Source organism: Helianthus annuus, chromosome 8 (genome assembly GCF_002127325.2).
Source record: "Helianthus annuus cultivar XRQ/B chromosome 8, HanXRQr2.0-SUNRISE, whole genome shotgun sequence".
Lineage (NCBI taxonomy): Eukaryota > Viridiplantae > Streptophyta > Magnoliopsida > Asterales > Asteraceae > Helianthus > Helianthus annuus.
Genome location: NC_035440.2, coordinates 26,219,621 through 26,363,799, shown reverse-complemented (window position 1 = coordinate 26,363,799; position 144,179 = coordinate 26,219,621). Strand labels below are relative to the sequence as shown.

At 38.6% G+C, this 144,179-nt stretch overlaps 4 protein-coding genes, 1 long non-coding RNA gene and 2 other non-coding genes across 8 annotated transcripts; 4 read left to right on the top strand and 3 right to left on the bottom strand.

Moving 5' to 3' along the window:
• The first annotated feature begins 38,843 nt into the window (after window positions 1–38,843).
• LOC110869770 (uncharacterized mitochondrial protein AtMg00860-like) lies at window positions 38,844–39,242 on the top strand. Its single transcript, XM_022118992.1, has one exon. The coding sequence runs from the start codon at window positions 38,844–38,846 to the stop codon at window positions 39,240–39,242; it is 399 nt and encodes a 132-aa protein (XP_021974684.1).
• A 4,263-nt stretch (window positions 39,243–43,505) lies between these two features.
• LOC110869769 lies at window positions 43,506–45,397 on the top strand. Its single transcript, XM_022118991.1, has 3 exons — window positions 43,506–43,906; window positions 44,869–44,908; window positions 45,332–45,397. The coding sequence occupies exons 1-3, from the start codon at window positions 43,506–43,508 to the stop codon at window positions 45,395–45,397; spliced, it is 507 nt and encodes a 168-aa protein (XP_021974683.1).
• Window positions 45,398–60,287: 14,890 nt separating this feature from the next.
• LOC110872463 (protein ENHANCED DISEASE RESISTANCE 2-like) lies at window positions 60,288–66,895 on the bottom strand. Its single transcript, XM_035976537.1, has 18 exons — window positions 66,544–66,895; window positions 64,814–64,888; window positions 64,655–64,708; window positions 64,492–64,586; window positions 64,265–64,398; window positions 64,041–64,182; window positions 63,252–63,347; window positions 63,115–63,179; window positions 62,962–63,033; window positions 62,739–62,885; window positions 62,366–62,655; window positions 62,094–62,279; window positions 61,910–62,011; window positions 61,405–61,455; window positions 61,175–61,318; window positions 60,974–61,069; window positions 60,635–60,736; window positions 60,288–60,486 (listed from the first exon to the last, which is right to left on the bottom strand). The coding sequence occupies exons 1-18, from the start codon at window positions 66,709–66,711 to the stop codon at window positions 60,382–60,384; spliced, it is 2,124 nt and encodes a 707-aa protein (XP_035832430.1). The 5' UTR covers window positions 66,712–66,895; the 3' UTR covers window positions 60,288–60,381.
• Window positions 66,896–67,911: 1,016 nt separating this feature from the next.
• On the bottom strand, window positions 67,912–67,984 carry TRNAK-UUU. The gene has a single exon. It is a non-coding gene; the product is annotated as a tRNA-Lys (tRNA).
• Window positions 67,985–68,084: 100 nt separating this feature from the next.
• On the top strand, window positions 68,085–68,157 carry TRNAK-UUU. Its single transcript has one exon. It is a non-coding gene; the product is annotated as a tRNA-Lys (tRNA).
• Window positions 68,158–69,486: 1,329 nt separating this feature from the next.
• LOC110872464 (26S proteasome non-ATPase regulatory subunit 4 homolog) lies at window positions 69,487–73,980 on the bottom strand. The gene is made up of 11 exons (XM_022121265.2): window positions 73,790–73,980; window positions 73,606–73,719; window positions 72,742–72,847; window positions 72,526–72,640; window positions 72,228–72,437; window positions 71,315–71,621; window positions 70,410–70,533; window positions 70,174–70,277; window positions 69,986–70,054; window positions 69,842–69,906; window positions 69,487–69,735 (listed from the first exon to the last, which is right to left on the bottom strand). Exons 1-10 carry the CDS (start codon window positions 73,799–73,801, stop codon window positions 69,874–69,876), a joined length of 1,194 nt encoding a protein of 397 aa, XP_021976957.1. The 5' UTR covers window positions 73,802–73,980; the 3' UTR covers window positions 69,487–69,735; window positions 69,842–69,873.
• Window positions 73,981–81,028: 7,048 nt separating this feature from the next.
• On the top strand, window positions 81,029–84,438 carry LOC110872462. Of its 2 annotated transcripts, none has more exons than XR_002554449.2 (7): window positions 81,029–81,424; window positions 81,929–82,207; window positions 82,298–82,334; window positions 82,441–82,574; window positions 82,734–82,831; window positions 82,940–83,013; window positions 83,952–84,438. It is a non-coding gene; the product is annotated as an uncharacterized LOC110872462 (long non-coding RNA). The 2 variants fall into 2 exon arrangements; XR_002554450.2 differs by having other exon boundaries at window positions 81,908–82,207.
• Window positions 84,439–144,179: the final 59,741 nt, after the last annotated feature.

The window sequence follows — 144,179 nt, the reverse complement described above, 5'->3', positions numbered from 1 at the left end:
GGTGATAGGGGGTAGCAATCCTATGGTTAACACCAAACCGTTTTAAGAGTTTTCCAAACCGAAAATTTTTAAAATGAGATCCTCCATCACTTATGATGACACGAGGAATCCCAAACCTTGAGAAAATATTGGTTTGGACAAAGTTACATACTACGGAATGGTCGTTTGTCTTGGTGGCTATTGCTTCGACCCATTTCGACACATAGTCAACGGCCACCAAGATATACAAATTGCCATAGGAATTGGGGAATGGGCCCATGAAATCAATACCCCATACATCGAAAACATCGACTACAAGGATTGGTTGCATGGGCATCTCATCCCTTTTTGAAATACCCCCTAATTTTTGACACTCTATGCAATTTTTGGCAAACTCATTTGCATCCTTGAAAATAGTAGGCCAATAAAGGCCACTATTCAACACTTTGTGACCCGTTTTGTGACCACTAAAGTGACCACCACATGCAAACGAGTGTAGATGCTGCAACACGCTCGGAATCTCTTCGTCATCGATGCATCTTCTGTTGGTGCATGTTTTGTGACAACAGCTTAGATTTGGTCTTTGGATATCTTGTAATTAGTAAAACGATAAACAGTTAGCGGGTTTAGCTTTGTAATAGTTTGTAATAGTGAAGTAAGAGTGATTGGGCCAAAGCAAACCCATATATGGGGGAGGGTTTGCGAAATGGGCCTTGCCCATGACCTAGCCCATATGCAAAGCTTTGTCCTATATAAACAAAGCTTAGCATTAGGGTTTAGGTTAATCATCTAATCACCTTAATCACTTGGAGAGAATTCGTGAAAGACAAAGGCTTGGACGAATTAGGATCTTGATTGATTGTAATCGTTACGAAGATAATCAATAAAGATTGGGTTTGAAGTGATTCGTGTTCTACTCGTTTTCTGTGAAATCTAATCTAGGGGATTCCGCACTCTAGGTTAGATCGACGATTCTGTTACGATCTGCACGCGTTAGGGGACTTACAATAGGTATCAGAGCCACTTTATTTGAGCCACTTCTTTATTGGTGGTGTCACTTGGAAGCTTCCCCATGCCTCCCTTTATTTGAGCCACTTCTTCCGCTAGTTGACCCACTTGTTTCGCCAATGCCTCGTGTGCTTTGTCTCGAGTCTCGTTTGCCTTCTTTATCTCTTTGACATCACTGTGAGTCTCCTTTTGCATGTTTAGCAAAGCATCCATCCTGGCACTCAAATCATCACCACCGGTTTGATTGTTCGACCCACTTCCGTTACCGCCTTGGTTATTGTAATTCTTTTGGTACCCACCTTGGTACCCTTGGTTGTAATTTCGTTGGTAACCTCCTTGGTTACCACCTTGACGGTTTTGATATGATGACCCACTTCCTCCTTGATTACCCGATTGGAAATTCGGGTTCATTTGATTTGAAGCGTTGCCATACCGGAAATTGGGGTGATTTCTCAAACCCGGATGGTAAGTGTTGGAGTTCATGTCATATTGTTTTCTATCTCCATACACTTGATTGACTTCTTCGGTGTAACCACTCGACCCCATTGAGCATTGCTCAGTCGCATGCCCAATATCTCCACATTCTTCACAAACCGCAAACTGAACCGCATTTACCTCTTTCTTCTTTTTCAGTTGGGCCATTTCTCGTTCTAAGGTGGAAATCCGGTCTTTGGAATCGAGATCAGGGAGTGACCGGGAAACTGGATGTCTTTTTGCTCTATCGACCGATTCTTTTTCCTTGGATCGTTTGCTCATTCTTTCCAAAAATTCCCAATCATCATCTTCATGATTGCTCAAGAGTGTACCATTGCTTGTTGTCTCGAGACGATTCCAAGTTGCATCATCCAAACCCCGTACAAAGCATTTCACCAACTTCCATTTTTCTATTTGGTGATGCGGGCATCTCCTCATTAGATCTTTGAATCGGGTGAATGCTTCATGTAAAGGCTCACTCGAAGGTTGACGAAACGACCGAATTTCATCTCTAGCATCGTCGGTCTTTGCCATAGAATAGTATTCATCCAAAAATGCTTGTTGCATTTGTTCCCAAGTTCGAATACTGTTGGCCGGAAGTGTGAGGAACCACTGTTTTGCCTTGTCTTTCAACGAAAATTGAAATAACCGAAGCTTAACTTCCTCTAGTGCGAAATTGTGCCCCCCAATAGTATCACAAATGGAGAGAACTCCGTTAAATGTGTGTACGGCTCATTATTGGACCTCCCATTGAAGTGAGGAAGTATGTTGATGTAATGCGGTTTACAATCAAACATCCTCCTTTCGCATACTATCGGAGAATTATTCTCGGTCACTATCGGTCGGAAACGGTCATTTACTCCCCGTGGAGGTTGTTGACGACGTGGTGGACCATTAACTTCTTGATCGACCGGTCTTCGATTATCCCGTCTTTCACCTCTTCGATCCTCCCTTCGATTATCCCTTGGGTTACCACCTCCCATGAAACGAGGAATCCGGTTAGGGTTTGCATTATTGTTGTTGTTATAAAACCCATCATTCCGGTTCCGTTGGTTGTTGTTTCGTGGTTGACGGTTATTCCCTTACCCATCATTTCTTCCACCTCCGTAACCGTATTCATCGTCTCCAACATAATTGGCATTTTGGTAGCCAAATTCCTCATCATCATACCTTCTAGCATTGTAAATGTTTCCCTTGTTCACGTAGCCCCAATCTTCATCATCGTTAACCCGATCATCGTAGTACCCCCCATCGTCCGAATTTTTCGTATGAATGCTTACATGTTCCGGCGATTGATAACCGGGAACACTATGCGGTTCATCATCGGGGATTGCATTCCTTAAATCGTCGATGTTGAAAAACGGGTCTTCATTTGCGGGATTGCCGCGATGACGGTTACCTCTACGATCGGAATTGACATTCCGATCATCAAGGTTGATAGGTAACGATGCTTGTCGGTGAAGGGTTTGTTGTTGAGGTGTTCGTTGGGTGTTGTTGGTATTTTGGTTTCGGAAAGGTGGAGTGGGTGGTCTAGCGTTGGTGTTACCACCCGGTTGTTCTTGAGGTATAGGTTGGGTGTTTTGGGCGGGATTAAAATTGCTCCGGTATTGGAATTGGTTCTGGTTTTGATTGGAGTTTTGATTTGCCATTGAATCAGTTTCAATGGTTGGTGTGAGTTATGGTGTTTGGTGGGTTTGATTAGAAGCAAGAGTTGCTTCTAACCGGCTTGCTAGGTTCCTTCTTGCGAGTCTTTCGATTTCCGGTTCGTAGACTAAAGGTGAAGTCCTCCCGGAATTTCGTGTACGCATGCACTACCTGTAACCTGCACATGTAACACACCGCGTAACAAGGAAAAAGACAAATACAAAAAGAAAGCTAAACAGCTTAAACAGTTAATCACACAAATTCAACAAAATCCAAACACAAAGCGCACGCACTCCCCGGCAGCGGCGCCAAAATTTGATCGAAGTGTCGCGCTCCGGTCAAAGATAATATTTATAAGCCCAAATTACCCTTAACAATGTGTTAGTGGAAGTAAGGGGTCGATCCACGAAGAGTATGTGGTTTGTGTATGGATTTGACTGAATTATAAAGACTTGTCACAATTATGAAGCTTGCCAGGTATTTTTGTAGTTTTGTTTAATAGAAAGATGTGAATTTGGATTACTGAAATTGAATTACTTGATTAACAACTACTACTTAATGATTGCAAGAATTTTGGATACTAGAACAATAATAATAAAAAGGAATCACACCTGGTTTCGGTAATTGCTAACCTAGGATTTCTACAAGTTTTAGTTCCAACTCAAATGCATTTGATTAACGGATTTAGTGTACCATGACTTAGGTGCTACTAACTATCAACGCCCCGAAGAACGGACAAAAAGACACTTTGTAATCAACACAAGTAAATCCTAACAATGATAATGCACAATTACATATCACCATTTCGTGAAGTCATAACTTTTAACATCGCTCGACAATTCACGAATTCGCAACAAATGTAACACTATTATCAAGAGTTTCAAAAATCAAATACAAATTGTCACTAAGTTAAAACAAGAACAATTCGAAACCCTAAAAGTAACAACTACCTACACCGGGGTGAAACCGAGATGATTAGCCGCTCATGGTTGATGCAACTTGATCACCGGATGGTTGGAATGCGGATGAAGTCATCTTGAAGCTTGATTGGATGATTGGTGAATGATGAAGGTTTGTGATGGATGGTGATGGTGGAATGGTGAATGATTGGATGAACTAGGGTTAGGAATCAAGATTGTGTTGAATGATGATGATGATTCTTGATTCGGGTAGGAGATGTTGATAGATGGAATAGTAGGTGAATAGTTGGTGAGATTAGGCTCCAAGATGATGTTCAAACTTGAGAATAGTGTGCAACCCCCGAAATAATGTCCCACCAACCATTTTTGATTGTTCCAAACCCCCAAACGAACAAAACAGCGTCGCCAACATTTAGAAGCCGTCGCCGACGGCCTGAAGCCCCGTCGGCGACGGTGCCTGCTTCTTCGTTTTCAGCCGACGGGCTATGTTGCTGTCTACGGACGATTCTGGGCGACGGACATATGTGCAAACCGTCGGCGACGGCCCCTATGGGCGTCGGCGACGGTGCCCAGATGTTGGGTTTTCTGTTTCGTCCATTTCTTGAGTCCGGTTGACCCGTTTCGCATCCCAGTGCTCCGGTTTTCGATCCGGTGACCCGTAAAGCTCCCGAAAAGCTCCTTAAACTTCATTAAACCTGCAAAACACAAATTTAATTAAAAGTAGGCTATTCGAGATTAAAAGCCAAGTAAAAACATCAACTTAAACATTAACGAATGCCGGTTTTCAACCACGCATCATTAGATCGTGGCACGATATTCAAGAAACGATCCTAACGGTCTTGCTTTTCCTATAAATACCCCCCCCCCCATTTGTGTTAAAACCCACAAAACTGATCAAAGAGCTCTAAGTTGATGCCATTGCTTCATACCTGAGCTCCTGGATCAAGTTTAGCTTTCAGGGACCCTTCGTAAGTGTTCTTTCGTTCTTTTAATCGCTTTCTAGTGCTAAAGTCAAACTTTGTTTGACTTTCTGCGTTGACCAGCTTATGGTCAACACGAAGTTCGTTGGAACTTCATAACGTGAGCGTGATCACGATGGTTATAGTCCGTAGTGACTATACCTACTGATTACCACGTTATCTAGGCTCAGTAACGAGTCGTAGTTTCGGCCAAAATGCGCATTCTTGCGTATTTTGTAACCAAACTACTTGTGGGTATCAAAACCGTTTGTTTTGATACCAAACCTATTTTCTAAACTTAGTTAAGCATGTTCTTACATGCTTAGCTCGTCACTCTTAGTATAGTGCTTATATAGGGTCGTAAGGTAAGCGATCTAAACAATCGCTTACACTTTCGAACCTGACCCATTTGGTCGATCATTAGGATCCGACCAAACACATTAGGTGACCATAGCTGTAACCTTCCGAGGTTATACCTTATGGTCACGATGTTAGGCGTTCCAAACGCGTTTTACGCGAACGACGCGTTAAGGTAGCATAAGCTACCTAAACGGGTCGTAATGGGTCGTAAGCACTTAGGTTAGGTTTCATTTTAGAATGTAGGCTTTGTTAAACCATATTACACGAGTCTCTATACTCGTTTGGTTTACGAACCCTCATTCTATCCAATCTTCCGATTTTGGTCCGGTATATTAATATAGCTACCTATTAGGTGTCGTTTGATATTCCGTGATCTCTAGCATTATTTCGTTGTTATACAAGAACTTCAAAGCAATCTCAGGTGAGTACATAGTCCCCTCTTTTACTGTTTTCCATACTGTTTTGGGGAGAAACACATGTGCCTACTTGTTACTAGGGCTGGCAATTTTAGACACGTACACGAATACACGACACGAACCTACACGACCTTAACAGGTATCGTGTATGACCTTAACAGGTATCGTGTACTAAACAGGTAGACACGAAACAACCTGTTAATTTTCGTGTCTAAACAGGTCAGATACCTGTTTACCTGTTATGTACATGTTAAGACATGATAAGGTTTTAATTTTAATTAAATAAAACATATATGATAATAATATAATATATGGTAAATTGGTAATGGTATACGCCAGTGGAACTTTTCAGAATTCAAAACAAATGAAAACCCTAATGACCTAATCAGATCTCTCTCAACTCTCTCTAGTCTCTACAGCCGACATCGACAGTTCACCGCACAGCCACTCCGCCGGCCATCCACCGTACAGCCACTCCGCCGGCCATCCACCGCACAGCCACTCCGCCGGCCTTCCACCGCACAGCCACTCCGCCGGCCATCCACCGCACCGACAGCTTCACCGCACCGGCATCCACCGCACAGCCACTCCGGCGTTCAAAGTAAGCAGAACTTACTTTCCGTTAAAACTGCAAGTAAAATAGTTAGATTAGCTCATTGTTCAGTTAGATTCGCTCATTTTCAGTTAGATTAGTTAGATTCGCTCATTGTTCAGTTATATTCGCTGTTTTCACACAATTTTGAAAACGATTAGTTAATTAATGGGATTTTAAGCAACATAAAAGTCTCTGTATGACAAATGACAAACTATAGTCTATATATGGCTTTACATAAGAACATATCTGTCTAATATTATTGTACACATGAAAACCTATGAAAACAGCTTGATTTTTTTTTGTAGATAACTTTGGTTAATAACAGTTTGATTAATGGGATTTTAAGCAACATAAAAGTCTCTGTCTAATTTTTTTGTAGATAACTTTGGTTAATAACAGTTTGATTTTTTTTTTGTACACATGAAAACCTCTTGTTACATAAGAACAGATCTGTCTAATTTCTTGTATGCTTTCTAATAGATTGTATGCTTTCTAACAGATTAAGAAATTCAATATGAGTGATTCTCAAAAGAAGGTGGGAAAGAAGAAGGATAAGAAGTCCTATGTATGTTTATCTAACTTTTATGGCTTTTGGTTCAAGTTTGGTATTATTTTTTGTGTAACTTTATTTGTTTTCTCTATTGTAGCCGGAGTCAGATTCTGTCAAAATTGATCTAGAAAATGATAGCTCAATGAATATGGATGTGGAAGATGATGAAGTTCACTCTGTGGAGGTAGATGATACAAACGATAGTGATGATAACAAATCAGGAGTAAAGAGACAATGAAAGGAAAGATCTATTGTGTGGCAATACTTCACTAAACTTAAAAAGAAAGCAGTCGGTGGAAAAGTTCCAAGCAAGTGCAACAAATGTAATCATATTATCATATATGATAGCAAGCAAGGTACGGGGAATATTTCGAAACACATAAAATCTTGCTATGGTTCTAGTTTCAAAGATGTTGGTCAAATGATTTTAAACAGTGACATGAAATTAAAGTCATCTACGTTTTCTCAAAGTATGTTCCGCGAGATGCTTGTAGCTGCTATCGTTATGCATGAGTTACCTTTGTCATTTGTAGATTATAAGGGATTTAGAGATTTATTTAAGTATTTGCAACCCGATGTCAATATCATCTCTAGAAATACTGTGAAATCTGATTTACTGAAAATGTATAAAAGAGAAAAGGAAAAGGTCAAAGAAATGCTTATGGAATCACCTGGGAGGTTATGCCTAACTTCAGATTTGTGGACGTCTATTGCTACTGATGGGTATTTAGCAATTACAGTTCACTTTATGGATAAACAATGGGTTTTGCAAAAAAGAGTGTTATTATTTTCTTTCATGCCACCACCTCATACCGGTGTTGCTTTGTGTGAAAAAGTGTTTTCTATTCTAGTAGAGTGGGGCATAGAAAATAAAATATTTTCTATGACATTAGATAATGCTTCTTCTAATGACACTTTTATTGGGCTTTTAAGAGAACAACTAAATAAAAAATTACCACTTGTTTCTAGGGGTAATTTTTTTCACTTGAGATGTTGTGCACATATTTTGAACTTGATTGTGCAAGATGGGTTAAAGCAAATTGATGAGTGTATTTACAAAGTGAGAGAGAGAAAATTGATAATGCTTCTTCTAATGACACATGTGCCTACTTGTTACTTTCGTGCTTTCCTGTTTTCACATCATATACTTGCTATGCTCATTAGTACACTATTAGTACATGATTTACATTACATTGTTTCGCTATGTATGTTTACTTAGCATACTTAGTACGTTGATTTACGTTACATTTCTGCTATGTGTGTTGACTGATAGCATGCTAGCACATTGATTTACATGACTTTTATGCTATGTATGCCCATTGTGTGCGTACTTAGTACATCATTTTATACTACATTTTATGCTATGTATGCCCATTGTGTGCGTACTTAGTACATTTATTCATCACATGCCTACATTTTGGTATGACATTTGGTTTGTTTAAGTTATACAATGTACATTCATAAACACCGATCATGCCGCTCGTTAGTAGGTAATGGTACCATAGGACTTGACAACTCCCATTCCTGAAATCTCGGGTTTGTTTGGATTGGAAGGAATGACCGAATACGATAAACATAACACATATAGACCTTTAATTTGTTTAAAGGTCTATCACTACAGTCACAAAGGCTTGAATGTATGCATTTTCACAATACCACATAAATGTTCGTATCAGTATAGCATGCAATTGTTCCACAAAACATAACTTTGACTTAGACTATGTTTAATTCAATAACCTGTTTTTGTGCATTTTTACCTATGGCCTAGTTGATATAGTTCACATATCATACATGATATTTTGGATACACCTTATATGTTTTACATTAAACATAAACAATCTGACATTGATATACACATTTGGTGATTTACATTAGACATGAACATTTTGATATGGTTTATACAATAACACTTGACAATTGATTTATACATGAACAATTTACATGGTGGTTGGTTTGGGTAAATGGTTTGAGTAACGTGGCGTATGTAATATGATACAAACATGGTGGATACGCCGTTGGTACTTCCTATATATAAACGTTTGTATAATATTACCTATCGTAGCATTATTTGAATCATTTCAATTTGAGACATATAACAATTTATACAAATAACATACTTTTCACGAGACATTGTTTTACAAACAACTTATCTTATTCAACTCATTTTACTTGGTTATTCATTTAACCTTACATTTATCTATACATATCATCTGATTTTATCGTTTTTCAAATGATTTAGAAGACAAAACAATTTACAAGGTTCATGACTGACTGTTATTAAACGTTTTCTTTAAACTCAAGTCATAAATCCCATTTTCACAAAACCTATGTATCTCACAGGCATTTTTATGCTGACGTACCTACTTTCACATGTGTTTTCAGGAGCTATTGCTTAGGATGACGATTGTGACACTAGGGCGGACCTGTGCCTTAGAGACATAAAACGAAGATAGACTTAGTTTGAATATGTTCTGAACACTCTATTTCCTGTTTTGAAACAATGTAACACTCGTGTTCAATAAATAAAATATAATTTTGTATGCCATAGTTGTGAACAATTAATTCTGTCTCAACACTCCCCGACGTTTCCGCCGCGGTTGCATGTTATACGCGGTCGGGGTATGACAGAAGAGTTGGTATCAGATCCAATGGTTATAGGGAATTAGTTTATTAGTAATGCTTTGACCTAGACTATAACTTTCTAGGACCCTAACACAAGTTATCTTGTGTTTAGATTTTAAAACATGCACTTCACCTATCCTTAGGTGATAACCACAACGAGAATTTCGATTCCGAATCCGCTTTGAAAATTAATCATCTGTTCTAGGATGATTGATTACTAGGTTTTGAACCCTCTGTTATATGGTTTTGAACCCCTTTGAATTTTCAAAAAAATATCGTCAAGGTTTTCGGGTTTTAATAGTGTGAACACGTGCGAACTGGAAGAGTGAATGCCTGTACCCTGAGTTTTCTGTCTAAGGATAGAGTGTTCGTACAAATCCACATAGTCGGACCAGTCACTCTTACCTGGGAACTCTTGGGGTGAGTGTTCACTTATAGGCGAACATGTCTTTGCGATACATTATTTTTGACCCGTTTACTTTGATTAGAAATTGTGTGTCGCTTGTTTGCTTTGCGATGCGTAACCACCATCTTTGCTTTTGCTGATTTTGTTTCATCTCATTCTCTTCATCCTATCATCTCACTCGTTTCCTTTCATGTTTTCCTCTTCTAAAATGCCTCCTCGACGCGACACTCAGGTAGCAAATGCCGAACTGGCAGAAATTATTGCACAGCAAATGGCTGCTGCACTCCCAGACCTCTTTGCTCAATGGAACCAAGCCAACAACAACAACAATGCTCCATGCAATTTCAAGAACTTTAACTCGGCTAAACCACTCAAGTTTAGTGGTTCCGAAGGAGCAACTGGGCTTCTTCAATGGTTCGATAGCATTGAGAATACTTTCCGTCACGTGCAGTGTCCAGACAATGGCAAGGTCGAGTTTTCTTCGAGTGTGTTTCAGAAGAGGGCTCTTACGTGGTGGAACGGGGTTATGAGGGATCGCGGTGCAGAAGTTGTTCTAGCTCAGACATGGGCTGAACTTAGGGCACTGATGATGAGGGAGTTCTGTCCTCGTCATGAACAGCGGGCTTTGGAGAAAGAGTTTGATGACTTGAAACAATACAGTGGCGAGCACCGGGCATATACTGATAGGTTTGAGGAGTTGAGTCTGCTTTGCCCGACAATGGTTGCCCAACTCGACAAGGCCATCGAAAGGTACACCGACGGCCTACCTGACTCGGTACAAGACATCATTACTGGTAGTAACCCTACCACACTCCGTCAGGCAATCGAGTTATCAGCGACACTGACTGAGTCGCAGATTCGAAAGGGAAAGCTGCACAAGAAGGGTGACAAGGGAAAGAAGCAGGCGTCTGACAACGAGGATAACAAGAAAGGTCAAAACAAGAAGGGAAAGGATTCTGGTTCTACTAGGGCATAAGGCTTCCCAAAACTTTGCTGTCACTGCCCAGGTTAACCAGGCAGCTCCCAACCAACCCGCACAACCTCCAGCCAAGAAGCCTTATCTTGGCAATGCACCTTTGTGCAACAGGTGTAACAGCCATCACCCACCACAGGTTCAGTGTCGTCAATGCACCAACTGTGGAAGAAATGGTCATCTTGCTGCCACCTGCCGCATTCCTGCTAACCAGAACCAAGCTCAGCCTCTTGCTCAGCAACAAGGTCAAGCTGCACGACCTCATTTTCCTCCTGGTTCGTGCTACAATTGTGGGGATCTGACCCACTACAGAAATCGGTGCCCAAGGCTAGCCAACCAGAATCAGAATGCCAATCAGAATCAGGCTCAGGCTCGAGGTCGAGTCTTCAACATGAACGCACAAGAGGCACAAGCAGATGATAATGTGGTGAACGGTACGTTCTTTATTAATAATCAGCCAGCATCTGTTCTTTTTGATTCGGGTGCCGATAAGAGTTTTGTGTCGTTATCTTTTGAACCATTGCTTTGAGTGTCTAGAACAAAACTAGGTAAACCATTGACAGTAGAAGTGGCGAGCGGTGAACCCATTGTTCTTGATTCTGTTCTCCGCAACTTCCAGTTGAACCTTAACAACCATCTTTTTCCTATTGACCTCACGCCTATGCAACTTGGAAGCTTCGACGTTATTGTGGGTATGGATTGGTTAGCCAAGTATCGCGCAGATATAGTTTGTTTTGAGAAGATCATAGGCATGCCACTTTCGTCAGGTGAGATCCTACAGGTTCATGGTGAGAAACCTGCTGGTGGTCTCAAACTCATGTCTTGTTTTAAAGCTCGGAAGTATCTGCGGAAGAACTATGTGGCCTTTTTGGCACATGTTGTAGCAGATAAGGGCAAAGGTAAGTCTATTCAAGATATTCCTGTCGTTCGGGATTATTCAGAGGTTTTCCCTGAAGAGTTACCTGGTCTACCTCCAGCACGCCAAGTCGAGTTTCGTATTGATCTCGTACCTGGTGCAAATCCCATTGCCAGAGCTCCATATCGTCTTGCACCGTCTGAGATGCAAGAATTGTCTAAGCAGCTTCAGGAACTCTCTGACAAAGGTTTTATCCGTCCTAGCTTTTCACCTTGGGGTGCTCCCGTTCTTTTTGTCAAGAAGAAGGATGGATCTTTTAGGATGTGTATCGATTATCGTGAGCTTAACAAGCTTACCATCAAGAATCGATATCCCCTACCTCGCATCGATGATCTCTTTGATCAATTGCAAGGCGCTTCTTATTTTTCAAGGATTGATCTGCGATCTGGATATCATCAACTCCGTGTGCATGAAGAAGATATTCCCAAGACAGCGTTCCGCACTCGCTATGGGCATTATGAGTTCACAGTCATGCCATTCGGTTTGACTAATGCTCCTGCTGTTTTCATGGACTTGATGAATAGGGTCTGCAAACCTTATTTGGATAAGTTCATCATCGTTTTCATTGATGACATTTTGATATATTCTAAGACGCGAGCTGATCATGAGCAACATCTTCGTCTTACTTTGGAACTCCTAAAGAAAGAGCAACTTTTCGCCAAATTCTCCAAGTGTGAATTCTGGCTTAAAGAAGTTCAATTCTTAGGACATATTGTCAATGAACAAGGTATTCATGTAGATCCCTCCAAGATCAGTGCGATTAAGGATTGGGATACGCCTACTACCCCTACTGAAGTTCGTTCTTTTCTTGGTCTAGCGGGTTATTATCGCCGTTTCATTGAAAATTTCTCGAAGATTGCAGTTCCTCTAACTGCTCTAACTCAGAAGAACAAGCCATTTGATTGGGGATTCAAGTAAGAGGAAGCGTTCCTGACTTTGAAACAAAAACTTTGCGACGCGCCTGTCCTAACTTTGCCCGAGGGCAATGATGATTTCGTCGTTTATTGTGATGCATCTAAATTAGGTCTTGGTTGCGTCTTGATGCAAAGAAACAAAGTCATAGCATACGCATCAAGGCAGTTGAAGATACATGAGAAGAACTACACCACTCATGATCTTGAGTTGGGTGCAGTTGTCTTCGCTCTTACGATTTGGAGACACTATTTATACGGTACAAAATGTGTGGTTTTCACTGACCACAAAAGTCTTCAGCATATCTTCAGTCAGAAAGAACTCAACATGAGGCAGCGACGTTGGGTTGAACTTCTAAATGACCATGACTGCGAAATTCGCTACCATCCTGGTAAGGCGAATGTCGTGGCCGATGCTTTGAGTCGCAAGGAACGTACTAAGCTTCATTGTGTTCATGTCCAATCTGTTATTCAAGCTCAATCCGATATCCAAGCCCGTATTTCTCAGGCTCAACAATCTTGTGTTTCACAAGGTTTGATGGATAAGGAATTTCCTTATCACATAACACCTGCTCTTGAACTAAAGGACAATGGATCGTATTACTTCATGGACCGTTTATGGGTCCCAAGCCAAGATAATCTTCGTACCTTGCTTATGAATGAAGCCCATAAGTCTCGTTATTCTATTCATCCTGGCTCAGATAAGATGTATAAGGATCTTCGTATTCAGTATTGGTGGCCTGGTATGAAAAAAGACATTGCCTTATATGTATCAAAATGCCTTACTTGTCTTAAGGTTAAGGCTGAACATCAGCGTCCTTCCGGTTTATTGGAGCAACCAGAGATCCCAGTTTGGAAATGGGAAAACATTACCATGGATCTCATTACCAAACTCCCGCGCACAAAGAAAGGTCATGATGCCATCTGGGTAGTCGTTGATCGTCTTACCAAGTCAGCGCATTTCTTGCCAATCCGTGAGGATTTTTCGGCTAACAAACTTGCTCAAATCTACGTGGATGAAATTGTAGCTTGACATGGTGTTCCTTTGAACATCATTTCTGACAGAGATGCTCGTTTCACTTCTCATTTTTGGAGAACCATGCAATCTGCTATGGGGTCCCAACTTAATCTGAGCACAGCTTATCATCCACAAACGGATGGTCAGTCTGAAAGAACAATCCAGACACTGGAGGATATGCTTAGAGCTTGTGTGATCGATTTTGGTGGTAGTTGGGATTCACATCTTCCATTGATTGAATTCTCCTAGAACAACAGTTATCACTCCAGCATCAACATGGCTCCTTTCGAGGCTCTCTATGGTCGAAAATGTCGTTCACCAGTCTGCTGGAATGAGATCGGCGAGGCTCAACTTACTGGACATGCCCTCATTTTAGAGACAACAGATAAGGTAAAGAAAGTTCGTGATAACCTTCAGACAGCTAGAAGCCGTCAAAAGAGTTACGCGGACCTAAAACGCAAGCCCTTGGATTTTCAAGTTGGTGATCGTGTATTACTTAAGGTCTCACCTTGGAAAGGTGTGATCAGATTTGGAAAGAAAGGAAAACTTGCACCTAGATACGTTGGACCATTCAAGATCGTCGAAAGAATCGGTAAGGTAGCCTACAGACTTGGGTTACCTCCTGAACTTGGAAATGTTCATCCAACCTTTCATGTGTCCAATCTCAAGAGGTGTTTAGCTGATGAGAACCTCCACATACCTCTTGACGAAATTCGTGTTGATAAAACACTGAAATTTGTTGAGAAACCGGTGGAAATCATGGAACGCGAAGTCAAGTGGCTTAAACGCAAGCGCATTCCTTTGGTCAAGGTTCGCTGGGAATCTAAGCGTGGACCCGAGTTTACTTGGGAACGCGAAGATCAAATGAAGGCAAAATATCCGCATCTTTTTCCACGAGTTTCCTCTAAATAAATTTCGGAACGAAATTTCCACAAGTAGGGGAGACTGTAACATTTGTGCTCGAAATCATTATGAACAGTTCAATTATCAATAAAACAATGTTATTTGATCCCAATGTTTGTTTGGTTGTGTTTTACATTTTTCATGTTTTGACTTTTGTTCGATTTTAAACTCTACATCGCTTTCTGGAGAACTATACGCAAACTGGTGCGTAAACGTACTCAGTGACAAATACTCCGGAACATCAACATATACTCAACATACCTTAAATAACCTTTACATAACTTAGAAATAAGTTTTGAAGGCCTTGGTATGGCAAAAACAAGTTAATTCGCTTACAGGGACTAAATTTGACAAAACTGCGAAAGTATGCCAATTTGAACTAAAACAGACATTCCGGAACATGTCCATAAGTTAAACATACCATAAATATCCTTTACATAGCTTAGAAACAGGCTTTGAGGGGTTTGGTATGCTAAAATAAACTTTTGGATCATTCAGGGACTAAAAGTGTCAAAAAGTGCATAAGTTTGCACTTTCGCGCATAACTTACGTTCTGAATACATCCGGACATCCAAAAATTTATGTGAGCATCCTAATATTATGCCTTAGTGTTTGGCATGAGAAAAATCCATTCGTCGCGCAATTTGGATCGTTTTTCGCGCTTATGCGCATTCCGTCGTAATTTACCGAACATCGCGATCGTACGGCCAAACGAACCAACATCCGACATATTTTTGAGCATGTTTCATGTCCTCAATGTTTAGGCATCATTTTAGGGCCTTAAAGATGGCTTAACGGGCCTTGAACGTGTCGGAAATGGCCTTAAACCATAACAGGGACCTAAACTGTCACTTTTGAAACTTGTTTTCTGATCAGGACCTTTAGGCGGGGCGCGTAAGCCTGGAGGCAACCCTCACGTGGGCCGCGTCAGCCCTGCAGATGCAGAAACTCGTTTTTTTGCTGATTTTGGCCTTTCAATCAAACCAAAGGGCAATGCCCTTTCACAATCTCTGGAGTTAGGGTCATTATATGATACCACAACATCTTGACAAGTGTACGGATTAGATCGTGGCACGATATTCAAGAAACGATCCTAACGGTCTTGCTTTTCCTATAAATACCCCCCCCATTTGTGTTAAAACCCACAAAACTGATCAAAGAGCTCTAAGTTGATGCCATTGCTTCATACCTGAGCTCCTGGATCAAGTTTAGCTTTCGGGGACCCTTCGTAAGTGTTCTTTCGTTCTTTTAATCGCTTTCTAGTGCTAAAGTCAAACTTTGTTTGACTTTTAGCGTTGACCAGCTTATGGTCAACACGAAGTTCGTTGTAACTTCATAACGTGAGCGTGATCACGATGGTTATAGTCCGTAGTGACTATACCTACTGATTACCACGTTATCTAGGCTCAGTAACGAGTCGTAGTTTCGGCCAAAATGCGCATTCTTGCGTATTTTGTAACCAAACTACTCGTGGGTATCAAAACCGTTTGTTTTGATACCAAACCTGTTTTCTAAACTTAGTTAAGCATGTTCTAACATGCTTAGCTCGTCACTCTTAGTATAGTGTTTATATAGGGTCGTAAGGTAAGCGATCTAAACAATCGCTTACACTTTCGAACCCGACCCATTTGGTCGATCATTAGGATCCGACCAAACACATTAGGTGACCATAGCTGTAACCTTCCGAGGTTATACCTTATGGTCACGATGTTAGGCGTTCCAAACGCGTTTTACGCGAACGACGCGTTAAGGTAGCATAAGCTACCTAAACGGGTCGTAATGGGTCGTAAGCACTTAGGTTAGGTTTCATTTTAGAATGTAGGCTTTGTTAAACCATATTACACGAGTCTCTATACTCGTTTGGTTTACGAACCCTCATTCTATCCAATCTTCCGATTTTGGTCCGGTATATTAATATAGCTACCTATTAGGTGCCGTTTGATATTCCATGATCTCTAGCATTATTTCGTTGTTATACAAGAACTTCAAAGCAATCTCAGGTGAGTACATAGTCCCCTCTTTTACTGTTTTCCATACTGTTTTGGGGAGAAACACATGTGCCTACTTGTTACTTTCGTGCTTTCCTGTTTTCACATCATATACTTGCTATGCTCATTAGTACACTATTAGTACATGATTTACATTACATTGTTTTGCTGTGTATGTTTACTTAGCATACTTAGTACATTGATTTACGTTACATTTCTGCTATGTGTGTTGACTGATAGCATGCTAGCACATTGATTTACATGACTTTTATGCTATGTATGCCCATTGTGTGCGTACTTAGTACATCATTATATACTACATTTTATGCTATGTATGCCCATTGTGTGCGTACTTAGTACATTTATTCATCACATGCCTACATTTTGGTATGACATTTGGTTTGTTTAAGTTATACAATGTACATTCATTAACACCGATCATGCCGCTCGTTAGTAGGTAATGGTACAATAGGACTTGACAACTCCCATTCCTGAAATCTCGGGTTTGTTTGGATTGGAAGGAATGACCGAATACGATAAACATAACACATATAGACCTTTAATTTGTTTAAAGGTCTATCACTACAGTCACAAAGGCTTGAATGTATGCATTTTCACAATACCACATAAATGTTCGTATCAGTATAGCATGCAATTGTTCCACAAAACATACCTTTGACTTAAACTATGTTTAATTCAATAACCTGTTTTTGTGCATTTTTACCTATGGCCTAGTTGATATAGTTCACATATCATACATGATATTTTGGATACACATTATATGTTTTACATTAAACATAAACAATCTCACATTGATATACACATTTGGTGATTTACATTAGACATGAACATTTTGATATGGTTTATACAATAACACTTGACAATTGATTTATACATGAACAATTTACATGGTGGTTGGTTTGGGTAAATGGTTTGAGTAACGTGGCGTATGTAATATGATACAAACATGGTGGATACGCCGCTGGTACTTCCTATATATAAATGTTTGTATAATATTACCTATCGTAGCATTATTTGAATCATTTCAATTTGAGACATATAACAATTTATACAAATAACATACTTTTCACGAGACATTGTTTTACAAACAACTTATCTTATTCAACTCATTTTACTTGGTTATTCGTTTAACCTTACATTTATCTATACATATCATCTGATTTTATCGTTTTTCAAATGATTTACAAGACAAAACAATTTACAAGGTTCATGACTAACTGTTATTAAACGTTTTCTTTAAACTCAAGTCATGAATCCCATTTTCACAAAACCTATGTATCTCACAGGCATTTTTATGCTGACGTACCTACTTTCAAATGTGTTTTCAGGAGCTATCGCTTAGGATGACGATTGTGACACTAGGGCGGACCTGTGCCTTAGAGACATAAAACGAAGATAGACTTAGTTTGAATATGTTCTGAACACTCTATTTCCTGTTTTGAAACAATGTAACACTCGTGTTCAATAAATAAAATATAATTTTGTATGCCATAGTTGTGAAACAATTAATTCTGTCTCAACACTCCCCGACGTTTCCGCCGCGGTTGCATGTTATACGCGGTCGGGGTGTGAAATTAAGTGCTTATGACTTAGTGTATGAACCTAGAAATGCCATAAAGTCTCAGACTTTAGCTGACTTTGTGGCTGATTTCAGTAGTGACATCCAAAAGGAAGTAGATTTAGAAGTACTACAGCTAGGAGAAAACTTAGAATCCTGGATATTATATACTGATGGTGCATCTAATGTATGAGGTGTAGGTCTAGGTATACTAGTAAAATCGCCACAGGGGGATATATTACCCCAGGCTATTAGATGCGAATTTCCTGCCACTAATAATGAAGCAGAATATGAGGCTTTGATTGCAGGATTAGAATTGGCTAAGAACATGAATATTAAAAGTTTGCAAGTATATGTTGACTCCTTGTTAATTACTAATCATTTTAATGGATCCTATGCAGTTAAAGGTGAGAAATTAATCGAATACCTCGATATTCTGAAAAAATTAGCAGGATATTTCAATGTTTTTACGCTTGAACAGGTACCAAGAGAGGATAATGCTGAAGCGGATGCCTTGGCAAACTTAGGATCGTCAGTCAGGATACCGGAAGGAACCCAAATACAGGTACTTCATATCCTGTATCCTGCTATGGATCCCTTCAAAGCTCAGGATAAAGAGGTAACAAGCATTCAGGATTCTGGTCATGATCCTGAAAATGATACAGGATCCTGGATGACTCCAATCATAAGATATCTCAAGGAAGGACGCATTCCTGAAGACGAAAATCCTAAGGCATTTAGGATGAAGGTATCATGATTCACCATTATAAATAATATTTTGTATAAGAAATCTCTTGCAGGTCCATACCTAAGATGCTTGAAGGATCCTGAGGCTATGGAAGTGCTTCAGGATATACATGAAGGGGATTGTGGTAACCATACTGGGGGCAGGTCATTGTTTTCAAAAGTATTGAGGACATGATACTATTGGCCGACAATGAAGAAAGATGCTGCGGAATATGCTCGAAGATGTGACGCATGTCAGAGGCATAGCAACATTCTGCACCAACCAGCTGAACCATTGTATCCTATAGTTTCCCCTTGGCCATTCATGAAATGGGGAATGGACATAGTAGGGAAATTACCAAAAGCTCCAGGAGGAAAAGTCTTTATGTTGGCAATGACTGATTATTTCTCTAAGTGGGTGGAAGCTGAAGCATTTGTGCAAGTCAGGGACCAGGAAGTAGTATCCTTTATAAAGAGAAATATCCTGACCAGATTTGGAGTACCAGCTGAAATCATTTGCGATAATGGATCCCAGTTTATAAGCAAGAGGACTACTTATTTTTGCAAAAGTTGGGGAATCAAAATGATCACATCCACACCAGTACATCCTCAAGCGAATGGACAAGCAGAATCCTCAAACAAGATAATTGTCAACAACCTGAAAAAGAGACTAGGAGCCAAAAAAAGGAAGATGGGCAGAAGAATTACCCTTTGTTTTATGGGCTGATAGGACAATGGTGAAAAATGCAACTGGCCAAACCCCGTTTTCCTTGGTGTTTGGAGCAGAAGCGGTGATCCCGACGGAAATGGTAATACCTACAGCAAGATCCAGCCTCCGGGATCCTGAGCGGAATCCTGAAATCCTATGCCAGGAATTGGATACTACTGATGAAACAAGGGATGCAACAAAGTTAAGGATGGCAGCATATCAACAGAGGATATCCAAAGCATACAACAAAAATATAAGAACTAGGAGGTTTCAAGTCGGAGATTGGGTGTTGAGAAAAGCTATTCAGAATACTACCAATCCTGCCGATGGAAAGTTAGCTCCAAAATGGGAAGGACCCTATGAGATTGAATCAGAATCAGGGAAAGGAGCATACCGACTTAAGAATATGGAGGGGGATATACTACCAAGATCATGGAATGCTATACATCTCAAAGCCTATTTCAAGTGAGTTTAGAACTTAATTTCTAACTCAAAATGGTACGAATTCTGTCTATTTTAAATATAATTTATTTTATTTGAACTCAATACTAACTTAAGCATCGGAGGGGTGTTAGCCAGGCTAACACCCACCTTAGTTTAAGGTTGTTTTGCAGAATATGATTCGGGATATGGCTCCAGGATACGCACGCAGGATACTTCGAAAGATTAGAGGATTGGCCCCCTCTCTCACGTTTAAGGGATCCTGATCCCTTCATAGGTTTAAAGGTATTCACCTTTCTCGCGAATTGGGTTTAAACACCCCGCCTGGAGCGCAAGTTATCCGGGGATAGTTCAAGGTGGCGGGACCAGTTCATGTAAAAGTGGCTGACAATTTCGTTACTGTTGGCTATGCCCTGGATCCTTAAGGTATATGAGGATTGATCACCCTCTCTCGCGAAAGGGTATTTTCATACTCTCTAAGGTTTAAAGGTTTTCACCTTTCTAAGTCTTGGAGTTTATACACTCCCGCCTGTAGCGCATGAAAATTTGGGATTTTCCCCAGGATACTAAGGAGTTATCCCCAGTATATCTTTGGGTTTTACCCCTGTAATACAAGAATTGTCTATATAGTTGGTACTAATGTTCTAAATTATTCTAAGTGTTTAAAGACTTCATGCACATGGGACATTCCTTCTAAAGCAAATATGTGAAGCTCAAAAGATCAAGGTTGGGCTAAGTGTCTCGGACTGGGGACATCTTAGTGGGAAAAGTTGCAAAAGGGAAGGAGTTTGATACTAAGTGTTTTGGTCAAAAATCACACAAGGATAATGTAACCAAACTTTACGTAAACGGGGAATGATGCTTGGTTAACTATGAAAGTAAAGGATCACTTCTGTGATAAAGATGCAAAGACACAATGATTTATACGAGGAAAAAGCCCTTGATCAATGAATGATCTCCGGCATAAAAAACCTCGGGTGATGGCAATTACCGATCACCAATCTTCAATATAACAAAAATATGATTACAACTTTGGATGATAATGAGCTGAGTACAAGGATCGCTATTGCTTTTGGCGTCTAAGTGTGTGAGAGTTGCCTTGTATGTTCGTGTGTCCCCTTCCGAATGAAGAAGAGTGGTACTTATACATGTGTAGGTGACCTATTTTAGGTAAAATGACTAAATATCAGCTCATTACCCCTTTAGAAATAAAGATAATCTAGCCTAAATTGCTGCCCATAAATCAAGCCTAGTTTCCATATCCTGTGCAACGTCTTTCTTCGATTTAGCTCTTGCCATATTTGTGAAGACGCGTCCCTGGATCATGGTCTTTAGAGCATATCCTGCTAGATGTTCCTGCAAAACAATATTGTAGTAAGCGAAGGTGACCGTTAGTATAAGGATCACCGTAATGTCCCGTGATCCTGATCCTGAAGTTCCGCTGAGGATCACTGTCTGCCAAAGAAACAAGGATCACTGGTTAGGATCATATGTAAGGATCACCTATGATAAAAATCTAGCCCTAACAATTGCCCCCAAAATATAAGGAGTTAATTGTAAATAGACGAGTTATATTTTGTTATGATCTTATCTCTAACGGGCGATTCCGATTAACTAGCCGTTACACATGAACTAGCCGTTGTGATCATTACGTCACAGATGTGACAATCCTGCAGATCATGATTATAAATAGGAGATAGGGTGTGGATCAGTTTGTATTTAAATTCGAGATACACTCCCTTTATATTCTGCACCGAAGGTTGTTCAGGTATCTTCTTCCTCTCTCTTTCCCTTCTTCCTTTCCTTTACTCTGTTTTTTCTACTCCGTCTCTGTTTCTATTCCGTCACAAAACATGTTGCTCCGGAAGTCTCCATACAAGGATTCCAAGAAGGATAGTCCCTTAAAAAGTCAGGGGATTATCAAGGACTCTCCTACGGAGAGGTGCTGCTTTACTGATGTCCATATAGACATGATTCGCCATTGCTTTCCGGCGAATGTTGTTTTTAAATCCTTTGATCCTACTGCTTTGAGCGATTTTGTCTCAGATGTCTGGGTGGCTTTTCCTGCTACTCCGTTTACTATAGGTTACTCATATCCTTTTCCAGACTTTACCCAGTCTTTCTTTTCCTTAACCGGCATCTCTTACATCCAAGCTATGCCGATGATCTGGAGGGTTCTTTATACCTTCGAGAGGATCATCGAGCAAGAAGGGATTGATCTGGGGATGGCGGAGTTAGCTGAGTTTTACGATCTCACCACCTTCGGTTCTCACCGATATTTGTTGAAACGGAAAGCTGGGGAGGATCACCCAATCTTCAAAGTTACTAAGAATGATACCAACTGGAAACGTCGGTTTTTCTTTGTTAAGAGGGATTCCATCCCGGATGGGAAGGATCTGCCCAAGGAATGGGCCACTCATGGTAGGGTAGAGGATCCTCGAAGGATCACTATCAGTCCTGTCTCATATGATGAGGATCACTGATGTCTTTTTTCCTTTGTCTTTTATGCAGCTATTTCCATTGCTCGTCTGAAATTAACCCCTGCTGCAAAAGAGAGAGTGTTAGCTTTCAAAAAGCTTGATCCTGAAGTTAGAAGCTTCCAAATCACTATCCAAGATTCTCAAGAGATATCCTCTGCATCTGCCACAATGTCAAGTAAGTATCTTTATAGAAAATAAGTTTTATGTAAAAGTATTTAATTTAACAAGGAGACTTATCTTGTTTTTGAATTGTGTAGGTGCTGGAAAATCTGCCAGGTCTGTTAAATCCGCTTCCAAGTTTGGGATAAGTGATCTTGCTAATGTCACGTCTTCAAAGAAGAAGAAGGCTCCTGCTGCCAGTCCTTCAGCATCAGCTCCTAAAGCATCTATCCGGGGCAAGGGAAAAAAGAGGAAAACCTCTGAAGATCTCCAAGGATTTCCCCTCCTCCGTCAGCAATTCCTCGACTACGTGAATGAGGTAAGGATCACTGCCCCTGTTGGTTATCCGTCTATCATATCCTGTTTGTGTATCCTGCTTTTCTGGAGGATCATCTGATCCTATGCTTATCTTTTTCTTCTCCTGTTGCAGAAACTTGCTGAGATTGAAACTTATCTTGGCAATGTTGAGGACCAGGAGAGCCAGATTGCCGATCTTCAGCAAATGGGTGTGTTAAAGGATCTCAAGATAGCGGATCTTGAGAAGGAACTCCAGGCCACCAAGGATGAAGCTGCTCAGAGGCTGACTGATATGGATAACGAGAAGCAGGAGATCACCCAAGATGCTAAGGTCTCCGCGGCAATTGCTATGTATAAGATACAACTTCAGATGGCCGAGGAGGCTCAGGATCCTACCTTTGACAAAAGCTCATGGGATGTTGAAGGTTGGAAGGCAAGGCTGGCGGACTTGGATGATGAGGAGGATGCTGAGGATATCCCAAGGCTGGAGGGAGGTGATGCTGATAAGGATCAGGATGGAGAAGCTGGTGGAGATGGAGCAGCGAAGGAGTAGGCTGCATGATTGGGCGATGATGGATATTGTTGACTAGGCCGGAGCCCAATTTTTTAGGTTTGTTTGTGGTTGTGGTATTTGGAACAATTTATGGTCTGTAACTTAAACAATAGTTTCTTGGGGTTAAGGATCCTGGATCCTTTTAGACAATAGGTAGGATTACAAAAGGTGGAGGGATCCTCTGTTTGGGGGATGAAGCCTTTGTGATCCTGCCGCTTTTACTTTCCTGCAAAAATGCTAAGACCGCATAGACAATGGACACCCTTTGCCAACCCATGTGGACGGGCCACGTTTTGCTGGTAGAAATGTGGGTTGGCAATTTTGACAATCTTTTGAAAGGGTTAATGATCCTTTTGTTTAATAATATAACTTAACTTTTTTGGCTTATCTTGCGTTGTCATCCTTCAATAATCCTCTTATTTCTCAATTGATATGTTTGTTAAAATAACAAGAGTTGACAAAGTGTTTAATGAACTTAGGATATGATCCTGGATCAAATATCCTCATATTGAAAATTCTCAAAGCGTTTTAGTTCAAGGATCATAGGTTTGGTTGTCAAAGTATAAGGGTTGGTTAGGATAAAGAGTATAATCAAAAATAGTCAAGGATCATACCTGAGGATCCACGTTAGGATCCTATCCTTTAATCGGAACAACCATAGGTAAGACTTTAATGGATAATAAGGATTAAGGATCCTTAATTGTTTAACTTCGAAAACCTGAGAAGATGGAACATAACATGGGACTAAGCCAATATAAAAGATAAGTTAGTAACTGGGGACAAGCCCAAAGGATAACTGAGAATGATCCCAGAGGATCACTGGGGACAAGCCCAAAGGATAATTGGGGACGATCCCGGAGGATCACTGGGGACAAGCCCATAGGATAACTGGGGACAAGCCCAAAGGATAACTGGGGACAAGCCCAAAGGATCGTATGTAAACTGGAGTATGGCCCTTTCTGGCAACTATCCAAACTTAGTGACATGAAAATGTCAAAACCTTAGCTAACGTGAAAACGTTAGAAACCTTAGGAACGGATGTATGGTGCGTCCACCATTATAGGTAGGATCCTAAATATAGCCAGTACGATGAGGTTGTCAGCCCCGAAAGTGGGTACTGGTCCCAAAGACGTGAACTATACCAGGATCATCGTGCGCTGCTGGCGGAAACTGGGGATAATCCCAAGGATAACTGGGGTTGGACCCAAGGATCTGTGGTGCTCTTGGAGATCTTTGACGATTTGCTGAAGATACCTGAACTATCATAACTCAAATGGTTTGTGAGTAGAGGATGAAGGATACATGATCCTTATCCTTAGGCAAAAAGTGAGAAAATGCAATAGTTTTAGGATAAGCATATTACCAGAGTAAGGATCACCGATATCTCCAGGATCCTTCAAGGATACTTCAATGTAAGGATCACAGGCAGGAAGGATCGTGTTCACATGAAATATTTCTTTAAGTGAACAGCATTCCAGGCTCTTGGTAACTAGTTTCCTTCCATGGTTAGCAACCTGTATGCCCCCTTTCCTGCTTCAGCTTCAATCAAGTAGGGACCTTCCCATTTTGGTGCTAGCTTCCCGTCAGCAGGATTGATAGTATTTTGAAATGCTTTTCTCAACACCATATCTCCGACTTGGAACTTCCTTATCCTGACATTCTTGTTGTAGGCACCAGCCATCCTTTGTTGGTAGCTTGCCATCCTTATCCTAGCTAGATCCCTGTTTTCCTCAATAGTATCTAGATCCTGAGCTAGGATTGTAGCATTTTCTTCAGGATCACGAGCACTTGTTCTAGCAGTTGGGATTACCATCTCTGTTGGGATCACTGCTTCTGCCCCAAATACTAAAGAGAAGGGTGTTTGGCCAGTGGCATTCTTGGGGGTTGTCCTATCAGCCCATAGCACATAAGGTAACTCCTCTGCCCATTTTCCTTTCTTGGATCCTAGCTTCTTCTTCAGATTGTTGATGATGATCTTGTTGGATGATTCTGCTTGACCATTGGCTTGTGGGTGAACTGGTGTTGATGTGATCATTTTGATTCCCCAACTGTCACAAAAGTTAGTGGTTCTGCTTCCAATGAATTGGGAGCCATTATCACATACAATTTCAGAGGGAATGCCAAATCTAGTTATAATGTTTCTTTTAATGAAGGATATGACTTCCTTTTCTCTGACTTGAGCGAAGGCTTCAGCTTCTATCCACTTGGAAAAATAGTCAGTCATGGCAAGCATAAATACTTTTCCACCAGGTGCTTTAGGGAGCTTGCCAACTATATCCATTCCCCATCTCATGAATGGCCAAGAGGATGGTATGGGGTGTAGTAATTCAGCTGGTTGGTGAAGGATATTGCTATGTCTTTGGCAAGGATCACATCTTTTAGCATACTCTATAGCATCCCTTTTCATTGTTGGCCAGTAGTATCCTGTTCTAAGGATCCTTGAGAATAATGCCCTGCCCCCAGTGTGGTTTCCACAATCTCCTTCATGGAAGTCTCTCAACACTTCTTCAATTTCAGGATCCTCAATACATCTCAAATATGGTCCTGCAAGGGATCGTTTATATAGCATATTATTTAAGATTGTAAATTGAGATACCTTGATCCTGAAAGCTCTAGGATTTTCTCCCATTGGGATCTCTCCGTTTTGCAAGTATTTCATGATTGGTGGGATCCATGATCCTGAATAAGATCGAGCTTCTTCACTAGGGGTTACTGCAGTATCCTCTTCTATTTCCATGGCTACTTGATTTTCAATAGCAGGAGCCAGGATATGGATGATAGGGTTACTTATATCTTCTGGAATTTTTAAGGATGATCCTAGGTTGCCCAATGCATCAGCTTCCGTGTTATCCTCCCTTGGTACCTGTGTTAAGCTAAAAGAAACAAAAGAGAGTGCCAATTCTTTGACTATCTCTAGATATTTGGTTAGTTTTTCACCTTTAACAGCATAGGATCCATTAAAGTGATTGGTGATCAATAATGAATCTACATATACTTCGAGATATCTTACCCCCATATCCTTAGCAATCTGTAAGCCAGCGATTAAGGCTTCATATTCAGCCTCATTGTTAGTTGCTTGGAACTCACAGGCTATGGAGTGGGGTATTATGTCCCCCTGTGGCGATTTTAGTAGGATCCCTAGCCCTGTGCCTTTGATATTTGAGGATCCGTCGGTGTGTAGTATCCAAGGATCCTTGGTCTCATCCAGCTGCTGGACCTCCAATTCTGCTTCCTTTTGTAGATCACTACTGAAATCAGCCACAAAGTCAGCTAGTGCTTGAGATTTAATGGCTGTTCTTGGTTCGTATCTTATATCGTGGGCACTAAGCTTCACTGCCCACTTAGCCATTCTCCCTGACATATCCGGTTTCCTGAGGACATTCTTAATTGGAAAATTAGTTTTAACAACAATAGTATGGGTTTCAAAATAATGCCTTAACTTAGTGGATGCCATGATTAATGCAAGGATAAGTTTTTCGAGGTGCGAGTACCTGGATTCGGCATCAAGTAGACTTTTACTTACATAGTAGATAGGATATTGTGTACCTTCGTGATCCTTAACAAGGACAGCACTTACCGCGGTTGAGGATACCGCCAGATATAAGGATAACACATCTCCTTTTTCCGGTTTTGCTAATGCTGGTGCTGAGGACATATACTCTTTTAGGGCTTGTAAAGCATTCTCATGCTTCTCAGTCCATTCGAACTTCTTATTCTTCCTTAGGATATCGTAAAATTCTCTGCATTTTTCTGAGGATTTCGATATGAACCTGTTCAAAGCTGCTATCCTGCCTGTCAGTCTTTGAACATCCTTGGCATTGGCAGGAGATTTGATATTTATCAATGCTTTGATTTGTTCCGGGCTTGCTTCAATGCCCCTCTGGGTTACCATGTATCCTAAGAACTTTCCTGCCTTAACACCAAAATGGCATTTTGAAGGATTAAGTTTCATGTTGTACTGATCAAGGATATCGAATGCTTCTTCCAAGTCCCTTAGGTGATCCTCAGCTTTCTTTGACTTGACCACCATATCATCTATGTACACCTCCATAGTTTTTCCAATTTGATCCTTGAACATCATATTTACCAGCCTTTGATATGTTGCACCTGCATTTCTTAGTCCAAAAGGCATGGCAATATAACAATATAAACCGGTTGGGGTCATAAAGGCTGTATCCTCTTGGTCAGATGGTTCCATCTGGATTTGTTGGAATCCAGATGATGCATCCATAAAGGTTAACAGTTCATGCCCCGCTGTTGCATCCACCATGGAGTCAATGTGGGGTAATGGGAAAGGATCCTTGGGACATGCCTTATTCAAATCAGTGAAATCGACACATACCCTCCACTTTCCGTTTTTCTTTTGGACAACAACCACATTGGCTAACCATTTAGGATACTTTACCTCTCTGATCATACCTGCTCGAAGTAGTCTCTCTACTTCTTCTTGGATAATGGCATTCCTTTCTGGTGCAAACTTCCTCCTTTTTTGATGGATTGGCTTGATAGACCTGTCAATGCCAAGTTTGTGAGTAATAATATCCTTAGATATACCTGTCATATCTTCATGTTTCCAAGCAAAGGTAGATTTTCTTCTTTTGAGGAAGGATATCATGTCTTCTTTCATCTTGCCAAGGATCCCTGATCCGATATAGATTTTTGATTCAGGATCACTAGGGTCCAAGAGGATTTCATCTACATCTTGCTCCCTTGCCTCCAAGACATTCCTCGGAGGATACTGTAATTGCTATTGCTCCCTTGGCTTCGAGGTTGGCTTCATGGATGAGGTATAGCAATCCTTAGCCTCTTGCTGATCACTGTCGATCTTGATTATCCCCCATGGGCTAGGGAGCTTCACACATTGATGGTAGGTAGATGGAACTGCTTTCATGTCATGTATCCAAGGCCTGCCAAGGATAACGTTGCAACAAGATAAACAGTCAATAACACAAAATTTTTGGTAATTATGTAATCCTTCCATGTAGATTGGGAGTTTGATGTCCCCCAGAGTTTTCTTCGTTTCCCCACTGAATCCTACAAGCACGGAGGATCTGGGTGTGATGTCTGATTCTGGGATTCCCATCTTTTTCAAGACATCAAGCTGGATAATGTTCACTGAGCTCTCTCCGTCAATAAGGATCCTGCGGACAAAATGGTTAGAGATAAAGAGAGTGATCACTAAACTATCATGGTGAGGATCCTGAATGTTAATGCGATCATTCTCATCAAACGTTATCATCTTCCCTTCTGAGACACTTGAGGTTCTAATAGGCCTTTCTCCATTGTCCATTTTTGATTCTTTTGCATGTCTTTTGGCCGCTGAAAAGGATGTACCACAAATGTCTGATCCTCCGGATATAAAGTTAGTCACTTGTGCGTCTGCCGGAGGTGCTGGAGCCTTTTCAGGGATCCTTTCAGGATCCTGGGTCCTTTGCTTTTTTCTCCCCAATAATTCTTTTAGATGCCCCTTGCTTAGCAGGTATCCAATTTCTTTTCTTAAGGCTAAGCAATCTTCAGTTAGATGCCCGAAATCCTCATGGTATGCACACCATTTGGACTTGTCTTTAGTCCCGGATGGTTTATCATTCTTCCTGGGCCACCTAGCCTTTTCACCTAGATTCTGCATTGCAAGGATTAGTTCATGATTATCAACGGAAAAACAATATTCTGAGATTGGAGGATATTCTTCATCATCCTCCTCTTGGTCTACAGCATGCACATTCTTGTTCTCGTTTCTATGGTAGGATTTGAACTTGTTGTTTTTGAAGGAGGATCCTTGCTTATCTTGTTTTGAGGATCCTACTTGTCTCTCCTGGATCCTCTTGTCATCCTCTAGCCGGATAAACCTGAGTGCTCGAGTTCTTACTTCATCTAAATTCCTGCAAGGTGTCATAACAAGATCATCATAGAATAATGAATCCTTAAGAAGTCCCATTTTGAAGGCTTCAACAGCCGTAGCCATATCCAAGTTGGGAATATCCAAGGATTCTTTACTAAATTTAGTTATATAATCCCTTAATGATTCATTATTATTTTGAGTTATCCTGTACAAATCACTAGTTAATTTTTCAAATTTTCTACTACAAGAGAATTGGTTATTGAATAAATTAACTAAATTAGCAAATGAAGTAATAGAGTAAGGGGGAAGACTTAGCAGCCACTTAAGAGCTGATCCAGTTAGAGTGGATCCAAATCCTTTACATAGGCATGCTTCCTTCAACTTTTCTGGGATAGGATTGATTTCCATCCTTTCCCTGTATTGTGCTATATGCTCCTCTGGATCCGTTGTGCCATCATACAGCTTCATGGTAGGGATATGGAACCTTTTGGGCACCTCTGCATCACAAATTGGTGGTGCAAAGCGAGATACCTTGTGGCTTCCATCTGCAATCTCTGGGATAGGCTTGACTACCCCTGGAACACTTGAGATCATGTCCTTTAGTTTCTGTAATTCCCTGGCCATAGCGTGATTGGTACCTGTATCCTGCATGAATCCATGGTTAGTGGTAGGATAATTATTTAAAGTGTTACCTCCCATTGGGTTCAAATTAGGGAATCCATATTGCTGGGATTCTGGAACAACGGAGGGACCAGTGGAAGCAATGGTCTGCATTGGAATGAAGTCCCCTTGATGGACATCTAGACTCCCTGTTTGCAAACTTTTTAGGGATCCTGGCATCTGTAAGGATCCTGGTATCTGGGATGATCCTGGAACAAAGGAGGATCCTTGAATCTGGGATGATCCTGGAACAAAGGAGGATCCTTGGCCCTGGAATGATCCTGGAATAAAGTAGGATCCTTGAAACTGCTGTGCCCCCGGATAGGCTCCCGGATTCATGAAGGATCCCATGTACTGAGGATAGGATCCTATTGGCTGAAAATGTGAATCTGATGTCTGCGTCATTGCTGCCGAGTTGAGACGTGATCCTCTTGACTCCCCTATGATTTGCACGTCCGGGATCCCTGATGGCTGGGAAGTGATTATTGGAGTATCGAAGCTCAAGGATTTGGGCATCAGTGGAGAGTGATCCTCTGCTGCTTTCTTTTGTCTTTTGAGATCTCCAATTTCCCTGAGGATCCTTTCGTTAGTTTCATCTTGCCGCTGCATACGATCCTTCATCTGCAAAATTAAAGCAAATACATCACTAGTACTGGGAATAGAGGAATTCATAGCAGAAGAAGATAGAGGTTTAGAGAAAGTGGGAGTTGATCTCTTCTCAGTATTTTTCTGAGATCCTGCCGGTGGAGGAGGCAAGGTGATCTGTGATGAGGTGACCGCAGACATCGCCGTGGACGTGTTCTTCAATGATGAAGCCATGTAACTCTTTGAAATGATTTCGAACAAAAGATTTTCTTTATGAATGAAGCACCAATTGCCCCACGGTGGGCGCCAAACTGTTTTGGTCAAAAATCACACAAGGATAATGTAACCAAACTTTACGTAAACGGGGAATGATGCTTGGTTAACTATGAAAGTAAAGGATCACTTCTGTGATAAAGATGCAAAGACACAATGATTTATACGAGGAAAAAGCCCTTGATCAATGAATGATCTCCGGCATAAAAAACCTCGGGTGATGGCAATTACCGATCACCAATCTTCAATATAACAAAAATATGATTACAACTTTGGATGATAATGAGCTGAGTACAAGGATCGCTATTGCTTTTGGCGTCTAAGTGTGTGAGAGTTGCCTTGTATGTTCGTGTGTCCCCTTCCGAATGAAGAAGAGTGGTACTTATACATGTGTAGGTGACCTATTTTAGGTAAAATGACTAAATATCAGCTCATTACCCCTTTAGAAATAAAGATAATCTAGCCTAAATTGCTGCCCATAAATCAAGCCTAGTTTCCATATCCTGTGCAACGTCTTTCTTCGATTTAGCTCTTGCCATATTTGTGAAGACGCGTCCCTGGATCATGGTCTTTAGAGCATATCCTGCTAGATGTTCCTGCAAAACAATATTGTAGTAAGCGAAGGTGACCGTTAGTATAAGGATCACCGTAATGTCCCGTGATCCTGATCCTGAAGTTCCGCTGAGGATCACTGTCTGCCAAAGAAACAAGGATCACTGGTTAGGATCATATGTAAGGATCACCTATGATAAAAATCTAGCCCTAACACTAAGGTTACACTCAATTCCTGGTATGATCTTTCCTTTGTGGATCTTACACAATTTGTTTGATCTTTTGAAACCATATTTAAAGTTTAAGTATCCTGATTAGGATATATTTTAGGGTATATTCTCGAGATATATCCTCGAAATATGATTCGGGATACGGTACTTGGGTTTAAGAATCAAAATTGAATTTGTTTATAAGTTCTAAGTAAATTATCTTTTTCCTTTAAAAAGTTCTATTTAGATTACTGGAGATTTTGGAAAGTGAACTTTTTTTTAGAAACTTTGTCTAAATTGTTTGGATTTTGAGAAGTCCTATTTGACGAAAGTCTTTGTAGGATACCACTAAGTATATTGATCAGGATATGTTCAAGGAAATGGTAAGACTAATCTTGCAAAATCTAAACTAAGTAAGGCATAACAGAAATTAAAAGGCAACAACAGATAAGTCAAAATATGGTTATATTATTAACAGGTCAAAGGTTGTACTTTTGGTTTCACCTCAAACCGAGGCCCATCCGCCAAAAGCACAGTTAAGTTTTTACCATATTTACGCAACGGTTGAAGGTTTCATCTCAAAATTAGACCCATCCGCCTCCAACCGTTGCATCGTACTAACCAATGACCAAGGGCTTCATCCCGAAACCCAGGACCCATCCACCTTTGGTCATCGTATTGTTCTAGTGCAGGAAATGTAAATTGTTCAACGACAGGAAAAGTAAATTGTTTAGACAGACCACAACCATGAAATTTAAAAAAAAAAGTGGGCTCCGGCCTTGGCACATACATCCATCATCGCCCACATTGCTGCGCTTAAGGGGCAGCTCCCTCTTCCATCGCGACTTCTCCAGCAGCATCCTCTTTTCCAGCATCTGCACCAGCATCACCCTCAGGATTCTTCTTGCCATCGTCTCCAACATTGGCCACTTCTTCTGCCACCTTATAAGGCTCTTCACCAGCGTGCCTTGCAGGATGAGCAACAGGATGGCCTCCAAGATCCTGTAATTTCGCTTCACAAGCCTTGACATTCCAGGAGGGGCATTCGAAGCCCAAGGCCTTGGCCTCATAAGCCATCCTTAACCTGGCTTGGAGAAGGGAAATAACAACGGATGCTTTGAGACTGTCCCGGTAGGAACTCATATCCTGCTGATATTGAAGAAGGGCGGCATCTAGCTTGGCTTGAGCATCCTCATTGGCTTTGTGAAGGGCAGCTTGGTGTTCCTGGGTCATTGCCTTGTATTTGTCTTCATAATGCTGGGACTTGGCAGCTGCAATTGTTCCTTGATCAGCTATGGTGGTTTCAGTTTTTTCGAGCTTAATCTCCAGCATCTTATTAAGCCCACAGGCGTCTTCGTACAAGTGCATGAGACGTTCCAAGCCCTGCAGTTAAAGATACAAGTATCAGTGTAAAATAAGCAGGATAATGACTAACATGCATGTTCAGGATATTGGAAGCAAATTTTTACCTGCTTGAGGAATGAAGTGGCTTCATTAAATCCGTGATTCTCAAGGTAGAATGTCTCAGAGGCGGCTGGAGAATCCATTTCTTTCCTCTCTCAGGAGCTAGAGGCCCGGGTCCTGGATGCCGGAGGGGCTTTAGGAGCGGTGGTAGTCTTTGAAGTGGTAGGCTTCGGTGTGACAGATGATCTCGGCTTGGATTCTTGTTTGACAGGTACAAGGCTGGAGTAACTGTCCAACTCGTCAAGTTGGAAGCCTTCAAGGTTGACAACTGGTACTACACAAGGGAAGATATTTTTAAAACTCATAATACTTCTGAAAAGAAATCGGTTTGGTAAGTAAAGATAGTTACTGAGAATATGCTTACTAGACATCTCTGAACTTGATTTTTGGCTTGAGTTTGTGAGAGACAGGGAGAAAGTTCTTTCAGCGGCAGGAAGTCGGTAAACCTCTTTGATCCTGAGTTGTGATTCTGCACTTGGGGGTGCTAGGTCTCTGAAATTCACTGCACAAATATAAGGATATCAGTCATAATACAGTTAAGGATGTATTTGGGGATATTCCTAAAACCCTAAATCCTACCCTTGGTTAGCCATCTATCTGGCAGATCAAAACCCCTGTCGATAGAGTCCATTTTTACGAAAAAGAACTTTCGTTGCCACTGATCTTCGTTCTTGGTGGCTTTGAGGATTAGGGGATTTTTGGAAGTAGAAAACAAAAGAAAGCGGCTATTGCCATGAGATCTCAGTCGATATGCAATAGGAAGGTCTTCAATACACAGGTGAGGGCAATGAGGAGATTTGATTTGGTCAAGCACCATCAAAACTCGCCAGACCATTGGCATAGTTTGGGCATAGCTGAGGCTGGTGAGTTCAAAGAGACGAGAAACGAAAGGTGGAAACGGATACCGGAATCCTAAAGAAAAGGGGTAGGCAAAGAAGCAGACCCACTCGTCTGATGACGCGTCTGATCGGACCTCCCGATCAAAAGGGCGAATGACTGCTCCGGCGGGAAAGGCGCCGGAACCCTTCAGAGTGGCGATATCAGCGTTGTTGAAGGAGCAGACTTCTTTTTCTGGTTCTCGTATAAGGTTTTGACTCACGAGGGTTGGGACTGGTTCATTCGAACGAGATCTTGTCCGTGATGTCATGAGGGGTATCGAGCGAGATAAAAGAAATTCAAAGAAAAACAAACGATGAGAGAAAAGAGAAGTACCTGAAAATTTCTTGAGGAGTAGTGATCATAATGTGGAATACTTAGACTAATTATAGCCTGGATATAGGGGGTAAAGAGTAAATATTGCATCGAAAATGGCACAATGTCACATCAACCGTCGTTTCGTCTTATTGCCTTGGTTTATGAGATATAATTTTTAAAATATATCCGTTGGATTGGTATACCAACAGATATATTTGGGGACAATTGTTATGGGTCATTTTCTGAGCAAACATATCCTGACTAATATCCTACTTTTGGTTGTTTGTTTGTGATCAGGATACTGCTAATATCCTGGGCGATATCCTGGTGTTAACTAAATTAACCACGTGCAGGTTAGAGGCTGTGGGTTTCTAACAGTCAGATGGACTTCTTCTCCTCAAGACTCGGGCATATCTGTTATGTGAGAGACGTTGAACCCGAAAGACCAGGTCTACAACGTTCGAGTGGGGAATATTCGCCGGATCCCGGTTATTTAGGATAGTTTGTTGCATTTATTTTACTATAAATAGATGGGGGCGGATCAGATTAAGGCACGCAATCTTACACACACACTTTCGAACACTTTTACTCTCTAGCTCACTGCAAACACTATACACAAACACTTGTATTCGAATTACCTTGTAACACCTAGTTGATCCGCACCACATGCTGCACTGTATCCTGATATTTGAAGCAATAGAAGAACTAGGCAGCTGCGATTGTCAGCTCCCGAGGTTTTGTGCCGGCGATCTAGATTGATCAAGGGCTTTCCTCGTATATCACGTGTTAACCTTTACTTTTTTGCTCATTGTTTGATCATAGATACAGCTCTCTATATCCTGAGTCGTATCCTTAAACTGTTTTTATAATTAACTTGGCTAATACATTTTCAACACACATTTCTAGCACACTACCTCACTTAACTAATTTGATCACTTAATTACTTCGGTAATTTTTGACCAAAACACAACATAATAAATTTTGAGACTTAAGCCTTCGACTCGTTACCTTTTTACCGAATTTTAACCCGTTTATGCATTTTATCAAACAAACGTATTTGTTTGATCCTTTTATCACATACACTTCTTCAAATTAATGTTATCTACCATTTTAGGTTCTAATCACAGGTTTATTACACAATTTAAACCCGTTTTCACTCGTATGCTTATTTTGACCCGTTAAGGGTATTTAAGCACTTTCGAGCCTAAAATCGCTTTCGATTGCTTCTAGCATTCCATCACCACATTTCTTATCCTATAATCTCCTACCACAACTGTATTTATGGTGGGTTTAATGTGGTGATCTATATAAACCAAATTTTATCCCTCGAATCATTATTTTACGGCAAAAGCTCAAATAGTACCATTTGACTAATATAATACCTCTTTCAGCTTCTATACTTATTCTAAGTATTTACCTAATCATAAAACTCGTTTCCAAACAACCTTTAAAGGTTGTTTGTTCGAATTAGCTAACAAGGGCGTTTTGGTCCTTTTTATTCTTTCAATTACGATAAGGTCTTTTGAGAGCATGATTGACCCATAATTCTTCTTTTGAGTTATGATCTTGTTCGAAAAGTCATTATGCTTTTCGAAACGCCACGACCCTCTTTTAAAACATTCGGTTTACCCATTCAAGTAACCCATTGTCTATCTAAGACTTCATTTAATGCTCATTGAACCTTACGTTCTAAATGAATAATTACTCTATTACACATACCTGGCTCGGGTCAATGTATTGACCTGTTTTAATGCCTTGCTATAATAATCACTAAATGCTAGCGATGCAAATATCATTTCTACATTTATTCCTGAAATCATATAACTCGACAAGAATCGTTAGTCGCTATTATCAAAAGGTGGTATCTTCACCCTTTGACCCGTTTGGTCTAAATGACCGATTATATTAGCGAGATGACATGTATTTTCATCTCGACTATTTGATTCGCTCCGATCTACATCGTGCGGTCATTTTACTTATAATTCATTTCTTAACACTTTCGGCCTATTAAGGCTTACTTCATAAGTGTCTTTTAAAACCAATAGTTATGGTCAACGAGTGGCCAATTTACCGTTTTATTTATCTTATTCGTAACTAATACGAATATTCTAAAATATAAGACTAGTGTAAGCCATACTTACCTTACTTCCAAATTATGCTTTTCCGTCATTCTCGCTTCGTTTGACCCGCTTCGATCCCAAGCTTTCACCTAGCTTGTTAATCGTCAAACTATCATTGTAAATTGTAAGATGGTTAGATTAGTCATAATTATTCACGACTATTCCATCTCACTTATTTCATAAGTCGAAACTACTATTCGACTTCATGATTAGTTAACTTAGCTTATTAAAGTTAACTACTTTCGATCACATGATTTACAACATTAGTTCAAATCAACACGATGATTAGAACTCTTCTTGTTTCATATTTCATATAACTTGCCATATTATTCAAATGCACATTTTCACTCTAATTTCAACACTTTAGTTTTCATTTAGGCATTTTAACAAACACCTAATGTGCATACATTTTTACACATTTACAACTAGTTCATAACTAGTTATTTTTACCAAGATTAACATCAAAATTCAAACCCCCATGTCTAGTGTTCATGAACTACACCTACTACTAGTATCATAACATTAATATTCATCAATTTAACACTCTAATTCAAGTGTTCATCTTCTTGTCATAAAACCCACTTAACACATAAATAGATGGTTATGAACCTCATATCTATGAACACTAATTCAACAAATTAGTGGCTAGGGTTTGCTCCTAGACATGATTTCATCCTAATTTCATCCAAACTTCAATCATGCAAGCCAAATTTTCGATTTCATATGTTCACCAAGAATTCAAGATGGAACTAAATAATGAAATTTGGCATACCTTATGATCCCTTCATCGAGGTGATCACGAATTCGTGCTTGGATTTCGATTTGGGTTGGATTTACCCCTTCAATTTGTTAATTTTATGCTTGATAGGGTTTGAGCTTAAGAGCCCTTCTTGGCTCCTGTGTTTTGTGCCACCAGAACACACACAAAGGTGTGTGTTTTGGTGTTTTTAGTTTTAATTAATAAAAAAACCCATTTTCTCATTTTAACCATTTTAGTCCCTCAACTTTACCCAGGTTTATTAAGGTTACTACATCAAGTTCCCTCATTATTTTAAAACACTAGACTAACTAGGTTGATATTCCTAGTTATTTAGTGGGTTCTGGGAGTTATAACATGTTTTATTTTAAGTCCCGTTAACTCGGGCTCTTATAAACTCAATTCCTTAATTCTTTGATTCGCTTGTATTTAATTATTAGGATTTCTTATTTAAATCCAATTATTTACCGGGTTATTTTTACTGCTAACGGTACTTTACCCGTCTTTTAGTATTAACGGAGTTTGATTACCAAACCCGTTTTCGGGGTGTTACAAGTCTACCCCTCTTAAAGAGGTTTCGTCCTCGAAACCTTTCTTACATAGTTCATCGAGTTCTAAACTCAATGCATTTGACCTGAGTAATCTTTTAAGCATTACTCATACTTTAACCCATTGTTAGTATTACCAGAAAAATTATGGTAATATCTTTTTGGTTACAGAACATCTACGTACCCCATACGACATAATGTAACTTGAAATAACGTAATTCCGTTATTTCTACTAGTTTAGTTAACTTAGTGATATCCATCGCTTTTATATATTATCGAACTCTTTGTCAATCCGTTACCTTGACCCGTTTAAATGTCTTTAGTGAAATCTTGAAGGTCTGTTTCCATCTGCTAGTTGGGAAGATGGATTAGAATTTGAATTATTTGATTTAGAAGATTAAGTCCTTGTATATTTTGGAACAAGGAATTGTGTTTATTTGCCATTTTTTTGAACATCTTGTATACGATTGCTATGTTGGAAAATTGTTTGCTTTATACTAGTAATTTAATTTTTTTTTTGAATTTTGGATATCCGTTTCACTATCCGAAATTTTCGGATATCCGAATTTTCGGATATCCGGTTTTGAACACCCCTAGGGAATACCGCCCGAACGGGAAGTAGAGTTCGGAATCGAATTGGTTCCGGGCGCGAAACCCATAGCCAAGGCGCCGTACCGACTCGCGCCATCGGAGTTACAAGAACTAATGTCGCAGATTCAAGACTTGCTCGATAAAGGATTTATAAGGCCGAGTGTGTCTCCTTGGGGCGCACCGGTATTGTTCGTGAAAAAGAAAGACGGGAGCATATGAATGTGTATCTATTACCGGGAGTTAAATAAACTCACGGTGAAGAATCGATACCCGCTTCCGAGAATAGATGATTTATTCGACCAACTACAAGGTGCGAATTGGTTCTCGAAAATTGACCTTAGGTCGGGATACCATCAGTTAAAAGTCAAAGAAGAGGATGTACCGAAGACGGCCTTCCGTACGCGGTACGGACATTACGAGTTCCTCGTGATGTCTTTCGGATTGACGAATGCGCCCGCGACCTTCATGGACCTCATGAACCGAGTTTGCAAGTCTATGTTGGATAAGTCAGTAATCGTTTTTATCGACGACATTCTAGTGTATTCGAAAAGTGAGGTGGATCACGTGCATCATTTACAGGAGGTGTTTGAGACACTCAGACGAGAAAGATTGTATGCGAAATTTTTGAAGTGTGCCTTTTGGTTACGTGAGGTACAATTCCTCGGCCATATCATAAGTGCCGATGGAATATTGGTAGATCCGTCAAAGATAGAAGCCATGACGAAATGGAGCCCTCCGAAGAATCCTTCGGAAATCAGAAGTTTCTTAGGGCTTGCGGGCTACTACAAGAGATTCATTCAGGATTTCTCCAAGATTGCTTCACCGCTAACTAAATTAACCCGGAAGGAGGAAAGATTCATATAGGGTGTTGAACAGGAAAAGGCGTTTCAAACGCTAAAAGAGAAGTTAACTCACTCTCCGGTATTAACGTTGCCGGACGTAGTCGAAGATTTGGTAGTCTACTCGGATGTGTTTTGATGCAACGAGTCAAAGTGATAGCTTATGCCTCGAGGCAACTAAAGGTGCACGAAAAGAAATACCCCGCGCACGATCTTGAATTGGCGGCGGTGGCGCTGAAAATATGGAGACCCTATATATATACAGAGTAAAGTGCACTATATTCACTGATCACAAAAGTTTGAAATACTTCTTCGACAGAAAGAGTTGAATATGAGACAGAGGCGGTGGTTAGAAACTGTGAAAGACTATGACTGCGAGATATATTATCACCTGAGAAAGCCAATGTTGTGGCGGATGCTTTGAGCAGGAAAACAGATTACGTTCCAATACGAGTTCGGTCGATTCAGCTTGTTGTAACTTCGGGTCTACTTGAACGAATCCGAGAGGCACAAGCCGAGGCAATGAAAGAGGAAAATTGGAAAAGAGAAAGAATTGTTGGCCAGTTGGAAGAGTTAACGGATAATAACAAGGGGTTAAAAACCCGGTTTCGCAGAATATAGATTCCTAATTCGTTTGGAGTCAAAAAGCTTCTACTCGACGAAGCACACAAAAGTCGTTACTCTATCCCTCCGGGAGCGACAAAGATGTATAATGACCTAAAGAAAAATTACTGGTGGCTCGGAATGAAAAGGGATGTGGCCAAGAACAGATGTAAAGTGCACTATAAACAAATATAAATCCATCGTATCTGACAGGGATACCCGATTTACTTCAAACTTCTGGCAAAATTTCCAAGAACATATGAGAACGAAACTTTTTATTAGTACTGCATACCATCCTCAGACGGATGGACAGAGTGAAAGAACGATACAGACACTAGAAGACATGCTGAGGGCATGTATTATCGAATTCGGGGGCGGTTGGGACGTGTATTTACCGTTAGCAGAATTTTCTTACAACAACAGTTATCATGCGAGTATCGGCATGGCCCCGTATGAGATGCTATATGGAAGAAAATGTTTAACCCCGGTGTGTTGGGGTGAAGTGGGTCCGCGTGAACTGGCCCATAAAGACGTAGTTCAAGCCACTAACGAGAAAATTGACGTGGTTCGAGCTCGTTTGAAAGCGGCCCAAGACAGACAAAAGTCTTATGCCAACAAAAGACGGAAACCGATTGAATTTCAGGAGGGCGACATGGTTATGCTAAAAGTTTCCCCATGGAAAGGCGTTATCCGATTCAGAAAAAAGGGAAACTAAGCCCGATGTTTATCGGGCCATTTAGAATCATTGAACAGGTTGGCAAGGTGGCATATCGCCTTGAATTACCGGAAGAATTGAGCAGAATCCATGGCACGTTTCATGTGTCACAACTCCGAAAGTGCTTAGTTGAAGAAACGGATTATATCCACTCCGATGATATCGAGGGGGACAATAGCCTTAACTATGTTGTAAGACCAATTGGGATTTTATATCGAAAGGTAAAAGATTTGCGGAATAAGAGAATGATCAAGTGAAGATCAAGTGGGAGCATAGAAAAGGTTCGGATACTACATGGGAATCTGAAGAGGAGATGCGACGTGTCTACCCAACATTATTTGGTACGTATTTCGGTTTCGAGGACGAAACCCTTTTTAAGGAGGGTGGAATTGTAACACACCGAAAATATAAATCTTTTGTTATAAATATGATGTCAGTAAATAAACAAATGAACTAACTAGGATTAAAAATAAACAAATATAAATCCATCGTGTTTGACAGAGATACCCGATTTACTTCAAACTTCTGGCGAAATTTCCAAGAACATATGAGAACGAAACTTTTTATTAGTACTGCATACCATCCTCAGACGGATGGACAGAGTGAAAGAACGATACAGACACTAGAAGACATGCTGAGGGCATGTATTATCGATTTCGGGGGCGGTTGGGACGTGTATTTATCGTTAGCAGAATTTTCTTACAACAACAGTTATCATGCCAGTATCGGCATGGCCCCGTATGAGATGCTATATGGAAGAAAATGTTTAACCCCGGTGTGTTGGGGTGAAGTGGGTCCGCGTGAACTGGCCCATAAAGACGTAGTTCAAGCCACTAACGAGAAAATTGGCGTGGTTCGAGCTCGTTTGAAAGCGGCCCAAGACAGACAAAAGTCTTATGCCAACAAAAGACGGAAACCGATTGAATTTCAGGAGGGCGACATGGTTATGCTAAAAGTTTCCCCATGGAAAGGCGTTATCCGATTCAGAAAAAAAGGGAAACTAAGCCCGAGGTTTATCGGGCCATTTAGAATCATTGAACAGGTTGGCAAGGTGGCATATCGCCTTGAATTACTGGAAGAATTGAGCAGAATGCATGGCACGTTTCATGTGTCACAACTCCGAAAGTGCTTAGTTGAAGAAACGGATTATATCCACTACGATGATATCGAGGGGGACAATAGCCTTAACTATGTTGTAAGACCAATTTAGATTTTATATCGAAAGGTAAAAGATTTGCGGAATAAGAGAATGATAAAGTGAAGATCAAGTGGGAGCATAGAAAAGGTTCGGATACTACATGGGAATCTGAAGAGGAGATGCGACGTGTCTACCCAACATTATTTGGTACGTATTTCGATTTCGAGGACGAAACCCTTTTTAAGGAGGGTGGACTTGTAACACACCGAAAATATAAATCTTTTGTTATAAATATGATGTCAGTAAATAAACAAATGAACTAACTAGGATTAAAAATAAACAAATATAAATCCATCGTGTTTGACAGAGATACCCGATTTACTTCAAACTTCTGGCGAAATTTCCAAGAACATATGAGAACGAAACTTTTTATTAGTACTGCATACCATCCTCAGACGGATGGACAGAGTGAAAGAACGATACAGACACTAGAAGACATGCTGAGGGCATGTATTATCGATTTCGGGGGCAGTTGGGACGTGTATTTACCGTTAGCAGAATTTTCTTACAACAACAGTTATCATGCCAGTATTGGCATGGCCCCGTATGAGATGCTATATGGAAGAAAATGTTTAACCCCGGTGTGTTGGGGTGAAGTGGGTCCGCGTGAACTGGCCCATAAAGACGTAGTTCAAGCCACTAACGAGAAAATTGACGTGGTTCGAGCTCGTTTGAAAGCGGCCCAAGACAGACAAAAGTCTTATGCCAACAAAAGACGGAAACCGATCGAATTTCAGGAGGGTGACATGGTTATGCTAAAAGTTTCCCCATGGAAAGGCGTTATCCGATTCAGAAAAAAGGGAAACTAAGCCCGAGGTTTATCGGGCTATTTAGAATCATTGAACAGGTTGGCAAGGTGGCATATCGCCTTGAATTACCGGAAGAATTGAGCAGAATCCATGGCACGTTTCATGTGTCACAACTCCGAAAGTGCTTAGTTGAAGAAACGGATTATATCCACTACGATGATATCGAGGGGGACAATAGCCTTAACTATGTTGTAAGACCAATTGAGATTTTATATCGAAAGGTAAAAGATTTGCGGAATAAGAGAATGATCAAGTGAAGATCAAGTGGGAGCATAGAAAAGGTTCGGATACTACATGGGAATCTGAAGAGGAGATGTGACGTGTCTACCCAACATTATTTGGTACGTATTTCGGTTTCGAGGACGAAACCCTTTTTAAGGAGGGTGGACTTGTAACACACCGAAAATATAAATCTTTTGTTATAAATATGATGTCAGTAAATAAACAAATCAACTAACTAGGATTAAAAATAAACAAATATAAATCCATCGTGTTTGACAGAGATACCCGATTTACTTCAAACTTCTGGCAAAATTTCCAAGAACATATGAGAACGAAACTTTTTATTAGTACTGCATACCATCCTCAGACGGATGGACAGAGTGAAAGAACGATACAGACACTAGAAGACATGCTGAGGGCATGTATTATCGATTTCGGGGGCAGTTGGGACGTGTATTTACCGTTAGCAGAATTTTCTTACAACAACAGTTATCATGCCAGTATCGGCATGGCCCCGTATGAGATGCTAAATGGAAGAAAATGTAGTACCCCAGTGTGTTGGGGTGAAGTGGGTCCACGTGAACTGGCCCATAAAGACGTAGTTGAAGCCACTAACGAGAAAATTAACGTGGTTCGAGCTCGTTTGAAAGCGGCCCAAGACAGACAAAAGTCTTATGCCAACAAAAGACGGAAACCGATTGAATTTCAGGAGGGCGACATGGTTATGCTAAAAGTTTCCCCATGGAAGGGCGTTATCCGATTCAGAAAAAAGGGAAACTAAGCCCGAGGTTTATCGGGCCATTTAGAATCATTGAACGGGTTGGCAAGGTGGCATATCGCCTTGAATTACCGGAAGAATTGAGCGGAATCCATGGCACGTTTCATGTGTCACAACTCCGAAAGTGCTTAGCTGAAGAAACGGCTTATATCCACTACGATGATATCGGGGTGGACAATAGCCTTAACTATGTTATAAGACCAATTGAGATTTTAGATCGAAAGGTTAAAGATTTGCGGAATAAGAGAATTGATCAAATGAAGATCAAGTGGGACCATAGAAAAGGTTCGGATACTACATGGGAATCTGAAGAGGAGATGCGACGTCTCTACCCAACATTATTTGGTACGTATTGCGGTTTCGAGTACGAAACCCTTTTTAAGGAGGGTGGACTTGTAACACCCCGAAAATATAAATCTTTTATTATAAATATGATGTCAGTAAATAAACAAATGAACTAACTAGGATTAAAAATAACCTAGTTAGATAAAAGTCTTGTAGTGACTTATAAGTGGGTTAAAACACTCAAAATATGAACTAAACGATTGTAGAGGGACCAAAGTTGTTAAAATTGAAACTTAATATATTAAAAACGGGGTGGAATTAGTAGTTAATGGAAAATGAAAAAAAAATGATTAAAACACCCTTGAATCTCATTAAATAGCATAGTTATTGTTAATAATGATGTGTATTCAGTTTTAGCCCTTAATTCAATTAATCAACGCTCAATATCTGTTCTCACTGTTTATATATAAGATAAGGTTTGTATGGGATCTTAACTCTATAAGTTAAAGCAATAAAAAATATATATAACATTTATTTAAAAAATATATAAGATAAGGTTTGTACGGGATCTTAACATAATATATCAATTATTTTAATTAAAAAATGTATAACAATACTATACTCAGATTAAAGAGAATAAAATACTCGTTTTTATGGTGTAATTTAAAAAAAAAACATTAATGTACGTAAAAGTTATGGTCGTTTAAAAAACGTGAGGGTATTTATTTTTTATAAGGAGGATAAATTTAACTATTAGTAAATTATCTATAATTTGGTTAAAAATGAGGGAATTAAAAAGAAATTAACATGAGGAGATTAAAGTGTAATTAGTGTTTGAAAGACTATATTACCCTTATTTTAGGGTTGTATATTATGCATTAAACTAAAAATATTTTCTTAACTTTTAAGTATTTTAAAATGGCCCTCTCTTTTTACATATTATAATACTAGCAGAATGCCCGCACGATACTTGGGGAGTGACATATCGCATTACAATACTCATTTTTTGTAGTTTTCTTATTCATATGATATTTATTGTAGCATCATTGTGAAAGATATACACCAAAGGCGAAGTAATGAGGTAATCCATTTCATTGTGTTGTGCATGGTTCGGTCGGTTCGGTTATTATTTTCAACTGAAGCTGAAACCAAAGTCATTAGTTAGTCTATTTTATTAATCAACCAGTTTTCGGTTATTCACTTCGGTTTGTTCGGTTAATTTGATGGTTTTTTGTTTGATTCATTTAATTTCGGTTAATAGCCAAAACCAGACTTGGGCTAAAACTTTTGATCAGAAATACATGAAATTTAGGTATAAAAAATGAAATGGATGTATGGGTACATGAAATGGAGGTATAAATACAAAAAATGAGAGCATAAATATGAATTACATGAAATTAATGTATAAAAGTTAGAAATATATGAAATATAAATGGTTCGGTTCAGTTAATTTTGCATAAACGAGGGTACAAAAAAAATCGATAACTGCTTTTGGTTAATTCAGGTTTCGGTTAATAAGTTTTTGGTTGATTTCGATTCGGTTAACGATTCAGTTATTACTCATCCTTAGACACTGTTAATCACGTAATATATCAATTTTTTTAATTAAAAAAACTATAGAAATACTATACTCAAAGTAAAGAGAATAAAATACTCGTTTATATGGTGTAATTTAAAAATGTATATTAATATACCAAAAAGTTATTACTGTTTAAAAATTGGGGGGGGGGGGGGGGCAAGTGAGTTAGTTTTTTATAAATGGATAAAGTGTAACTATCAAGTAATTATTTATAATTTTGTTAAAGATGAGAGATTAAAGTGTAATCTAGTTGAGATGATTAAATTGACGATAAGTCACTTGACATTCTTTAGGTATTAAATATCTTGGGATAATTACTAAGTACGTTGGGTTTTAATCACTTGTACACTAAGATATTATCTACTTGTATATTTTAATCCGCACAACAATACTGACCAAAACAACTATCGAAACGTTGACAAAATGAGTAAGTCGTCACAGTGCCTAAATTTCGAATGAAAAAAAATATAAAATGATCTATTACCATCATTCGGGCTATTAATTTAATGTACAAAACAAACATTACTACTCTTTTTTGTTCGTACATACGTTATGTATTCAAACATACATTTGGTCGGTTGGTCAACATATAATGTGTATTCAAAATGTTCTAATTATATATTTGGACGCATGGCATTTAAAAAAAAAAAAAAGCATTATAATATTATAAATAATTACAGATATTTGCTAAAAATACACAGCTCTTAACAATTCCACCACTGAGTGTGGTACCACCATTGCCATTTGGACCGACAATCTTGCTTGGACGAAAACCGAGTGGCAAAAATGTAATATATATTTATACCTAATACCTTAAATAGATAAAAGAGTAAATAAAATAAAATAATCAAATCCCTTGAAGAAGAAAGTATTATAATTTATGAGTTGAGTATCTTTTATGTTCTTTTTATTTATAAAATTATGGTAATATTCATTTGGATAAAAATTTTATAAAGCCAAAGCTTTTTCAGATTTATATAGAGCAAAATATTTTTAATACCAATAAATTACGTGTATGAGATTTAACACACGATATATATTTACAAGATATGAAACATATACTCAAGAAACATTGTTAAATTTTAGAGCGATTATGTGAACATATAACTGTACTTTTTTATACGTGAACATATAACTGTACTTTTTTATACGTACAAAAATAAATAACCAATTTTAAGTAAAGAATCATGCGAGTCGCATAATAATAAGGCTGACAAATCGTGTTTTAATAGGTTTAACAGGTTTCTGACGGCGCACACAACATAAGTTTCAAACATGATTACGACTCGTTTAACTACTTTCTACCTCATGTTTATAAAACAGTTTTATGTTTTATGTACAAAGATAAATAAATGATAGATCCTAACATTGTAATTTTAATTATTTTAAAAATTAAAAAAGTCAAAGGGTGTGTTTTTGAGTTAAACAGGTCTAATCGTGTCTTAACAGGTACCCAATTGCCAACCCTACATAATAAGGGTGTAAGGAGTGGTTAAACACTTGAGAGTGACAAACTAAAAAAATCAACCAATCAGAGTGTGCCACGTCAACCAGTGAAAAATATTTAAACTTTGCTGAAAAGTGTTGGCAATGGTTTAGACACTTGCTGAAGTGGTAAACTTTAAAAAACAAAAAAAAAAACGAAAAAATGTGTGATTGGTTGAGATTGGAATGGACCGCACCCCACACTACCCTATCTCTCTCTCATACCCTCCCTTCACCGCACGGCAAGCCATCACCGATTGTGTATTGAAACCGCATCGGCAAAGGGTCGGCGGCGATGTTTGCCGCGCGGCAACACCCTTTGCCGCACCCACACCGGACACCCTAAGCACTTATACTTTAAATTGGTTCTATTGCTTTTATGAAAATAGAATAAATCATTTATACACTAATCCAATTCCAAAACTTTCTTTCGGGTGTCATGTAAATCCTTGAAATTATCATTTAGTTTAGAAATGTACATCATCAAATGATTGATTTCACCATCAATTATATTAAACTATATAATTAATTATAGTAATGATATCGAATTAAATCTTTGTTTAATAAGAAGATGTATACAAGAGAGGAGTGTGTTGTCGGTGGAACCGGCAATAGTATTGACACCGGCGGAGTGACCGGAGAAAGCAGGAACCGTCGCAAATAATTATAAACCGTCGGCAAAGATAAGTTACGAATCTTAAATGCTAAGTCAACGTCGCCGTCATCGTCGGTATGGTGTCCAACTAACCACACTTTATCGTCGGTGGCCTTACTATGTCTTGTGAGTTGAATTCCCTATGTATATTAGTTTTCAAAGTACATGAAACCATAAGGTTTGGCTACAAAGTCCAATATGCTAATAGCCATAAAAACTTCAAACACAGCATTGTAAAATTATGAAAATAGGGTGGAGATATAATAGGAAGTTTATTTGGCTAGGAAGGCTAGGAAGTGATCTTGACCATCCATTTACTTAATCAAGGGCTAAGATTAAATCAGGGAAATTGAAAGTAAAAAAAGAGGCGCGTGACTTTTTTCAGGGGCAATCTAGTCAATCCAAGCCAATAGTTTCTCTCTCCTCCAATTCCCCCCATTTTTTAAACGTTAATAACTCTTTCATACGACATTATTTTTTTATAAAAATTGCACCAAAAAAACGAGTGTTTTTTTATCTTTAAAACGAGTATACTATTGCTATATTTTGAAAAAAAAAATTTAAAACCCAGTTGCGTAAAACGCAATAGAAAAAACCCCAGTATCGTAAAACGCAATGAAAAAAAAACCCTAAAAAATGACATTTTTTTAAAACGCAATGCACAAAAAACACAAAGAAATGACTTTTTTGTAAAACGCAATGGCCAGAAAACACATAAAAATGTGTTTTACCTAAAACGCAATGCACCAAAAACACAAAAAAATGACTTATTTGTAAAACGCAATGGCCAGAATACTCTTAAAATGTCTGTTTTCTAAAACGCAATGGACTGAAAACACATAAAAAAGTGTTTTACCTAAAACGCAATGCACCAAAAACACAAAGAAATGTCTTATATGTAAAACGCAATGGCCAGAAAACACTTAAAAATGACTCATTCTAAAACGCAATGGACAGAAAACACCTAAAAAATGTGTTTTACCTAAAACACAATGACTAAAAACACTTAAAAATGTGTTTTTTTCTAAAACGCAATAGCTGTCTGTCACTGTGAACTGTCTGTCACTGTGAACTGTCTTATTTCTAAAACGCAATGGACACATAAAACTGTCTGTCACTGTGAACTGTCTGAATTGTCTACGAATTACTGTCTTCGAAATGAGCCAATTTCTGGAAAATTAATTTTTCTGATGCGTTTTTAGTACAGCAATTTAATAGAAAAAGACAGGGGCTGCCGCCCCTGGGACCCCGCTACCGGGGGCTGCCGCCCCCGGACCCCCGCAAAGATCGTAAAACGCAATGACTAAATAAAAAACCCAGATCATGAAAATGAAATTAAAGAATTTCTTACATGGATCGAAGCCGATTTCTTCATCAATTGACGGAATTTGAATGATAGAAACACTTATCAACGCTCGAATCGAACGAATCGAGTGATTATCTCCAAAATCACCGGAAAAAACGAGATTTTTTTATGAAATTAAACTGGGTTTTCTTCAAAAAAAAAGCTGAAGAACACGATGATCGGGTTCTGAATCATTGATTTGTGATGAAAATCGCACTATAATGTAGTGATTATTGAGATATAAAGTGAAGAAATAGTTGAAGATGGTGGATTTTGAAAATGATGGGTTTTTGAATTTACTGGGTTTTGAAAAAGGAAGAAGAAAGAGTTGGATTGACTAAAATACCCTTTCTCTTTATTTTAAAATTTGCCACATGTCATAATCCTATGGCTTCCTATCCTTCCTAGAGAAAATTAACTTCCTATTTGATCTTTACCCTATGAAAATAAAACACAACATGCTAATTAACATAAAACACAATAATGTTTGTCATTCCATAATCAGAGTCTTACCATCTAAAACACAACACAAAACCCACATATATGATGTTTTAGTAATCTTCATTATGTTATTTGTGGGTTTTTGATTTGTTTTATGATAGAAATTATGATGTTTTATAACTTTTACACTTTTTAGAAAATTTAGACTTTATAGCCAACTCCTAGCCTATGATACAAATACTCTTTAATTTTTTATATACAAATTAGATTCAATAAAATTAAGGCAAATTGGAAATAAATAATCCCACCTAACTCACTTTGGCCGATAATAATCCCAAGTCAGTTATTGGCCGATAATAATCCGAACTGATCAATTTTTTTTTTTTTGTAAAATAGTCCGCCGTTAAAATAGCTTAACGGAGTCAATTTTTTTTTCCGAATTACAAACTGATGTTTTAGGGCTTTTGATCAGAACGAGGATACGAGTCGATTGATGTAATACTTACCTCGAAATACTGCCCCAACCCACGAAAACGGTGCTTCAATTCGGGTGTTTAAACTTCCAATTAACAAAAATCAAGCCATTTCGAGCACAATTTCGAGGTAAGTTTTACATCAATCGACTCGTGTTTTCGTTCTGATCAAAAACCCTCAAACATCAGTTTGTAATTCGGAAAAAAACTTAACTCCGTTAATCTATTTTAAAGGCGGAATATTTTACAAAAAAAATTGACCAGTTCGGATTATTATCGACCAATAACTGATTTGGGATTATTATCGGCTAAATTGAGTTAGTTGAGATTATTTATTTCCAATTCGTCAGTGTCATATGACTCACCTTTAATCCACCATCCAAAACCACTGCCCTAAGGGTGTGGTCATGACCCAAACCACTAGCTCCTTATTTATTTTAATTTATCTTTTTCTTAAGAAAAAGGAAATGATTTGTTGAAAAATGGAATGGAGGACCATGGTTGGCATTGTTTAATCCATACAAACCATGGTGGATCAAGAAGGGGTTGGTGTAGCCTTCCATTCATGTTACTAGGTGGCAAATCATGTCTCAACCATGACCCCCACACCTATAGCCTAAGATTTTGAATTAAATAATTATATAACTACGGGGTTTAAATATATTTTTTTTGAACATTAACTTTCATTAAAAAACACAAGGGGAAGACCTCAAAACAAGGACCACACCCCCAAATTACAACATATACAAAGGACTAGAACACCAATTCTCCCAAAGGAGATCATTGAGCTTAGACCTATACTTTAGCCATAAGAACGACATAGATTTAACATTCCCAATCACAACCGAGGCCTTCGGCTCGGCACCCTTAAAAGTCTTGTCGTTCCTTGCCCTCCAAATCATCCAAAAAGTCACTACGGGGTTTAAATATATGGTATTAAATAAATAATAAAAATCTATCTGTTTATAGTTAAATATTATTAATAAAAATAATAAATCCCCTATAGATAAATTAACGTGGTCTTGAATATAAGAATTTAAGTGGTGAATATTATTGATTTATTTTATTATGAAGATATTTAGCTTAAAATGTCCACACCTGATTTACTCTTTATTAATTTATTTTATTATGAAGATATTAAGCTTAAAATGTCCACACTTGATTTACTCTTATTTTTGTCGAGTCCCTGATTGCTGTAACGTGCATAGATATTTAATTAATAATTCAAGTATTTCACTATCAAAACTCGAATACGTGTATCTTAGACTTTACCCAAAATACAATCTACTATAATAATTTTGTTTTAATAAATTAACATTCTTATAAATCTCATCACATGAGCATCACGTCTTGTCCTTCCCTTCGACAAAACGTTATTTATTATTTAAAAAAAAAACATATACACAATCATTAAACTAAGAAAACATATAAACAATCATTATACTAAAAATATGTCGCATTGCTGTCTTACCCTTCAGTTGTCTTGTAATTGCAATTTAGGTTACTCGAATTTTATATGTTTTATGTTTTGATCCATAAGTTTCACTCATTAAATTTCTTATAATTAATCTTTGATAAATCAATAACAGTTTCTCAATTAAATTTCTTATAGTTTAATCTTTGTCTTTGATAAATCAATAACAGTTTCTCAATTCGGGTTCTTAAGTTAAAGTCCCCCTACTTATCAAAATTGAATAAACTTATGATCATAAGTAGTATTTGTGCTTCATGTTTGGAACCTTGGATCATGAATTGAAAATACCTTTACTATTTTAACGTGTTTAGTATCATCAGTCCATTAAAACAGAGTCTTATCAACATTAAGGAGTTAGTATGTATTCGTCTTTTTTCATAATATAGTTCTTTTCAAGAAAAGAATTAGATTGAGGGTTTTTGTAATAGAATTATATAAATCGATTAGCAGTGGGTTGTTTGTAGTGGAAGTATAAAGAAAACGATTCTCTAATAGCATATCATATTTACGACTTATGGATTATATAAAAAATTAAAAAGGTTTAACCTTTCAATTGTTGTTGAACATATAATCCATTACTTTTGCAACACCATTTACGATTTGCTGTATGACAAGATTCTTAGGTGGGTTCAATATGTTAACATAGTTTGTAATATTGTTTTAACTTTTTTTATTATAGCAAATGAATGTTTTTAGCATTAATGATAGCTTCTCATTATATTGTTTTTTTTAAAACTTGCAAGCAAAAGGGTTATACCTGAGTTCGCATCACGTATAATATTTTATAATATAAGCATGAAAAATATACGAGGCTCCAACTCAAAATTGGTTTATTATTTAGTAATGTAGATTTAGGTGTTTATTTATAAAATTAATGTATATTGTTTTTTGTCTTACATTGCTCAGTCGATTAAAAAAATGTATATATTTTTTTATATATGATGCTCAAATTCATAATTGTATTTAATCAGAAAAGTTTACATATAAATGTGGCATAAAAGAAACAACATAATATCAAAAGTAGCAGTGGATCGTTAGTTTTCAGAAACCAAAACTGAAATTAAAATATTAGGGATGAAATGTTAGTGTAAAAAGTGTGAACAATTGATATTTAAAGGGTGGAATTTAAAAGGTTTTAAATTGATATTTTCGGAAAAAGGGGTGTTAAAAATAAAAAGTGAAGGTGGATTTAGGGTGTAAGGGGCACTCCCCTAAGAGGGGAGTCCCCTCTCTTACACATAACCAATCCTCGTGTGCCATGTCAACTCCCATCTTAAACTCCCCTAACACCTTAAATTGATGGCGGCACTCTTCTCTTAAGTGATTTGGTTTTTTATTAAAAAAAAAAAAAAAAAAAACTTTTCATTGGTCCACTCCTCTCTCTCTCCTCCCTCTCTCCTCCCGCTCTCCTCCCTTTCTTCGGTGACTTCCCACCGATTTCACTCCCCCAAACCATTCACCTAAGTGATGGCGGCGGTGTTCCCCTTAGGTGAATGGGGTCACCGAATGGGGTCACCGAAGGTGCCCCTTACACCCTTAGTCATACCTTTTTTTTATTGAGAGAGAGAGAGAGAGAGAGAGAGAGAGAGAGAGAGAGAGAGAGAGAGAGAGAGAGAGAGAGAGAGAGAGAGAGAGAGGGGGGGGGGGACAACACATGATTGGTGGAATTTCGAATACATTCGGGTTGTCCCACAACCCCTTAGACCATGTGTAGTGGTAACACCTTATAATGGCCCCACCATAGGGCATTATCCGACATGTGGCGTCCTAGTCAGCAAGAGAGCATTATAGCAAAAGTGGCGTAGTGGGGCATTATGCCAATAACCCCCATTCAATCATTTCACAATCATTTCACAATTACTTTTTTTAATTTAAAACATAAAAAAACTTCATTAATTTAAAAATAAAATTACATTACTTGAAATAAAAATTAAAAAAAAATCTGAAAATAAAAAAAAACTGAAAAAAAAACTGAAAAACAGAAAAAAACAGAAAAATAAAAAAACAGAAAATAAAAAAAAACAGAAAAAATAAACTAAAAAAAATAACATGATCTAGAGTCCATATTTTTCTCTAATTTTTTGGCGACGCATTTGCGCAAGGATCAACGCATCGCCTTGTAGGTGGTCGATAGGTTTAGACAAAAACTCAATGTCCTTTTCCATTTGCCGCGCATCTTGCATCTCGTTAAATTTTTTGGTTTCGGCCACTCGTTCCTTCATGATCTCATAACGTTGGTGGCCGAGGTCGCGAATGTCTTGGAGACGACGGTTCATCTCCTCGAAATCTTCCTTCAACTCGAGATCGGAAGACGACTCGACCGTTTTTTCCCGGTTCCCTTTCTTCTACCGGTGGGTCGGACCAACTCTTCTTGAATTCCCTCGTCAACGTCCACCGCCTCATTTAAATCAACATTGCGGGCATCCGATGTCGGAGTTGACGGGTCAACGGAGGATGATGTTTTTGACCTTTTCGCCCGACGTCTACTACTAGATGTCATTGGATTAACTACCGCCCACTTTGGACTTTTTCGTAGTAGCTCCCAACACTTATAGTACGTGAAAAGGGCATTTTGTCCTCTCGTACTCCTCCAAACTCTTCGTTAAAACCCCCACGTCACCTTCACCGCTCGGCCGATTATCGTAGTTACGTTGGAAGACTTCTTGGAACGCATGACACTTGTTGTTGATGTCGGTCCATTTGCTAGAAATGGAATCTTTGTCCCGATGTTCGCCTTGACCCCACGTGCTAAAGAAGAGTGCACGAACCCTATCCCAAAAAACCGGGCCCGTTTGAAAGTTTGCTACTCAAGTAAGCCGCGTAAGTTAAAAAGCTCGGGTCCATGTCTTGAAGGTTGTACGGGGTTTGCGGTTGGGTTGTGTTCGGGTTCGTGGGTCTTGCGGGGACACCAAAAGGGGGGCGGTATGGATGCATGATTGTATAAAAATTAGAAGAAAGTGGGAGAGAAAGTGGGTTTTTTTATAAAAAAAGGTGTGAATGTGGGGTATATATTTATAGTGGGAATATTTTAAATTAGAAAAAAAATAAACAATGTTACCGTTGTCAAACGGTCAAGTGGGCCCCCTCTCTTTTTTAAGCGTTATAATCAAAACGCCGGAGGAATTTTTTTTCAAAAATCACGCCCCAAAACGCCCCGTGTAATGGGGTTTTGGGCGTTATAAGGCGTTATTTTGCAATTTAAAAAAAAAAACGCCCCACTACGGGCGGTCTTACAATGTAAATTAGTATAGGGGTAGATAACACAAGGGGGTTGGGCTATATAGAAAACCCTATATATATAAAAAACCCTAGAAAACCCAAGCTCCCGACATTTTTTTTTGAAAAAAATAACACATGTAATATACATGTTTTTAAGACTTTTGGGCCAAAAAAATCAAAAAAGCGCCGAAGGGATAATTTAAAAAAAAAAAGTTTCAGCAAATTTCAGCAAATTTATGTCTTTTTTGCCTAACACATGTTAGGCACTGAAATTTGTTTATTTTTTTAAAAAAAATCCCTTCGGCGCTTTTTTGTTTTTTTTTGGCCCAAAACACTCTAAAACATGTATATTACATGTGTAATTTTTTTTCAAAAAAAAAAATGTCGGGAGGTTGGGTAAAAATGGGTTCCCATTTGGGTTTCCAGAGTTTTCTAAGAATTTTAGGGTTTTTTGTCTAGCATTACCCTAACACAAGGTCCATATGACAAGTCTAAATATTAATTTTAGTCGTAACTATTGAATTTAATTTTAGTCATATAACTATTGAAAAATTACGTGTATGGCTTTATCTATTTATGCAATCCAGTGGGATGAATGGACGTGATAGGTTATAATTTATAGAGTTAAATGTCTGGTTGGTTTATGTGGTTTGCAATTTTTATAGAGTTAGTTGCTAGATTTCAATAATTACATAGGTAATCCCACTTGTTGTAATTTTTACACTCAGGTGATCCTTATCACTAATCTCTATTAATTTTTCTAGTTAAATCTTGTTAAATAACCAAAGTGCCCTTACTTATTAAAGAAACAGAAATAAAAAAAATATTTAATTAAAACCATATATCTTTGTGGGTCCCACCTCATCCCACTTCTTCCTTTACCCCAAACCACCACCATCACTGAACACCCACCATTGAATACCTCACCACCACCGCTGCTTGGAAAAACAAACTCACTGCCACACCAGCCGCCACCACTGCAACCCTCACCACCACCAAACTGTATCGTAAAACATGAATCTCTGGTAACCCCTATTCATTGTCGCAATCACAAACACCCCTCACTCCAGTGGTGTGTCACCGGTGGATGCTACCATCCCTTCAACTCTCTTTCTCTCTTTCTCAATCTCTCTAATATCCACACACATTGGTTTTGACGAGGATGGTTGGAGGTGGTGGTTGGTGGTTGAAGAAGAAGAAGAAGGAGAAGTAAGGGTTGTGGTGGGTGGTTGTTAACAGAAAAGGGTGGAGTGGGAAAGAAGAGGGGTGGCTTTTAACCTCAGGAAATATTTAACATAAGTTAGTGATATGGATCACTCAGTTGCAAAAATTGCAGCTACTAACATCACCTATGTATTTATTGAAGTCTCAGGGACTAACCAGACATTTAACTCTAAGTTATAAGTTATCTATCACAAAAACAACTGTAGCCGCTACAATTTTTTTTTACTTTCTGAAGTTTCAAATTTACCTTACATCATAAATAATATTCGTCCTTACCCAATAGTTTATTTTTCTTTTATAACTTTGGTTCGTTAGTTTTTTTAGTAAAACTAAACAAGCAATATTTTTTTGAAAACGACGCAACACCACGTCGCCAGCACCATTTTTTTATTCGTTAGTTTGGGTCGCTACACCACGTCCTGTCGTCATAGGTACCAATTACCACGCCACTATTTTTCTTCTATTTGCCACATTTTATTTCGTTTTTAGTTGTTTTACATATTTGTATTGCAATTTTATACTGGTCTTTGCCGTTTGGTTCGTACGAAGATTTCCCGCCGCAATGCGTGGTGGGAAATCCTAGTTAATCTTAAATTTGTGTAAAAACTCAATTCACCCCTTTATATAAAAATAAAAAAATAGATTAGAGAGGGTCAAGTTATTCTACAAAGGCTTCTAATTGTAAGAAGTGTAAGAAGGATTTATAGAGTGACAAGTGTCCAATGACCTAAAACTAAACCCACTACATCACCACCAAAAACCTAAACACCCATCCCCACCCCACCCCACCATCACCCAAAAACCTAACCCCCCCCCACCCCCACCTAAAAACCTACACCCCCACCCCCCCTCCCCTCCGGCAAAAAAAACAAAAAAAAAAAAAAACTATACCTCACCAAAAAACCCCGAAAAAACCTAAACCCCACCCCACCCCCCAAAAACCTAAAAAAAAAACTAAAAAAAACTAAACACCCACCCCCACCCAAAAACCTAAACCCCCACCCCCTCGGCAAAAAAAAAAAAAAAAAAAAAAAAAAAAAAAAAAAAAAAAAATTAAACAAAAAAAAAACTATACCTCACCAAAAAACCTAACCCCCCACCCCCAAAAAGCTAAAAAAAAAACTAAAAAAAACTAAACACCCACCCCCACCTAAAAACCTAAACCCCCACCCCCACCCCCTCGGCAAAAAAAAAAAAAAAAAAAAAAAAAAATTAGGGTGTGTGTGTGTGTGGGGGGGGGGGGGGGTTAGGTTTTTGGTGGTGGTGGATGTTTAAGGGTTTTTTTTTTTTTTTTTGTAGTAGGGTTTTTTTGTGTAGTGGTTTAGTTTTAGGTTATTAGACACTTGTCACTCTATAAATCCTTCTTACACTTCTTACAATTAGAATCCTTTGTATTTGATCCTAATCCTAGAGAATATAAATGCCAAATACAACAACACACTACCGCTATGAATTGATAGATTATAAAGTTTAACCTGACCCCTACCAGATGAGCTATTCCCTCCAACTTAGAAATCAGAATTCCCTTGGTGTCTAGAATATATATATACTAAAATTAAAACTTCAACAGAAACCTTAAGCTATATATTAACTCTTTTAATTAAGATTAAAATGACCTCACAACAACAATTTGGAAAAAAAATCATTTAAATTCTCCATCTCTTTAAGTTTTAAAAGATCTTTGAACGAGAAGTGTTAGCTCATGAATTCAATTATACTCCTTGTTGGTATTAACTTGAAAAATATATCATCTTTAGCCAAAACTTAAGTCATTGGAGAAACAATGGTTTTGTGTGGTGTTTAGTAAAATAGCTGGTGTAAGGGTGAAATGAGTGGTTAAACACTTGAAAGTGGCAACATTTAAAATCAACCAATCAGAGGGTGTCATGTCATTCCATCTAAAAAGTTTAAACTATGCTGAAAAGTGTTGGCAATGGTTAAACACTTGAATTGATAAACTTTTGTTTTTCATTTAAAAAAAAATTATGTGTTAAATGGGTCTCTTCCCGCGCGGCAAACCCACACTGCTCGGTTTCCTTACCGATCGGCAAAATGGGTCGGCGGCGGTGTTACCGCTCGGCAAACCCATTTGCCGATCAGGTTTGTCGCCCACACCGTATGCCCTAATTGAGTAGAATTTTGCCTATCGAGCCAGGGGTCCCACTGGAAGCAGCCTCTCTATTCCTATGGGGTAGAGGTAAGGTTGTCCACATCTTATCCTCTTTAGACCCTACCGTAGCTTTGCTATTGGTGATATTTACTGAGTATGATGATGATGATGTTAAATACTTAAATAGTACAAATATATTACAAAATTGATCTGGGTATTAAATAATTGTCAACAAATCGGCGACCAACGATGGTGACCGCGCTTCTAAGTCACAAAAATCTTGGCAACCGAAGACTGTGACCCAAGATGAGGACATGAAATGGTGATAGTGGAAGAGGGTGACCGTATTAGGAAGGGTTTGAGGTTGTGTAATTAATATCACCTTTTAAATTAAAATCATGGTTAAAATAGTATTTTTGACAAATTTGTCATGAGAAACAAATGTGTTCTCAACAAAAGAAAGATAGTGCTACAATTGCGCAAACGATTGAGATTGTATGCATAATTTCTAAAAAAATGTGTGATCAACAAAAGAAAAGTAGTGCTACAATTGTACAAACAATTGAATTGAGATTGTAATATTGTATGCATAATTTCTAAAAAGTTGAGATAAAAATGAAATTTCTACTTATCAAATGGACTGTCATGTAATATATATATATATATATTTTTTTTTTAATTTTAGGAGAATTGGCGTGTAATAATCTTATCTAGATTTTATTGGCCATTAATAATCTCACTTCAGAATATTCCCCCCATCAGTCTCATCTTTCACCTATTTTTCCTACAATGGTCCCCCATTAAAAAAACTTAACGAAGTTAAGCTTTTTTCCAAATTACAAACAGATTTTTTATGGCTTTTGATCAGAACGATGATACGAGTCCATTGATGTAAAACTTACTTGGAGCACCATTTCGAGGCAAGTTTTACATTAATGGACCCGCATCGTCGTTCTAATCAAAAGCCCTAAAAAATCTGTTTGTAATTTGAAAAAAAAAAGCTTAACTCTGTTAAGTTTTTTTAACGGGGGACCATTATAGGAAAAATAGATGAAAGGTGGGACTGGTGGGAGGAATATTCTGAGGTAAAATTATTAATGGCCAATAAAGTTTAGGTGAGATTATTACAGACCAATTTCCTTTTATTTTACGTAAAAGATTCAAGTAAATTAGATTTTTTTGTTGATATATAATAATATTATAGTTACTTATTTATTAGTTATTAGTTTTCTGACGCACTATTTAAATGATTGTTAATGAAATATTATAAATTGGTTGTGAAGTTGAGATTATATTATAAATTTATTAGTTTAAAGATGATATAAAGTCACCGTTATAAGCGGCGCATTTAGAGCAATAAACTACATTCATGGCCCTCATGGGAGGTAGGTTTCTTGTGATTAAAAATGAAGAAAATGACGTGGATGTTGCATTTCTATTCTACACTACAGTAACTCATTTTTTCTATATCTAGTTTGACAAATTTCCCAAAATATCTAAATAGAATTATTATTATAATAGGCCCAATATACGGATCCAAAATTTTCAAACATGGGCTCTGTTTCATGTAAAATGGGCCAAACAGGGGATATTAAGATATAGACTAATGGGCCCACACAGCTCACTTATTAGTCCGTGGTAGAGGTGCACAAAAACCTAAACCCGGACCCGAAAAAAAACCGGACCAGGATATTAAAAAACCCGGGTATTTTAAACTCAACCCGTAGGGTTGGGTCGAATATGGTATTTCAGCTAAGTACCCGAACCTGGGTTTTTTGTATACCCGGGTTTAATAATACTTGTACCCGGCGTTTAGGTATACCCATACCCAGGTTTTAAGAATACCCGCACCGGGTTTTACGAATACCCTATACTGGAGTTTAGAAATGTATGCACTTTGATTATTTTAGTTCCTATCAACATGTAATCTTGTTAGATTAAAGTTTTATATTATTAAAGTTCATGTTTATAAACCCAAAAATGAAGTTGGAAACAAAAAAACTAAAAAGTTCATGTTTATACCCATACGGGTATTTTTAATACCCGCCTGAGTTTTTTTCATACCCGAACCCGAAAATAGGGTATTTTAATACCCGGGTATTGAAAACCCGACCCGAATCCGGGTACATAGGGTATGGATTTCCTGGTTAATATCCGGACCTGAACCCGACCCGGGTATTGGCAATACCTGAAAATTCAAAATCCGGTCATACCCGTACCCGGGTATTTACCCAAACCCGGGTATTAAAAAACCCGGTTTTGTGCACCTATAGTCCGTGGATTAACCTGAGTTGGGATTAAACCTGATAGGCGAAGTCCAATGACAAAGTTTTATGCTTTCGGAGTAAAACCAATTTTTACAAGACTTGTTTATACGAAAAACGGGTTGCATAGCGGTATAGGTCAAAAGTAACAAGATTACCTAACAAAATACATTTTGGTATAGTATTTTCGTCGAGTTTACATGATATATACATTGTTTATGCCTTCGTTTGCTCAAGACAAAAAAAATTCATGTACATGTAAGTCAACTTGTTGTCGTGTTTGACCTAACTGTTATTAAGAGAATCGACGGAGATAGACTTGGCAATATCCATATGAGTCAACCGACATGTACCGAGAAGGGATTCTGGTAGCTCGTCTTGCGAGTTAGCCTGAAAAAAACACAATGATTAATTGTCATGCTTTGCAAGTTGTACTCTACGCACAAATGGTTGTGAGGGCGTTAAAGGTTTCCGTATTCGAAAGGTACAAGTACTCAATGCACAATGAGACGGTATTATACAAGAACATAAAGCTTACTTGTATTAAGAAGGCCATTTCTACAATCAAACTGTTTAAGTAACCAAGTACAAGATTAACCACACCTCGTGCCACGGTGGATGAACCCACATCAATATCAAGCTACAAAAATTTATCCAAAAAGTCAAAAGTCAAAAGTCAAACCTGGTACTTTCCAAATTCAAATTTGAGCCTGATTCCTTAACAATTTTTGAAATCAAATCTTTCATTCTATACTAAAAGCTTCTATAGATCAAACCATCTTACAAAAATTTGTAGAACAACAATATAACTTCATTTTAGTTTGATGTTAAATTTATTTGTTTGACCAATAAAGTCAAAGTCAATAGATGTAACTACCTCCAAGTAATTCTTCCCTCGACAATAATTCACTTCGAGTGCTTGACCAACCAAACACGCTTTCTTCCCAACACTTTGCTTTACCAACCATGATCCCTAACCAACGAAACCACCATCAACGCTAAAGTTAAATTCATCGGGTCAATAAGTCAACAACTAAACATATGCAATCTTTCCCTTTATGTGACATTTACAACAAACCTTAGATATGTATGGTATGAGCTTAAATCTTGAGTTTCTAAAAGTATCATCACCGTTCACAAACCGTTCTAGTAAAAGAGATTCTTCCAAAGGAGTTCTTGTCATGTAATATAGAACAAGATTATAAGCGGAAGTACCCGGGACCTAAGTTATATCACCAACCATCGATAATTTAATTTAAAACCGCGAATGGTCAAATCATTGACTTAATAAAGACCAACAAGTCAAACCTGTATGTTGATCACAAAGAAAAATTCAGGTCCACCTTTGGCTGCATATTTCTGCAAAAACACCCGTTATGCATTGTTAATTAAACCATTATATAGGTAGAGGATCCTGTACATTAATCCAGAAGTGTGAGAAGTGTATTTTATAACACTATATAACACCATATAAACATCGTATAACAATATGTAACACCATATAACACCATGTAACACTATCTAACACTATATAACAAATATAACACTATAGTTTGTCTGATAGCATGTCTATGATAGATGTATAGTGTTATATATTGTTATATATTGTCATATAGTGTTAAATAGTGTTATATGGTGTTATATGGTGTTACATAGTGTTATACGGTGTTTATATGGTGTTATATAGTGTTATATATAGTGTTATAATACACTTCTCGCACTTTTAGATTAATATACAGTATCCCTATCCACATTATATATATGTTTGTTTTCGGGTATAATGAACGTATGAAACACATAATTTTTATTATACCTGAACAATGCCACCTGGACGGCTTGCAAGATCATCTTCACGTTTATCAGACTGTAACCAGTCGGCACCAACCATTTCCATCATCGTGCCTTTCGCCTTATTCTGTAAAAATGACACTTTCGTTTATCATAATCACACGACAAATATTCGTCAGTATAAACATATATACGAAAGAAAATATAACCTTTTCGTTGTCTTTGAGATAATTCCGTCCACGAACCAGAAACAAAGAAGGATCAGAAGCTGCCCACGTGCAAGGCGTGTTAAACGTAGAATCCTTTTGTAATGTTGATCCGTAACAACGTGTCGCGTTGGAGTCCAAAAGACCATGCAGTTTTTTCACAAAGTTGGCAGCTGTTGATAGATTAGGCTGCAAACAAAAACAAAATTTAGAAAAATAAAAAAAATATATATATGCATACATAAGTTCTTTAGAAAATAATGAAGGAATCCCACATGAAGTTGTGGTTCTTCTTGAGGGTTCGTATCTCGTTTGTCTTCCAAAGGTTCCGGAACATCATAGAATTCATCAGACGCGTCGTTCAATCCGATAAGACTTGATGAACAAGAAACAGGTGCATCATTTATCATAGAATTCGCGTCTTCCTTTTTGTCATCTTGTTGTTCCATCAAGCCGCCTTCGTGTTTGGTCTGTTCTTCGCTTGCTTGAATCGATTCAACTTCTCCTGTTAAGAACTCTACAGGAAACTGGTCTCCCCCTTTTGCCCTGAACAACTCTTTCAGTGCTGAGCAACACATATGAAAGACATGTTAACAAACAAACAATTAAATAATTAGATTATCAGTTAGATTTTAATAAATTTAATACCTGAAACTCGACACAGCATGCGTATAGTCATGGATCGCGAAGATGTTTTTGGCAAATACGATCTCCATAATTTCCAGTCGATCGAAAGCATTTGTTTGACCACACATTCCTTTCCTTGATTCAAAGGACTCACCACAAATCCACCACCTGAAAAACATAATTATAAAAGTTGTTACGATAAATTAGTTTCGATGAATTCAAGATAATTTAAAGCATACATTACTTTGAAGCCAAGCTCGAACGTATCCTTGTTGCGGTGGACACTTGTTATGGATCACAGAATGGCAGAGAATTACTGTCGAAATATTTTATAAAAAAAGTAAGATTTTTATAAAAATATAAATGTGAAAAACGCGTAAGTAAGATTAACATTTACCATAAGTTCCGTCATCTTCCCTTCTCCAGTATCGTCTCAAAAGTAAATCTCGTCGGCTCATTCCCCTAAAAACAATGAGTCAGTAACTAAAGTACGTATGCGCTATGCGTTATATGTATATATATATAAACATATACCATGGTAGCCAGTCGCGGCATAGCTGAATGTGTATGATGTCTGTATGACCATCAAGGTGCTCGACCACGCTGCCATTATAGAAACAGAAGTCCCATCTGCAATTTCACTGTCTGTTAATTAGTTAAATGTCTAAAACTAGTGGGCTCCACAGCGGGGCGATAGGATTTTTAACAACTTTAAAAGGAAACGTAGACACAGTGGTAAAAATAATGTTAATGGTGGGAATCCAATCGATATTGGTTCTGTTCATTACGGTATGATATAGTATCGACACTCGATATAGCAATCGAAATAGAAAACTTAAAAAATAAATTCGCCATAAGTCCAAAAAGGATGTTGACACATGTTTTACCTCGATTGAATACCATAGTAAACGAATACCAATAATGATTCTAATAGCACCAATTCCGGTACTCATGTTTTTCGATGGGTACCGGCTCGATTTGTTTAAAAAAAAGCTATATCGCGTATTTAGTTTTTGTAAAAAAAAACTGACGAATGAAAGTTATAAGAGAAAATAAAACTATTGGGCTAAATGTGTATATTAATTATAGTGCAAGGGTGGATTTAAACTTGAAAAAGTGAAAAAAAAAAGAAGAAATAAAAGTTAAAACATGTACCTTTGAACAAATGCACCAATCAAAATTGTTTACTATTAACAAAACTTGCTAATTGTTATATAATAAAAAATAAAAAATAAATAAATAAATAAATAAATAAATAAATAAATAAATAAATACCCTTCAAATTAAACCAACACAACAAATAAAGTTTCTTGTGAATCTTACTCGGATCTGGAGAGACCAAGCGACATGACGGTTCTGAAAACAGCTTCGCAAGCTCCCTCAATTACGCCAACTGCCATTATAGCAGGAAAATCATTTGAAGTCTGTGAATTGTTATCTTTCGCTTCTTTAAATAGGCGCAGCCCTGGAAAAAAAAACCTTGTCATTAAATTAAAAAAAATAAAAATTTCTTTTACCATTTTCAGAAATTTGTTAAAATTTTATACCATTTTTACAACCGAATATTTTCCATTGTGAAGGCGCAATGACATCGGATGTCATGGCGTCGACATGCATGGTTGCAGATGAGGTCCAATCCACAGAACGTTTACGAGTTGCAGCATTCTTGGGGTCATTTAATCTGCCGAACAAATTATTTTAATTCGATAAAGGTTGAAGGTTAATATTATGAATTTATATTACATTTATTATGGACCTTGGGTGGATATATGGCTCCCATCTTCGCTTTGAGTTTGATCCTTGCTGCATTGCAACACCCTGTAACGAACGTATCCAACTTGCAGCTTCTTCTGGATTACTTGCTCCTAACTGTGAAATAAATAAGTTAAGATGTAATCGTAACAACTAGATAATTCGTTACAAAATTATCGGCGTACCTTAAGAAAATCATTGTGATTTGAAGTATTGTAAAGGGTGAAAATGAAGAACACCTGTTTATTATTACAAACAAATAACACAAAAGTAAATTTCAAATACAATTATTATCATAAAATATTAAAAATAAAAAAAAAATTGGTGGAGGAACAGGAACATACTTTTCTACTGAAGCTCTCTCTTCCATTGTCTGTGACTCGTATGCAAGAATCTATCGTCGCGCTTCTTAGTGGATTCTGAAAATAAAAATTCGAGTTTTATCAATTAAGTACAGGCTTGTAAACGAATGGAATGTTCAATGAACCGTTGGTGAACTATTCGACTTTATTTAATAAATGAACAAACATAAACAGAATTTTGTGTTTATTTAGTTAAATGAACGAACATGAACACATGTGTCGTACATTAATCTATGTTCGTGAACATTTATTAATTTAAATCCTTTTATGTTTGTTAGTTAGTTTGTTTGTTTGTTTACGTTCTTTCGTTTATGTTTGTTAGTTTACATTTGTTTAAGTTCGTTTATATCCATTTAAAATTTTATAGCCTATTACACTTCGGTCAAGTTTTATAAATTTAAGAGTTAACTGTCATTTTCGTCACTGTGGTTTGTTCGCTTTTGCCATTTCAGGCCAATTTTCAAAAATGCACCAGTTCCTCCACGACATACTGGAAACGTGTCACTAGGGCTGTAAACGAACCGAACGAACACGAACGAGGCCTTGTTCATGTTCGTTCGTTAAGGAAATAAATGTGTGCACGAACGGTTCATGAACACTTACCGAACGAGATTTTATGTTCGTGTTCGTTCATTAAGGAAATGAGCGTGTTCACGAACGGTTCACGAACACAAGCGAACACAAATAAATTTGGCGAACGCGATGAAGGATAAAGGTGGATGGCCCAGAGAGTAGCACTAGAACTTGAATCCCTTATTGTGGAACGAAGGTGGATCATATTCGTCGATGTAAATAATGAGAAAAGAAAGAGAAATAGTGCATAAACAAGGTGAAAGATAGTTTCCCAGTTTAACTGTTAGGGTAATGATATAAATAAAAGTTTAATAATATAAAAAGTATAGATAAAATATATGAAAGTATAAAAATCTTTAATTAAAACATGAACATATGAACATAAACGAACGCAAATGAACGAATGTTCACGAACACCTTACCGAACGTTCACGAACACAATTGAACGAACGAGACCTTTGTTCATGTTCGTTCATTTAACTAATCGAACAGAATTTCTTGTTCATGTTCGTTCGTTTATTAAACGAACGAACATAAACGAACTTCCCGCCGAACGGTTCATGAACTGTTCGCTGAACGTTCGGTTCGTTTACAGCCCTACGTGTCACTTCAGTCCAAAAATGAAAACCCAGTTAAGTCAGACATGTTAAATGAAGGGTATTATTGTCAATTCATAAAATAAGGTGAAAATAAAAGATATATGAATTGACAATAATACCCTTCATTTTAACTGGGTTTTCATTTTTTGACTGATGTGGCACGTTTCCAGTATGTCAGGGAGGAAACTGGTGCATTTTTTAAAATTGGCCTGAAATGGCAAAAGTGAACAAATCACAGGGACGAAAATGACAGGTAACTCTAAATTTAAATATCACCCATTACAATTTAGTTTTATATATAAATAACAAATTTATGTCCCTTCATCTATGCCAACTTATGTTCGTTTACACACGTTTATTTTCTTAACGAATGAACACAAATGAGAAAACCAGTTCATGTTTGATCGTTTGTTCAATCAAAGTCACACAAACAAATAAACATGAACATGCCCGGTTGGTTTACAAGCCGAATTCAATATCAACAAATCAACGTTGTAATCAAAAAGCTGAAAATGTGTTAGATGAAGGATGCACCTCTGCATCCGCTTCTGAAGCCGGTTTAGATTTAAAGCTCTTGAGGCAATTTTCTTCAAGAATGAAATACCTTTTGCGAGAATATTGTAATCCAAAGCGGTTGGATCGAATGAGATAAAGCCATCCCTCCATCCGTGGATCAGATTTCGGCGAATCCATTTGTCTAGTCTCCATTATGTTTTCGTTAACCGTTAGATTTTGAATCTTTAAAGGGTACCAAGAAGGTTGTATCTCTTAAAAAATATTATTAGAGTTTGCATGGGTATAAATCTAATGATGATGATCCTCTGATTCCACAAAAGGGAACCAGAGAATTAGAAAGAGAGATTGAGGATCAAACCAAGATAGGTTTTTGTTTGATTTTCTGGTGAATTGGAAAAACCTGTTTTTTGATTCTGTTTCCCACTTGATGAAATAACAAACTATTTGATGAAATACAATATTTCTATTTCTATATTTTCGGCTTAATTTATTTCTTAAAAATGTAGGGTGTTATTGTTTTAGCAACAAATATGAAAATAAAATAATTGAATAAAAGCAACATGAAAGTTGAAACATTGGGACACAAATAAAATATATGTTTTTTGTTTTCAACCCGATAAGCTAGTTATGACATGACTCGTTTATTGCTTGCCAACCTGTTTTGACTATACGTTTTAGAGAAATGAGTTGAATGAATGGTTTTTAGACTATATGATTTTAAGTGTGTTCGGTTAGGATTAATATCCTTCACACATTTAACCTTCAACCTGACATGAATGCGTGTTGTAAGTAATAGAAAGAATATTCTTGGGTGTGAATGTGAGATAGTGTGAGCTATTTAGGAGAGGTGAGGAGAGAAGACTTTTAAGGGTTGTCCTCTCTATAGGAGACGATGGTACTAAATCGATGTGTAATAGGACGTATACTGAAAATACAATGTGTAATGGCAAAAAAAATTACCATAAACAATGTGTAATGGCAATAGGATGTATACTGAAAATACAATGTGTAAGACCATGTGTAGTGGGGCGTTTTCTTTAAAAAAATTCAAAAAAAACGCCCTATAACGCCCATAGCACCATTACACTAGGCGTTATTTTTTAAAAAAATTTCAAAAAATTGGTTCTGGCGTTATGAGGAAAACGCTGTGGGCACTTTGACTATCCAATGTTTGCAGGTTCCAAGTTTGACTATTGGCAGGTTGCTTTTTCCTTTTTTTTTTTTTTAATAATTCAAAGGGGCATTATGGGGCATTATACTCACTACACCACTTTTGCTATAATGCCCCCTTGCTGACTAGGACGCCACATGGCGCAAAACGCCCCATGGTGGGGGCATTATAACCCACTACCACTACACATGGTCTAATGGCAAAAAAATTACCATAAAAATCGCCATCCGTGGGAGTCGAACCCACGACCACGTGGTTAAAAGCCACGCGCTCTACCAACTGAGCTAGAACGGCTAGTTGTTCCTATTGTTATGATACGAATTTATATTTATTTATTTCTTAATTATGGTGATAAAAAAAATATAAGCTCGTATGATAACATTAACAACAAGTAGCCGTTCTAGCTCAGTTGGTAGAGCGCGTGGCTTTTAACCACGTGGTCGTGGGTTCGAGTCCCACGGATGGCGATTTTGTTTTTATCCAACTTTGGTTAATTTTTTGCGTTCAGGTGAGGAGGTTTCATAGAAAGCATTTTGGAGAGAAAATTATCAAGTTTGAATGAAAACAAATTGATATCTTGGTGACAAGTACGCCCTTTTGATTCAAAGTTGATTGTCAAGATGTATGTATACCATGCAACATTTTTTAAGTCGACTTTAGTGTTCATTTGTCTGTAAATTTCTCTATGCGTGTTTTGTTTTGATGAAACATAGCACCTTGTTATAGCTGAGCCGATGATTGAATAAAAGATCTCTTTGTCCTTCAAAAAGAAACATGTTGAAATGCTATTAAAACTAGGATTACCCTGCAACTTTCTTTATTATTGAAAAAGTTGGAAGATTGTCATGTGTACACGCTTCATGGGATGTGCATGCTTTGCTTTTACCAACATCCAAGGAGGATGCCCCTTCAAGGATGGACCAGGGAAAATGGAGGATGAGCCTATATATATATATATATATATATATATATATATATATATATATATATATATATATACATACATATATGTTTGTGTATTGTATGTATATGTGTGTGTGAGAAGCAATGTTTTAAAAACCGGTAAATACCGGCCGGTTATACCGGTGTTACTGTTTCCAAATGTAAATCCGGTACGAAACACCCCGGTAAATAAGTGGAACGGCATAAGATTTGTACCGGCGATAAAATTTGGTATACCGGTTTGAAACGTAATACCGGTACCGGCCCAGGGTTATTTTAGTTTGGGTTGTTACTTATTTTTATTATATATGTTACTTATTTTACGTCATATTATGATTATTTGCAACTAAAAGCTTTTATTTAATATTGTATGAAACGAAAATAGTTGATGTATTCAACACTCAAATTGATTAAACATGTCGTACACTTTCGTTTAAAAGAGCTTTTTGAAAAATTGAATGATTTTTTATTATCTTTTGGATTATTTTTTTATTATAGATTTACTTTTGGATCATCTTTTAATATGTAATCATGCATTTTTGGCTGATGTTGTAATTTATGAAATTATAGAGTTAGCTAGTCGACCCGGTTGAACCGCTCGGTACAACCTGGTTCAACCGGTTGAACCATATTGTAGCCTAATCCGGTTTGATTTAAAAACCGGTTTTTAAAACATTGGTGAGAAGGGGGAGGCCCGGCCTCAACGTCTTGCGGAGGACGATCACTGATCAGGATGACCCCGCGGCTGTGGAAATGGTGTACAGGGGTGGCGCCAGGGCTCGACTGGCCTAGGACGCCCCCCACACCGAGTAGCCTTAAAAACTGAATTTAAGTTTTTAAAACTTCACATTTCATTTTGTTTCAATCCATGAGTAACTTTTATTTCATCCTCTTAAAAGAAGAAATAAGTCCCACCATTTCAGAACATACAAATAAGAACTAAGAGAAGACTTTGATTATCCAAATAGCATGACTAAGTTCATAAACAAGCACCAAAAGTTGAAACAAATCCATGGTAAAAGTATTCTCTTTAACACATTGTAATCTATCCCATTATACAGTTCATCCAATAGATCTCCACCAAATGCAGCAAAACTTGTAACCTGTATACTCCAAAATCCAAGTTTTATAATAAAACATACATCAGAAAATTATAAATCTGGACTTTTTTTACAAAATCTAACTTAGCCTTTTTTATAGAGTTTGTACCTGGGATTATACTGATTAAAGAGCATATAAGATCACTTGTCCTCTTCCTTGTCCTCGTCTTTCTTCTGCTCAGATTAATACAAAATCATATAATATACGAAAACTATGTATCGGGTCTGAAAAAAAAAAGTTATCAAAACTGACCTCAGGCTGATTTTGCATGGAAGCAAGTAGATCTTTGACCGAAGGGTCATTCGGGTCAACTCCTGGGAGCTGCAAAACCAACATTGAAACACAAATGAAACTCTACAAAAGACGTATTTTGGCTCCTTTTTTTATCTCCATTCATGGCATTTTTCTATAAGTTAAAAAAATGATGAAAATAGACATACGGAAGCAAGAACAGATGACACGAAAGACTGATCTGCCAAAAGTTTGCCCATATCTGTCTCCCCTGATTGATCTTTTGCACCTTCTTGCACAGATAATTGTAGAGCTGCAAATTACACCGATTCAGCAACAGGATCAGACAATATCCAAGTTTTGCATATAACTCAAGCATTACAAATACAAATAAACAACCCAAAAAGATCCAAATTTTCAACAGCACAAAAGAGCAATAAGTTACCAAGTGCCAAATCTTGATCATCAGCAGCCGCTTCCGACATATCAGTGTCCCTTGCGGTAGCGGTAGTAGCAGGATCATCCATTGACATCGCAAGCGCCTGCTGCAGCAGTGCATTCTCATCATCCTACAAAAAAAATAAATTTGTAGTTAATAACTAGTTAACGAACTGGGAGAGCGAAAATAAAAGATATATATAAATGCAAGTTGCTAGGGCTGTAAACGAACCAGGCGTTCAGCGAAGAGTTCGTGAACCGTTCGGCGGGAAGTTCGTTTGTTTAATAAATGAACAAACACGAACAAGAAATTTCGTTCGATAAGTTAAACGCACGAACATGAACGGAGGCTACGTTCGTTCGTTTATGTTCATGAACGTTCAGTAATGTGTTCATTTGTGTTCGTTCATTTAAAGGTTTTTTACGTTATATTTTTTATTTTATTGGTTTAAGTTTTTAAATATTTGATATCATAGTTATATACTATATGCCTCCGCCAATATCCCTCTTTGACTATTTCAATTTCCGTTTATGATAAAGATTGACAAACAACTTTTATGTTAATTATGTTTTTGATAATTATGTCAACTATATTTGGATAGTTATGTTAAGTGCTTATTTTTTTCGGTGGATTCTTCGTAATCTTTCTGATGAAAAATGCATATTTTATTTTAAAATGAATATATAACGTTCGTTTGTGTTCATTTATGTTCATAAACATTTGTTTGTATTTGTTTACGTTCGGTAAGTGTTCGTGAAAATGTTCATTTCCTTAATGAACGAACACGAACAAGAAATCTAGTTTGGTAAGCGTTCATGAACATGTTCATTCCTTAATTAACAACCACGAAACAAGGCCTTGTTCGTGTTCGTTCGGTTCGTTTACAGACCTAAATGTAACTAAGAACTAACCATTAAATCATCTTTTTTATTCTCAGATTCAGAAGCTGAGGTGGCAACATTTTCAGACATAGTTGCATCTTGTGAGGTAGACGCGCCTTCTTTCTCTTGCTTTGAAGAATCATCTGCAGCTTTTTTAGCAGCAGCTTCTTGGCGTGCTCTCTCTTCTTCCATTGAAACACGAAGAGCAAGTGCAAGTTCAGGGTCCAGATTCGGATCGACACCAAAATCAAAACCAGATACACCGCCAGCTGCCGCTGCTGCAGCCGCCGCTGCAAAACCACTTCCGCCTTCTCCATCACCAGTAAAGATTGGAGTACTAACAGAGTAACAACAAACATTAACAATATCAGCAAAAGTAGTAGCAGTTAAAATCATTAGCATTAAACGTATAAAGAAATAGGGAGTGCTAAACGGGTCGTTTTTGTGGGTTGGCGGGTTCAACCCGACCTGAACCCGAAAATTTTAGACGAACCCGAACCGAAAATCTTGTCATACATATGAACCCAAACACGACCCGAATATTCGCAGGTTGATCCGAACACGACCAGTTCAACCCGAAGTTTTTTATTTGTTGTCCGCAAACAAAATAATATATTAAAATTATAAAAGTTACTACAAAAAAATAACACAAATGTATATAATGAAACTACATCTAAATCATAAAATATTATGTTAATTTCTCATTTTATGTTATATGTATGGCATAAAATACACACCCAGTTTATTTATGATATAAAACATATTGGTAATAAAATATAATACAATGAAAATGGGTTAAACGGGTCGACCCACCAACCCAACCGGGTTGACCCGAACCCATTTAGACTAAACCTAAACCCACGAATTTCGTGTTAGGTTTGTGTCGTGTTTTTGGGTGGTGTCAGAAATTCACATCCCTATAAAGAAACAAACAGTTATAAACCTTAAAAGGACATCAGAGAGTGCATTAGATCCAGCTGGAACATGAACGATGTGGCTGCTGTCGTTATTATTTACAGCAGCAACGAGAGCCTCGAGCTTTTCGGTCTTGGCTTCATCTTCTTCACCGAAGTTCACAACGTCAAGAGCTACACTGTTCTTTTTTAACTTCTTTCCGATCATCTCCAATACTTTCTTATCGTATTTCACAGGACTGAAAGACAAGAATAGGAAAACATTAAGAGGCAACACATTAGAAGACACTAGAAGCTTCCATGGCTAAAACTGTTAACAGCACATACCCTCCTGCAAACACAATTATCCGTTGTTGCTGCTTTTTGTTCTGGCGATGTTTAAGTGCCAACTGGGCAACTTGAATGCCAGCTGCCAAGTTCATCTCACCGCCTATTTCTAGACCTGAGTAACAACAGGATAAACTTCAGCACTTCACAGTTTATACAAAGAGGGATGATAAGTTAACGGCATTTTATAGTGTGTATCCATTTAAAGAAGCTAACCATGCATGCAAGCCAGGATCTTGCCAAGATCGCTAGTAGGAGTGACCAAAACGCGAACACCTTTTCCAGCCATTGTTAACACACCCACGGTATTCTCTGGATTAGACTGCAAGAAAGAAGCAACAGCAATAGTTTAGATAATTGTTAAAACCCCAATGTCAATTTTTTTGTTATTAATAAACATAATCATCGTAAACAGCACGCACCAAAGATATCATGTAGACCCTGGGCACCCAACTTTCTAGAGCTCAAGACAGTTCTAAATTAGCCTAAAAATACAGTGCTTACTGCAACTTAATCCTGATCAATTAATGCTAACGTAAAGTACAATCTTACTGTCATTTGAATGAACAAATCCAAATACCACAAAGTTAAGTCATACGTAAAAACCCTAATAGCTGCTCTGCTATGTTATTAAAGGCACCAAAGGCGAGGCACAGCAAAACCGCCTTGAGTTCGGACAGGAGCAGCAAACCCCCTTGAGGGCAGCACAACGCAGAGGCACACTGAACCGGGAAAAAAACGGCCAATAATAATTTCAAACAGTCTGAACCAGCCGGAAAACAAACAGTCCAAACCGGTCCAAAATAGCTAAAATGGCCTGGACCTGGCATGTGCGCCTAGATGACTAACCCTGAGAAAGAAATACTAAACACACATCTGCAGTATTCACCTTAATTGGGATTTAATCTACTGTAACCAACTAAACTTACAATATTGACATCAATTAACCAAAATCCAACTCATGTTCACTCACAGTTTTCCCCAATCAATCACGTCAAACAAAAATCTTCGCAACAACAAACCAAAAACCCTAGAATTAGCCAGATAAACATACATATGTAAAACAAATGTATATCAAACCTGAGTTTTAGCGCCACAAATCAAATTAACAGCGTCAGCTTGAGCCTGGAACCTAGTGGGTGAGTAATCTCCGTTGCGCATCCATTCAGAATTATCAATACAGATCATCGTCGCCTGATTTACAATAACATATTAATTAAACCCTAATTCTTAGAGCAAAAAGGGTGAAAATTGAAAGACATACCTCGAGCACCATGGTTGATGATTGAAGTAAATCGAAACAAGGATTAGAAGAGAGTTGTAAATTGGAGGAAGAACAGAGATGAATCGCGAGTTTTCTTGCTCACGACGAAAGCTTGCTTGCTATAGATCCGTGAAGCTCAAATAAAGCCCCTCAGTTTGCCAATATAAACATAAACCGGCTATACTATTACTATAACCCCATAGTTAAATAAATATAATTTTATATTTTATATATTAAATAATAAAAAGTTATATCTTTTTGAACCCTGAATATTGTATGTGTTAAATAAATGTAATTTTATATATCAAATAATAAAAATAAATTATATCTTTAAAAACTATATGTGTTACACAGATTAAATAAATGTAATTTTATATACTAAAGAGTGAGTTTCAAGGATTGTCCTTTATCTTTATACCAATTTTCAGGCGTTGTCCTTTATATTCAAAATTAACGAGTTTTGTCCTTTATGTTTTCATATCATACACGTTTTGTCCTTTAGGCTTAACCCAGTTAGTTTTCAGTTAAATTTGGTCATGTGCTTTGCACATGAGCAAATTATTGTCAATTCAAATGTAAGTTCAACGACAGATTTACAGCTCAAAGCTTCTCCAACCTTTGAATTGACAAAAATGCCCTCATGTGCAAAGCACATGACCAAATTTAACTGAAAAAACTAACTGGGTTAGGCCTAAAGGACAAAACGTGTATGATATTAAAACCTAAAGGACAAAACTCGTTAATTTTGAACATAAAGGACATCGCCTGAAAATGGGTATAAAGATAAAGGACAATTCTTGAAATTCACTCTATACTAAATACTAAAAACGTCGTATCTTTAAAATACCCGTGTATAATCGGGTTGAATAAATCTACCAAATAATAAAAAATTACATTCTTAAAAACTCCGTAAATTACACGTGTTGAATAGATCTAAAAAAGAATTATATCTTTAAAAATCATGTGTATTACACAGATTAAATAAATGTAATTTTATATATTAAATACTAAAAAAGTCGTATCTTTAAAAAAACCAGGTATAGTCGGGTTGAAAAAACGACCAAATAATACAAAAATTATATCCTAAATAAATGTAATTTTGTATATTAAATACTAAAAACGTCGTATCTTTAAAAAACTCGTGTATAGTCGAGTTAAAAATCTACCAAATAATAAAAAAAAGATTATATCCTTAAAAAACCCGTGTTTTACACGAGTTGAGTAAATATAATTTTGTATACCAAATAATTAAAAAAAGTTATATTTTTAATAAATTAGGATAACATTTAGTATTAATTTATTATTTATATATTTAATATAAGATAAGTAGATAAGAGAGGTATTTGTTTTTAAAATATATTAGATTAACAATTTAGATTTGAGGATAATATTTTATTAAAGTGTGATAAGATTTATTTAATATTAATTTATTATTTATTTAGTTAATATAAGATAAATATAGATTTGATGATACATTCAATGAATGATACGTGTTTAAAAGTTGGTTTATTTTATTATAGTAGTTAGATTTTCACATTCACAAACACTCGTAATTAAAACTAACTAGATAACGCACGCTTTACAACGGTTAGCATTTGTTGTGCAAAAGTGTTTAGTAGTACGTTTGATAGTTACATGTGTAAGTTGTTACGGACCGTTACTACATTAGAAAGGGAAAATATTGTTTTATATAAACTTTTACTAAATTAAGATATATATAGTGTTGTGGAAATTTGCTAGTTGTTTTCGACTACTTATATATTAGTATTCACATTATAAAAAAAATCTAACGTTAGAAAGAGGAAAAAATAAGCAAGTTCATGTTGAAACTATGATAAATGGTAATGTGAGTTTTTAATTCAATATATTAGTAGAGATAAGAAATATAGTTACATGTATACGTATTATAAAAAAATAAACAATATATAAATTGTTATATACATAAAATTTTAAGGGTTATTAGATTTTAATAAACCGAAGTTTCATCCGTTGGCCACTAATAAACCAACTTCAAAAATTCTCTGTAATAATCCCAACTTGTAAGATTTTGGCCCCAATGATCCTTTGTTAACTGGGTTATAACCCAGTTAGTTTTTTGCTGATGTGGCTGATGACGTGGACACAACTTTGTTATTTGTTGACTTGGCTGCTTATGTGGCACCATCACCACCTCTACCTCCTCCTCCACTGCCACCACCATCTCCTCCAGCCACCACCATCATATACCACCATCACCTCCGACCACCTCCACCTCCACTCACAGTCTTCTTCCACCACCGGAAAAACACTATCATCTACGACCACCTCCATCATCTGCTACCAGAAACCTCTGTCACCATCACCATCTCCACTCCATCATCTTTAAACTTTACCACTAATTTCTATTGATGAATTCTTCAATCCACCCATGGATTCTTTAAAACCCGATTCACTCAACCAATGTATCGAACCGAATAATAGTGAACCCATAACACCGGATCTAAACGCTTTCCCGACACTTTTTCTTGCTTTTGCGTCGTTCTTGCGTTTGCATATGTGGCGATTTTCATACCGAGAAAACCCGAGAGGAAGGATGTAATGGCTCCTAGTAAAAAGGATACAATGCTAAATAAAGCGGTAGCGAGTGCAGGTTTGCACATTCGATGAACATCGTAGGTGCATTGTTGAGTTTTTGTGCTGAGTCCCTCAACAGAACCCAAAAATAGAAAGATCAAGATTGCGAAAACAACCATGAAAATGCCTACGTATTGTTGTCTTTGAATGAACTAGAAAACAAAACATAACTTAGCACAGATTAAGAAATTATCATGAAGCAGGACCATGGGTGGATTGAAAAATTCATCAATAAAAATCAGTGGTAAAGTTTAAAGATGATGGAGTGGAAGTGGTGATGGTGATAGAGGTTTCCGGTGGTAGATGATGGGGGTGGTCGGAGGTGATAGTGTTTTTCCGGTGGTGGAAGACTGTGGGTGGCGGTGGAGGTGGTCGGAGGTAATGGTGGTAGAAAATGGTGGTGGCTGGAGGAGATGGTGGTGGCAGTGGAGGAGGAGGAGGTGGAGGTGGTGATGGTGCCACATAACAAAGTTGTGTCCACGTCAGCAAAAAACTAACTGGGTTATAACCCAGTTAGCAAAGGATCATTAGGGGCCAAAATCTTACAAGTTAGGATTGTCACAAGGAATTTTTGAAGTTGGGATTATTAGTGGCCAACGAGTGAAACTTCGGATTATTAAAATCCAATAACCCAAATTTTAATTATAATATAGGTATAAATAATTATGTAGGTACATAAAGTAGAAGAGCCGAGCCCTAACCAAGCTTAAGTTATAAAAGTTATTAATAAGTCAAGCGTAACTTTTAAACATAAAGCTTGAAACGAGATAAGGTAAAAGAATATTTTAGAAAGAACAAGAAAAAATATGTATTTAAATATATGGATTCTCTCAAATTATCAAAGAGAGAACTACAAATATATCTTGTTCTTAGGAGTGTTTATTATTTGAACCCAATTTCTATATATAACAATTACTATATGATAATATTACAAGTGAATGAACAATAAATTATTATATATTATAATAACATATTAATACATTACTATATATTAATAATGATTAGCAAATGGTATCGAATATCGATATCGATATCAAATTTACCAAATCAGGTGTATGTTCGGTACCTGTTCGACACCTGGATTTAGCGGTTTTTACCCTTAATTACCGGTGCTGTACCAGTACCGAATGTTACCAAACCGTATCGTACCAGGTATATTTGATACCGGTTCCCACTTTTGGGCCTATATATTAAAAATAGAATTAAATCAATAGTAACATCACTAAGTGATGAGCAAATGGTATCGGGTACCGGTACCGGTATCAAATTTAGCAAACCGGTTGTATTTTCGGTACCTGTTCGGCACTGGTATTCACCGGTTTTTACCCTCAATTACCGGTGCCGTACCAGTATCGACCGTTACCAAACCGTACCGTACCAGGTATATTTGATACCGGTACCCACTTTTGGGCCTATATATTAAAAATAGAATTAAATCAATAGTAACATCACTAAGTGATGAGCAAATGGTATTGGGTACCGGTATCAAATTTAGCAAACCGGTTGTATTTTCGGTACCGGTTCGGCACCGGTATTCACCGGTTTTTACCCTCAAATACCGGTGTCGTACCAGTATCGACCGGTACCAAACCGTACCGTACCAAGTATATTCAGTACTGGTACCCACTTTTGGGGATTACGGTAACGGTTTTTTCGGTACCGGTTTATCTAATAATAGTTCAGTACCGGTTTATCTAATAATAGATAAACTGAATGAACAGTAAATTTGTTTCAAAGGTTTTTTATATATGTTATTTAGTGGTTTTTTACATGTGTTATATGGTTCTTTTATATATCTTATGTAACTTGCGTTTGGTTTTTATTGATGTAATTCACGTGTCAGTATTTTTTAATCATATCAAGATATTTTTTCTCTATGGGTTGCTGTAACGAGTGTAGGTGACGTAACAAAACAAACCGATACCGATCAAATTTCCGCCGTGTTGGTATATTTTTGGTCATATCATGATTTTTTTTCTCTATTGGTTGCTATAACAAGTGTCAGTACCGTAATTAAACGAACTGATACCCACCCACCACGAAATGCGCAGATTTAATAACACTAGTTGATGTAGTTCCTTAGGAACAGTACATTAGTTGAACAAAAATTGAATGATAACTACAGTTGTGCCATCACTTTGTATATATTAAGAGCACATAGGCCTCTCAAGTCTCGTGTGCAACCCATATCTGCAAAGCCGAGTCCATCACATAAGCCCAACAACAAAACAGTTTTCTATGAAATCCATAATCAAATGATGATAAATTATGGAGGTAAGTTAAGGAATACCAATGTTTGTTCTTAAAGTGTTTTTATATTATACAAACATAGATTATCATTATGTATATTTGAATACATGGAATGGAAGGTGCAGTTTTTTTCCTCAACACTTCAGTATAAATTTTAGGGTTATTGGATTTTAATAGAGGTAACTTTGTAGAAATGTAATCAAGTTTGCAAACTGTTCTAATTAAGTCACTGAAACTTTTTTTTGTCTCTCTAAAGTCATTGAAGTTTTATTTATTATTATAATACTGTGTAATTACCAGGTTAACAGGTCACTAGTGATGACGTGTCTGTAGATCCCAATATCAATCCGGATCACAGTGGTTGATTGTTTTAGTCCAAAACACCTATTGATTAGGTGTTTGTACTATGAAAAAGTTAAGAAGAATCAAGAATGAAGATGAAGCTAGTGATATGATGAATACAACAAGTGTTGTATTGAATCCAAACAATGAAATAAACAATAAAGCACCTTGGAAATCTGATTAAGCACAATGAGTAGAGATTGAAATGTAAACAACACTAATATTCACCAAGTGTGGCCAAAAGCTTGGCTAGGGCAACAATACAAGGCATTATATAGGATCTGACTTGCCAGTATAATTATAATTATGCTGGCATCTTAACTAAACTAGGTCAGATTTGCCATTATCATATAATTACAAAATAAGTCCCTAGACATCAAATAAGCTACAAACTATAACAAAACTAATCCAGTGCAAGTATCAACGATATCATAAGCTCCAACAACATCCCCCTAGTGACGTGACCGTCCCGATCAGTCAAAAACCCAATTAAACCTAGGTAGCTAGGGTAAGTTGGGTATCGTATCCACGAAGAGCATGTGGTCAGTATCGCACGACCTGTTCGACTTGTTAGACTATTTACAAAAATGTACAATGTGATTATGAAGTTTGCTAATTTTTTATAAGTTTGTTTGATTTAAAAAGAGTCGAAGTGAACCGACAAATTGTTATTATCCAAAACAACGGTTTATCTATACTATTATAAAAAGGAGAAGTGATGGACAACATTGTAATTTTACAACGTGTCCAACATTTTAAGCAATATGTACAACTAATGAATGCTTGTTTTGTGAGGGTAAAATTGTAAAGAATATATCTATACTATTATAAAAAGGAGAAGTGATGGACAACATTGTAATTTTACAACGTGTCCAACATCTATACTATATAATAAAAGAAACCACTTTAGGGACACTTGTCATCATATTAGACTATCTCTTATAGATAATTATTATTTTAGTTTAATCTCTTTTAATTAATTAATTAATTATAGATAAATTAAATTTAATATTTCAAACATTAAATCTTGAAATAACTTAGATTTAGTTGCTACAAATAGCTTTCGAAACTAAAAGTAATGAATGTAGCTTTCGAAACTAAAGGTAATGAATGTCGAATCTAATTTAACCATCAGCCGTTAAAAAGTTACTTTAAATCATATTAAATAATATAGATGTATGTATTTATTTAGAGGAATTAGAATGTAAATATATATCCTCTATAATCTATTTTAAGTTAGATAGTAATAAATTATGAAAATAATATGTTGAGTAAAGTATATGGATGATCCTTGTGATTTATCAAATTTTTGAATTTAATCTCTAATTTTTCAAAAATAAACGAATAATCTATTTTAATAATGAAAACCAAACTTTGTATTAATATATTAAATATTAAATATTTTTATTTTCACTATGTAAAATTACATTTACTCGACCCATGTAACACATGAGGTTTTTTAAGATATAACCTTTTATTATTTGATACATAAAATTACATTTATTCAATTCGTACAATACACGGGGTTTAGGAAGATTTTCCATGCCGAGAACCTCGATCAGAGAGTAAAACCCCCGTGTTTTTTTAAGGATATATATTTTTTATTATTTAGTACATAAAATTACATTTATTCAAACCCGTGTAATGCGTATATTTTTAAAGATGTATTTTTTTATTGTTTGGTATATAAAATTACATTTATTCAACCCGTGTAATAAATGAGGTTTTTTAAAGATGTATTATTTTATTATTTGGTAAACAATATTACATTTATTGAACTCGTGTAATAAACGAGATTTTTAAAGATATATATATTTTTATATTAATTGATATATAAAATTACATTTATTCAACCCGTGTAATACACGGGGTTCTAACCTAGTTTTAAGTAATATGTACAACTAATGAATGCTTGTTTTGTGAGGGTAAAATTGTAAAGAATACAAAATTTTAACACACTAGAGGGGTAATTAGGGGATTTCATTCTTCACATTAATGCTTGTCTTCACATGAATGCTTCGGTTTCAGAGATGAGTCTTCAATCGTCGCCCGCATTCAATTCAATCCAATCGATATCTCAACTGCTGCACTTGAAACCCTTTTCCGTAGCAACAATAGATAAAACTTCATGATTGACTCTCTTCCTCTTCCATATCTCTGGCTTCACAGTTCTAACCCTAATACCCAAATCCAGTTTCCTCTCATCTATACGACATCCTCTATCTCCAAACACCACCTCCACTTCGCCGGCCACCCACCCTCATCAAGCACCGGCCGTCGCCACCACTCACACGATCCATCTCCGTCGCCGGTCACCCACCACCGTACTCCTCCACCCTGAACCCCAATCGCCGTCGGACACCTCTTCTGCCGCATACCAGAGTCTTAATTGAAGGCTGTAGCCGATTCATCTCATCTTATGAAACAAAGGTTTCTTGTTTGATTTTGATTCTTGAATGTTATAATCTACACTTTAAGTATGGATTGTTTGAAAAGATTAGAACTTTATTGTTGATCATGTTGGTTTATTGTTAGTTAGTTGTCTGGTTTTGATTCTTTGAGTGTGGATTGTTTGAGAAACAAAGAACTTTATTGTTGATCATGTTGGTTTATTTTTAGTTAATTGTCTGGTTTTGATTACTGAATGGTTTAATCTACACTTTAAGTATGGATTGTTAAAAAGATTAGAACTTTATTGTTAATCATTCTGATTTATCATTAGGTAGTTGTCTGATTTTGATTGTTGAATGTTATAATCCGCACTTTAAGTATAGATTGTTCAAAAAACTTAGAACTTTATTGTTAATCGTATTGATTTATCATCAATTGTCTGATTTTGATTCTTGTATGTTATAATCTGCACTTTAACAACTAATATTTGGTTGATTGTTAATTTTGATATCTAATTTGAAGGTGGTTATGAACGCTGAACAGGTAATTTGTCTAACGGAGGAACCAGTCCCAGCTATTTCCCTCCAGACGTTACATTTTATATTCATGGAAGACCAATTGAAGCTCATAGAGTAATCTTGAGTGCCAGGTCACCCTACTTCCAGAAAAAGTTCGAAACCGATTGGAGGGATCGTAAAGAAATAAGATTCTTGAGAGAAAAGTTATCTTATCCTGCATTTTACAGCCTTGTTCACTTCTTTTACTCCGATAGACTCGAGAAGATCTTAGCATGGAAGCTTTTGAGAAGATGATACAGTACATGTAAGCTTCTTCTTTTTCTTTATTTATGATTTGTTTGAATAATAGACTTAAAAACATAATTTTTGTGTAACATCCTTTTGCTCTTCACAGGTACACTGACGGTTTGAAGGATATCAACCCTGAACAGGTAGGTATTCTACATACATCTTTATAGATTTACATAAACTAAAAATGTAAAAAATGTAATTTTCAACTCTTAAAAAACTGTCACTTACTGATATATTATTGACCAGGCTGAAGAAATGTTTGATGCTGCTTCAAGATACTTATTATTTCCTCTTAAACGGGCGGTTGCTGATGCTCTACTTCCTCATCTACAAATGGTCCCTCCTTCACAATTATGCCACTGGTTGATATTATCCGACATGTATGTTACCGTTACCATGTGTTTATTTTATCAATTCTTTGAAGTTTAAAATCACACGTTATATTTTACAACAAAACTTGTATTTTTTACTTAAGTTTCTAAGAGTTGTATTCAGTTGTGATTCTTTTTATGGGAAATTTGTTTCAATGGGACTTGCAGGTAACTGGTGAGTTTGGTGAGGGGAAGGCATCTCATGTTCTATATAGACATTCCAAGCTTACCCCCTTACTACATTGAGTAGCCATGGACATGTTTCAGTGAGTATAAAGAAATTGGAATGCTATAAGTGACAAATTTAGTTGAATAACAGGTTATCTAATACATCACTTGCTTTTCCTAACTTATTTTTGTTTCACTTCTTTTAGCTCATCTGCCCTATAACTGGTCTTCGAATGATATCAGCAAAAGCCATTGACTTCACAACGTTTTCCCTAAATTTGTAAGTTTTTAGTTTATTTATTTTTTAGACAACAAACTAGGGGTGTGAATTTCGGACACGACCCGAAAATACGACACGAACCCAACACGAAATTCGCGGGTTTAGGTTTAGTCTAGATAGGTTTGGGTCAGTTTCAGGTTGAACCGGCGAGCCCATTTAGGTTAACAGGTCGGGTTCAGGTCAACCCGATCAGGTTGTCGGGTTGACCCGTTTAACACATTTATATTATATTATATTTTTTTCACAACTTATTTTACGTTATAAATTAAATGGGGTGTGTATTTTATACCATAATTATAACTTCAAAAGAGAAATTAGCATAAGATTTTATAATTTAATATAATTGTGTTATATACATTTGTGTTTTTAAGTAAATTTAAATTTTAATATATTAATTTCAGAAAAAAAAATTCGGGTTGAATGGGTCGTGTTTGGGTCAACCCTCACAACTTCAGGTCGTGTTCGGGTTCATATGTATGATACGATTTTCGGGTTCGGGTCGGGTTTGGTTCGTATAAAATTTTTGGGTTCCGGTCGGGTTGAATCTGTCAACCCACGAAGACAACCCATTTAGCACCCCTACAAGAAACTAGACAAATTATTACTCTTTTTTCTTGAAAATTTTGACCTGTTGAATTGATTCAGTTTAAATGACAATTAATTTTGATAATACTACAGTAACAAAACTTCCACCACAACGTGCAGTTGCACTTCACTTTCATGTGATCATATATGCTAAAAGATGTTACAGAATGGGACTGTTTCTTCGCAAAGTTCACATCTTATTTTGATCCATTCTCTTGTCACAATTTGTGTTGTCTCCCTTAGTAACTTGATATGTGTTGGTTGGTTTTTTCATAATAATATCCTCGCTTGTTAAAAAAAGTATGTTAAATATAGTATGTTAACCAACCAATTTGGAATACTAAAATTTGTAGGCCTATGTGCGAGCTTTCTTTGATGTTCATGAGCAAGAAAGAAGCTATCCAGGATGGATTCCTTTGGAGATTACATAACAGAATATGACGGAATGTGTTGGTGGATCGCACCCTATGACTTTTGATGATGTAAGCTAGCGTTACCACACACACTGTGACCCCAAGGCTCAACACTTCTCAGTCCCTTGAGTTGTCTTTCATCATCGTAGAATGGTTGAGGAAGAGAAGAATGGGGTCTCCAAACTCGCCCTTTAAAATTTTAGATCTATCAACTGCTCGATAGAGTTGTATTTTGTTTTTGTTTTTTGTTTTTTGTTTTTTTTTTTTTGGTGAAAGGTTGTTTGTGGGATCTTGAGCTGATGTCAAGTTAGACAAAGCATTGCTACATGATAATGAGTCATAGTTATGCTATGTAGATTAGGCATGTTAGGATTGGGTCATGATCTAGATCTGATCCATACAGGATTGACGGATCCAATTGGTATAACACTTGATCCACTCATTTAATTCCTTGACCCATATAAAACAATTGTCTTTCTATTTATTTTCTTGTCATATTCCACCCCACCATACTATTAGCTTCTCACTTTCTTTTAGAAAGTGATTTGGTCTATGGCAACAATATTTATAAAGTAAAGATATGATGAAGTTGATTTCATCATAACGTTTCGTTTTTTATGTGATAATTTGAATACAATTACTTCTTTTTTTATTTAACTTGAGTGGTTTTTTTGGTATATTCTTAAGCCAGGTTCAACTCGATGTGGCATATTTTAATTATGAGACTTATTAGAAATGACAAGTTATTAGACGGGACACCATAATTGAGTCTAATATTAGACGGGACATCCGCTGCAACGCACGGGCATTCCCACTAGTTAACTAAAATTGCAAAACTTAATTGATTAGCTAAGAATAATATATGAGAAAACGAATCACACCCGGGTTTCTGATTAATAAGTATCTAGAGTTATTTAACATGAATACTTTGATTATTTTATGAACACCAATGATTTCTTGAGTTTGTAAATTGAAAACCTAATCTTAGACATCAACAATCGTCTATCATACGCAACCGGTGCAAGATAACCATCACAGTATGAGACAATAGTATGCTTTATTAATCAAGAACAATGAACAAACCCTAGCACGAATCAAAACTCATAGTAGTAATCATCTCTCAATGTAAATGATGCAAGAAACTCTTATCAATTTCGAGTTTAAAACAATACTAACAATCAATCCGCACAATTTCAATAAAAAAATTAAATGTTTATATCAAACCAAAGCATGAAAAAGCAAACCCTAGAAAACTCACAACCTTTCACTCGGGGATGATCTTGAAGAAATTAGCCACTCATGGTTGATGATTAATCTTCAAAACTTGATGGAATATGATAGTGGATCAAATGGAACCTTAAAAAATGTCTCCAAATCGCCTCTGGAAGTCCAGAATGGAGTCCCCCTAGCTAGATACTTGAAAATGGGTTTTAACTAAAGTTTTCCCCAAATTCACGCTGGGACCAGTGTCTGGGACACTGGTCTGGGCGTCTGGGACGCCGGTCTCTGAAGTCTTTGTCCGGTTTTTCGTCGTTTAGCTCTGTTTTTCACTCCCGTTCTTCCTAACTTCATTCCCAAGCTCCGTTAAGCTTCCAAAATACACATTAAACATGTCAAGGCCTGCAAAATACAAACCATCTCAAAGTAGTGTATTCTAAAACTCTATTTCACACAAATCAATAAAATTAAACACATTAAGCTTTGGAAATTTACCAACCCATCGCACCCCCACACTTGTCTTTTGCTTGCTCTCAAGAAAATATGTTTTTCACTTTCACATGGGTCGAACGAGAAACACACGTCCCATTTCCGAGACCAAGGTTAAGGTCTAAAGTCATACCCGGTTCAAACTTTTTACAATTTACAAAATATCTAACAGTAAAGTGAATAATCACATATAAAATGGTTATCCAAGATTAACCCACCCTTGAAACCAATAAATCATGCACATCCCTCACAATGTTCTCTCCACTCGGTTTAAAATTGGCTGATAGTTGATGCATTAGCGCTTTTAAATAATCACTCAAACCGATTACAACACGTACCCGCATAGGCTTGCAACTCAATCATTCTCCACCACCGAACACAAATACTAAGCACAAGTCAAAAGGGCTTTAAAGGGTTGTAAAAGGGTCAGGCTAAGGGTATGGAATAGGATATTTTTAAAGTGGTTAAGGTGATGAAAACTCGATTTTTATTACAAAACAACTAATCTAACATGATTAACTATAAACATCAAGCTAAGAGGCAACGAGTTTCGCCTTTTATTCAATAACTACTACTAATATTTTTGTATTTTTCTCAACAATTTTTCTCTTTTTTTTCACAACTTTTCTGAATTTTTCGATTTTTTTTCGCAAAATGTAAAGCACAACTATACAAACAAATAGACCTACAATCGAATTTTCATCACACGGGTTTAAAAGAAAAAGGATTAACGGTTGTGGGCTAAATGGGTTGTCAAACGAAAGGATTAGGCTCAAAGTGGGCGACTAGGGGATTTATTTGACCATGACAAAAGACCAAATGGGTTGTGCCATCCCTCGTTGACTTAGTTACTTGTGCTTTTGAGATCGCTTTCGAAACAAGACATTTTTGAAAAATTTTTGAAATTTTTCCCCATCCCCACACTTGAGGTAAACATTGTCCTCAATTTGTAGTGTTTAAACGAACGGGTCAAAATTGAAAAACTTTTACTACTCCCCCATCCCCACACTTGAGGTAAACATTGTCCTCAATGTGTAAGAACTAGAGTTTTTAAAACGCACAAGGGATGTGACACGGCTAACCTCCCCAAAATTTCACCATGGAAAATAAAATACAATTTACAATCCACTTATTTGCTAACTAAAAATCAAAAGTAAAAATAAAGCGTATACACCTGATTTTTGGAGCTCATTCCTCGTGTGCTCTTCTTCTCTTCAAGAAAGCGGTCGTCCCACGAACATAACGTACCTACAAATCTTAACCCTTGTGTAGAAGCATGTTTCTCACAACCACTAAAATTTATTAGCTACCTAGTTCTACCACTTTTATGAAAATATTACCAAGTCATGCATTAATTTACTTTGATTAGGTGGAAAAATAATTTACAACAATAACAAGCCTAACTCACTTTCATAGGAATCACGGTTGGAATAGGGGCATAGGCAACAAGCCCTTTTAAACCTCCCGATAGCTCGGGAGGACGAGTAGGTCTCGTGAGGGTTATATAGGGAACACACCCACAACGTTCATTTAACTAAGAAAATAAAATAAACGAATACTAGTACAAACTATACAACAATAATACTTGATTTACCTCTCATGGTGGTCGAAGTGCACATTTGCCTACCGAGTTTCCAACATACGCTCGGTAATTAGCATGCTGAATCCATACTCTTTTTATTATATTCGGCATACGCACTGTACAACTTCAGGGTCGTTTCGTAACAACATGGCCAATGTCTTGCAACGCCACCCTTCGAATCCTTATGCACGAACCCGCATCCCCAACTTTGTTGGTTGGAGTGATAAGTTTGGAAGAAGGATGAATATGAACGTGAGCTTCTTTCGAATCCGATTCGTCTTGCGGTGTCATGTCTTCCGCTCGGTTCAAACATTCAATTACTTGCTCCGGAAGTTCCATAACCTCTTCCACCACATCACCATCCACCACTGTACCACTAGCCAACACCTCTTGGTCTCGTCTAAGTTGAGCCAATTCTTCGGCGAGATGACCCACTTTCTTTTCCAAGTCTTCATGAGCTTTATCTCTTACTTCAAACTCTTTCTTCATTTCGGCTTTGAACTCTTGATGTGAATTAGTAAGATTACTCATAACATTCATGAGGGCATCAAATTTGGAACTTATTGAGTCTTGAGGTTCCTCGTATGCCAGTTGAGGGTATTCATTATAATAATCATCATACACCTCCCGGTAACTTGAGAAATGTGGCAATTCAGGTTCATAGTAGTACTCTTGATAATGTGGTGGTGGTGGATTATCGTATGGATAATATGAGGATGGACCATTGAAATCTTCATAATCCGTCCTCCTATATTCATACAATCCGCTGAGGTAGTCTTCCCGATCCTTGTTGGCTTGAACTTTTTCGTAGAAGACAGAGCAATCCTCTAAATAATGCTCTCCGCTTCCGCAACACTCACACGGATCATCATCTACCCAATTCATATTGAAAGATGATACCTGCAAAACATGTACCTGCACAAACAAACTCGACCACCCAAAGTAAAATCACGAATATACAAGAAAGAAAAACTAAACTAAAATCGAACAAACAATGAAATACTAAGCGCACTAGCTCCCCGGCAACGGCGCCATTTTGACGTGACCGTGTCGTCCCGATCAGTCAAAAACCCAATTAAACCTAGTTAGCTAGGGTAAGTCGGGTATCGTATCCACGAAGAGCATGTGGTTAGTATCGCACGACCTGTTCGACTTGTTAGACTATTTACAAAAATGTACAATGTGATTATGAAGTTTGCTAATTTTTTTATAAGTTTGTTTGATTTAAAAAGAGTCGGAGTGAACCGACAAATTGGTATTATCCAAAACAACGATTTATTAACTAAAATTGCAAAACTTATTTGATTAGCTAAGAATAATAAATGAGAAAACGAATCACACCCGGGTTTCTGATTAATAAGTATCTAGAGTTATTTAACATGAATGCTTTGATTATTTTATGAACACCAATGATTTCTTGAGTTTGTAAATTGAAAACCTAATCTTAGACATCAACAATCGTCTATCATACGCAACCGGTGCAAGATAACCATCACAGTATGAGACAATAGTATGCTTTATTAATCAAGAACAATGAACAAACCCTAGCATGAATCAAAACTCATAGTAGTAATCATCTCTCAATGTCAATGATGCAAGAAAATCTTAACAATTTCGAGTTCAAAACAATACTAACAATCAATCCGCATAATTTCAATAAAAAAATTACAAAATGTTTATATCAAACCAAAGCATGAAAAAGCAAACCCTAGAAAACTCACAACCTTTCACCCGGGTGATCGGTGCATTTTAGATACACTCTATATTGTATTAATCATAATAATAATGCATCCATATTGGTATATAATATGTGAATTTGAAATGTTTGTATGAAACAGGTTGAAAAAAAAAAGAATGGGTTAAAAATGATGAATTATATAAAAATAATACAAATGGATTCTTTAATACTTATAAAGATAAATGATGTTTAAAAAAATTGTGAATCAAGGTTATGAGAATTAAATGGATATCATCATATGTCTTTCACCGAATTTTGTGGCTACCAAAATCATTTATTATTTAATTGGTCTAAATTGAATTATGTGTATGTTGTTTGTGCAGGTTCTTTCAGGGAAAGTTTTTTTTTTTTTTTTTATCAAGAGCACTCAAGTTAATTTGGGTTATAATAAAATAGGCCATGGAAAAGTGGGCTGAAATTATGCAAGTAACTTTTAGGGGGTTACAAAGAAAAACGCAAGGGGGGCAGCCAGATTGTCATTATTTTGACTTGCATTAAAAATAAAAAAAAACGGACTTGGTGGACTCTCTCAATCGAAAAAGACATCATCATTAGCATCGAATGGTGGGGACGTTTTCATGAGGAATTTTTGGGGCAGCCACAATATAAAAACTTGGGCTCTCAACAACACACAAAACAGAAAAGGGGATCATCGATCAGGCACCCAACCAAACCAATCATGTCTTCATCACTATCTCAAGCTTGGGATTGCGTCCATTCAACAATGATCGGCTAGTCTCTTCGGTTTCACCCCGGTGTAGGTAGTTTTATTTTTTAGGGTTTATGCATTTCTTCTTTGATTCGACTTTGTGACAACTTGTATTGATTTTTGAAACCATTGACAATAGTTTACATTTGTTTCGTATTCGTAAATTGTCGAACGATGTTAAAAGTTATGACTTTGCGAAATGGTTATGTGTAGTTAGGCGTTGTCGTGGTTAGGATTTACTTGTGTTGATTACAAAGTGCATTCTTGTCCGTTCTTCGGGACGTTGATAGTTATTGGCACCTAAGTCACGGTACACTAAATCCGCTAATCGTATGCAATTGAGTTGAATTAAAACATGTAGGAACCCTAGGACTTACAATTACCGAAACCGGGTGTGATCCGTATTCTTAATTCCTGTTTTCAATTAAGTAGTTTAGTTTACAAGTTTAGTTAATAAATCATTGTTTTCGATAACATCAATTTGTCGGTTCATTCTGATTTATTTTAAAAACCAAACAAATAAATAAAAATAGCAATCTTCATAATCATCTTGTACATTAGTTGTAAATAGTCTAACTAATCGAACGGGTCGTGCAATACTGACCACCTGCTCTTCGTGGATTCGATACCCGACTTACCCTAGCTACCTAGGTTTAATTGGGTTTTTGACTGATCGGGACGACACGGTCACGTCAAAATGGCGCCGTTGCCGGGGAGCTAGTGCGCTTAGTATTTCATTGCTTGTTCGATTTTAGTTTAGTTTTTTTTTCTTTCTTGTATATTCGTGATTTTACTTTGGGTGGTCGAGCTTGTCTGTGCAGGTACATGTTTTGCAGGTACTATCTTTCAATATGAATTGGGTAGATGATGATCCGTGTGAGTGTTGCGGAAGCGGAGAGCACTATTTAGAGGATTGCTCTGTTTTCTATGAAAAAGTTCAAACCAACAAGGAACGGGAAGACTACCTCAGTGGATTGTTTGAATATAGGAGGGCGGATTATGAAGATTTCAATGGTCCATCCTCATATTATCCATGCGGTAATCCACCACCACCACATTATCAAGAATACTACTATGAACCCAAATCACCATATTTCTCAAGTTACCAGGATGTAACACCTCGAAAAATTTCGGCCAATAATGTCTTGACACGTGTCATAAGGTTCCGTTATGTGAAAACATACTTTAGAGGGACTAAAAGTGACAAACAGTGAAAACTATGGAACGTAAGGGTCCAAAGTGTCAACGATGGATAAATAGGCTCTATGATAACCCCACATAATGTTTATAACCTTTAACGGATGGTTCATGGATCATACGACGCGGAAATTGCACGAAAGTGAAGTATTGTAAACTATAGGGGCCAAAAGTGTCAACATGTTTAATTTATACCTCTGAGTGAACTTTTGGCAGACCCGAAGCTTTGTATAGCTAAAATATACTCACTAGAATATGTGGTAAAAATTTCATGAAGTTTCGTCAACGTATGAGAAAGTTATGGCCAAAACCGTACTTAAGGGACTAAAAGCGTCAACGTCGAATTCAGGGCTTTTCGGTTGAGCGCAAAGTTATCCGAGGGCATTACCATGTTGGTAAAAGTCCTAAGGTCCATAAAAACCAAGGTTTGGGGTTTACGGGTCGAGAAAAGTAGCCGAAACATCGCGTGCAAGTTCAGGGGTCAAAGCTGTCAACATTGGAAAGTTGTTTGGCTGAAACAAGGGTCAGGCGACCCGCCTGGGAAAGCCCAAGCGGGCCGCGTGGGACTGCCAGCGACCAGAATTCGGTTTTGGGTCTATTTGAGTCCGATTTTAAGTGTGAAACAGCTCATTTGCACCTCCTTTTGCACCAATAGCATGCCATGCATGCCTACAACTACAGGAGCCTCGAAAATTCTGATTTAAATCAGATTATTGATCAATTCTTGATCATTGTTCATTGTAACCATAAGCTCTCAACATTCAAGAATTTCAAGCAAGCTTCCTGGAGCATTTCTGAAGATCAAGGCCGACTCCTAGTGATCATTTAACATCTTTAGGACCATTGTAAGCATTCAATTCGTTCTCCAATCCATTCTTGTTGTGATTATTAGTAAAAGTCAAACTGGGTGTTCATAACCTTTGACTTTCTGATTAAACGGATTTCTTTCAGTAATTTCTCGAATTGAAACTTGTTATAGATTGGTATTTATGTGGGAAACAAACCCTCTAAAGGGTACTAACTGATTCCCACTACATGCATGCTTAATGTCGAGTCAAACCTATTTCTAAAAAGTCAACAGAAGTGATTTTTGCGAAAAATGACATGATTAATGATATAGATGACATGCAACCTGATTGATCATTGAAAATAACTTGTAACATATATATAAATGTGTTTTAATCATCATCAACTCGACACCCTATAGTATAGCCACGAATCGGAACCGAAAGTCTTGTAAAACGATTATTTCGTAGACTATCGATTCGGATTCATACATGCATGTACAAGATCTGTATTGGAAAGTATTTTTGACTACTTTTATTTTAGTTAAACTTTCTGGAATTTTCGTTGATTGAGTCTATGTTTAGCCTATTCGAATGCTTGTTTCCGGTTTATGCATAAAGTCGACTATTTTGCCCTTTTTGATTTAAAACGGGATTTTTGGAAAAGTGAAAGGATAGAAATCTTTATTTTTATTATATAAACTTGCACCGAAAGTTTCGGATCAGTTGGTGGTCCAGATTGTGAGATATGGCCATTAGCGTAAAACTATATTATAAATTTACATAAACGGTCCTTTTTGCGTAGAACCCGTTTCTGGCCACGTTTTGGTACAAAACTTTTTACCAACTGATTATATATAATATTCTGGGAATTTTGATGATTTTTAAGTAATTTTTGGCTGAACGGATCCTAGATCACCTAGTCATATCGGCTTATGTCGGTTTTGACCGTTTTAGCCATAAAAGGAGTTTTACACATCCGTTTGACCCGAAACCTTTTTCTACTGATTTTGTATGATGAATAAATTATTATAAGACTTCTGGAAATATAAAAATCTCAGATTTACTGTGAAAACCCGAAAACACCCTTAAATCGTATTTTTAGCGTTTTAAGCGCATAGTAAGCGTTGTACTTGTTTTAAACCTATAAAACTTATACCTACTGATGTAAATCACATATTTTCATCTAATAACAGTAAGTATAATAGCTTGAACTCAGGTTTCCAGTTTTGGCATTTTTAGCCCTTGTGAAATTACTAAATTACCCCTACGGTGCATAGTTGGTTTTAAATGATATATTTGATATACGGGTCATACCCTACTGATATAATATGTTATATTAAGTATATTTACTGTATGAACCAGACCCGAAACGCAGATTTCTAATTTTACCCTTTTATTATCTTTTAAATGACCAAAATGCCCTTCTAAGGCATAAATTGAGTTTAAAATTATCCCGGGCAATATAGGACATAACTTACTGATATAATATCATATTCTAAGCATATTAATTCAGGGAACTTGCATTTGAATCTTTTGGCTACCCGTATCGCCCTTTTCGCGTTCGGTTCGGTTTACGTAACTAGTTTGCGTAAATTGACCGAAACGGGTCAAACGATATCGTTTTTGCTTCAAAATCCAGAATGTATTTAGTATACCCGTATTATACAAGTATTCAAACTTGTCGGGTCTAAATCACATTCTATCCGGTCTTTCGCTTAATCGTGCGTAAACCGTATCATTCCTAAAACTAACCGGTCAAAGCTTAAGCTTAAATAAAAGGCCGTTAGGAATCTAATAGGTTAATTATAAACCTTTGTTCCAGATTAGGAAGCCCGGTAAAAGCTACCACCACTTATCGTTTGTGACTTATACTTGCTCAGGTAAATACATTTTGACTTATTTTCCCTATACGGGCTTGGGGTACGGTATTTAAAATACCGCTTGATCGGGCACACAAGTCCTGCGCCTTATAGGTGTACAGTCTTGAATAGCTTGTGTGATTTCGTTTAAACAGTCTTGTCTTACTTAAAGGCTTTGGGGGGTTATTGACCATGTCCCGGATATCCTTGGCATTATCTTACGAGATGGCCACGACCAGAGCACGGGGTGTAGGCGTACACCCGTCGTGTATAACTCTTTGATGTGGTGTGTCAATTAAATCTCTAGCCCGGACAGTAGATCCCGGGCCACCAGAGATATAAGTGCATGTAAATCGTTCACAAGTTTATATTTTATAATTATCCCAAGTTAATAAAATATTTATGCCTTGTGCATTTAAATAAATTTTAAATCATTTTCAAAATGAGTCGGTCGATTTGTATTTACCAGTGTAAACTGACGTATTTTTCCCAAAAGATTAAGTGCAGGTACTATACGGAAATAGGCTGGCTGTTTCCTAGAGAGCGTCCACAATAGCCTCGCAAACTCGGACGACGTTTATCTGTTGAACTATTATTTTATCTTATTTTATTGATCCGCCTGTGGATCCATTTCAACTACTGTGATATTTATTATTACGCTTATTTAAAAGTTGAAATGTTTCTATTCTGCTTCCGCTGTGCATTATTATATTGTGTTGATTGTCTATGACGATGCCAACTACGTCACTGTACCCCACACCGGGCCCACCGGTGACACGTGGAAATTGGGGGTGTGACAGGTTGGTATCAGAGCCAACGCTGAGTGAATTAAACACTATCCTAATGTGTTTAATCTCAGTTACACAATTGCACATTCCTCGATTTTCGAGTCTAGACAAAGAACTTAGGAAATGTTCGACATTTCGTTTAATTTATTTTATTTGTTAATGCATTGTCTTATATATTTTGTTGCGCAACTTGTTTGACTTTTGACAGGATCAGGATGCCGCCAAGGATGAGAGGTCGTGGAGGATTCCCTACATCCCATGATCATGAGGCTGGCCCCTCGCATAGGCGGGCCCCATCTGCTACACACCACACAGCCGCCAACGACCTTTGGAGGTCTATTGCCGAGCCTGCTAGGCATTCGGTTTCCGCGAGCACTTCTCCGTCGTTACCCCACTCGTTTGGGCCCCATTCGGAGAACGGGCCCCATGATTCGCTTGGATCATACATACCGTTGCACCAGTCACCACACCAGCACCCAGCGCCAGCCTACCAGGGTTTGTATAACCCTAATGCTTATGTGGAGGAGCCAGTGGGCCATAACCCACTTGGACAGGAGGACCACTTTCCTGGTGGTCACGAGATGGACGTAGACGAGGAGACGGACCCTTCGCTCCCACCATCAGGTACACCAAACCACCCGATTGAGATATCGGATGGGTCGCCATACACAGGATCACCATTTAATGGTGTGGACAGCTTCCAGGAGAGGTTCAAGCAGCATGATTGGTACTTCACCCCTAGCCACAACTCTCCGATGCTTCAATCACTCCATGGTACTCCGATGCTTCAATCGCTCCATGGTTCGCCGGTGCACTCACAGCACCACTCGCAGCAGCAGCAGCTCCAGCAGCAGCCGCCTCTACCGCAGGACCTATCTGAGGCCCTGTGGCGTGACGTGATCACTCCGTCACCACCGCCGCCGCCAGTTTTACCTCCTCCGCCTCAGAGGCCTAGGAGGAATGCGCGCATGTCTACGCGCGGAGGTATTCGCATAGGCACCCCTCCACGTGTTAGTAGCAGCCGCTACACATCTCTACTCAGGGAGTCTGAGACAGGGGAGTCTCAGCATCCCGTATCGGAGGTTACTTCTGTTCCGATCCCGCCTCTGCCGCCGCAGAATTTTGGAGAGCCGATTCCGGCTTATGCTAGTGCCGCTCAGTTCAACCCGTTCGAGCAGGTGTTCCCTCAGGGTTATGATTACACGGGAGACCCTTATTGGCAAGCTGTGAACTACAGCTCACTTCCACATAGTGGTCCACTTGGAGACCCTTGGGCTGCTGGCCCATCTACTTTTGGTTACCCTCCGGGTTACCAGCAGCCACCACAGCCGCAGCCTTACCAGCCGCCGCAGCCACAGCACTACCAGCCACCACCACCGGCGCCTATGATGTCACCACCGCAGGTTCAGGAGATCCTGCAGGGGATTGATAGCATGCGACGCGAGTTTCAGCACAATATGCGAGAGGATCGCCGACGCACCAGTGGCCTGTTTAAGAAGGTATTCGATTTGCTCAAGGGTAAGGGCAAGAAGGATCGTTGAATCCTTCGATTATCATTGCATGTACTCATGTCCCTGCGTGGACATTTATTCCAGTACTCTACCCCTGCGTGGGTATATCTATCTTTCTCTACCCCTGTGTGGGTATGTTATCTTGTTAACCCCTGCGTGGGTTTGTTTTATTTTATTTTGTTATTGTTGTACTTGTTTAGCCCCTGCGCGGGCATGTGATTCATGCTAGTTATGTTATTTCAAAGTCCCGTTTAGGGCAATTATGTACTGGTATTTTATTGAAAATTTAAATGGTTAATTTGAATTTATCATTTTATTTATATGCATGAATAATATTAAAATAATGGAAAATATCAATTTTTATTTGATTTGCCATTTTATAAGAATCTTAGTAAGGTATAACCTAGCCTGAATGCCTTATTAACAGGCCTGGCCCTGATGGTAAAACCTGGTTGAAAGGATTCAACTCCCTGTTAACATCTGAGAACATGTTAACATTCTGGCTAAGCGTGATCTGTAGAATCACACAAGCCACCCTTTTTAATAAATTATCTACAGATTATATCTGTATACAAGTCTATTAATGACTTGATACCTACGGGTTATGACTATGTCATATAGTGGCAGTTGTGGTCTATGACTCCCTGCCTAGTAAAGAAACATCTACAGATTAAATCTGTACACAAGTCTATTAATGGCTTGATACCTACGGGTTATAACTATGTTATATAATGACAGTTGTGGTTTATGACTCTCTGTCTAGTAAAGGATTATTTGTTTAATTATACAATTTATAGTCCTATAAAAATCTAAATTTATAATTTAGTGATTGTCCTTGTGACTAGGCCTATGGTGCCAATATATATATTTTCATTCCTTGATTGCTAATAAGAGCCTGAATGGAATTTATTAAATTAACTGCTAAGGTTTTTGATACCATGGTTAATAAATCATCTAGGACGATAATACTGTTAGGTTCTAAATAAGACCTTGTCCTTTATTGTAGCTTAAAGCTACGATGGCCAAATCGGAAGAAACCAACAGTCATTCTGGGGAACGCTCAGATAATGCAAAGATTCACGTTACCGGTGCAGAATTGCAAGCACTGATTGATAATGCTGTCGCCAAGGCTATGGATAGGCAGTTCAGAGAATCTAGTGGTACTCAGAGTAGAACCCGCTCAGTGACGCATGTCAAGGCTAAGACTCATTCTGGGGCTCATAGTAAGCCGCCGTCTAAAAAGAGTGAGCCAAAGAAAGTTGAGGATGATAACCATTCCTCCAACCACAGCAGCGTCCCAAAGCAGGAGATTGAGCTGAAGCATGACACGTACAGCAGGTCCTGTACGTACAAATATTTTGTATCCTGCAAGCCCAGAGATTTCACTGGGGAAAAGGGAGCCGTCGATTGTATGACGTGGATCGACGAGATGGACACTGTAGTTGATATCAGCGGGTGTGCTGATAGGGACGTCGTTAAGTACGTGTCCCAATCATTCAAAGGAGATGCGTTAGCATGGTGGAGATCACTCCTACAAGCTGCCGGTAAGGCCACACTGTACAGTTTGTCATGGGAACAGTTTGTGGCCCTGATTAAAGAGAACTTCTGTCCGCAGCACGAGGTCGAGCGGATCGAATCGGATTTCGTATCCTTAGTCATGAAGAACCTCGATTGTCAAACGTATCTTACTACGTTCAACACGCTGTCTCGCTTAGTGCCTTACTTGGTGACCCCGGAGCCACGTAGGATTGCTCGATTCATTGGGGGTCTGGCACCGGAGATTAAAGCCAGCGTCAAAGCTTCAAGACCTACAACATTTCGATCCGTAGCGGATCTATCCCTCTCCCTCACTCAAGATGCGGTAAGATTGAGAGCTATGAAGAGCTCTGAGGAGAACAAACGAAAACGTGAGGATGACACCTCACGAAGATCCGAAAAGCGACATAGAGGGAACAACGACCACAGGAAAGGGTCGGGGTCTAGGAAAAGTGATCATCAGTCGGGTGAGAAACCCAGATGCAAGTTTTGTAGGAGACACCACTTTGGGAGGTGTCGGTTTGAAACAAAATCCCAGTCTTCGGAGAAGCGATGTGGAATCTGCAAGTCCACCGATCATAAGGCTGTGGATTGCAAGAAGATGAAGGATGCAACGTGTTTTGGTTGCAACGAAAAAGGTCACATTCGGCCCAACTGTCCAAAGTTTGCGAAGAAGGCCGAAGAAGGGAAGAAGACTAACGCGAGAGTCTTCAAAATGGACGCAAAGGAAGCAGTCCTTGACGATAACGTCATTACCGGTACGTTTCTTGTAAACGATATTTTTGCTAGAGTTTTGTTTGATTCGGGGGCTGATAAGTCGTTTGTAGATAATAAGTTTTGTAAACTGTTAAACCTTCCTGTTAAAACCTTAAGCGTGAAATATGAGGTGGAATTAGCCGATGGAACCTTAGAAACCGCCTCGACTGTCCTAGATGGATGTGTTATATCCATTAGGAATCACTCCTTCCCGTTATCCTTGCTTCCCTTTAAGTTAGCTGGATTCGACATAGTGATAGGCATGGATTGGTTGTCGAGTAACCAAGCCCAGATTCTGTGCAACAGAAAGCAAGTAATAGTTAAGACTCCGTCCGGTGAGTCACTTACTATTCAAGGAGATACCCAACATGGATTGCCCGAGCAAGTGTTCATGCTCAAGGCATCCAGATGCATGCAGAAGGGTTGTGTCATTTATATGGCACAAGTTACCATAGATGAGCCGAAGCCGAAGATTGAGGATATCCCTGTTATATCAGAATATCCTGAAGTGTTTCCTGAAGAACTACCCGGATTGCCACCGGATAGACAAGTAGAGTTTCGGATAGATATCATTCCAGGCACTGCGCCTGTAGCAAGAGCACCATACAGATTGGCACCAACGGAGATGAAGGAGTTGAGGACGCAGTTGGATGATCTATTAGCTAAGGGTTTTATCAGACCTAGCTCATCTCCTTGGGGAGCGCCAATCTTGTTCGTTAAAAAGAAGGATGGTTCGATGCGTCTGTGCATCGATTACCGTGAACTTAACAAGGTCACTATCAAGAATAGGTATCCGTTACCCAGGATCGACGATCTGTTCGATCAGTTGCAAGGAGCAAGTTACTTCTCCAAGATTGACCTAAGGTCAGGTTATCATCAGTTGAAGGTCAAGGATGAAGATGTACACAAGACCGCGTTTAGCACTCGTTATGGACATTACGAGTTCCTAGTGATGCCGTTTGGGCTCACCAACGCACCAGCCGCATTCATGGATCTCATGAATCGCGTCTGCAAGCCTTATTTAGATAAGTTCGTCATTGTCTTTATTGACGACATCCTTATCTACTCGAAGAGCCAAGCTGATCATGAGAAACACCTTCGTTGTATTCTCAAACTTCTGTATCAAGAGAAGCTTTATGCCAAATTCTCGAAGTGTGAATTTTGGCTTCGAGAAGTCCAATTCCTTGGACATGTTGTTAGCGAGCGTGGTATCCAAGTAGATCCCGCTAAAGTCGAAGCAGTCATGAATTGGCAGGAGCCGAAGACGCCTACCGAGATTCGTAGTTTCCTCGGATTGGCAGGATATTATAGGAGATTCATCGAGAACTTCTCAAGGATTGCTGCGCCCCTAACCTCATTGACCCGTAAGAAGATTAAGTTTGATTGGGGCCCTAAGCAGCAGGAATCCTTTGACATTCTGAAGCAGAAACTGAGCAATGCGCCAGTGTTGACATTGCCCGATGGTATAGATGAATTTGTGGTGTATTGTGATGCATCACATACTGGCATGGGGTGTGTACTCATGCAGAAAGGCAAAGTCATTGCCTACGCTTCTCGACAGCTCAAGGTGCACGAGAAGAACTACACCACCCACGATTTGGAATTGGGTGCGGTTGTATTTGCTTTGAAGCTATGGAGACATTACTTGTATGGAACCAAGTGTATCATTTATTCGGATCACAAGAGTCTTCAGCATCTGTTCAATCAGAAAGAATTGAACATGCGTCAAAGGCGATGGATGGAAACCCTCAATGATTATGACTGTGAGATACGATACCATCCAGGCAAGGCAAATGTGGTTGCCGACGCCTTAAGCAGAAAAGAAAGGGTGAAACCGATCAGGATCAATGTCAAGCGCATTGAGATAAGGAATAGTTTGAATGAAAGGGTGTTAGCTGCACAGAAGGAAGCTGTGCTGGAAGCTAACTATCCTGCAGAAAAGTTGGGAGTAACTGAGGAGCAGTTGTCCCACGACAAAGATGGGATGTTACGCCTAAACGGACGAATATGGGTCCCAGTATATGGAGGACTTCGGGATGTTATCCTCCAGGAGGCCCACAGCTCTAAATACTCCGTCCATCCTGGAGCTGATAAGATGTACCAGGATTTGAAATCGAACTACTGGTGGATTGGTTTGAAAAAGTCCGTGGCCGAGTATGTGGCCAGGTGTTTGACTTGTGCGCAAGTCAAGGCTGAGCATCAGAAGCCGTCAGGTTTGCTTCAACAACCTGAAATTCCCAAATGGAAGTGGGAAATGGTGACAATGGATTTTATCACTAAGTTGCCGAAAACGAAAAAGGGAAATGATACCATATGGGTCATAGTTGACAGACTGACTAAGTCAGCTCATTTTCTACCCATCAAAGAGACGTATAGCTCAGATATGTTAGCTCAATTATACGTCGATAAGATAGTAGCGCTACATGGTATACCTATATCTATTATCTCTGATAGAGATACTAGATATACGTCACATTTTTGGAAGAGTTTCCAACAGTCGTTGGGCACTCGTTTGAATTTTAGTACGGCTTATCATCCTCAGACTGATGGTCAGAGTGAGCGTACTATTCAAACTTTGGAAGACATGCTTCGTGCATGTGCGATCGACTTAGGTGGTAGTTGGGATAAGCACCTACCACTGATTGAATTCTCCTACAACAATAGCTACCATTCCAGCATAAAGGCTGCGCCTTTTGAGGCCCTATACGGTAGGAAGTGTAGATCGCCCATTTGTTGGGCAGAAGTTGGAGATGTCCAGTTGTCTGGACCAGATATCGTCTTTGAGACGACAGACAAGATTGTTCAGATCCGTGATCGTTTGAAAGCTGCCAGGGATAGGCAGAAAAGTTATGCGGATCCTAAGCGCAAAGATTTTCACTTCGATGTGGGTGAAAAAGTATTGCTCAAGGTATCACCTTGGAAAGGTGTGATGAGATTTGGAAAGAAAGGCAAGCTGAGCCCACGATATATTGGACCTTTCGAGATAATCGAACGTGTCGGGGCAGTCGCTTACAAGTTAAAATTGCCTGAAGAGCTTAGTGCTATTCATAATGTGTTCCATATCTGTAACTTGAAGAAGTGTTTCGCTGACGATTCACTGGTTATACCGCATACAGATATACATATAGACGAAAGTCTAAAGTTTGTCGAAAAACCTTTGTCGATCGAGGATCGACAGGTAAAGAAGCTTCGAAGGAAACAAGTGCCTATTGTTAAGGTCAAATGGGATGCCCGTAGAGGTCCCGAATACACGTGGGAAGTGGAATCCACGATGAAAGAAAAATATCCCCAATTGTTTGAATAAATCTCGGGGTCGAGATTTCTTTTAAGGGGGTGAGGATGTAACACCTCGAAAAATTTCGGCCAATAATGTCTTGACACGTGTCATAAGGTTCCGTTATGTGAAAACATACTTTAGAGGGACTAAAAGTGACAAACAGTGAAAACTATGGAACGTAAGGGTCCAAAGTGTCAACGATGGATAAATAGGCTCTATGATAACCCCACATAATGTTTATAACCTTTAACGGATGGTTCATGGATCATACGACGCGGAAATTGCACGAAAGTGAACTATAGGGGCCAAAAGTGTCAACATGTTTAATTTATACCTCTGAGTGAACTTTTGGCAGACCCGAAGCTTTGTATAGCTAAAATATACTCACTAGAATATGTGGTAAAAATTTCATGAAGTTTCGTCAACGTATGAGAAAGTTATGGCCAAAACCGTACTTAAGGGACTAAAAGCGTCAACGTCGAATTCAGGGCTTTTCGGTTGAGCGCAAAGTTATCCGAGGGCATTACCATGTTGGTAAAAGTCCTAAGGTCCATAAAAACCAAGGTTTGGGGTTTACGGGTCGAGAAAAGTAGCCGAAACATCGCGTGCAAGTTCAGGGGTCAAAGCTGTCAACATTGGAAAGTTGTTTGGCTGAAACAAGGGTCAGGCGACCCGCCTGGGAAAGCCCAAGTGGGCCGCGTGGGACTGCCAGCGACCAGAATTCGGTTTTGGGTCTATTTGAGTCCGATTTTAAGTGTGAAACAGCTCATTTGCACCCCCTTTTGCACCAATAGCATGCCATGCATGCCTACAACTACAGGAGCCTCGAAAATTCTGATTTAAATCAGATTATTGATCAATTCTTGATCATTGTTCATTGTAACCATAAGCTCTCAACATTCAAGAATTTCAAGCAAGCTTCCTGGAGCATTTCTGAAGATCAAGGCCGACTCCTAGTGATCATTTAACATCTTTAGGACCATTGTAAGCATTCAATTCGTTCTCCAATCCATTCTTGTTGTGATTATTAGTAAAAGTCAAACTGGGTGTTCATAACCTTTGACTTTCTGATTAAACGGATTTCTTTCAGTAATTTCTCGAATTGAAACTTGTTATAGATTGGTATTTATGTGGGAAACAAACCCTCTAAAGGGTACTAACTGATTCCCACTACATGCATGCTTAATGTCGAGTCAAACCTATTTCTAAAAAGTCAACAGAAGTGATTTTTGCGAAAAATGACATGATTAATGATATAGATGACATGCAACCTGATTGATCATTGAAAATAACTTGTAACATATATATAAATGTGTTTTAATCATCATCAACTCGACACCCTATAGTATAGCCACGAATCGGAACCGAAAGTCTTGTAAAACGATTATTTCGTAGACTATCGATTCGGATTCATACATGCATGTACAAGATCTGTATTGGAAAGTATTTTTGACTACTTTTATTTTAGTTAAACTTTCTGGAATTTTCGTTGATTGAGTCTATGTTTAGCCTATTCGAATGCTTGTTTCCGGTTTATGCATAAAGTCGACTATTTTGCCCTTTTTGATTTAAAACGGGATTTTTGGAAAAGTGAAAGGATAGAAATCTTTATTTTTATTATATAAACTTGCACCGAAAGTTTCGGATCAGTTGGTGGTCCAGATTGTGAGATATGGCCATTAGCGTAAAACTATATTATAAATTTACATAAACGGTCCTTTTTGCGTAGAACCCGTTTCTGGCCACGTTTTGGTACAAAACTTTTTACCAACTGATTATATATAATATTCTGGGAATTTTGATGATTTTTAAGTAATTTTTGGCTGAACGGATCCTAGATCACCTAGTCATATCGGCTGATGTCGGTTTTGACCGTTTTAGCCATAAAAGGAGTTTTACACATCCGTTTGACCCGAAACCTTTTTCTACTGATTTTGTATGATGAATAAATTATTATAAGACTTCTGGAAATATAAAAATCTCAGATTTACTGTGAAAACCCGAAAACACCCTTAAATCGTATTTTTAGCGTTTTAAGCGCATAGTAAGCGTTGTACTTGTTTTAAACCTATAAAACTTATACCTACTGATGTAAATCACATATTTTCATCTAATAACAGTAAGTATAATAGCTTGAACTCAGGTTTCCAGTTTTGGCATTTTTAGCCCTTGTGAAATTACTAAATTACCCCTACGGTGCATAGTTGGTTTTAAATGATATATTTGATATACGGGTCATACCCTACTGATATAATATGTTATATTAAGTATATTTACTGTATGAACCAGACCCGAAACGCAGATTTCTAATTTTACCCTTTTATTATCTTTTAAATGACCAAAATGCCCTTCTAAGGCATAAATTGAGTTTAAAATTATCCCGGGCAATATAGGACATAACTTACTGATATAATATCATATTCTAAGCATATTAATTCAGGGAACTTGCATTTGAATCTTTTGGCTACCCGTATCGCCCTTTTCGCGTTCGGTTCGGTTTACGTAACTAGTTTGCGTAAATTGACCGAAACGGGTCAAACGATATCGTTTTTGCTTCAAAATCCAGAATGTATTTAGTATACCCGTATTATACAAGTATTCAAACTTGTCGGGTCTAAATCACATTCTATCCGGTCTTTCGCTTAATCGTGCGTAAACCGTATCATTCCTAAAACTAACCGGTCAAAGCTTAAGCTTAAATAAAAGGCCGTTAGGAATCTAATAGGTTAATTATAAACCTTTGTTCCAGATTAGGAAGCCCGGTAAAAGCTACCACCACTTATCGTTTGTGACTTATACTTGCTCAGGTAAATACATTTTGACTTATTTTCCCTATACGGGCTTGGGGTACGGTATTTAAAATACCGCTTGATCGGGCACACAAGTCCTGCGCCTTATAGGTGTACAGTCTTGAATAGCTTGTGTGATTTCGTTTAAACAGTCTTGTCTTACTTAAAGGCTTTGGGGGGTTATTGACCATGTCCCGGATATCCTTGGCATTATCTTACGAGATGGCCACGACCAGAGCACGGGGTGTAGGCGTACACCCGTCGTGTATAACTCTTTGATGTGGTGTGTCAATTAAATCTCTAGCCCGGACAGTAGATCCCGGGCCACCAGAGATATAAGTGCATGTAAATCGTTCACAAGTTTATATTTTATAATTATCCCAAGTTAATAAAATATTTATGCCTTGTGCATTTAAATAAATTTTAAATCATTTTCAAAATGAGTCGGTCGATTTGTATTTACCAGTGTAAACTGACGTATTTTTCCCAAAAGATTAAGTGCAGGTACTATACGGAAATAGGCTGGCTGTTTCCTAGAGAGCGTCCACAATAGCCTCGCAAACTCGGACGACGTTTATCTGTTGAACTATTATTTTATCTTATTTTATTGATCCGCCTGTGGATCCATTTCAACTACTGTGATATTTATTATTACGCTTATTTAAAAGTTGAAATGTTTCTATTCTGCTTCCGCTGTGCATTATTATATTGTGTTGATTGTCTATGACGATGCCAACTACGTCACTGTACCCCACACCGGGCCCACCGGTGACACGTGGAAATTGGGGGTGTGACACAGGAGGAGGAGTATGATGATTATTATAATGAATACCCTCAACCGGTATACGAGAACCCACAAGATTCGATGCATTCTAAGCTTGATGCTCTCATGGACATGATGAAAGAATATCACCAGGATATCAAGAAAGCGAATGAAGTGAGAGATAAAGCCCATGAAGCATTGGTGGTGCAAGTGGGTCAATTAGCGGAGGAATTAGCCCAAATTAAACGCGCGCGGGAGGTTTTGGCCAATGGTACAATAGTAGATGGTGATGTGGTGGAAGAGGTTATCGATCTTCCCGAGCAAGAAAAGGAATGTTTGAACCGAGCGGAAGACATCACACCACGAGATGAGTCGGATCCGAAAGATGCCCACGTTCATATCCATCCTTCTCCCATACTTATCACTCCAACCAACAAAGTTGGGGATGCGGGTTCGGGTATAAGGATTCGAAGGGTGGCGTTGCAAGACATAGGCCAGTTTAATAAGAAGCGACCCCAAAGTTGTACAATATGCATGCCGAGCAAAATAAAAAGAGAATGGATCCGGCATGCCAAATACCGAGCATATGTAGGCAACTCGGTAGGAAAATGTGCACTTCGACCACCATGAGAGGCAAATCAGGTATAGTTGTTGTAGAGTTTGTACTATTATTCGTTTTATTTTTATTTTTATTTTTTTTCTTTTTTTCTTTTCTTAGTTAAATGAACTTTGTGGGTGTGTTCCCTATATAACCCTCACGAGACCTACTCGTCCTCCCGAGCTATCGGGAGGTTTAAAAGGGCTTGTTGCATACGCTAAATGCAACCGTGATTCCTACGAAAGTGAGTTAGGCTTGTTATTGTTGTAAATTATTTTTCCACATAAATCAAAGTAAATTAATGTATGACTTGGTAATTTTTTTTTCATAAAAGTGGTAGAACTAGGTAGCTAATAAATTTTAATGGTTGTGAGAAGCATGCTTCTACACAACGGTTAAGATTTGTAGGTATATTATGTTCGTGGGACGACCGCTTTCTTGAAGAGAAGAAGAGCACACGAGGAATGAGCTCCAAAAATCAGGTGCATACGTTCCCTTTTTACTTTTGATTTTTAGTTAGCAAATAAGTGGATTGTAAATTGTAGTTTATTTTCCGGGGTGAAATTTTGGGGAGGTTAACCGTGTCACATCCCTTGTGCGATTTAAAAACTCTAGTTCTCACACATTGAGGACAATGTTTGCCTCAAGTGTGGGGATGGGGGAGTTAGTAAAAGTTTTCGATTTTTGACCCGTTCATTTAAACACTACACATTGAGGACAATGTTTACCTCAAGTGTGGGGATGGGGAAAATTTTCAAAAATTTTTCAAAAATGTCTTTGTTTGAAGCGATCTAAAAAGCACAAGTAACTAAGTCAACGAGGGATAGCACAACCCATTTGGTCTATTGTCATGGTCAAGTTCAAACAATTAGCATGACGGGTATTTAGCGGGTGGTTATTTGGGAATAATTCGCCTAAGAAACTAGCACATCATGCATATCACATACCATACCCTTTATATATGTGAGGTTTTGAGCCACTTTTACATCATAGGATTACATATTCATGTTTCTTTGTTTGAGTGAACCATTAGTCATGTATTGTAGAACTTGCATCTTTTGATACGTTTGAGACCATAGACCGAATACAAGCACGAGAGTGATTAAGGCATTAGGTGAACCTTTTCTTTTAAAACCATTTATCTATCCTTACCCAAACAAGTCCCCTAGTCGCCAATTTTGAGCCTAATCATTTTGTTTGACCACCCTATAGCCCATAACCTTAAACCTTTTTCTTTTAAACCCGTGTGATGGAAATTCGATTTTAGGATTATTTGTTTGTATAGTTGTGGTTTATATTTGCAAAAAAAAAAAGCAGAAAAATTGTGAAAAAGAAGAAAAAAAATTGTTAAGAAAAGCACAAAAATATGTGTTTATAGTTTGATTGAATAAAATGCGAAAAATTGTTGCGTTCTAGTCGATGTTTGTAGATAATTGTGTTTAATATAGTTATTTTGTAATAAAAAATCGAGTTTTCATCACCTTAGCCACTTTAAAAATATCCTATTCCATACCCTTAGCCTAGCCCCGTTACAACCCTTTAAAGACCTTTTGACTTGTGCTTGGTATTTGTGTTTGTGGTGGAGAATGATTGAGTTGCAAGCTTATGCGGGTACGTGTTCTAATCGGTTTGAGTGATTACTTAAAAAGTGCTAATGCATCATTTATTAGCCAATTTTTGAGCCGAATGGAGAGAACATTGTGAGGGATGTGCATGACTTGTTAGTTTTACGGGGGGGGGGGGGGGGTTAATCTTGGATAATCATTTTATATGGTATTATTCACTTTTCCGTTAAATATTTCGTAAATTGTAAAAAAGTTAGAACCGGGTATGACATTAGACCTTAACCTTTGTCTCGGGAATGGGAAGTGTGTTTCTCGTTTGATCCACGTGAAAGTTAAAAACAGATTTGCTTGAGGGCAAGCAAAAGACAAGTGTGGGGATGTGATCGGTGCATTTTAGATACACTCTATATTGTATTAATCATAATAATAATGCATCCATATTGGTATATAATATGTGAATTTGAAATGTTTGTATGAAATAGGTTGAAAAAAAAAGAATGGGTTAAAAATGATGAATTATATAAAAATAATACAAATGGATTCTTTAATACTTATAAAGATAAATGATGTTTAAAAAAATTGTGAATCAAGGTTATGAGAATTAAATGGATATCATCATATGTCTTTCACCGAATTTTGTGGCTACCAAAATCATTTATTATTTAATTGGTCTAAATTGAATTATGTGTATGTTGTTTGTGCAGGTTCTTTCAGGGAAAGTTTTTTTTTTTTTTTTTATCAAGAGCACTCAAGTTAATTTGGGTTATAATAAAATAGGCCATGGAAAAGTGGGCTGAAATTATGCAAGTAACTTTTAGGGGGTTACAAAGAAAAACGCAAGGGGGGCAGCCAGATTGTCATTATTTTGACTTGCATTAAAAATAAAAAAAAACGGACTTGGTGGACTCTCTCAATCGAAAAAGACATCATCATTAGCATCGAATGGTGGGGACGTTTTCATGAGGAATTTTTGGGGCAGCCACAATATAAAAACTTGGGCTCTCAACAACACACAAAACAGAAAAGGGGATCATCGATCAGGCACCCAACCAAACCAATCATGTCTTCATCACTATCTCAAGCTTGGGATTGCGTCCATTCAACAATGATCGGCTAGTCTCTTCGGTTTCACCCCGGTGTAGGTAGTTTTATTTTTTAGGGTTTATGCATTTCTTCTTTGATTCGACTTTGTGACAACTTGTATTGATTTTTGAAACCATTGACAATAGTTTACATTTGTTTCGTATTCGTAAATTGTCGAACGATGTTAAAAGTTATGACTTTGCGAAATGGTTATGTGTAGTTAGGCGTTGTCGTGGTTAGGATTTACTTGTGTTGATTACAAAGTGCATTCTTGTCCGTTCTTCGGGACGTTGATAGTTATTGGCACCTAAGTCACGGTACACTAAATCCGCTAATCGTATGCAATTGAGTTGAATTAAAACATGTAGGAACCCTAGGACTTACAATTACCGAAACCGGGTGTGATCCGTATTCTTAATTCCTGTTTTCAATTAAGTAGTTTAGTTTACAAGTTTAGTTAATAAATCATTGTTTTCGATAACATCAATTTGTCGGTTCATTCCGATTTATTTTAAAAACCAAACAATTAAGTAGTTTAGTTTACAAGTTTAGTTAATAAATCATTGTTTTCAATGAAGGTTTGGGTCAACGTATGTCAGCGGTGGAGTACCGATCAATCCTTAAGTACCGTTTGATGATCCCCATGTTCCCGAATGATGAAACTTGCCCAGTCTGCCGTAAAGCATGCCTGGATAAATACGGGGAGCATGCGTTACACTGTAGAGAGTTGCCGGGGTTTAAGTATCGCATGACTTTGTGCGAGACGCGTTAATGGATATTCTCAGACGAGCAGGGATCTCGGCGAAGAAAGAGGCACCGGTTAATTTTCTTACAGACCCGTCGGAGGGGAGATCCACCCTACGCCCAGCTGACGTGCTAGTTTTTGGTTGGGAGGGCGGGAAACATGCTTGTGTCGATCTCACAGGTGTATCCCCACTAGCCGGGTTCTGGGAAAATGGGTTTGTGGCGGGGCAAGCGGTACTGAAAGCAGAGTCAAAGAAGGTGGAAAAGCACGCGAAAGCTTGTGAGGATAATCAGCATGCCTTTGTCCCCCTGGCGTTTGACACGTTCGGCTCCTTGGCGCCGGAGGCAGTTCGGTTCTTGTCTAGAGTGCAACGTGTGGTCCATAGCAACTTTTCGACCCCTCAGGGGCGGGGCTTTGTTTTTAGTAGATTGGGTTTTTCTATTCAGAAAGGGATGGCGGCGTAGTTTGTTGCTCGTCTACCTGCTATCCTTATGTAATTTGCCCTGATGTTTGGAATGGAATATTATAGTTATCTTCATAATCATCTTGTACATTAGTTGTAAATAGTCTAACTAATCGAACGGGTCGTGCAATACTGACCACCTGCTCTTCGTGGATTCGATACCCGACTTACCCTAGCTACCTAGGTTTAATTGGGTTTTTGACTGATCGGGACGACACGGTCACGTCACCGGGGATGATCTTGAAGAAATTAGCCACTCATGGTTGATGATTAATCTTCAAAACTTGATGGAATATGATAGTGGATCAAATGGAACCTTAAAAAATGTCTCCAAATCGCCTCTGGAAGTCCAGAATGGAGTCCCCCTAGCTAGATACTCGAAAATGGGTTTTAACTAAAGTTTTCCCCAAATTCACGCTGGGGACCAGCGTCTGGTTTTTCGCCGTTTAGCTCTGTTTTTCGCTCCCGTTCTTCCTAACTTCATTCCCAAGCTCCGTTAAGCTTCCAAAATACACCTTAAACATGTTAAGGCCTGCAAAATACAAACCATCTCAAAGTAGTGTATTCTAAAACTCAATTTCACACAAATCAATAAAATTAAACACATTAAGCTTTGGAAATTTACCAACCCATCACCTAGATCATTGCATACTAGTTTTTCATTCTTCAGTAGTTGCTTCTGGATTGTCTGTAGCATTCTTTTCTGGCTCTGAAGGGACTTCTGTATTCACTGCTGCTTATGTTATTGCTTGAACTTCGGTCGTTGTTGCTGGAGTTTCTTTGGTTAAAACAGCTTCACTAGTTGATGGTGGATCCTCCATAATGGCCTCATATGTGGATGAGGCCGGAGGTGGTGATGTTGCTTGAGGAGTTGTGGTGGACTCTTTTGTCGTTGAGGAAGACCTTTCTTTCTCTCGTGTTTTTTCTTCTTCCTTTCTTCTTTGCATCTGCATCCTTTCTTTTCTCGATCTTGTCAATGATGTCGAGCATCTCTCATTTTCTCTTCCAGGCTCTTTCTACTGCCCTTTGAAATAGCATTGCCTCTTCCAGATTGGCGTTTCCAGCTCCAACATTGATTCGATTTGCATTCAGCACCGTTAAATCAGAGAGTCCGAACATGAAGACATCCATTGGATCCAATATTTTAATATCTACATTTTCGTTCGATCGGATCACCGCTTCACCAGTATGGCTATCATAGAACCACTTCTTGAAGTTGTTTAGACAAACCAGGACTTCATCAGGGAGCTTAATTCTAGTGATAACTTTTGCAGGGTTGATAACCCACGTCACTTTGCCTTTGCCAGTACAGGATCTTTTGTTGTCTTGGATACTCTCCTTCTGGGATATTGTGGCTTGAATACCTGAAAGCCTTTGTTGCATTCTTTCGCAATTATACGCTCAAAGTCCCCCCTCCCCGAGACTGCTATCATCTGGATTTAAAATATCTAGTCGGCCAAGTTCACGTAGATCCCACCTAGGAAGAGAAAACAGATCATACCCTGTCCTGAAGTACTGAATCACGCCACCACTTCTTTTAACCACAAACATCCCTTTGAGATTGCTATACATCCAACTAATGATTTTATCAGTAGCCTCTGTCTTTTCAACAGTGACTACCTGATAAAAATCAGGAAGTTTTTCTCTTTCCCTTTTAAACCATTTAGGGTGCTGTGGGGAGAATGTCTTTCCATCTTCTTGTTCGTAAATAACTTCCTTTTCCAGTCCCCACTCAATAAATCTTGAAGGCATTTCATCTCTGTCTATTTCTTCTTCGTCACTATCGTCTCCTTCAGTGACTTTTTCTGTCGACTCAAGACGTCTTTTCTTCGCTTCAGCTTCTTTCTTCTTTTTGTTGGTTTCCTCTTCTTTAAATGCCTCAAAGTCAAAGATTTATGCGAAGGATAACACGGGCTCTATCTCAATTTTTGCACAAATTTTCTTCATCATTCTGTATAGCTTCTCTATTCCATGTTGCTGAAACCTTATGTACTATGATTGACCAGTGACGTAGGCATGCAATTCTTTGTTTTTCTTTCTTTGCTCCTTCAGATTTTCTCTTAGAATGTTTGTATCATTAACTTGATGTTTCAGAATGCATATTTCTTTACCAACACCTATATCTTTGATGAGCTTGTCATACAAATCTTGGAATGGACGAATTCTTTGTGGGGGCACAGGTGGTTTTGAAATTCTTGTGGGTTTCACTTGAGGAAACTCAGACGATCCTTCATCGGTTTTCTTTTTCTTTGGTGGTGTTGATTTGCTTGCAGACATTTCTTCTGGATCGATTAATAGTGTATCAACAAAATCTTCCAATCTTTGTTCTTCTTCCGTCACAACAACAGGTCTTTCAGACTCCGACATTTCTCGTCTTGCAAGCTTCTTTTCTCTCTTTTGTTTTTCTTCCATTGCATGAATTTCCCGCATATCTTGAATGTGCCGACGTTGTTCTTCTGAATCTGCGGCTCTGAAGCTTGCTCCCATAAGCCTTTCTGGGTTTTCCGATGATTTCTTTTTCTTTGGAGGTTCTTCATCAGTCGCCTGCTTTCCTTTTCTCTTTCTTTTTAGTTGTTGTTCTTCTTCTTCTTCTTCTTCTACAACCTTTTCCTCAGCTTGCATGATTCTTTGTTGTTTTGCTTTAACTGCTTCTCTGTACTTTTTGTAAGCTGCTTTCACCAACGACAGTCTTTATGCAATATACATCCAGTCGTGAAACATCACCCATTCGTTCGTTTTGATCTTTGTATACTGTCGACTGGTGGGAACATGAATGGTGTAGAGGCCCCCATCATGCGGTAGTTTGGAATATTGATCGTTGATTAACATTTGAATGAATCTGGGATACATTGCCCAAGTATGCCCTCTTGTATTCTCGAGCATGTAGTTGAAGATTAGTCCAGAGAGGTTGAACTTTTGGTTTAAACATAAGTTCAGCATTGCTCCCGACCACTCTAGATTCAGGCCGTCATATCCACCTTTACGATGAGCTATACTCACAGCAATTACATGTACTATAAACCTCCAGTTTCAGGTTTCAGATATCCTTCTGACTTTGTTAACAGTTTCAGGTTTCGCTGTTTGCCAGAATTCCTGAATATGGATACGATAAATAGGGACTTCCGTTTGGACCGCGTAGCTTATCGTGCTTGATTGTATCCACCTTGCCACATCTTCGAAATCGTTTGGTGCTTGCTCAAGTTTGATATGCTAATTATGCTTCAGAGTCTTATCCCACTCGATGTTTTTCACCATCTTGCTTCTGACAAATAAACGATCCAAGTTAGAATATTTACGATAATAAGATATAATATATATAACTTGGTATTAGAATATATATGATTTGAAAATATTTACAAATATTTTAGGTTATATAAATGATAATTTGATTTTAGTATTAAAAATATATTTACAAAATTTTAAAAAAATAAAAGTCAAAACGCTGATAACCCAGAAGGTTATCTTCGCTGATGATCATTATCGATACCAAGCAATTTCGCCGGTGACAGTGTCGGATCCGTGTGTTTTCGCCGGCAACAACTAAGTGACTTAATCCTTATTTCGCTGATGATCACTGGCGAAGATAGAGTTTGGTTACGAACATGTTCATCAGCGAAGACATTCATCTAGGCCAACTTATTTCGCCGGTTGCTCGAACTCGCGTTCGAGACTTTTGAGATTCCCTGATTCATGATAATTTAGCCAGATTTATCGCCATATTCATCGTAATTTCGCCGGCATCATAACTTTCTTGATAAACCCCTCTAAAGCCCTAACTGATTTCACACTTTGTTCAACTTCGATCACAAACAATCTAAAAATGTTCAAGAACCTAAAAAAACAGTGATGCTGGGTATAATCTTTCTCAAAACATCTTAAGATCTACTAATTCATGATATTAAGTCTTTGAACTTAAAAACCAACCATAAGAACTCAATCAATGAACCATCTATCAAAGAAATCTGTTAAGCAATGAATAAAGTGCGGATTACCTATGGTCTTGACCAAAACAAGAGAACACAATGTCAGATGAAAAGAGGTCTTGAAAGTGATTATGGTGAATAACCGATCTTAGAGAGGAAGGTGAAAAGAAATTTTGAAAATTTTGAAATTAAGGTCGGTTAGAGAAATATATAGGCGGTTTAGGATAACCAGCGAAATAAACAATTTCACTGGTATCTTAATTCCGCCGCCATTTGAGTGTTTACAAAGCAATTTCAGAAACCAATTTAAATACGCTCGTGAATTTCAAACTTTCTCGAAAAATGTGCCCAATTTTGTTTTAAATAATAGAAATTATGAAATATTCACAAACTAGAGAAAATTTGGGCCATTTTGACTCCGAACTTCGTTTTACAACTCTGGGAGGTTCCATTTTTGCTGATTTTCTTGTTTCCTTTGACGCTTGTCGACTTTCTTGCAGAAGATCATCTTGTCAACACTTGTCAAATCCTTATTTATTATTATTAGCGAATCAAGGCACAAGAAAAACTGCCAGTATGTTTGTCCGCTTAAATCCATGCATCCTTCTTTCAACATGCCTTCGGAGAGCGCGTTTATCATGTTTTTGGTAATATTGACAAGACTTTTATGGCCCCCACACAAGCTATTGAAAATAGAATCATTACGTCCGTGAGTCCCACATCAGGACATACCCCCGTGATCAAGGTATGCACAAAGGTTCCTCATAACAGGTGAGTATATTGGATTCATTCGTTTTGCTTTTTCAACGATAGAGTTGGAGATCAGGTCAGTACTTTCGTACAGCAGAGATCCCAAAAACTACCGAGGGTGGAGACAGATACCAGATTTGGTACGATTTGTGCATTTTTGCGCATTTGAATGACTTTCTATGAAAGCTTCTTCAATTTAGGGATTTGGCCATTTTTGGCTCTCTTCATGAAAAGATATCATAGCATCTAAGTCAGTATGTATCTGGATGCAGCAGAAGAACAACTATGATATCCCCGAATGAAACACCAATATAAAGACCCGAAATCTCAGACTTTGGCAATCTATCAACGCAAGATTTAAGACCATTAAGCCATATGTCGCAATGTGTTACCCACAATGATGCGTAATGCCTGAGAAAAGCCAGAATCCTTGTGTAGATGTTATGTTTTGCTCCCTAACAGCAGTTTACTCGTTGGTGTTGCTGAATCTACCGACACATCATTGCTTGGTACCCCGATTCTTTTTGTTTTCTGTTTTTCAAGAAATGATAAAGCGTTAGCAATTTTCTATCATTTCCTCTAACAGGAGTCAGACACAAGCATCTAATTTTGATTTTTAGGAATACCCCCCCCCCCTAAAATTTTTATTTTTCGAAGGTCCATTGCCCGAAAATGAAATTTTTAAAGTTCAGAAAAACTTTTTGGTGGGCAACATTTTACGATATTTGTTTTACTTTTGATAAACGTTTTTTTTAATATGGACCAAAGATAGAGTATGTACAAACGATTTTGGATAACAAGAATCATTTCCACTCGAGGAAATTAACCATTTCAAACCAGGTTACCAGCTGGTTGAATCAGGTTTTATCAAAAGCTTTCGTGAATATGCCGGCCCGTTGCTGTGTTGTATCCACTGGCACCACTTGGATGTATCCTTTTTCGTAAGCATCTCTAATTGCGTGAATACGAATCTCGATATGCTTTCTTCTTGAATGGTGGATGGGATTCTTCACAATTCCCAGACATGCTTCATTGTCGATGAATATAGGAGTCTTCATGATGTTGATTCCATAATCCACCAACTGATTTTGTATCCAGAGAACTTGTGAACAGCAACTGTAGGCCGCAGTGTACTCAGCTTGAGCAGTGGAGGTGGACACAGTTGTCTGCTTCTAGCTTTGCCAAGAGATCAGACGATTTCCCAAGAATTGACATCCTCCTGATACAGACCTGCGATCCACTTTACAACCTGCATGACCACTGTCAGAAAAAGCAATAAGATCAAAATTACTATCTTTAGGACACCAAAGACCTAGTTTCGGAGTTCCTTTAAAATAGCGAAAGATGCGCTTCACAGCGGTTTTGTCACACCCCAACCGATGGTGGAAACATCTGGGTGCGAGCACTAAGCGTTCAGATTTCTCATGAGATTCCATAACACTATTTGTTTCAATAGAAATTAGATTAAATTTGTCATAACATTGTCTAAAAGCAAACACATCCAACACAAGTTTCGAATACAAAACGAATATTGTTCAAAAGATTCTAAGTTAACTAGGCGACGTTTCTAAGCATCTCCTAGCTGAATTCCATGCATTTCCAAGCATCCTATCAGCCTGCAACATGTATTAAAATATCAATACAAAAGTATTGGCGAGTATACAAGTTTGATATTAGAATAATAGTTTAAAACAACTCATATCCATAGTATAACAATAAAATAGTTTCAGCCGTGCTAGTGTCGCAGTCCACGCAGTGATAGCCCAAGTATCCCGATGCTTTAGTGTTTACCCAAGACTCAAGGTAAACTAGAATCCTCCTAACAATACCCCCTAGAATAATGGGAGAGGTTCATCTCCTATAGCGCTACTATTTTTAAGGCGGAACTACACACTCTGGATTAAACGTCACATAGCACAAAGAGTAAAGAATCAAGAATCACAAGTTTCATGTTCACATACGATAGAGTGAAAGTTTCAAGGATTCAAGTTTAATTCTTATAGAATACATGTTACACCCCAAAAGTTTAAAGGAAAAGGGGATCGAGTATACTAACAGTGACTGCTTAATAGTATAAACTGCTATTGGATCAAAGGGAGCTCTTTTTAGAATTAGCCTGTTACAACATGATAAGAGTTGAGATTAAAATAAGTGTTAAACTAGTCACTTGGGTCGGATGGCTGTCCGATCGGATGGTCAGTCGGTCGAGTGACTCATGCGTGTGAAGAGACAAAGGGCTGCCCGATCGGATGGCCATCCGATCGGGTTGCCACTTGTGTGGAAAACATAGGATGGCTGTCCGATCGGATGGCTGTCCGATCGGATGGTCAGTCGATCCGAATTGTTAGCACCCTAGTCACCTTGTCCGATCGGGTTGTCATTCGATCAAGATTTCCAAATTTTGAAATTTTACCATGTGTGCAAAGGATTTCAAAATAAGTGTCACCTGATAGAGTGGTTGTCCGATCGGATGATTGTCCGATTGGGTTGCCGCTCGATCGGGCGACCCTTTTTCTTGGTTACCAAATTTGTGAAAATTCTAAGTTTCACGTTTAACGGTGACGGTACGACACGTATTGAGACAACGGTAAACCTATCAGTTCACAACCGTTCTGACCGGTGGGAACCACCCTTGTCCAGTCAGTCGCATGTCTCTGACGGGTTTGTGTCGGAATTCGTGCCTCGCTCGTCTTTCCCGGTAAGGACTTAGATCAACACCAACGCTAGACTATTCATCAGATCTACAGTTAGTGTAGACCCGGTTCCTTCCGAATAAAGTAAAAGTTTTGAGAAAAAGGATGATGATATTCAAGTTTCATGGGAAAAAGTCTAGATTTAGCTTAGAATTTTGATTAGATTTAGTGTAGAACGCATGAATCATCTTAGACCTGAGCTAGATCTTGCTTAGAATGACATCACATGTTAGTTTGTACAAACCTCCATGATGACATCACCCTCAAGAACTCAAATCCGAGAGATTTCATGGTGAAAAGTGTGATTTCAAGTGAGAGTCACGTAGAAAACGATGTGTAGATCAAGAAAGTACAAGATTCTAGCCTAAAACGTATCGAAATCAGCAAGAAAATGGGGGGGAGAAAGGTGTTTGCGCGTGTCTGGTTGAGCAGAGCTGTCACATCACTCAAAATGGTGATGTGACAGGTCTATTTATAGTGAGAAAGGGTGTTAAGGCGGTGCAGGATTGATAGGGTGGTCACCCGTTCGGGTGGTCATCCGATCGGATGGCCACTCTGGCCAATCCATTCCTTCCGCGTTCCAGACTTTGATTCGATTAGCGAGTTATATTTAGTGCTGCGTTGCGTATAATTTAGGTAAAGTATCTAGATTACATTACAAACCAAAAGTTTCCAAGCTTTATAGATTCCGCCAGTGACAAGGCTCCAGTCTCTCGTTCAACCAAGAATCAAGTTTCACGAGTCTAAGGAGTCAAGCACCAATTTTAAGTTTCAAGAGTCAAGAATCATAGTTTCTCAAGCATCAAGAATCAAGAGTCCAAGTATCAAGTATCAAGAATCAACAATAAGAATCTAGTTTCCATAGTATCAAGAATCAAGTGGCTAGATTAAGTATCAAGTCTCAAGTATCTAGATTAATTATCAAGTCTCATAGTTTAAGTGTCAAGAATCAAGCATCTAAAATAAAGAATCAAGCCTCATAGTATCAAGCATTAGTGTTAATAAGATTCATGCCAAAAATTTCAAAGTATCAACATCTCATAACTACAGGGACTAAACTGACAATTAATAGAAATTCAGGGGTTGATCCTGCCAAGTGTCTAAAGTTTAGGGACGCTGGACGTTACAGTCTCCCCTCCTTTAGGAAATTTCGTCCCTGAAATCTTAGTAGAAGACTGTTTGTAGAGATGCGGGTACTTGGCCTTCATATCACTTTTAAATTCCCAAGTGAATTCGGCGCCACACTTTCCTTCCCATCGAACCTTAACAATGGGAATTTTGTTGAGCCTCAGACGCTTGACAGTTTGATCCATGATTTCAACCGGTTTCTCCACAAATTGAACAGCCTCATTTATTTGCAAGTCTTCAAGAGGAACCTGCAGTCCCTTGTCGGCTAGGCTTTTCCGTAGGTTAGATACGTGGAACCTTGGATGCACGTTGTTTAGCTCTTGGGGCAAGTCGAGTTTGTATGCTACCTTGCCAATCCTTTCAAGTATCACGAAAGGACCCACATAGCGAGGAACAAGCTTTCCCTTCTTCCCAAAACGAACTGCTCCCTTCCAGGGAGATACCTTGAGTAGAACTCGATCACCAACAGCAAATTACAAAGGCTTCCGCCTATTATCAGCATAGCTCTTTTGTCTGCTCCTAGCCTTGATCAAGTTATCACGGATCTGAAGAATCTTATCCGTTGTCTCTTGAATAATCTCAGGGCCAGTGAACTGCTTTTCCCCAACCTTGTGACACTCTAGGTTTTTCCAAACAAACATCTTGTATTATCATTGTGTATATATATATATATTATTAAATGGAAACGTGACCTTTGTGCATAATATGTGTTGTATGTATGTACTATATATATATTTATGCGTTTATACTAGTGAGTCGAGACCACGACTCGAGACCACTCGGTCTCGAGTGGGCCGTAACCGGTTTGGGCCGAAACCCCTTAGCCTATTTTGAAACCTTATATAAAATCCCAAACTTTCCCCACTTCCTTCATTTTACACAAACACACAAACACTCCTTTCTCTCTCTCACTAGAAAACCCTCAACAACACCACTTTCTCTCCCAAAATTCTCGGTTCAAGCTTGGAATCAAACCGACAACAACAAGGAATCTCGGTCAAGCTCATCATCATTCGGACACTTTACTTTCTCGGTTTCTTCCTTGTTTCGGTGCCTTCTTCATAACCGGTTAGTGTTATTGTATGTGTAAAGGATTTATGTGTGTTGAATGGACTAGAAAGTGTTTAGTTAGTAGTGTTATGCATGATTTTTCGAATGATTTGTGAGTTTCACCATATGTGTAAACCATGTTATGATGCTTGTTAAAATGTTCAAAATGACTAGTTGAATGTTTAAACTAAATGGTAGGTAATTTGGAGATGAATGATTGATTTTTTATGACAAAACATATTCTTGTATGAAAAATGTTGTTTAAAGATGGTGAACCAAGGATTGTGTGTAATTCATGAACTATTTGGTTTATGTTTGCTTTGAATATGAAAACCCTAGAATGATGAACTTGTGATGAACTTGTTGAATATGATTTGAAGATTTAAAAAGGGCAATGTTTGATCCATTTTTATTAATTGACAGTTTAGGAAAACTGTTAGTTGAAACCTTATTGGTTGTTTCTCGATTTGGGCCTGATTACATAGTACAATTTTGCCTGATATGTCTGAATTTGCACGTGAACAAGACAAGGACAGCATTGCGACTCGAAACCACAGCATGACAACTCGAGACCGCAACGGTTGCGACTCGAGACCACAACGGTTGCGACTCGAAACCACAGCGTGACAACTCGAGACCGCAACGGTTGCGACTCGAGACCACAACGGTTGCGACTCGAAACCACAGCGTGACAACTCGAGACCGCAACGGTTGCGACTCGAGACCACAACGGTTGCGACTCGAGACCACAGCGTGACAACTCGAGACCACAACGGTTGCGACTCGAGACCAGACTCGGAACCTCTGAGGTTGCGAGTCAAGCTTGCACCACTCGAAACCAGCCAGCACAAGCCGAGACCTCCTGGTTGCGACTCGAGACCACCTTGTTGCGACTGGGCTGTCCACTTTGGTTATTGGGCCATAATGTGTTTAATATGGGCTACCTGTTGACTGGACTATGTGTTGCTGTTTGATTGTGTAAATATTAGGGCCGACCCAATAACCCCATGTCTGTTTGCATGCATGCTACGTGTTAGTTATGTGTAGATTATACGTGAATGCTTGTACACCAAACCTGACCTACTGGTGACCATGCTAGGACGTGGTGACCAGCGTGTTTGACAAAGTAACCTAATCTGCCGAGCAACCCAAGGTGAGTTCACACACTAAAAGCATGCGTCCCGTGGAGGGACACGGACAAACTACTAACTTTGGGAAAAACACTTTTGAACCATTACTTCCGGGGGAAATCAGAATGGGTAACTACTATCTCCGGGGGAGATACGTTTGGTTATTTATAAATCACAACTAGCCATGCTAAAAGAAACTCTATCACTTTAAGTCCCTGCTTACAGTACCGATTAATCGCCGGGGGCGAACGGGTTATTAGTTGATAGCGCTATTAGGTTTGACAACCTCACACCGTGACCGGGGGAGATCGGGCGTGAACTAGTAGACCTTGCAACTTGGTCAATGACGATAGACATTGACTCGGGGCACAATAACATTCCGTCAACAGTTTCGGTATCTACAGTTTAGTGAGCTTACAGATGGGGTAGCTCCCCACAACGTGATTATAAATGCTTTATCTAAACAACTTAAGTTCTTGGTAAACTAAAACTGGACAACTAGTGAACTCACTCAGCATTATTGTTGACCCCTTACTGCATGCTTTGCAGGTAACCAGTGACTGAGGAGCTGCTGCTTGGGGATGTGTAGTGTTCGTCAAAACCCGTGTGTTGGGTTTACTTATCTTGAACTAAGAACTATCTTTAAAACTATTTGGTTTTTGCTTCCGCTGTTTTGTTAAACTAATTATCGAACTTAAACTACGATGTTGCTAACTACTTTGGATAGCAGATATTTCTACTATTAATCAATGCTCAGTATAATTGGTGGCTGGATCCTGGTCGGTCACGCCTCCAAGCGGTGGTGTTCCGCATGTGGTTTTTGGGGGTGTGACAGATTGGTATCAGAGCCATTGGTTATAGTGAACTTGGTTTTAAAAAGGGGAAAATCTTTTTGAGAAAAACCAGACTATAACCCGTGACTCGCGACGACACTACACTCCAAGTGCAAGGCTCAACACATTAGACCTCATAGCTCGGACTAGCGTTTACTTGTTTGCTTACCTTATGTTTCCTGTTTTGCTATACGTACTAGTATGCCTAATTAGATAGATACACCTCTCTCTTCTATCTCATTCTCGCTACATTACGACATCGCACTCATACTATGTTTTCTGATTATGAAGAAAATGAGTGGACGTGGAAGAGGAAACATCAACATGACTCAGGCTCAATTCACTAACCTGCTTAACACGGTGGCTGCAGCTTTCGCAGCTCACCCTGGAGGTAAACTCGATATCCTAGGGTGTTTAGATCCTACCGCCACATCGCCTTTTATCCCTAAATCTATACGCTTCGCTTCTCACGAACAGGTCAGCATGCACCTGCGCAACCACCCGTGTGTACTTTCAAAACTTTCATGGATTGCAAACCTCTCCCTTTCAATGGCACTGAGGGTGCCATAGGTCTTCTACACTGGATTGAGAAAGTTGAAGCTGTCTTTGCTGTCTGTGAGTGTCCCCCTGCGAATTGGGTGAAGTTTGCTACTGCTACGCTTGAAGGAAACGCGCTTTCCTGGTGGAAGGCGCAAATTCAGATGTTTGGATTAGAAACTGCTAATGCTACTGCGTGGGAGGATTTCAAGGACATGATTAAGGAGGAGTACTGTCACCGGGATGACATCCACAAACTTGAGAACGAGTACTATGCGCTTAAGATGGTTGGGTCAGAGATTGAAACCTACACCAAGCTGTCCAATGACTATGCTGCTCTTTGCCCAAACATGTCTCGACCTATGTATCGAAGAATCGAATTGTACGTCAAGGGTTTGGCTCCAGAAATTCGAAGCCATGTGACTGCAGCCAACCTCACTACCATTCAGTCGATCGTTCGACTTGCTCACAAACTTACTGACCAGGCCGTAGAAGAGGGCAGGTTGCCCAAAAGGATCAGTGCTACTGTCGGAACTTCTAGTGACAACAAGCGTAAGTGGGAAGGAAATCAAAGCAAGGATGCTAACCCCACTCAGGCCCCAGCACAGCAAAGGAAAACTGAAAACAACAAGGGCACTCAACAACAGGGTGGCTATCGCGGTAACCACCCCAAGTGCAATAAGTGCAATCGACATCACAGTGGGCCTTGTGGGAAAAGTCAGTGTCAGCGATGTAACAAGATGGGGCATGAGGCCAAGGACTGTAGGAGTCCACGTCCCGTGGGGCAGAACCAGCAGCAGCAGCATCACGGGAACGCCAAGGGTTGTTTCCAGTGTGGAGCTGAGGGGCACTTTAAGAAGAATTGCCCTGAACTGAACCAGAACCGCAACAACAATCAGGGAGCTGGAAACAACGATCAGAACAACAATGCTGGGAATGGTGCTAGGGGAAGGGCTTTTGTGATTGGAGCTGGAGAAGCGAGGAATGACCCCAATGTCGTGGCGGGTAAGTTCCTTCTCGATGATCGTTATGTTTCTGTATTATTTGATTCTGGAGCCGATGCTAGTTATGTGTCCCTACGTATTAGTAAGAAGCTTAAGCGTCCGCTTTCGTTACTAAGTTCTCATCATATCGTCGAGTTAGCTAATGGTAGAAACATCGAGGCCTCACATGTTATCAAAGGCTGCAAACTAGAACTGTCTGGTCAGACGTTTAGCATCGATCTTTTCCCTGTTACACTTGGAAGCTTCGACGTCGTCATCGGTATGGATTGGTTATCCAAGCATCGCGCGGAAATCCTCTGTCAAGAGAAGATGGTTCGCATTCCCCGCCGTTCTGGCAAACCCCTCATTGTACAAGGTGGCAAAGGCGGAGAAATCTCCGGCGTTATCTCATTCTTGAAGGCCCAGAAGTGTTTACGAAAAGGGCACACCGCTATCTTAGCGCTTGTCACCAACACGCAGGAAAAGGAAAAGAGGATTGAAGATTTTCCAGTAGTGCGTGACTACCCCGAGGTTTTTCCTGAAGAACTACCTGGACTCCCTCCCCACCGACAGGTCGAATTTCAAATCGAGCTAGCTCCCGGAGTAGCGCCCATAGCTCGTGCGCCTTATCGACTAGCCCCCGCAGAATTGAAGGAACTCTCTACTCAACTACAGGAACTATTGGATAAAGGGTTTATCCGCCCTAGTTCATCACCCTGGGGAGCACCGGTACTCTTTGTTAAGAAGAAGGATGGCACGTTCCGAATGTGCATCGACTACCGTGAACTGAACAAGGTTACCATCAAGAACCGCTACCCTCTCCCGCGAATCGACGACTTATTCGATCAGTTGCAAGGATCGAGCTACTATTCTAAGATTGCCCTGCGATCAGGCTATCATCAGCTAAGGGTCCGTAATGAAGACATCTCCAAAACTGCCTTCAGAACTCGTTATGGTCACTATGAATTCCTTGTCATGCCCTTTGAAATGACCAACGCGCCCGCGGTATTCATGGATCTCATGAACCGAGTGTGCAAACCTTACCTCGACAAATTTGTGATCGTGTTTATCGACGACATCCTGATCTACTCGAAAAGTCAAGAAGAGCATGAACAGCACCTGCGCCTTATCCTCGAACTCCTTCGCAATGAGCAACTGTATGCCAAGTTCTCGAAATGCGACTTCTGGCTTCGAGAAGTCCATTTCCTTGGGCACGTGGTTAACAAGGATGGAATTCACGTCGACCCAGCTAAGATCGACTCTATAAAGAATTGGCCTACCCCTAAGACTCCGACCGAAGTCCGCCAATTCTTGGGACTAGCGGGATACTATCGAAGATTTATCATGGGATTCTCAAAAATCGCTCAGCCTCTCACGGCTCTTACTCAGAAGGGTATGGTTTATAAATGGGGTGAAGCTCAGGAAACCGCATTTCAGAAACTAAAGGATAACCTCTGTAGTGCTCCTATTCTCTCGTTGCCTGAAGGCACTGACGACTTTGTGGTTTACTGCGATGCGTCCATCCATGGGCTCGGTTGTGTGTTAATGCAACACGACAAAGTTATTGCTTACGCCTCTCGACAACTTAAGACGCATGAAAGGAACTACACTACGCACGACTTGGAACTAGGAGCAGTGATCTTTGCACTTAAGATATGGAGACATTACCTGTACGGTACCAAGTGCACCATTTACACCGATCACAGGAGTCTCGAGCATATCTTCAAGCAAAAGGAATTAAACATGCGACAACGTCGATGGGTCGAACTCCTGAATGATTATGAATGCGCCATCAAGTACCATCCGGGCAAGGCCAATGTTGTGGCAGACGCCCTCAACCGAAAAGACACTACGCCCAAGCGCGTGCGAGCGTTACAACTTACTATCCAGTCTAACCTCCCTACCCAGATTCGAAATGCTCAGACTGAAGCTCTGAAACCGGAAAACATCAGGGCTGAGTCCCTGCGAGGATCGAGGCAACGACTAGAACAAAAAGAAGACGGTGCTTACTATGTGGCAGGGCGCATTTGGGTCCCACTCTACGGAGATCTACGAGAGCTCGTGATGGACGAAGCCCATAAGTCCCGTTATTCAGTACATCCTGGTTCAGATAAGATGTACCACGACTTAAGGACCACTTACTGGTGGCCTGGCATGAAAGCCCACATAGCAGCATACGTTAGCAAATGTTTGACCTGCGCAAGAGTCAAGACTGAGTATCAGAAACCAGCAGGCCTACTCCAGCAACCCGAAATCCCGAAGTGGAAATGGGAACAAATTTCCATGGATTTTGTTACGGGGCTACCTAGGTCCCAACGCGGAAATGATACTATTTGGGTGATAGTAGACCGATTGACTAAGTCTGCACACTTTCTGGCCATTAAGGAAACAGACAAGTTTTCTACCTTGGCAGAAATCTATTTAAAGGAAGTAGTCTCGAGACACGGGGTGCCAACTTCCATTATTTCCGACCGAGACGCTCGTTTTACTTTCGAGTTGTGGCAAGCTATGCACAAATCCTTTGGCTCACGTTTGGACATGAGCACCGCTTATCACCCACAAATGGATGGGCAGTCTGAACGCACCATCCAAACCCTGGAAGACATGCTTAGAGCATGTGTGATCGATTTTGGCAAGAACTGGGAGAAGCATCTACCGCTGGTGGAATTCTCCTACAATAACAGCTACCACACTAGCATCCAGGTGGCACCTTTTGAGGCTTTGTACGGTCGTAAATGCCGATCACCTCTTTGCTGGGCGGAAGTCGGTGACAATCAAATCACAGGCCCAGAACTGGTAGTAGACACGACGGAAAAGATTGCCCAGATCAGGCAACGCATGGCGGCAGCTCGTGACCGTCAGAAAAGCTACGCTGATAAGCGTAGGAAACCGCTAGAATTCCAGGTCGGGGACCGGGTTCTACTTAAAGTCTCACCCTGGAAGGGTGTGGTTCGTTTCGTTTCGGTAAACGGGGCAAGCTGAATCCGCGATATGTTGGACCATTCGAAATTACCGAGAAAATCGGTAAGGTTGCTTATAGATTGAACCTGCCTGTAGAGCTGAGTGCAGTGCACAATGTTTTTCACGTGTCTAATCTGAAGAAGTGTCTGTCAGATGAAACACTCATAATTCCCTTCAAGGAACTCACTATTGATGAACAGCTACACTTTACTGAGGAACCGATTGAAATCACGGATCGAGAGATCAAAACCCTCAAACGTAGCCAAATACCTCTCGTACGAGTTCGTTGGAACTCACGACGTGGCCCAGAGTTTACCTGGGAGCGGGAAGACCAGATGAAGTGCAAGTATCCCCAGTTGTTCCCAAACGAAACCCCCAGCACTGAAGCTACAACCGAATTTCGGGACGAAATTCCAAACTAACGGGGGGATGATGTGACACCCCGTTGAAACACGCTAGCTTGACAGTGGCTGCCTTAACTTTCGGGACGAAAGTTCTTAAAACTTGGGGATATGTGACACTCTAGGTTTTTCCGAACAAACATCTTGTATTATCATTGTGTATATATATATATATATATTATTAAATGGAAACGTGACCTATGTGCATAATATGTGTTGTATGTATGTACTATATATATATTTATGCGTTTATACTAGTGAGTCGAGACCACGACTCGAGACCACTCGGTCTCGAGTGGGCCGTAACCGGTTTGGGCCGAAACCCCTTAGCCTATTTTGAAACCTTATATAAAATCCCAAACTTTCCCCACTTCCTTCATTTTACACAAACACACAAACACTCCTTTCTCTCTCTCACTAGAAAACCCTCAACAACACCACTTTCTCTCCCAAAATTCTCGGTTCAAGCTTGGAATCAAACCGACAACAACAAGGAATCTCGGTCAAGCTCATCATCATTCGGACACTTTACTTTCTCGGTTTCTTCCTTGTTTCGGTGCCTTCTTCATAACCGGTTAGTGTTATTGTATGTGTAAAGGATTTATGTGTGTTGAATGGACTAGAAAGTGTTTAGTTAGTAGTGTTATGCATGATTTTTCGAAGATTTGTGAGTTTCACCATATGTGTAAACCATGTTATGATGCTTGTTAAAATGTTCAAAATGACTAGTTGAATGTTTAAACTAAATGGTAGGTAATTTGGAGATGAATGATTGATTTTTTATGACAAAACATATTCTTGTATGAAAAATGTTGTTTAAAGATGGTGAACCAAGGATTGTGTGTAATTCATGAACTATTTGGTTTATGTTTGCTTTGAATATGAAAACCCTAGAATGATGAACTTGTGATGAACTTGTTGAATATGATTTGAAGATTTAAAAAGGGCAATGTTTGATCCATTTTTATTAATTGACAGTTTAGGAAAACTGTTAGTTGAAACCTTATTGGTTGTTTCTCGATTTGGGCCTGATTACATAGTACAATTTTGCCTGATATGTCTGAATTTGCACGTGAACAAGACAAGGACAGCATTGCGACTCGAAACCACAGCATGACAACTCGAGACCGCAACGGTTGCGACTCGAGACCACAACGGTTGTGACTCGAAACCACAGCGTGACAACTCGAGACCGCAACGGTTGCGACTCGAGACCACAACGGTTGCGACTCGAAACCACAGCGTGACAACTCGAGACCGCAACGGTTGCGACTCGAGACCACAACGGTTGCGACTCGAGACCACAGCGTGACAACTCGAGACCGCAACGGTTGCGACTCGAGACCAGACTCGGAACCTCTGAGGTTGCGAGTCAAGCCTGCACCACTCGAAACCAGCCAGCACAAGCCGAGACCTCCTGGTTGCGACTCGAGACCACCTTGTTGCGACTGGGCTGTCCACTTTGGTTATTGGGCCATAATGTGTTTAATATGGGCTACCTGTTGACTGGACTATGTGTTGCTGTTTGATTGTGTAAATATTAGGGCCGGCCCAATAACCCCATGTCTGTTTGCATGCATGCTACGTGTTAGTTATGTGTAGATTATACGTGAATGCTTGTACACCAAACCTGACCTACTGGTGACCATGCTAGGACGTGGTGACCAGCGTGTTTGACAAAGTAACCTAATCTGCCAAGCAACCCAAGGTGAGTTCACACACTAAAAGCATGCGTCCCGTGGAGGGACACGGACAAACTACCAACTTTGGGAAAAACACTTTTGAACCATTACTTCCGGGGGAAATCAGAATGGGTAACTACTATCTCCGGGGGAGATACGTTTGGATATTATTTATAAATCACAACTAGCCATGCTAAACGAAACTCTATCACTTCAAGTCCCTGCTTACAGTACCGATTAATCGCCGGGGGCGAACGGGTTATTAGTTGATAGCGCTATTAGGTTTGACAACCTCACACCGTGACCGGGGGAGATCGGGCGTGAACTAGTAGACCTTGCAACTTGGTCAATGACGATAGACATTGACTCGGGGCACAATAACATTCCGTCAACAGTTTCGGTATCTACAGTTTAGTGAGCTTACAGATGGGGTAGCTCCCCACAACGTGATTATAAATGCTTTATCTAAACAACTTAAGTTCTTGGTAAACTAAAACTGGACAACTAGTGAACTCACTTAGCATTATTGTTGACCCCTTACTGCATGCTTTGCAGGTAACCAGTGACTGAGGAGCTGCTGCTTGGGGATGTGTAGTGTTCGTCAAAACCCGTGTGTTGGGTTTACTTATCTTGAACTAAGAACTATCTTTAAAACTATTTGGTTTTTGCTTCCGCTGTTTTGTTAAACTAATTATCGAACTTAAACTACGATGTTGCTAACTACTTTGGATAGCAGATATTTCTACTATTAATCAATGCTCAGTATAATTGGTGGCTGGATCCTGGTCGGTCACGCCTCCAAGCGGTGGTGTTCCGCATGTGGTTTTTGGGGGTGTGACAAACCTCATGCCAGCTGAGAGAGGATCGACATTTTCACCCATATAAAGCTTCGAAAGGGGCCATCTGAATACTGGAATGATAGCTGTTGTTGTACAGAACTCAATCAATGGTAAATATACATCCCAGTTACCACCAAAGTCGATGACACAAGAACGGAGCATATCCTCTAGGGTTTGAATAGTACACTCGGTCTGTCCATCCGTCTGAGGATGAAAGGCCATGCTAAGATTCAAGTGCGAACCCATAGCGGACTGAAACGTTTGCCAAAGACGCGAAGTAAAACTACCATCATGGTCCGAGATTATGTCAAGAGGTATACCATGACGGCATATAATCTCATCAGTATAGACTCGAGCAAGTTTCTCCACTCTGTAATGTTCACGAATAGGAAGAAAGTGAGCGGATTTGGTCAAACGATCAATAATCACCCAGATACTATCGTGACCTTTAGAGGTGCGGGGTAGTTTGGTAATAAAATCCATAGCGATACTGTCCCATTTCCAAACTGGGATCTTGGGTTGTTCTATGAGTCCAGAAGGACGCTGGTGTTCAGCCTTTACTTTCGAACAAGTAAGGCATTTAGACACATATACATCAATGTCCCTCTTCATACCAGGCCACCAATAAGTCGTACGCAAGTCCTGGTACATCTTATTGGCGCCTGGATGGATAGAGTAACGGGATTTGTGAGCCTTAGTCATAATAGCTCACAGAGATTGTCACGATCTGGCACCTAGATACGATTTAGATAATACTAAAGACCATCAGATTTAGTTTCGAGCTGATTCACATTAGCACCATGAACTTCAACAGTTAGACTTCCTTCATTTGCTGACGAAAACTGAGCTTCACGAATACAAGCATGCAGATCACCAGTTATACGAATAGCCTTGAAATGGGTTTTACGACTAAGGGCGTCGGCTACTACATTCACCTTGCCAGGATGATAGCGAATTTCGCAGTCGTAGTCGTTAAGCAATTCCACCCAACGTCTCTGTCGCATATTCAGCTCTTTTTGGTCAAAGATATGTTGAAGGCTCCTATGGTCGGTGAAGACCACACACTTTGTACCATAAAGGTAGTATCGCCAGATCTTTAACGCAAAAATAACTGCGCCAAGCTCCAGATCGTGAGTAGTGTAGTTTTTCTCATGTACTTTGAGCTGACGAGAGGCATAAGCAATAACCTTGTCCCGTTGCATGAGCACACAACCCAATCCACGGTTTGAGGCATCACAATATACCACAAAATCGTCGTTGCTATCAGGTAGAGTTAACACATGAGCATTACACAAAAGATTTTTAAGGGTTTGAAAGGAATTCTCTTGTTCGGGACCCCAAACAAAAGGTTTCTCCTTTTGGGTTAATGTAGTAAGAGGAACATCGATTTTAGAAAAATCCGCGATGAATCGGCGGTAGTAACCTGCCAATCCTAGAAAAGAACGAATCTCGGACACGGATTTAGGCGTACGCCAATTCTTCACTGCCTCAATCTTAGAAGGGTCAATATGGATACCTTGACTACTAACAATATGACCAAGAAATTGCACTTCATCAATCCAAAACTCACACTTAGAGAATTTAGCATACAGACGTTCACCACATAAGAGTTTAAGCATAAGACGTAAATGGCGAGCATGATCAGCTTTAGACTTAGAATAAATAAGAATATTATCAATAAAGACTATCACAAAACGATCCAAATAAGGTCTGCAAACACGGTTCATAAGGTCCATGAACACTGCAGGTGCGTTGATCAAGCCAAAAGACATGACCACGAACTCGTAGTGCCCATATCGAGTACGAAACGCAGTCTTGGGAATATCATCTTCGAGGACACGTAGTTGATGAGATCCCGAACGTAGGTCAATCTTAGAGAAACAGGACGCGCCTTGTAGTTGGTCAAACAAATCATCGATGCGAGGGAGCAACGGTAAGCTTATTCAGTTCACGATAGTCGATACATATACGGAAGGAACCATCCTTCTTCTTGACGAATAAAACGGGAGCACCCCATGGGGAGGTACTTGGACGAATAAAACCCTTATCGAGTAATTCTTGCAATTGACTAGATAATTCTTGCATCTCAGAAGGTGCAAGACGGTAGGGAGCCCTGGCGATAGGAGTCGCACCAGGTACGAGATCAATACGAAAGTCAACGAATTTGGGAGGAGGAAGACCAGGAAGATCTTCAGGAAAGACATCAGTGAAGTCACACACCACTGGAACGTCGCTTATGTCCTTACCCTTGCCTTTTTGTTCCACCACGTGGGCCAAGAAGGCAGGGTTCTGTTTACGTAAGCTTCTGCTCGCTTGTGTGCATGACATCAATCTAAGTCCCTTTGAATGTCGGTCTCCATAGACGATTAAAGTATCACCAGAAGGAAGAGGAAGACGAACAAGTTTCTCGTGACAAACAATCTCGGCATGATTCTTACGCAACCAATCCATAACGATAATAACGTCAAAGTTACCCAAACGCATGGGTATGAGATCAATAGAAAACACGTGATCGTTAAGAGTCAGGGAACAATCACGCACGATAGAATTAACAAGAATCGACTTACCATTAGCGACCTCAACAGAGAACGACTCAGGTAACTTGGAGCATGTACAGTTTATCAAAGACTCAAATTCCACGGACACAAAGCTTTTATCGGCACTAGTATCAAATAGAATCGAAGCATAAAGGTTATTAACAAGGAACATACCATTAACAACGTCATTGTCATTACGAGCCTGATTTGCATTGAGGTTGAACGCTCGTCCACGAGCGGCTGGCTGCTGGTCCTGATTCAGCTGAGGACACTGGTTACGGAGGTGGGTAGTATCTCCACACTTGTAGCATGCACGAACAACATTGACTGGCCTTGGGTTCTGCAAAGGTGCTGGAGGTGCTGGTAAAGCTGCCTGAGCTGGGGCTTGTTGAGCTTGCGGGGCCGGGTTAGCTTGGCGATAGTAAGGAGTTGTGTGACCATAGCGATTACAGTTGGTGCACAGACGACATGCAGAAGCAGCGTGATGATGGTAGCTGCAAGTGGTACACTTTGGGTGAGAACCAGTGTACTGCTTCTTAGCTTCGGGAGCAGGAGGGTTAGCAGCAGCAGTAGCAGGAGCAGGTTTAGCAGCAGGGTTTGTAGCAGGAGTAATAGCATTACATCCAGAACCCTGGGATTTCCTTTTCTTGTTCTTGCTGCCGCCTGGCTGCTGGGTAACTTGATTCGCGGACAACGTGTGATTCGCGTAAAAAGCATACCAAATGATCGAAAGGTCAAGTTTAAAACCACATGCATAAAACCGAGATAACATAAAGGCAAGATAGGCTCATAAAACATAGGATTGTTCCGGGTAGAGGAACGACGACTAACCAAAGTGATTCGAACCCCTTTCAAATTGAGGTAACATGTCTTGACTTACTTAGACAAATACGTCATCGATGTTAGGCCCACGATATTCGTCCTTTTGGCCACCTCACGTACTCAATTGATCGGAAGTTACGAGGCTTTGGCGAGACACGAAAATCACGGAGTGGGACTAGTTATCAAGATCTGAGTTTCACCTCTAACTTGACAACATCGTACCCTAATAGTGTTGGTACTCATCCGCAGATAAGACCTACTAGAATAATATAGAAATTTTCCAACAAGGTTTGGATGTCACTCCTGTTTCGAAAGCAAATCTCGTGCAAAATGCAAACACCGGTGAACAGTGTTTTCAAAGCATATAGTGTATATTATGTTAGCCTTAGGAAAGGCATGTAAGTTTAACAGAACAAGTGCTGCTAGGAAGCAGATACGGTAGAATACATAATTCTTAAACAACAAATAAGAGTCAAGATTCCTAAAACTGTAGACTAGGGCAAGTATTCCTACTCATCCTAACTCCCTATAGTTATGGCTCTGGTACCAATCTGTCACACCCCAACCGATGGCGGAAACATCGAGGTGCGAGCACTAAGCGTTCAAATTTCTCATGAGATTCCATAACACTATTTGTTTCAATAGGATTAGATCAAATTCGTCATAGCATTGTCTAAAAGCAAACACATCCAACACAAGTTTTGAATACAGACCAAAACGAATATTGTTCAAATTGTTCAGAAGATTCTAAGTTAACTAGGCGACGTTTCTAAGCATCTCCTAGCTGAATTCCATGCATTTTCAAGCATCCTATCAGCCTGCAACATGTATTAAAATATCAATACAAAAGTATTGGAGAGTATACAAGTTTGATATTAGAATAATAGTTTAAAACAACTCATATCCATAGTGTAACAATAAAATAGTTTCAGCCGTGCTAGTGTCGCAGTCCACGCAGTGATAGCACAAGTATCCCGATGCTTTAGTGTTTACCCAAGACTCAAGGTAAACTAGAATCCTCCTAACAATACCCCCCGAGAATAATGGGAGAGGTGCATCTCCTATGGCGCTACCATTGTTAAGGCGGAACTACACACTCTGGATTAAACGTCACATAGCACAAAGAGTAAAGAATCAAGAATCACAAGTTTCATGTTCACATACGATAGAGTGAAAGTTTCAAGGATTCAAGTTTAAGTCTTATAGAATACATGTTACACCCCAAAAGTTTAAAGGAAAGGGGATCGAGTATACTCACAGTGATTGCTTAACAGTATAAACTGCTATTGGATCAAAGGGAGCTTTTTTTAGAATTAGCCTGATTAGATTACAATATGATAAGAGTTGAGATTAAAATAAGTGTTAAACTAGTCACTTGGGTCGGATGGCTGTCTGATCGGATGGTCAGTCGGTCGAGTGGCTCATGCGTGTGAAGAGACAAAGGGCTGCCCGATCGGATGGCCATCCGATCGGGTTGCCACTTATGTGGAAAACATAGAATGGCTGTCCGATCGGATGGTCAGTCGATCCAAATTGTTAGCACCCTAGTCACCTTAACCTGATGGTTGCTCGATCGGACGGCTGTCCGATCGGGTTGTCATTCGATCAAGATTTCCAAATTTTGAAAAGTTACCATGTGTGCAAAAGATTTCAAAACAAGTGTCACCTGATAGAGTGGTTGTCAGATCGGACGACTGTCCGATCGGGTTGCCGCTCGATCGGGCGACCCTTGTTCTTGGTTACCAAATTTGTTAAAATTCTAAGTTTCACGTTTAACGGTGACGGTACGACATGTATTGAGACAATGGTAAACTTATCAGTTCACAACCGTTCTGACCGGTGGGAACCACCCCTGTCTGGTCAGTCGCATGTCTCTGACGGGTTTGTGTCGGAATTCGTGCCTCGCTCGTCTTTCCCGGTAAGGACTTAGATCAACACCAACTCTAGACTATTCATCAGATCTACAGTTAGTGTAGACCGGATCCTTCCGAATACAGTAAAAGTTTTGAGAAAAAGGATGATGATATTCAAGTTTCATTGGAAAAAGTCTAGATTTAGCTTAGAATTTTGATTAGATTTAGTGTAGAACGCATGAATCATCTTAGACCTGAGCTAGATCTTGCTTAGAATGACATCACATGTCAGTTTGTACAAACCTCCATGATGACATCACCCTCAAGAACTCAAATCCGAGAGATTTCATGGTGAAAAGTGTGATTTCAAGTGAGAGTCACGTAGAGAACGATGTGTAGATCAAGAAAGTACAAGAATCTAGCCTAAAACGTACCGAAATCAGCAAGAAAATGGGGGAGAAAGGTGTTTGCGCGTGTCTGGTCGAGCAGAGCTACCACATCACTCAAAATGGTGATGTGACAGGTCTATTTATAATGAGAAAGGGTGTTAAGGCAGTGCAAGATGGATAGGGTGGTCATCCGATCGGATGGCCACTCTGGCCAATCCATTCCTTCCACGTTCCAGACTTTGATTCGATTAGCGAGTTATATTTAGCATTGCGTTTTGTATAATTTAGGTAAAGTATCTAGATTACATTACAAACCAAAAGTTTCCAAGCTTCACAGATTCCGCCAGTGACAAGGCTCCAGTCTCTCATTCAACCAAGAATCAAGTTACACGAGTCTAAGGAGCCAAGCACCAATTTTAAGTTTCAAGAGTCAAGAATCATAGTTTCTCAAGCATCAAGAATAAAGAGTCTAAGTATCAAGTATCAAGAATCAACAATAAGAATCTAGTTTCCATAGTATCAAGAATCAAGTGGCTAGATTAAGTATCCAAGTCTCAAGTATCTAGATTAAGGATCAAGTGTGACAACCGTCACTTTTCTGTACATTCCGTACACTAGTTGAACAGTAATCTATACTTAAATAATTGTGCATGATCTAGTTTACAAGACAAATGAATTTTTTATTACTGTTATATACATACAATGGCATTTCATATTCGTTGCTACATGCAACACGATATAGTGCTAATAATGCACAGAACAGAATTGGCACCATTATTAGACAAACAGAAAAAAATACTGACGACGTTCAGTACATAGAAAGACAATATTTTGAGGCCCAGTATGAGCCAGAGACGATGTATTACACTAGTATAGTGTGTAGGGAAGTAAGGACCACAAAACTGCATGCCTAAGTGATAGACAAAGTGCCGGAAAGTGCCTAAAACACACTAAAAGTGCAGAATTCTGCAGAAAATAACTAAAATTCAGCTATTTTCAGCATTTAAACATCTAATTATAATGTAGAAAAATGGTTTAATGGTCCAAAATACCTTCCTAAGTGTCGGGAACCGAAACTGTCATAAAAGACTACATAAAGCACACTAAACGGTGATATTTAGCACTTTAACAAACCGGTAACCAACCGAACAACCGGACACTACCCGAAACATCAAAATTTTAGTAGAAGCATTGTTTTAGTGTTGTGAAGCTAGTTATGAACCCTAAACACCATATTACATCTTAAAAATCACTAAACACTAAAACACTAACTATTACCCTTACATTTCAACTTAACCAAGTAACTAACCATTGAAATTCAACTAATACCCCCCACCCCCACATTAGGGCCGGTTACATGAGGGCTCCACTTGGTGGATTTCTTTTGAATATTAAATTAGATTTGTTGTGTACCTAAGGAACATAATAACCAAAGGATCTACAAATGTTGGAAGTATTTTACTTAAACCCACAAGACATAACTCCCTAGTCATTCCACCATCTTCACCACTCATATACCTTCTCCTTCTTCTCCTCATTCTCGGCTCCAAACACCCACACTCACACATCCATTTTCAATCCATTCTCAAGTATTTAAAGGTAATCTAGAGGTGTCTTAACCATAAATAAGAAGCTTGAAAGCATTGAAAGTTGAAGGACCTCATCAAGGAGCTATTAACCACTTGAATCATCACCACCTTCATCTTTGGTTTCTTCCCTAGCCATAGTGCTAGTAGTAAGTTCCATTGATCTTATTTTTACTCATAATTTTAGTGGTTAAAGTATGAAGTAACTTGGTAAACTAAAGAATCTCAAGAAAACATAAAGATGAATATTATCATAAAGCTCTAAAACATGAAGATCAAGTTGTTCTAGTGTATGTATTGAACTTGTTTGTTGATTTCTTGTGTGTATGGTGTAGATCACCATATGAAGCTTGCTAGGTGATGATTAAACACATGATCTAGCAAGTGTAAAGATAGATCTTGAGAAGTTTATAATGATCATCCATTATGTAAATCATGAACTTGAAAATAAACTTGTTTTTAGGGAATGATGATTTGTGATACATGTTATAAGACTTGAAAATAAAATATTTTAAGAATAATAACTTCAAGAAACTAAAGTTTATTACAAGATCTAACATGATCATGATGTTTAAAGGAAATAAACATGTTTTAAGTGTTGAATAAAAGCTAGAAACATATTGTTAACAAGAAAAATGTAAGAAGAAATATTTCTAGAAAATCTTCATACAAGTTATGAAGATCTAAATTCTTCAAGAATGATATTTTTAAATAAATAACCACACTTTTAAGGGTAACTAAGCTTACCTAACCACATGCTAAGTTACTACAAATTTTTACCAAGTTTCAAGTTCATGACGTAGGGTAAATTTCATATTTTTGGTACTTGGTAAGTGTTATTTGATTTGTTGATGATTGATGATGATTTTAAAAGAAAATGATATGCTTTGAAAGCATGGACACCTCCATTTTTAGGGGAAACTATGGCAAAATTTCTAAAAAAATATAAACACTTTGAAAAATATTTTCTAAACAAGTATTTACAAGTGAGTTTTAGCTATGGTTTTCAACATAAACTTTGCCATAGATTTTGTTACAAAAATACAATTATTGGAGGTTGGTTTTTGTAAACAAAAATGGATAAATATATATTTAGAATATATATTTTATATTAAGACACTTGTGTGTGATTATGTGAAATAGTTATATTATTTTAGGATTCAAAATAATATAACTCACAAATATAAAGAATTTACAACACCAAAATAATACCAAAAATTACATGGAATGAAATATATAAGTTATACACTTAATATTGTGAGACCGAACACAATAATGTAACTTACGAAATATTCCGAATAGTACCGTTACCATATATTTTTGGTAAATATTATTTTGGATACAAAAGAAACGAAAGTATGATTTTTATTATTACAAAGTATATCATATTTTTGACAAAGAGGAAATATATTACTTTTGGAAGTAAAAAATATATTTTCTTAGAATATTTAGAATATATACGATTTTTGAAGAAAAATGTATATTTTCTTGACGATACATTATTTTTGGACAAAACAAGTCTACGTATATTTTCTAAGTGAAAATATATTATTTTGAAACTACTAACACAAGTATACGAGAATACATGAATGAAATACTCCCATCCTTGGGAAGGAAACACGAAAACAAATACTTGAAAGGTGTTATAATTCTGGAATGATGTAAAGACATAAAGAAAACGTAACTCAAAACATGAATACTAAGGCAAGGCACTGCCCGCTCGTCTAATAGACCCCAGCACATTGTAGGTAGTCGTGTTTGCTGACGAGAATTGAGTTACGAGTACTGAAGACGCAAGACGGTGAGTTCATGCTCCCCCTTTTCTTTAACTGTTTTTGTTTTTATAACTCTCGGGGGTGAAATACATGTTACGAATACTTAAACGGTATGAAATGCCTATGAAATACTAGATCATGTGAGCATAGACTAAATACTAAAAATGCCATAAAGTCTTGGTGAAAACTAGTACCAAGCCATTAAAAACATTCATTAATTAGGGACGAGGGTTAGATCTAACGGGTACGGCCGAACCCCACTCATGGTCAAAACTAGTACCTAGTAGTGCTTCGGAGTCCCAGTCGAGGTTAATCGACACAGTCGAGGGAAATCGACACAGTCGAGGGTAATCGACACAGTCAAGGAGTCAGAACGAGTACTCCGACAAGGAATCAGAACGAGTATTCCGATAAGAAATCAGAACGAGTATTCCGACAATGAGTCATAACAAGTACTCCCCAAGTCCTCACATGCCTTAAAGTTCTTGAAAAAAAAAACATTCATGTTCATACACGTTTTTCATATCTGTTTACAAAAGAGTCTCTCAAAGATTTACAATAATTACAGTACACAAACTAGATGCATGAACTCGCTCAACTTTTTGTTGATGTTTTCCAAAATTACATGTATTTCAGGTAACAGGATGGATCTTGGATGCAGGTGTCGTAACTAGAAGTTTAGATGTCATCCACTTTTGTTGGTTTGTAACCTAGTCGAAGGTTGTGTTTTAAAAACTTGAATAAACAATGTTTGTAATACATAAATTTTATGAATGGATGAACATCGTTTTGATCATGTAGTTGTTTATTACGATTGAATGCAATGATATTAAACCAGTCACACATCATACGCTTCCGCAAAAGACAGGGTGTGACATCAAGTCTCATTGTTTAAGTGCCAAGAATCAAGCATCTAGAATAAAGAATCAAGCCTCATAGTATCAAGCATTAGTATCAATAAGATTCATGCCAAAAGTATCAAAGTATCAACATCTCATAACTACAGGGACTAAACTGACAATTAATAGAAATTCAGGGGCTGATCCTGCCAAGTGTCTAAAGTTTAGGGACGCTGGGCGTTACAGGTTTCATGTGATTCTTTGGGATTTTTCTAAAAACGAGCACAGAGACAAACTGCCCACATAATGTCAGGCCTGCTTGCAGTTAAGTACATCAGAGAGCCTATCATGGAGCGGTAGAAGGACTTATTCACTGGTTTTCCTTGAGGATCTAGAGTAAGCTCCGTCTGTGAGGTGAACGGGGTGCTTGCAACTTTGCAGTCGTTCATGTTGTACTTTGCGAGAATATCCCGAATGTACTTAGCCTGGTGAATAAGAATGTCGTCCTCCTTTTGCTTTACTTCTAATCCTAAGAAGAACGCCAGTTCTCCCATCATGCTCATTTCAAACTTTGCATTCATGACGGTCTTAAATTCTTTACACAGCTCCTCATTTGTTGACCCGAAGATGATATCGTCCACATAAATCTGAAACATCATTACGTCTTCTCCGATTCGTTTGGTGAAGAGAGTCATGTCGATCGTTCCTCTGGTGTACCCACACTTCAGAAGATAAGTTGATAAAGTCTCGTACGAAGCACGTGGAGCTTGGTGAAGACCATAGAGGGCTTTGTCCAACTTGTAGTAGCGATCTGGAAAATGAGGATCTTCGAATCCCGGAGGCTGACATACGTAGACTTCTTCTTTTCCCTTACCATACAGAAAAGCGCTCTTTACGTCCATCTGGAAAACTTTGAAATTCCTGTATGACGCGTATGCCAGGAATATTCTGATTGCCTCCAATCTTGCAACTGGAGCAAAAACTTCTTCGTAATCAATTCCTTCCTCCTGACGAAAACCTTGCACCACCAATCTAGCCTTGTTCTTGATCACTACTCCACGATCATCCATTTTGTTGCGAAAGACCCATTTTGTACCAATCGGAAACTTTCCCTCAGGTAAATCTACTAGCTCCCAAACTTTGAGTTTGTGAAATTGAGATAGTTCTTCCTGCATAGCCTGTACCCAACTAGAGTCTTGAATAGCTTCTTCAATGTCACGAGGCACGGGCTGCGAGAGAAAAGCAGCATAGAGCCCTTTATTGATGTTTGATGACTGACCTCGTGTACGTACTCCTTCTTTAACTGCACCTATGACATTCTCAAGAGGATGATTGCGATTTGTCTTGTATCCTGCATTTGTGTGAGTCTCAATTTGCTGTGGAAGGTTGGTGAAGTGTTCATCAACGTAGATTACTGGAGGATCATCTTCCTGAGTTGGTTCATCCACATTCGCTTGTGAAGAAGAAGCACCATTTTGAGGGGTGTTCTCAAGCGAAGTGTCACCATTTACTTTATCCACGGAGAGAAGTGGATCTGCTGAGAATGGAGAAAAATGGGCAGTAAATGGAGTTAAACCAATATCTGAAGAATCAAACAGAAGTTCAACTTGAGCAGCTTCTGCAGGTCCTGTTTCTGGAACGTCTTCTGGAATTTCGAAGGTGTTAAAAATCACACCCACATCGTAAAACCAATCGGGAGTACTTCCAGTGTTAGTGTAGTTTCCTTCTTGGAAGTCGACATAATAAGATTCAATCACCATTTTTGTCCGTTTGTTGTAGACTCTGTAGGCTTTCTGAGTTGATGAATATCCCATGAAGTAGCAGATATCACCCACTGCTTCGAACTTGATGAGATTCTCTTGAGTGTTTAGAAGAGTGCAAGAACATCCGAATGGTCTGAAGAAATCGATGAGCGGCTTCCTTTTGAAGAGAAGTTCATATACAGTTTTTCTGTGAGGTTTTACAATGAAAACTCTGTTCAGAACATAGCATGTTGTATTTACCGCTTCTGCCCAAAAGATGATTGGAAGATTTGAATCCACTAGCATAGTTCTCGCGGCTTCAATCAAAGTTCTGTTCTTTCGTTCAGCGACTCCATTTTGTTGAGGAGTTCTAGCCACACTGTATTGAAGATGAATTCCCTTTTCAGCACAGAAGGATATGAAGCTTTGATTCTTGAATTCAGAACCATTGTCACTTCTGATCGACTTCACTTTCAATCTGGTCACGTTTTCAATCAAGGGAATGAATGACTTAAGGATATCAGTCGTCTCACTCTTGGCTTCAAGAAAATAGACCCATGAGAAACGAGAGAAATCATCTGTAATGACCAAACAGTATGAACTTTTAGTAAGACTTTTAACAGTTATTGGACCAAAAAGATCCATATACATCAATTAAAGATGTTCAGTAATCGTATTCATTGCTTTGGGCTTGTGCGATTTCTTGTGTTGCTTTCCTTGGGAGCATGCTATACATTTTTCAGAAAATGGAAATTCTTTTATCAGAAGACCTCTTACTAAGTTTAACTTAGAGAGTTTGTTCATATTTTTGAAATTTACATGCCCCAATCGCCTGTGCCAAAGCAGTGACTTCGATTCTGAAGCCTTTGAGATTAAACACGTCAAGTTATCATTTGTCTTGGCATTTTTCATGTTGAGCACGTATGTGTTGTTTTGTCGTGGAGCTGTGAGCATGATCATCTATACGGGAACGACATATTCAGGCTTGAGAAACAAACATTCCATGTCGTTGAAAAGCACCGATATTCCTTTATCACAGACTTGTGATACACTCATAAGATTGTAGCACAATTCTGGAACATAGTTGACATTTTCTAAAGTAAGTGCTTCAGACACAACATCTCCTATTCCAACGATCTTCCCTCCCTTCTCGTCTCCAGCGAATGACACGAAATCACCATCAATAAAACGAAAATTCTTCAGAAGTTCCTTTAAGCCTGTCATGTGTCTTGAACATCCGCTGTCGACATGCCAGATATATTCCATAAGCATCCGAAGCCATTTCTGGAGTTTATTATGAAATACAAATATATACACAAATTAGTTTGATTTGGGAACCCAGATTTGCTTCACTTTGGATCTATCGTGGTTTTGTCCCACGATGTCCTCTTTTGCTTCAAAAAACAAGTTGTTGAATTAACCAGATTTTTAACAGATTTCTTAAGGTAATCAAGCGGATCTGTGAAATTTTTAACAAAATCATATTCTGGTTTAGAAAAATTCTTGTTTTTACAATGTTTCGCTGTATGTCCTAAATGACCACAGCGAAAACATCGTTTACGTCTGGGCTTTTTGGTGTTAGAAGATGATGTATGTGATGAGTGTCTTGAGCTTTTTAAAGAGTCTTTTGATGCGGTGTATCTTGAGCTCTCGGCGATCTTCATATTCTTGTCAACTGGGCTTTCATCTTCTGAGCAGTCTTCATCATTGCCGGAATCTGATGAACTTTCTGATGTTTGATATTCACTTGAATTTTCTGAATTTTGATCTTCACTTGCTTTGTCACTTGAATCTTCGGAGCTCTGATTTTCACTTGAATTTTCTGAATTTTGATCTTCAATTGTTTCGTCACTTGAATCTTCGGAGCTTTGAACTTCTGTTGTTTGATCTTCGCTTGAATTTTCCGATTCTTGTTCTTCATCAGAACTTGAAGTCTCTTCTTCATTTTTTGAGGCAGAAAAGCTTGAATCTTCTTTGCTTCAATGTTCAGTGGCTTTCTTCTCTGAATCTGTCATACCTGTTCGAGATGGAATAAATTCTGGAATTTCCTCGGTGAGGAATTTTCCAAAGCTATTCTTTTTCAATTCTGGCACAAATACAGGAGATTCACACACATTTTTATCATCACAAAATGCAGAATTTAAATCATGACATTCAAACATAGCATGTTCACGATCACGGGTCTCAAGTGTAGGCACATGGCCCTTACAGTCATCTAAAGAGTTAAATTTAGGCACACGACCATTACAGTCATCTGTCCTAATTAAATTATTACATTCATCCCGAATATTGTTTTTCTTAGAACAGTTCCAGGTGAACCAGTTAACGGTGGAATAACTATCACCTGAATAACCTATTCCTATTTTTGAACCGCCGAAGTCTCCATCCTCATCGCACACTTCTTCTTTACACACAATTGGATCTGCAATACTTTTGGGAATGTTAGCGGTTGTTTTGTTTTTAAAAGAATCATTTTGTTCTATAGAGGCCTTTTCATCAATGAAATCATTGTCGGGATGAGGGGTTGGCATAGGCACATAGTTTTTGCTATGTGGTGGAAAGAAAAGTTTTCTTTCATTTCCTTGCCTATCCTTATACCCGATCCCATCTTTTACATACGTCAGTCGTTGGCAGTTTTTGATGTCAGTAAAGGCCTTTTGACTGACATTCCATTTGTCTATAATAATTTGTAATTTATTATTTTCGTTCAAAGCTTTTTCTAGTCTATCTGTTAAATTGTTGATGATAAAATCTTTTCTAAAAACAAATTCTTTTAGAGTTTGCATTTCAGCTAAAGTTGAATTCAACTTTCTCTGATATGCGGCCTCGTTCTGTTTAAGTTCTTTATTAAATTTTAAAGCTTTGTCTTTTTCCCTCTCAAATTCAAGATTAAGAAATTTATAGTATGCCACGACGTCAACGCATGATTGTGTGCATACCTTTACTTTTAAGTTATGTGGAATGCTATTTACCAAGCTTTGTCAGCCTTTTCCTTTGAGGATTCAGTTTTCATAGCTGCTGCTGAGACTTTTCCCTTTTCTTTCTTCTCATCAGATGACTCCTTAGGAACTTGCTCCTTTGGTTTTCCAGCTTCTTCAGGTTTCTTTTCTTTCTCAGGCTTTGGGGAGGTGAGAATGCTTTTCAGACCCTTGTCAGCAATGTTGTCCCCTTTTGGGATTCCAGCAGCCTGTTTCTCAACCTGTTTTGATGACGACCCGCTTGAGATCTTTGCCATGAGGGCTTTGTTGGCTTGTTCCTTGGCTTCAGCAATTTCTTCACCCCAATCACAATCTTCAACAACCAGAGCTTTTGGTGTGTTAGGAGCAACATTGTTCTTGTTTTCTTCAATAGCAATTGGTTTTATAGTAGGAGCAGCTTCAGTGTTTCCCTCCTTTAACAATGGACACTCTCGTTTGAAGTGACCCAAACTCTTGCAGTTGTAACATCTCAGCTTGGATTTGTCAAAACCAGCTTTTCCAAGACCTAGATGCTTCCCAGTCTTATCCTGAAACTTCTTCAACCTAAGAGTGATCATAGCCATCTGCCATTTCAAGTCCATTTCCTCCATGTCATCTGGATTAACCTGATACATGTCTTCAGCAGTGAGCATCTCCTTCTTGAGTTCTCCCAACATTAAAGCTTCATAGCTACTCAGAAACATGTTAAAGAGTGCTACATTTTCAATTGACACTTTCAAAGCTTGAGTATCCCCAACCACAACAGCCTTATCACTAGATTGTGGAGCCTTTGATGCGCTTGCGGAAACGTTAAAGTAGGGCATGTCGGAAGCTTATTAACTGATGCCTCCTGAAGCAAGAAATGCCACATTCTTTAGTCCAGTAGACGTCTGAGCCGACTTTGGGGAATAGCAAGCCGTATTCATTTCGCGTTTATTGATATCCATTTCAAAAGCCTTCAGAGTGTTGATTAAATCAGACAGAGTGACAGAATTTGGGTTGTTGAGGAAATCCCTTTTTATCATCATGCATTGCAGGCCCCATTCCTTTGGAAGCGAGTCCAGAAGCTTCTTTATGGCAGCACGATTAGTGACAGGATTTCCTACCTTCTTCATTTTGGTCATCATATTCAGAAAGCGACTGATATGATCGGAAAGGCTTTCTCCACGAATTCCACCAAACATGTCGTATTGTTTCTGCACCATGTCTCTTTTGCTCTCAATTAGCTCTTCATTTCCCTCGTAGTGTTCGATCAAAGCGTGCCAGAGTTCATTAGCAGTTCTGTATTCTTCAAACATGTTACA

Excerpts from the sequence above, each read along its gene's own strand:
- LOC110869770 (XM_022118992.1), top strand. The coding sequence starts at position 38,844 with ATGGACCTCATGAACCGAGTTTGCAAGTCTATGTTGGATAAGTCAGTA.
- LOC110869769 (XM_022118991.1), top strand. The coding sequence starts at position 43,506 with ATGGAAGGGCGTTATCCGATTCAGAAAAAAGGGAAACTAAGCCCGAGG. Across the intron at positions 43,907-44,868 it reads GGTACGTATTGCGGTTTCGA|CATCATTGTGAAAGATATAC; the intron begins GTACGAAACCCT and ends TATTTATTGTAG. Across the intron at positions 44,909-45,331 it reads ACCAAAGGCGAAGTAATGAG|GTTTCGGTTAATAAGTTTTT; the intron begins GTAATCCATTTC and ends TGGTTAATTCAG.
- LOC110872463 (XM_035976537.1), bottom strand. The coding sequence starts at position 66,711 with ATGGAGACTAGACAAATGGATTCGCCGAAATCTGATCCACGGATGGAG. Across the intron at positions 64,889-66,543 it reads AACCGGCTTCAGAAGCGGAT|AATCCACTAAGAAGCGCGAC; the intron begins GCAGAGGTGCAT and ends TTTTATTTTCAG. Across the intron at positions 61,456-61,909 it reads GTCCAGGTGGCATTGTTCAG|AAATATGCAGCCAAAGGTGG; the intron begins GTATAATAAAAA and ends GTGTTTTTGCAG.
- LOC110872464 (XM_022121265.2), bottom strand. Across the intron at positions 72,848-73,605 it reads TTTGTGGCGCTAAAACTCAG|TCTAATCCAGAGAATACCGT; the intron begins GTTTGATATACA and ends TCTTTCTTGCAG. Across the intron at positions 70,055-70,173 it reads TGTCATCTGTTCTTGCTTCC|CTCCCAGGAGTTGACCCGAA; the intron begins GTATGTCTATTT and ends TTGGTTTTGCAG.